Source organism: Garra rufa, chromosome 19 (assembly GCF_049309525.1).
Source record: "Garra rufa chromosome 19, GarRuf1.0, whole genome shotgun sequence".
NCBI classification, from domain to species: Eukaryota; Metazoa; Chordata; class Actinopteri; order Cypriniformes; family Cyprinidae; genus Garra; species Garra rufa.
Genome location: NC_133379.1, coordinates 16,073,216 through 16,217,394, shown reverse-complemented (window position 1 = coordinate 16,217,394; position 144,179 = coordinate 16,073,216). Strand labels below are relative to the sequence as shown.

General features: G+C 38.0%; 3 protein-coding genes across 9 annotated transcripts; all 3 read right to left on the bottom strand.

Annotated features, from left to right (window-relative positions):
• Positions 1-1,303: 1,303 nt before the first annotated feature.
• On the bottom strand, positions 1,304-11,664 carry kiaa1191 (KIAA1191 ortholog). Of its 5 annotated transcripts, none has more exons than XM_073824255.1 (9): positions 11,491-11,664; positions 10,837-10,958; positions 9,028-9,139; positions 8,120-8,313; positions 5,328-5,439; positions 5,092-5,216; positions 4,912-5,015; positions 4,624-4,805; positions 1,304-2,221 (listed from the first exon to the last, which is right to left on the bottom strand). In XM_073824255.1, exons 3-9 carry the CDS (start codon positions 9,050-9,052, stop codon positions 2,010-2,012), a joined length of 954 nt encoding a protein of 317 aa, XP_073680356.1. In that variant the 5' UTR covers positions 9,053-9,139; positions 10,837-10,958; positions 11,491-11,664; the 3' UTR covers positions 1,304-2,009. The 5 variants fall into 5 exon arrangements, with proteins under 5 accessions (XP_073680356.1, XP_073680358.1, XP_073680360.1 ...); XM_073824257.1 differs by having other exon boundaries at positions 9,028-9,072; XM_073824259.1 differs by having other exon boundaries at positions 4,645-4,805; positions 11,491-11,662.
• A 4,804-nt stretch (positions 11,665-16,468) lies between these two features.
• Positions 16,469-22,828, bottom strand: LOC141292711 (uncharacterized). 3 transcript variants are annotated; one of them, XM_073824749.1, is made up of 3 exons: positions 22,671-22,828; positions 21,626-21,752; positions 16,469-18,551 (listed from the first exon to the last, which is right to left on the bottom strand). In XM_073824749.1, exon 3 carries the CDS (start codon positions 18,547-18,549, stop codon positions 17,743-17,745), a length of 807 nt encoding a protein of 268 aa, XP_073680850.1. In that variant the 5' UTR covers positions 18,550-18,551; positions 21,626-21,752; positions 22,671-22,828; the 3' UTR covers positions 16,469-17,742. The 3 variants fall into 3 exon arrangements, with proteins under 3 accessions (XP_073680850.1, XP_073680852.1, XP_073680851.1); XM_073824751.1 differs by having other exon boundaries at positions 21,626-21,749; positions 22,671-22,826; XM_073824750.1 differs by having other exon boundaries at positions 21,626-21,901; positions 22,671-22,800.
• A 10,969-nt stretch (positions 22,829-33,797) lies between these two features.
• Positions 33,798-127,554, bottom strand: adamts2a (ADAM metallopeptidase with thrombospondin type 1 motif, 2a). The gene is made up of 22 exons (XM_073824144.1): positions 127,379-127,554; positions 125,381-125,796; positions 98,580-98,748; positions 71,760-71,962; positions 59,790-59,873; positions 58,928-59,084; positions 58,591-58,696; positions 57,217-57,360; positions 56,970-57,102; positions 56,701-56,814; positions 56,460-56,605; positions 56,198-56,373; positions 53,504-53,637; positions 50,537-50,660; positions 50,319-50,399; positions 49,828-49,991; positions 45,834-45,993; positions 45,292-45,424; positions 44,961-45,168; positions 42,611-42,740; positions 42,456-42,530; positions 33,798-39,322 (listed from the first exon to the last, which is right to left on the bottom strand). The coding sequence occupies exons 1-22, from the start codon at positions 127,461-127,463 to the stop codon at positions 38,493-38,495; spliced, it is 3,972 nt and encodes a 1,323-aa protein (XP_073680245.1). The 5' UTR covers positions 127,464-127,554; the 3' UTR covers positions 33,798-38,492.
• Between the last annotated feature and the right edge of the window lie 16,625 nt (positions 127,555-144,179).

Sequence of the window (144,179 nt, the reverse complement as noted above, 5' to 3'; positions counted from 1 at the left end):
ATTAAGGGTAACGGAGACATGTTTCTATGAAACTTAAATGCAGCAGAATTTTTTTCTGAACTCTTCCCCAGATGAGTGTATTGATGCAATCCTGTTTTTTTTTTTAACCTCAGAGCTTGGTTTTTGCTCTATGTATTTTCAGCTGTTAGATTTTTTCTTAAGATGTGTGTCCTTTCCAAATCATAACCATTCAATTGAATTTGCCGCAGCTTAACTTCACTCGAAGGGCTGTAACATCTACAAGCAACATGAGTGCTCCTGAGCTAAATTTCTCGGATAATAAAGTTTGAGTACTTATATATACTTATAATATATACTTATGCAATGGAATCATTTAAGTTTTTTATTTTTAATAAATTTGCAAAAATGTTAAAAACCTGTTTTTTGCTTAGCCATTATGGTGTATGGGGTAAAGATTGATGTGGTAAAAAAATAATAAGGCAGAAAAAAATGAAAGGGTATGAATACTTTGGCAAGGCACTGTACATACATGCATACCATTTTTCAGTCAAGAACGTCCTAAAAGGAGGTTTTGAGAGATTTTATCAGGTTTAGCTTACTTCTGGGTACAACGTTATCCAAAAAATATGGTTAAGTAGGTGCACACAAACACACATTTACTAGCTATCTAAATGGGGACATTACATAGACTTCTATTGTTTTTAAATACAGATAGTTACACATTTCCAACCTAAACCTACCCCTAACCCTACTCCTCACAGAAAACGTTCTGCATTTTTACAATTTAAAAAAACCCCATCTATTTACTTTATTTTTATAACAGTTTTACAAATGAAGATGTCCCCAAAGGGAGGTTTTGGAAATTTTGTCCCAAATTTGTCCCCAAAATATGGTACACACACAATACATTGACTGCCTAAGTTTGTTGTCAGTTTTGTTTTAGAAGTCTCTTATGCTCATCAAGGTTGCATTAAAACAGTATTACTGTGAAATATCACAATTTAAAACATTTATCTGAAATTGCTGATTTGGTTGTCAATTGTTAAGTTATTACTGGTGTTCAATTATTTATACGGTTCTGTACGTTGAATTCAGTTGAATGTAGATTATATAAATTTGATTTAATATTAAAATAAGTGTATACACACAATTTTCAACAAAATTAAACAAAATATATTTTTTTTGTTAAGATATAAAAGATTACAAAATAAAAATGATTACTGTACACAGTTAATTATTTTTAACGGCTTGCATGTACCCGTATAAGATTAGTTAAACTCTCTACATCATTACGTTACCATAAACAGTGAGTTTCAGGAAAGAAATTCTAGAGCAAAAAATGTCTATTTATGTCTATTTATTCATTCATGTATTAACAGATCCAACAAGATCAAAGTAAATACATTCAACCTTTCAAGAAATTAAACTCGTAACAAAAATATAAGAAATCCTCTGTCCAGAGCGGTTACATTAAACAAAATTTCAGCCAAAGTTTTTTTTAGCCTTCAGTCAATTTAGTGCGTCTTCGCCATTTGTCACACCATCCTCGACACAACCGTATCACAATGATGCTTGAAACGTCATAATACACAACAGCAAAGACTTTAAGAATTAAGTTATCACTGAACCTATTGTGTATTGATGATGTTACACAGGAAATCACAACATCATATCTCAATATGACAATTGCTCTAGCCAGTTTTCCTATGTGATGGAATGAAAAACACTGCTTTTGTTCAGTCAAGCCATGAATAATTACACCACAGTAAGTCCAAAAACATCAAGGCACGCACACTCTCACACATACTAACTTAACCACTTTAAAGGAAAAATTAAAAGGCAAAGCAAAGACAAAAGACAACAGCACTCACACAACATCTTCGGAGGACGAACATTTATGTAGACAATAGCAAAATGATGTCTATGACAGGGAAAAGCAATTACTACTGCAGTGACCCTACAGCAAGACAGCACAAGGGAATAGGAGAGAGGGTAAACCAGCTATGGGTTCACTATGTGTACAGTTGAGGTGAATATAGGGAGTTCTCTTAGAATCCAGAGGGTGTAAGGACGTTCATGTCCCGGTGTTTGAGTTTGTGAGGTTTGGTCATCTGTCTCTTTCCTTCCATGGTGGGGATCTCCATCTTGGGGGGAGCTTTGAAGTTGGTGGGGTCCTCGACCAAGCGGGTGGCCTGAGCTTTCATCACTTCCATAGGGGTGGGTTTCTGAGCTCCCTTATAGGACTGCAGGGCAAAGCCCCCTGTAAACATACAGGAATGACGTTGGGCATGTTGACACTGATGAGAGGGGAAGGGCCAATGAACTTCTAACATCTGGAGCAATGCATGTGTAAGAAGCTCTCTGCAGAGGTTTAAACCATTCTATACAACGATTAGTTCTGGTCCTCCAATGTGATTAGTCGAGCGGTGTTAACATGTAGGACAGAGTTGGTCTTTGCAGGGGTAAGTACATACAGATGAAAGGCCTTGGATAAACACTAGAAGCTAGCTGGTCAAAATTATGTGAAATTGGTTTAAAAGAGTTTTTTTTACTCATTTAATCTGAAAAACAGTCATATTTAGAATTAGTATTATAAAATATAAGCAGTTGCCTTGCTTAATATTTTTGTGAAAGGTTTTTTCAGAACTCTTTGATGAATAGAAAGTTTTAAAAAAAGCATTTAAAGCATTGCATAATAAATTATAAAAAATTAAAAGCATGAACAAAGTCCCCCAATCTTTAATAAATCATTAATAGTATCAATATAATTCTTCTTCCAAGTATATATAGCTCATAAAACCTATTGCCTATTTTCAGATGCCAAACAATGCCTGGTAAACTAATACATTACTGATTTAAGATTATATTTGCCCATCATATATTTGAATTTCCCGTATATGGCTTTTTAAAATCTTAAAGTCTTTGAGGAAAGTAAAAGCATCTAAATGAAACCCCCAAATTTGCTGTTAATATGTTTCTTGTGTTGTAAGAATAATAACAGGATTTATATGGTCAATGTGAGAATAAACTAAGCAAACCATGCTGATTATTTTTTTTAATGACTGAATGTAGGGCTGGGCGATATGGACAAAAAATGATCACAATAAAATTGGTCATATTAGATGATACTGATAATTTTTACAGATTTTTGCTTCTAAGTGAAAGCTGTAGAAACCAGACCATTAACTGTTGCTTTAAACTACTCTTTATGGTCAGAGCATAATAACCACTTCATGTTTTGTTTTTTTTAATTCTTTAAATTTCTACTATACAAAATATCTTAATACAAAAATTTATTTTGTAGTTTCTGCATGTTCTAATGAGTAATCATGAAACAGGTTTGTGCTGCCTGACTTTGACACTTACACTACCAGTCAAAAGTTTTTGAACAGTAAGATTTTTTTTAATGTTTTTTTTTTTTTAAGTCTCTTCTGCTCACCAAGTCTGTGTTTTGATCCAAAGTACAGCAACAACGGTACATTTTGAAATATTTCAAAATATTTTTCTGCTTTCTATTTGTATATATTTTAAATTATAATTTATTCCTGTGATCACAGATTTTTAGCATCATTATTTTAGTATTCAGTGTCACATGATCCTTTAGAAATCATTCTGATATGCTGATTTGCTAAAATAGTGGAGTACATTTATTTCAGGACTCAGGATGAATTTTTCAGGATGAAAACTGCAAAATAAAATAAAAATGTTGTGACTGGTAGTGTAAAAGCAAATTTGCAGTACAGGCTGCATATCAATAACATTACATTTTTGTGTTTTTGTTTTAGAAATGCACATTTGACAATAGTTTGAGCTACAGATATAAACTTATGTTCATTATTAAAAACAGTAACATCTGCAAAAAATGTAACAACCTTATTTCATATGGTGAAATTTAATTATTCTGACCGTTAAGTTTTATTAAAACTAACCATTGGTCTTCCATAGAAGCATACATTTAGATCATGATAACCACAGCCAAAACTACACATCTAGTACCTTGTATGAAAAACAGTAGTCTTAATGCATTTAGTATAAATGCACAAACGCTATAGCTTAAATCACAAAAAAACTGTAACCACATTCTATTACCTCTTTAATAACATAATAAAGTTCTGTATAAATATCCTACATTTCTGCCAGAATGTGCAGTTAGTGTTACTACAGTAAATCCATGGTAAATGATGGTGATTTGTAAATTGAAAAGCCTTCTGACTGTATCACTGCACACAGTGTTTCTCACATTTGTCAGCACCATTTAATCTGCCTTTAAACTATAGTTTAAATCACATTTGTGTTCTTCACTGAACTCAAGGGCTTCACACTGGATCTCACAGCTCTGTGGTGCTCGCGTGACTCTAGTAAGAGTTTGAACATTGAGTCAAGGTGATAAAAGGTTAGTGTGGCACGGCTCACATGAGTGGTGGCAGTTTCGTTCCACATAACATTACATCACACATTTATCAAACTCGTTGTCGTTTTATAGAGGGAAATTTTATTGCAATAGCTATTGATATCGTTTTTTCGCCTATCTTAAATTGAATGTTACACTGATTCTTGAAAAGGTTTATTTTACCACACCTTTGAGTCATCATGTTCATTTTCAAATTTAAAGAGAATATGCAGAAAGGATTGTCTACATCTAAAGCACACTGTTTGGTTTACCTGTTATGTCTGAATCTGTACCTGGGTCAGTTGTGGACTTGCTGACTTGAGGTCGTGGCCCAAAAGCTCCCCAGCGCTCTACAGGTCCATCACCTGAGGCCAGATCTATACTGGAGCTGGAACTGGTGCTCATCTCAGAGCCTGTGAGAGAAGCAGTGGAGCCCTGACTGGTGAACCATCCCCTGCCAAACACACACAAAGTACCATGTCATTTTTCAGCCCACAAAATGATTAATACAAAAAAAAAAAAAAAAGGATCGGATGTGAGGCTGTTGACTCATTTAGCACCTGCGTTTCTGCTTGGGTGAGGACTGAGGGGTCCCAGAAGGCGTCGACTGACCAGATGATGGCTGTTTCTCTTCTTTGACATCTACGCTTTGCATTTGAAGCTTCTACAACATTCAAAACACATAAGTTATGGTTGAAAAATGTTTCCCATGCTTGTTGAACTGAGGATTCTCTGCTTACATGCATTGACTCTGCCAGACGATGGTAGCGGGTCTCCTCTGCATTCAGGCCTTTATGTGGAGTGTAGCCTGTATCAGTCAGTCCTGCCTGCTTCTCAAACTTGTGCATGCTCTCCTGGGTCTGCTCTGTAATGTGACATAACAGTTCCCAGCAAAAGTTTTTACACTAGTTAACACTGTGAAATGTGATGCATGAAGCATCACGTCAAGCATCAAGTGTCATCGTAACATTCTTACTGATGATGAGGGAGCTCATGACAGATGAGGCTTTGGCTTTCACAACAGCGACTGGAGGTTTAGTGGATTCAAAGGTAGCACTTTGTTTTACCCCACCTTCTGACTCATCCTCCTAAACAAATACAAGACAGACCAGAAGAATTCTTAGAATTAGCTTACAACAGCAGTTCTTAAACTGTGGTATGGAGTGCCCCCAAGTGGTAAAAATGTTTAAAAATTATATTGTTTAGAAATAAATAAACCTATGGTACCATTTCTGAAATAAGAGACATCAATTTGACAAAACATGGGAACTATTCATAAGGTATTTAGAGGGGGGAGACAAAAAAGACTCAGAGGGAGGAGATGTTGACTCAATCTGAGTGAGACGTAATGTCAATTCCCTACTGAATGTACCAGTTTTCCCAATGGGGTGTGTATCAAGCAGACGGAAGGGGTGGGTGGGGTGGAGATTTTTTTTTTTGTTCTCTATGTTGAAAACAGACACACCTTGATATGTATATTAAGGTGGTATATGCTTGTATAGTAAGACCAAGAACACTGCATTTATATGTTCATATGTACCGGTGTATACTTAATAACCGCAGATGAAGATAATCTTTTGTTTAACCTTTTATGTATAAAGAAAATATGGAGGATCTTTTGAATTTTGGCAAAAAAATAAATAAGCAAATAAATAAACCTGAAATTATTTGTGTGATCATTTATAAAGTTAATAGTAAGAAATGTTTATACATTTTATTAAATGCTAATCAAAAGGTTGAAGTTTTTTACAGTTGGATTAAAGTGAAAAAAAAAACATGACATGAAATATATGCTATATTAATTTTGTGTTAATTTTTCCACTGTTTTTTTTTTGTCTTTTAATGAAATATACACTCTCAGTCAAAATATTTTAAAAGTAAAATTAATGTTTTTAAAGAAGTCTCCTCTGCTCACCAAGCCTGCATTTGATCCAAAAGAGAAAAAATTTACTATTTAAAAGAACTGCTTTCTATTTGAGTATATTTAAAAATGTGATATATTCCTGTGATTAAAGCTAAATTTTCAGCATCATTACTCCAGAAACCATTCTAATATGCTTATTTGCACTTCAAGATATATTGTTTATTAAATTGGTATAATTATATATACCAATTTTATTATTATTTTTATTATTATTATTATTATTATTATTTATTATTATTATTATTATTATCATCATGAAAGATCAGCATTTATATGAAATAAAAAGCATTTGTAACATTACATACTATACCACTCAAAAGCTTGGAGTCAGTGTGTGTGTGTGTGTGTGTGTGTGTGCGTGTATATATATATTTATTTTTTAAGAAATTATAGAAATTAATACTTTTATTTAACACAGATACTTTAAATTGATCAAAGGTGATGTTAAAGACATTTATAGTTACAAAAGATTTCTATTTTAGATAAATACTGTTCTTCTAAACTTTCTATTCATCAAAGAAAACTAAAAAAAAAAAAAAAAATCTACCAAGCTGTTTAACAGAAGTCTTTTTGGAGCAGCGAATCAGAATATGAGAATGATTTCTGAAGGACCATGTGACTGGAGAAATGATACTAAAAATTCAGCTTGAAATTACAGGAATAAATTACATTTTAAAATATATTTAAATTAGTGGTGGGCCGTTATCGGCGTTAACGTGCTGCGTTAACGTGAGACTCTTATCGGGCGATAAAAAAAATATCGCCGTTAATCTATTTTCAAAGTTGGGTTGGGAGCTGGGTCTAAACTACGCAAGATATGATGACTTTCACCTTGATATTTTAGCGCGGATGACGTATACCTAGTCGAATTGCACTGTAGGGGGCGAGAACGAGTCTTCAACTTCTGTGAAATTACCACATCAAATGAGACGTGCAAACATGGATGCAGTTATGAAGCCGCTTCAGGGCAGGTGCGTTGCTAGACCCTTTTTACTGGGGCACGTGAGTTATGATTAACTTTGATAATCCCGAAATAGAGACATTAAACTATATGCAACAACTGAATTGACGCTTCTAAAAGCAACGCAGTTTAATCGAAGACTATACACGCAGATAGGCTATCCATGCCCGTGCGCGTCTGTGTATTTAACGGCTACGCGCACGTCGTGCAGCCTTTTGCGCAGAAGTACTTGGTTACACAAGTTTGTATAGGTAATTATGTTGTAAATGCAATTGTCAAGCAGTTTGTGATGCATTTTGGAAACAGGAGATGAGCGCCTGTTCTAATGCGCCACCTGGCCCGTTCTCGAAGACTTACTTTTAGTCATTATTTGGGTAGCACACATATTCTGAATGCCTTCAGCAGAATTCAAATTAGCCATTTTAATCTAGATTAATCTATATTAATTCCAAGATTTAATCTAGATTAAAACAATTAATCTATGCCCACCCCTAATTTAAATAAAAAGCAGTTATTTTAAATAATTTTACATTTTTCAAAAATTGTATTCAAATAAATACAGGCTTGGTGAGCTAGAGACTTCGTTAAAAAAAACACTAAAAATCTTACTGTTCAAAAACTTTTGACTGGTAGTGTAGGTCTAGTGCTAAATTAAAAAAATATATATTTATATGAATTAAAACAAACACTGAAGAAACACTGACCTACAACATCAAAACAGTGACTGTTTATTGAACTGTACCTGATTGTTTCTTATTCAAGGACAGTCAAATTAAAATGGAGATTGAGAACAGGCACTGCCCAACCAAACTGGTTTATTGTGACCTTCAGTTTGTATGTTTCTGCAGGCAAACTGGTCACTGAATAAGCAATGCACACGCACCTCAGCAAGTCGTGCAAACTTCCTCTCAGGTATAACAGGTCGCCTCCACAGGTTGTTAATATTAATGTCGGTTGGAGGTGGAGACATAGGGCGCTCAAGATTATCGTCATAGCTGAGAGCTCGACGGGTCATTCCAACAGGGATGGACATCCCCCCGAGGAGTCCCTCTGAACCGCCTGGACCTGCTTCCAGGGCTGAGGTAAAAGAGCAAAACACTGTGTCAACAACATCTGAACAAACAGCTACTCAAACAGCCACAATTAAATACAATTAAAAGGAGAAACTGTTGTCATATACTGATGTAATATACAGTCAAACCAAAATTCAAACAGCTTTAACAGTTTATTTGTTATAATTTAGAAAATGGTAATAAAATATGACAAGAAGTCAGAATTAATTACAATCAACCAAACATTTAGATAACTGTTAGTATGACAATATTTACACAACTCTCAATACTTTGTTGACCAATTACCAAGCAATGCTTAATTTTGTTCAGTCTGTGGTGTAAAAAGGTAAAGAAAATAAAAGGTAAAGAAAAAAAAAACATTTAAGCAAAACATGGTCAGGTCAAAGTGTCTGAATAATTTTTGGTCCCAAATTTTTATAATTTGTACTGGTAATCCACTGCATGAAGAATTTTTGGGTATAATACGTCACAGTTTACTTTATTTTGCCATCCTCACTTACATAAATGAACTATAGTGTCCTGCACCCACTAGTAAAAAAAAAATATTAAAAACTATATCAGGTGTCTAAATAATTTTTGGTTTGACTGTATTTCATATAAACTTCATATCTCTTAAAGATATTAAAAATCAAGGTTTAAGTATGCTAAAAACACTTCACAAGCCTTTTAAAAAAAGGCGCACTGCAACATATAAAATAAACAGGCCTCTCTCCTTTACCTGGAAGGTCTCCAGGTCTGGACATGGCTACTAAATGAAGAGTTTCTGTTGCAAAAGAGAAAAAAAGAGAAGACGGTCTGGACAAACCCAATCAGATGGGACTGGATCAAATCTACAGAAAGGAACAAGTAATATATTAACCAGGCAATATTTGAGTTTAAGGCCAAAGAACCATCCAACAGCCTCAGATTAATCATTAAAGAGACTGAGTTGTTCAATCCTCTGGCTCGCTGTCCAAATGACCATCTACATTATTGAGAAAAGGACCACACAACATCAATACCAATGACAGAGTGGCTGAAGTTCAAAGATCCCTGTTATTTTTGTACAAACATATTCGCACATAAGGCTGGGAGATAAATCGATACCAATATTTATTAAAACAACACACAATATTACTAATGAACTTAATAATATTCAATATCTAGCCTACACCTAAACAGTCAGAGTCTTAAAACCTAGTCTAACCAGTTAGTCAATGGGTAACCAGTCTTACTTTTTATATTCAACTGGAACTAATCTGTTTTTATGTGACTACATTTTAAAAAATGTGTCCAATCCAGAAAAGAAAATAGATGACTGACTTTTAAGACTAGTCTAAACCTTTTATGCAACCGGCCCCAGGTGTATGATGCTGCAATGCCTGCATAATCTTCATGCTCTGTGTTCCTCTGGGTCAATGAGAGCCGCAGTTACATCTATTCTGATTTGCTATCATTATCATTATTATCAATTACCATTACCATTCAAAAGCTTGGAGTCAGTATAATTGGGGGTGGGGGGTATTTGTGTATATTTTTATTTAGCAAGGATGATAAAGATTATGATAAAGACATTTATAACATTACAGAATATTTAGATTTTAGATAAATGCTGTTCTTCTGAACTTTATATTCATCAAAGAAACCTAAAGAATTCAACTGAGCTGTTTTCAATATAATAATAATAATTTTGAGCAGCAAATCTGAATATTAGAATGATTTCTGAAGGATCATGTGACTGTTGCTAAAATGGTGCTAAAAATTCAGCTTTGAAATCACAGGAATAAATAAAATTTTAAAATATATTCAAATACAAAACAGTTTGTAGATGGTAAAAATATTTCAAAATTGTACTGTTTTGCTGTACTTTGGATTAAGTAAATGCAGGCTTGGTGAACAGAAAAGACTTCTTAAAACATTAAAAATCATACTATATAAAAACTTTTGGCTGATATTGTATATTGTCAAAGTTTTAAGAATTATTATCTTTAGAGACCAATTTTGATAATAAAGCTGTCACAAAACAGAATCCAGAAAACATCCTAAATGAAAAATATGGGTCTTAATTAATTATAAACAAAGTTACGTTTGCATTCATTATTGAGGTATATCAATATCATTCAACCCTATTCACACCAATTCTGAAACATTCCCATAAAGTGCCCACTATTTATATTACATTTAGTAATTTAGAAACTTACAAATGAGAACAAGCAATCATGCATCTGTATGTTCACTTTTAGCTATGTCTAAAAAGCTTATGTCTAATATAATAAGGCTATTTAGGACCCCATTTAGATCTTTAGTGACAAATATGATTGCTTTTGCATAAATCTCTTTTGCAAACATATTATGTAGATCACATGGAGGCACTTTAAAATAACCATGTAAGTATATCTAAGACCATGCACTCTTTATGCAATAATTTTAGTGCTACATAAATGGAAATGTCATAGCTAGGAGAGATCTGTTCAGATCTTAATAACATATCTATTTGTATCTACACAAGTGTGCTTTAATAAATCAAATAAATGTGACCATTGCTTACCAGTGAAGGGCAACCAAAGCACCAATGCTAAAGCACAGGTTGATCTTGCTGACAAGCTGAGGTTTGCTCACTCAGCATTGTGGTACACCAGGACGAGCACAGCCAGTAAAAGACAAAAAGAGCTGGAGAAGAACAAAAAGAGCTATTAAAACATAAACAAGTTCTGACTGACTGCAATACAACAGTTGACTGAAAAGACACCTCATATCATACAGACTACAAATAATGCATCTGAATCGTCAACAAGACTTACAATTAGAATGTTTCTTTGAATTTAAAATGATAACGCAAGAGTGAGCAGTAATGTCGTGAGAATCAGTGCATGCTTGGGAATAGGATTACACCAGCTGTCCTGGTGATGTTATGTAATGCTGCTCACTTTCCCAGTACTGATCAGCACGTCAACAGCTAACGGACTAGCTTTAAACACAACAGCTCGTTTTTGTTATCAAACATTATTTCACTTATCTTTAAAGTAGAATAGGAACAAAGAGCCTTTTACTGAATACCACCATGTATTTTAACAAACGTGAAAATAATTATTTAATTATATGTAAATGAGCGGACTAGCTGTTCAATCCAGTTTTGGCGACCTGAAACCGGTTTGAGGGATCCGCACGCGAGCTGAAGAGCGCGCGAATCAATTGTTTTTACCTGCTGAAGTGCTCCCGCGCCTCCTCTACAGCAGTTAACGGTCCAGCAGAGGTACTGAGGGCACTTGTAACCGAATGGCTAAATTACACATCACAGATGTTTGAGAAGTGTTGGCCTTTGTATCTGCCATAACTTCCCCTTCCTTTGGGTCTATGACAATAGCCAACACAGCTGGGCTGCGGTCCCCGCGCAATCTCGCGATACTTCGTTTTGTTATGATGATATGATCTCAAGCTGCTGCAGTACCTCAACTAGGCACACGGGGAAGTAATAGACCTATAAAGACATAACAGTTATGTGAGATAGTTCACTCAAACATTATTATTAGTTATCATTTACTCACCTTTTATGTTGTAGTAAACGGTTGTAAAATCCCTCCAACACTATAAGCCTCTTGAAGACAACTGTTAGTCCTCAAAAAATATGTGTTTTATTCATCTGCATATCAATACCTCTCATTTCACAGAAAGGCTTTCAATTTTGCAATGTTTCTGGTATTGCTATATATGCTTCTTCTCTTTCCGTGTAAACTCTCCTCAACTCCCTGTTTTTCTGTGGCAGGACTGGGATTGCCACCTACATTTTTTTGTTATATTATATATATGTTTATTTATTTATTTATTTTTATTACACAAACACCACCAATTTTTGGTAATGGCACCAAACTGCATACAACCATTGTGTGATGATCAGTTTATTAAAAATGTAGTTTAAATCTGTTTTGTCATTATAAAGTGTTTTAATCAAGAAAACATCCCAAGGATCATACAGTTTTATTTCTGTCACTTTATTGCATATATCTTTTGAATATTAAATGTGACCCTGGACCACAAAACCAGTCATAAGGTTAAATTTTACAAAACTGAGATGTATACATCATATGAAACCTCAATAAATAAGCTTTCTATTGATATATGGTTTGTTAGGATAGGGCAATATTTGGCCGAGATACGTCTATTTGAAAATCTGGAATCTGAGGATGCAAAAAAATGAAAATACTGAGAAAATCACCTTTAAAGTTGTCCAAATTAAATTCTTAACAATGCATATTACTAATCAAAAATTACATTTTGATATATTTACAGTAGGAATTTTACAAAAAATCTTCATGGAACATAATCTTTACTTAATTTCCTAATGATTTTTGGCATAAAAGAAAAATCAATAATTTTGACCCATACAATGTATTTTTGGCTATTGCTACAAATATGCCCCAGCGACTTAAGACTGGTTTTGTGGTCCAGGGTCACAAATACTCTTTAAACTAGGGGACTGCTTTATGTTTTTTTTTTTTTTTTTTTTTAAATACCATAAGTATTTAATTTTATAGTTTTAAGGAAATACTGCTGAGGTTAAAAATGGAGATAGACCTTGCAGAATCTGCAAAATGTTCACTATTTTACTAAAACAAGAGGGATCATACAAAATGCATTTTATTTTTATTTAGTACTGACCTGAATAAGACATTTCACATAAAAGACATTTACATATAGTCCACAACAGAAAATAATAACTGAATTTATAAAAATGACTGTATTCAAAAGTTTACATACACTTGATCCTAATCCTGTTTCGAACCCTGAATGATCCACAGAAGTGTTTTTTTTTTTTTTTTTATTACAGAAGGTTCAAACACACACTGATGCTTCAGAAGGAAAAACAATGCATTAAGAGCCAGGGGTGTAAACCTTTGGACAAAATGAAGATTTGTACTTTTTTTTTTTTTTACTTTGCCTAAATATTATATTTTTTCATTTAGTAACTACTGCTTTTTAGAAGATACAGAAGATACTTAGATGTTTCCCAGAAGACAAAATAAGTTACATTTACCCTGATCTTCAAATTAAAAAATTAATGCATTGTCTTTCCTTCTGAAGCATCAGTGCATATAAGTCCCTCAGTTGTCCTCGGTGTAAAAAGATGGATCTCAAAATTATACAGTCTTTGTTGGAAAGGGTTCAAATACACAAAAATGCTGAAAAAAAACAATGAGTTTATGGGACCTGAAGGAAGACCGGGCAGTTTAACTGTTCAGGACAAACAAGGAACTCATGAACAATTATCATTAAAAGAAATAAAAACAGCTGTGGGTCATCCAGGTGTATGTAAACATTCAAGTGTATGTAAACTTTTGAACAGGGTTATTTTTTTTAAATTCAACTATTATTTTCTCTTGTGGACCGTATGCAAATGTCTAAATGTAGAATATCTTATTCAGGTCAGTACTAAATGAAAAAATTACATGGATTTTGTATGATCTCATTTTGGTAAAATAATTTACATTTTGCAGATTCTGTAAGGTGTATGTAAACTTTTGACCTCACCTGTATATGCTCTTATTTATTTCGTATATGCGTTATGGGTGGGGAGGGGTGGAGTGGTATGAACCATTCAAGCTCTTTTGTTAAGAGAGAATAACCACCCCATCTCTCTTGTGTTAATCAGCTGTCCCACCCTCCACAAAACACCAACACACTACACAGCACCCTCGTTTCGGGTACTACAAGGGCCCTCATGCACCCACACATCACTGCCCAAGCAGTGGGGATCTAGTACTTACTGCCGGTTCCCTGGTTCCTTGTAAGGTTCCCTTATGTGTGTAGTCAGGTGCCAAATTTAAAGGGCCATTTAAGCAGGCCTTTGGAATTTAAAAAACATGTTTTCTGATTAAGTTTAATATTTAACCACCCAGAACACTCTAGCAACTCCATATAAACAACCTAGCAACACCCAGAGCACACTACCCTTTTGAAAAAAACAGCATATGCTGGTTCGATGTGTTTTGTAGCATGGCAGCTGGTTTGAGCTGCTTTAAGCTGGTCCTTAGTTGGTCATGAGCTGGTCCTGAGCAGGAGCAGGTTCAACCAGCTCGAGCCAGCTGCCATGCTTCAAACATACCTAACCAGCATATGCTGTTTTTTTCAACAGGGTAGATGCAGCCTTAGCCCAGCACTGCACTTATTGTCTTCTGTTATCCGGTTTGTATTTCCACCAGGCTTGTGCACAATTCAGAATTTCAGAATTGGCCGCCATTCAATTCATGAGTTGGAATTTGAATTGAATTGGCTCCGCCCCACAGGAAGTTGAATTTGAATTGGAGTTGGAATGACAGGAAGTGGAATTAAATTCATGGCAGTTCAAAGACATTCCACACAGTCATACAACAGAAAGAATGTGTTGAATCTCACATACAATTACATTAATTTTGTAATTTAATAGCGTAATTTCATTACACAACTAGTCACTCCTCAACCCTGCATACATTTTGTTCCAACATATAGATAATGATCAAATTCTTGAAATAAATTACTCCCTCAAGGTTTGATTAGTTTTGTTCAAAATGTTATTTTCATTTTTCAAAGTAATCAAATAACACAATGTAATCTGTACAAGTAGTTCAAACTAATATCATTTATAGAATATGCAATGAAGTCAAATCTGACATATATTGTAAAGCTTCATTGTTAAACACTTCACTTATGTATATGAATTTATTTGAATTTGTATTGAATTGCAATTCTGCTTCCTTTAATTCAAATTCGAATTGTAATTCTAGATCCTGTTTTTTACATCAATTCAAATTCAAGAATTGAATTGGAATTTAGGAGTTATTCTCAATTCAATTCTGAATTGTACACAAGCCTGATTTCCACAGCATAAAGTAAAGGTTATATGAACCTATGAATGAACAGTTTGTTTTAAAATGTTCCCGGTCTACTGACATCTGTTATAACATCCGTTTCGAACATTACAATGCTCTTAACTTTCATTAAGTCTACAATAAGTAAATTCACTTCACCAGCTATTACTTTTCAACAGTGATAGTATAGAGTTAAAAAACGGAAATCTAAATATGCATTATGTCTATGGAACCTCCCATAGTATACCAACAGCCATCTAGTAACCACCCAGAGCATGCCAGGAATCTATCCATCATCTGTTTGTCTCTCTATCTGTTTATATGATAGACTCCATAATCTTAACACCTTCAAACTTCTAGCTTTTCAGGGCAATTCCAAAGGCATTTTCAAGCCAACATCAAAATTAAATTGTGAGCATTGCATTTTTAGAATGCCGTTTCAGTGCCAAACACTGCAAAAGGCATGAGCGCCACGTTCAAACACATCTGTCTAGCATGTTTACATACAAAAAAAAAAAAAAAAAAACTAAAATCTGAAAAGCATCAGAGTGGAAAGCAAAAATGCATTCTGTGTGAATGGCCGTAGGCCGTTCTGGTCAGCAGGTAAATAAAAAGTATCTCAACAGTTTTGCTGCTTGGCAGCATGATTCAGCAACTTGGAATGCCCCGAATGGAGGGTGTATGTGTTTGGTGGGAGGTGTGACACTGCTGATTAAAACAAGGGGGATGGGATGGTTGTTCCCTCTAATCAAATGAGCTTGAATGGTTTATAAAACCCCACCCCAGCCCCCATTTGCATCTGTAGTTTTTAATCACAGATAAATTCATACACATACTAACAACATATAGTGCATTTTTTAACAGTTAAACAGTTCATAATTTACAAAGCACATTAATTATTCCAAATATATTCTATGATTTAATAAATTAACAGTAATAAATTGAACAGAAACTATATATGATCTGTGCTGTTGACTTTATTTAAAGAACATTTAAACAATATTGAATGTTGAACATATATATATATATTATTTCAAATAAATCATACAATAAAATCATGCCTAAACTGAAGATTCTTACCACTGTAAAGAATTTTCATGTGAAACTGCACCTGTAGAGAGCATGATGCTAAACCATAATGTTTATTAGCTTTTTCAGTTGATCAATAAAATTGATTTAAATAGATATAAATAATAGATTCTAAAAGTCATCAGGTTAACAGGCTTTGCCTGATCAACATTAGAGTTAATGGAATAGGCTACTAATTGTCTCAGAAGACTCATTGTAATTTTTAAACAACTTGATGGAATGGGGAATAAAACACACAGAACCCATACATAAAACACAGATATTTTATTAATTTAAAAAAGTGAAAAAAAAGTACAAGGTTGCGGAAAATTTACAAACAACAGATTTTCTTTTCTCATATAGTGTAATATACATTTTCTCTCAGATCATTACATCCATAATAATAATTTAAAGAAATTTCTTATACATTAATACAAAATAATTTACAAATTCACATGCAACCGTACTAATTAATCTTTTAACAGTAAGTCGATCTCAAAATACTGAAACACCAAATCAAAGCAGAGAAAACAGGATTTTCTGGGTATGTACAAACAGTCATGATAACAGTGCAGTTCTACATTGGCCTTTTGCCATAGTTCTGAATATCAAAATGATGTAGGTCAGATTTTTCATTGTGTGGTTTGTCGTTGAACAAAGGTGATTCCTAACCAGGACATTTAATCATTTATCCTCCAACTGGACTATCCAGTTCACTCTAAAGCTGATATTTGTGCTTGCAAGCTGTTACACTGTGTTCCATTTTTTAAAAACTGCAAAACAAGGGCCTGAAAACAATCATGATAGCTGTTTTCAATATGACTCACTTGGTCTTTGTTTTCAGAAGGTGGCAGTGAATTATTATAGCTTGCTTTCTAAGCCATTCTGTTTGCAAAATACCAATCAATTAAAGTGAACGAAGAAGCACTTGCTTAAATAGAAATAGCAGTTAGATATAATATCTGTGGTGGAAATGCATCCTAATTCTAGTCAGATTGTTTGCTGGACCTGTTTCCCTAAAAATCTTGGAAATCCCATCAATAGTTTCATAATATTTCAAGGAAGCATGGCATATTCATTCTGCGTACCAGCAGCTGCCTAATATGCAAATTTGCTAAAAACCTGGGTCTTCCCAGCCAAATATAGTTGTGGACACAGTGAGATTCTTATCTGTTAATATTATGCATTGCCGTACCCTTTATCCTTTAAACTACATTGAGTTTCATATATTAGAAATGCAATTTTGATGATACTTTTTTTATCTTTTAAATCTCACCAAACAATGTTAAAGGCATCCAACAATCAATGCATTTATTGATCACGACTGGACATTACTGGACTGACTCAGTCATCATTGACATTCATTGTAACTCTACACTATGGTGTGGTATCGACACGGCACCATCTATAGGGTTACAAGTTTAAAAATACATCAAAAATGTATATGCATATAAACCTGAAGTGCAAAGTTACAATTCCACAATAATCCACGTTACTCTACGTGATATTCAACCTCACCAGAAAGAGATTTTTGCAGGCGTAGATTACTTCTCGGCAATTGCGGGCAGCATGCATGCGCGAATGCGGGCTTCCTTCCATGCGCTGCGGCACTCTGAGATCCAGTGGGACACTATGGTCTGTTTGTCCATGCAACGACTACTCTTTCCCCTCCAACCAGCAGGAGCGCTGTCGAGCTTGTTGGGAATGCCACTGCGCGCAGCCAAGCTGCCATCATCCAGCTTCTTCCTGCTGACCGGTGACCTCTGCAGGACCGTCGCCACAGGGACAGTCTCAGGCAGGCAAAGCTCTGGGCAGCTGCTTTTCCGCTGGGGGTCAGGTGTTGAGGAACAGCAAGGGAAGGTGTCGCTGCGTGGCCGACGTGGGGGAATGCTGCCCCTTCTGGTGGAGAGTGCTTGCGCACCTCTGTGGCTGTAGAGGTACTCCAGCGGATCTGCGGATCCTGGGATATCACCCCTACATCCGTTGTCCTCCTCTGGGGCAGCCTGGGCCTGCAACGGTTCTGATGGAGGAGATCTGGCGGTCTCTTTATTGGCTTGTTCAACTGTCTGGTCGCTTCTTGTGGAGGTGTGGGGCTGCGGAGGCTGTAGATGGCGGAGGCGTTGTAGTCGTAGGCAGGGCTTTGGGGAATCCAAAGGACCAATGGAGAGGATGTCACAGTCAGGCTCATGCAGAGGGAAGGTGGGCCGGGCCAGATGGCAGATGGAGAGGAAGTAGTCCTGTGTGGTCGTGTGCTGGCTGTTGGTCTGGTTCAGGTCCTGCACCAGCTCCTCATAGCCCTCCCTGATGGTGGGAAGGCCGCGTTTAGCCAGGAGTCTGGACCTGGGACGCATGACTGTAAAAGGGGACAATAGTATGTCATTATATAGATGAATTCAAAATATCCAAGATTTCTTGATAACATAAGAAACACATTTTTAAAGTATTTATTAATCCCTTTAACATTAGTTAAATAAATGTTCATTGTTCATATTAACACGTCCATGAAATAACATTAACAGATAAAACTTTTGATTTAATAGTGTATTAGTAAATGTTGAAATAAATATGAACTAAGATTAATAAATGCTTTAGAAGTATTGTTAGCAAATGAAACCTTACTGCAAAGTGTTATCTATTCCTTTAACATCTCCAATCTGATCTCATGACAATTTGTACATATTTTTACGAGATGGATAATTCGTACAAATTCCTACGATTTTTGCCAATCGTACAACTTTTACGACTTCCACTAATTTGTATGAATTTGTATGAATGACCTCTAAACCTACCCGTCAATGGTCTAGACAAATCGTATAAAATCGCACAAGTAAGGTTGTGCGAATTCGTACAAATTAGCCATCTCTTAAAATGCATACAAATTAGTTGTGAGATAATGTTGATATCTCAGTTGTTTTAACATAAGCTATGTTGTTTAAATGGAGAGTGAGGAGCTTTGGTTCAAAAGTGGTGTCACTTTAACAAATCATACAAGTGAGGTTGTGCAAATTTGTACAAATTAGCCACCTCGTAAAATACGTACAAATTAGTCTTGAGATAGCGTTTATTTCCCAGTTGTTTCAACATAAACAGTGTAGATTAAATTGAAAGTGAAATGGAGATTTGGCTTTAAAAAGTGGTGTCACTTTAACAAATCTCACAAAATCATACAAGTGAGGTTGTACGAATTTGTACGAATTAGCCACCTTGCAAAATAAGTGAAAAAATTTGTTGTGAGATAGTGTTGATATCTCAGTCGTTTCAACATAAGCAATGTAGATTAAATTTAGAGTAAAATAGAGATTTGGCATAAAAGTGGGGTCACATTAATGAAATTTCCCAGGCAAAAAATGTCAAATGTCAGTATTGTAAGATGTTTGAAACTCACACAGAAGGCACTTTCAAATCAAGCAGCTTTCTGTAAATCAACATGACCAACTTAAACCCACCGAGAAATCTGCCCTCAGATTGTGTGGATTCCTATTGAAATGACTGGATTTTGCCCCTGAAATTTCACTGAATGTTATACGTCACCAACTATGGAAGCCTGTTTCCGCCACTGAATAAACAAATTAAAAAGGTAATTGCGACTTTTTATCTCACAATTCTGACTTTTTTTTACATCTTGCAATTCTGACTTTTTTTTTCTCAGAATTGAGTCATATAAACTCACAATTATGAGTTTATATCACGCAATTGTGATTTTATTTCTCAGAATTGTGAGATATAGTCGCAATTGTGAGTTTGTATCATGCATTTCTGAGAAAAAGTCAGAATTGTGAGATAAAAAGTCATACTAATTTTTTTTTTTATTCAGTGGTGGAAACAGGCTTCCATAACCAACACCTCATGTTAGTCTCTTGATTATCAGACTTTTCTCACTGGAAACAGAACATTTTTGTCCTTTTCAACCCTCAAAATCCATCAGTTAATTTGTTAAAAACATTATAGTTTGTTACAAAATACTGCTGACAAAAAAAAAAAAAAAAAAAAAAAAAAAAATTAATTTATTAAAATATATTTAAAAAAAAATACAATATTTTAATACTATTTTAATAAATATTCTACACTATTTTTAATTACTATAATTTACTATAAATTATATTTTTTATTTGATATGCTTATAACTGGAATCACTCATGACATGTTATCTCAAATATTCCACCAAATTCATCTAAGATCAAATGTTCCTGTGTATTATATTAAAAATGATTATTATTGATCCTCTTACTGCTTCTATTTCTCTTTAGGCAATTTACGTTGACTCATGGAACATAACTGAAATTCCATTATGTCCATTATCTAGGAAAGCACAACCTCTAAACAATACAATTTTCTCAAGGGAACCATAACAGCATTTATTTGCAATTCGCAACAAGTATACCGAACCATTCAGTAACACTTTACTAGTTAGCACTAGTTAATGGAATAACTAAGAATGAGTACTACATTTGTAACACCAAACATTAAACATTAGTTTAGTACTATAAATTCTTATGTTCATAACTTGTGTCTATTTAATATGATAAAAAATACAAATTTTAATTTTAAATATGTATTAGTAAATGTTAAAATGAACATTAGGCTATATATAATGAATAAATGCTTTTGAAATATTGTTTATTGTTAATTAATGTAGCTAATATGAACAAAAATACCTTATTATAAAGTGTCAGATTCATCAGCATGCGTATACTTTCACTCACAGACCTCTAATGCATCTTTTGTTGCCTTTGACATTATTGACCCACATTATTGCTTCATTCATAATTAAACAGCATCATTTTTGAAGTTGCTATTACCTGCCTGATCATTCCTTATTGATGCTCTGTACAGTAAATGCCAAAAATCAATGTATATAATGGGAGGGATTGGTTACAGGAATACGTGCAAGCCTAGTCTCCATGGCAACGCCTCTTCCCATCACATCCCAGGCTGTGCTCAGATTTCATAGCAATTGGAAAGCACATACACAGACACACACACATAAACACACACACACACACACACACCAAGGAACAGCTCCTCCCCACACCCCCACCGCCCCATGCCCAAATCATCTGAACACCCCTCTTTATTGTGGCAGACCAATGTAAACAACCCAGCACAGATTCCCACCCTTCCCTAAAATTCAACTAATTCTCCCTGCCTAAACCTGTTTGGATTTTCCCAGCCCTCAAATACTCATACACTAATCTACAAAAGGAAAAAACAGTATACGTCAAGATCAAAGCACCTATAATGACAGACATCTGGCACGGATGAGCAATTTCGGACAACTGATGAAATTCAATGAATCACAGCCTAAAATAGATTGCAAATCTGTTCTGAATATGAAATTGCAATTGTGTTATATATGAAGACCCTGAAATATGATGTAATCATCGTTCTGGTTTTCTATTGAGGCCAGCGGTGTGTGTTGTGTCCCACCTGAGCGGGGTCTCTCCGGCTGCCTGGCTTTGCTGTGGATCTCTTCTTCCTCCACTCCTCTTGTCTCGTCTCCTCTTCCCTGTTGTTGCCTCCGCTCCTTGCCTCAGCTCAGAGCCTCCAACTGCTGCTACACACACAAAAAAATAATGATTTTCTCCCCCGTCTCCCTCCCTCTTTCTCTCTTGCCTGTTTGCTTGCTCGCCCTCTCCCGTGCGCCTCACTCTCTCTCCTCCCTTGGTCAGTGCTAAAAATAGCACTTCATTCCCGTCCCTGTGGCTGTAAAGAATCATTTGCAAAATGGATTTTACTGATGTGGTGGGGAGAAAGAAAGAAAAGCGGGGAAGAAGTTGGAATGACAGTGCAAGGATAAAGAGTTGGACAAGAGAAAAACACCCTCCATATCTGTTAGCATTTTCTGTGATGGATAGATAGTGAACAAGTGTGATTGATCAGCTCCAGAGTTAAAAAAGAACATGATGGATATTCATAAAATACATTCGTTAGCATTCTGCGGGAAACACAGTTCCTGATACCAAATGCTGATAGCAGTTTTATCATTTTTAAATTATTTTTTCAGTATCCTGCATTGCTCTCTCATGTTTCTGTTTTTCATTTTTAATGAGGAACTGAGCAAGTCAATTTATCACTAATTCAGTAACATAACTATTTTTTGACCTTGGCTTACTGAATGATGTTCTTATGAGTGAAGAGAGTTGTTTGTGCAGCTATATATAGCTCCATCTGCAGGTATATTGAGCCCTCAGTGACCTTTTATCATGTTCACGTTGCTGTCATAAAGGGCAGTAAACTTGTGAGCGTCAATATAACAAACGACAACACCGTACAGGGTCGATTCTCCACGTATGGTGCCTCAGATGTTTACAAGTACATATAGACTGTATGTGTGTGAATGAAAACTCTGTTGTATACTATTTTTTCAAGCTGAACCGAACCGTATTTTCCTAGTAAATATATCTGGTTGTGAACCTACTAGATACACAGATTGAAATGTAGAAACGCAGATTTGTTGTGTAAAGTCCTTTACCTGTTCTTGTAGATTGTTGTTCTATATATTCCACGGTTGTTGGGTGAATTGTTGCTGTTTTCGGATTATGCCTTCAAAGTACACTTCAAAAGAGGCAGACTGTCCTTTAAGCCACAGACATCATGTTCACTCTTAAAAATGTTTGTCTGACAAGGAAGGGTGTGAGAAAAAGAGAGAGGGAGTGAAAGGGAGGGACGTGACAAGAGGGAGGAGGTTGTTTTGAAGGTGGAGCAGTTGGAAATCAGCACATTTACAGACCAGCCCTGTTAAAATCAATATAATCCCAGTCCATTTATCTGACTTCTGGTCAGAGGTCATAGGAGAAGCTTTTCAGTCTGCTTGAACAAATTCCCTGCACTTATGGTAGTGTTATTTTAGTATCTTTGTGATTTTGAATATGATTATTTATTTATTATTATTTATTATTAATTTATTTTAAATGTAAAGTTTTATTTATTTATTTATTTTTTAGTTTGGTTTTGTAATTTTTATATAGTTTATTTTTACGTTTTTTTTTATATAAAAACCCTGACTCAAGGATGAACTGTGCCAGGTTCCCCAAAAATGTACATTATTCAGGACTAGACTATAGATGACTATAGATCACTATAGTCACATGCAATGTCCTGTTAAAGAGACAAAGCTTAGAACGTTCAACAGCAAGGATTAACAGAGCTAAACCAAGAACAATTAAGGCATTGTCAGAATTTATTGAGAAACTTCCTTATATAATAACTCAATTGACTAAATACTGCGAAAGATAAATAGTTTGTAATCCAGGTGTGTATAAATGTGGTATGTCACCCCATTGTTTTTTTTTAAGGTAAACCCTTGGCAAAACACTTTTTGGCAATCACAGATGTCAGACGTTTCTTGTAGTTGGCCACCAGGTTTGCACTAAGTCATTAAGGTTTCAAAGCTGACGTTTGGCAACTCGAACCTTCAGCTACCTCCACAGATTTTCTATGGGACTAAGGTCTGGAGACTGGCTAGGCCACTCCAGGACCTTAACGTGCTTCTTCTTGAGCCACTACTTTGTTGCCTTGGGTGTGTGTTTTGAGATCATTATCATGTTGGAATACCCATTTTTAATGCCCTGACTAAGGGAAGGAGGTTCTCACCCAAGATTTGATGGTACATGGCCCCGTCCATCATCCCTTTGATGCTGTCCAGTTTTCCTGTCCCCTTTAGCAGAAAAACACCCCCAAAGCATAATGTTTCCACTTCCATGTATGATGGTGGGGCTGTTGTTCTTGGGGTCATAGGCAGCATTCCTCCTCCTCCTCCAAACTGGGCGAGTTGAGTTGATGCCAAAGAGCTTGTCTTATCTGACCACAACACTTTCACCCAGTTCTCCTCTGAATCATTCAGATGTTCATTGGCAAACTGTGAATGTGCCTTCTTGAGCAGGAGGACCTTGCAGGTGCTGCAGGATTTTTTGCGCATAAACACACCAACTGTTGTCATCTTCTCACCAAGCTGCTTGCCGATGGTCTTGTAGCCTATTCAAGCCTTGTGTAGGTCTATAGTCTTGTCCCTGACATCCTTATGGTAGTGTTATTTTAGTATCTTTGTGATTTTTAATATTATTATTTTTATTTTAAATGTAAATTTGTATTTATTTATTTATTTATTTTTGTTTGTTTGTTTTTGTCATTTTTATATAGTTTTTATTTATTTTTAGTTTTAAGTTTTTTTTTTTTTTGATAACTATAATAACCCTGACTCAAGGATGGACTGGGCCAGGTGCACCAAAAATGTACATTATTCAGGACTATAGGAATATAGATCACTATAGACACGTGCAATGTCCTCTAAAAGAGACAAAGCTTAGAACGTTCAAAAGCAAGGATTAACAGATCTAAACCAAGAACAATTAAGGCATTGTCAGAATTTATTGAGAAACTTCCTTATATAATAACTTAACTGACTAAATACTGTGAAAGATAAATAGTTTGTAATCCAGGGGTGTATAGATGTGGTATGTCACCCTATTGTTTTTTTAAGGCAAACCCTGGCTTGTATATAGTTATCAAAGGCATAGGCGGAGTGTGTGTAAGGCCACAGGGACTCAGGGGAAAAACTGGACAAAAATGCCCCTGCACAAACAAATTAAAATCGATTACGTCTGTTGCTAACAAAGTGCAAATTAGAAAGTGTCGACTCTGGCATTAAAGAAGATTGTCATTTCTGGAACAAAAATTTACAGATAATTTACTCACCCCCTTGTCATCCAAGATGTCTTTCTTTCTTCAGTCGTAAAGAAATTATGTTGCTTAAGACAAACATTTCAGGAATTTTCTCTGTTTAGTAGACTTCTATGGTGCCTGTGAGTTTGAACTTCCATGCAGTTTAAATGCAGCTTCAAAGGGCTCTAAATGATCCCAGCTGAGGAAGAAGGGTCTTATCTAGCAAAACGATTGGTTATTTTCTAAAAAAAAAACAAAAAAAAAACAATTTATATACTTTTTAACCTCAAATGCTCATCTCGACTAGCTCTGCGATGTGTAGCGTACTCTGTGGACTCGGCTTCAGAAAACTCCCATCTAATTTTTTCCTCCAACTTTAAATTCGCCCTACTAATTTGAGGAGAAAATTAGATGAAAAATGTATATTCTCTAATTTTTTTACTTACCCTTATACCATCCTAGATGTACAGTGGGGAAAATAATTATTTGTTTTCCCGCTGATCTTGTACATTTGCCCACTGACAAAGAAATGATCAGTCTATAATTTTAATGTTTTGAGGTTTATTTTAACAGTGAAAGACAGAATAACAACAAAATATCCAGAAAAACGCATTTCATGACTTAGTACTTGGTAGCAAAACCCTTTTTGGCAATCACAGAGGTCACATGTTTCTTGTATTTGGCCACCAGGTTTGCACACATCTCAGGAGGGATTTTGTCCCACTCCTCTTTGCAGATCATCAATAAGTCATTAAGGTTTAAAAGCTGACGTTTGGCAACTCAAACCTTCAGTTCCCTCCACAGATTTTCTATGAGATTAAGGTCTGGAGACTGCTTCTTCTTGAGCCACTCCTTTGTTGCCTTTGCCGTGTGTTTCAAGGTCATTATCATGCTGGAATACCCATCCACAACCGATTTTTAATGCCCTGGCTTAGGGAAGGAGGTTCTCATCCAAGATTTGACAGTACATGGCCCCGTCCATCATCCCTTGATGCAGTGCAGTTGTCCTGTCTTTTTAGCAGAAAAACACCCCCAAAGCACAATGTTTCTACCTCCATGCATGATGGTGGGGATGTAGTTCTTGGGGTCATATGCAGCATTCCTCCTCGTCATGGCGAGTTGAGGCCAAAGAGTTGACCACAACACTTTCACCCTGTTCTCCTTGAATCATTCAGATGTTCATTGGCAAACTTACATGTGCTTTCTTGAGAACATCTTGGGTGCTGCAGGATTTTAGGCCTTCAAGGCGTAGTGTGTTACCAAATGTTTTCTTGGTGACTATGTTCCCAGCTGCCTTGAGATCATTGACAAGATCCTCCTGAGTAGTTCTGGGCTGTTTCCACACTGTTTTCATGATCATTGAAACTCCACAAGGTGAGATCTTGAATGGAGCCCCAGACCGAGGGAGATTGACACTTTCTTTTATTTTTTTTATTTACTGTTGTCATCTTCTCACCAAGCTACTTGCCGATGGTCTTGTAGCCCATTCAAGCCTTGTGTAGATCTACAATCTTGTCCCTGACATCCTTGGACAGCTCTTTGGTCTTGGCCATGGTGGAGAGTTTGGAATCTGATTGATTGTTTGCTTCTGTGGACAGGTGTATTTTATACAGGTAACAAACTGAGATTACGAGCACTCCCTTTAAGAGGGTGCTCCTAATCTCAGTTTGTTACCTGTATAAAAGACACCTGGGAGCCAGAAATCTTGCTGATTGATAGGGGATCAAATATTTATTTCACTCATTAAAATTCTAATCAATTTATAACTTTTTTAAAAATGTGTTTTTCTGGACTTTTTGTTGTTATTCTGTCTCTTACTGTTAAAATAAACCTACCATTAAAATACAGACTGATCTTTTCTTTGTCAGTGGGCAAACATACAAAATCAGCAGGGGATCAAATAATTATTTTCCCCACGGTATATGACTCTCTTTCTACAGATGAACACAAAGATTTTTAGAAAAATTATCCAGTCCATATGCAAGTGCACAAGACCCCCAAAGTTGTTTCAAAAACCACACAAAGTGAACATGATAGTAATCTATATATCCCCAGTTGAGCAATCCAAATGAAAACAATAGGTCTACGAAAAATAATAATATTTAAAACTGTTTAAACTAAAGCCATCACTTGAGGCCAACTGTTATATGTGGGCTCATGAGAAGCAATCATATTTTCTAAAAATATTTTTGTTCATCTGAACAAAAAAGTCATATACATCGGTGGCGGTGTGAAAGTGAGTAAACAAAGAGACTACCAAGGTCTGGCTTTACTTAGTCTTAGCCTCAGACGCCACGCCCACGGAACGTTGGCTAAAGGAGTTTCGAATTCGTCATCTGATTAGTTGAATTTGATCGGATTTCCAGGAGACGCGATCATGTTTATTTTCGGTCTGCCGGGAAACAAAGCGCAGACTGATTTACTCAGTGTTTTGCTAAGAGGTGCTTATGTAGAAGCTATTGTTGTTATATACTTTTGCAACGTTCGTGAACAAATTACTGACTTACTGCTTGTTCTCCATCTTCTTCTTTAACTTTTAATGCTGGTTATTTCAAAGACTGACCTGTTGCAGTCTGTTGTTGTGGGGACATTTCCACGCCCCCGAAAAATATGACGCTGAACGTAACAAACTATGATTGGCTGTTTGGCATGTCGGTCAAACGGCCTTATGGACGGGCCTTGGCCAATGAAAGCTGCCATGGATTCCAGACCTTTAGCCGTCAGTCTGAAGGTCTGGCTACGCGAGACTAGGCTTTACTAAACAGGGCAAACTAGCGTTAGAACGCAATTCCATGAAAGCGCCAAAGGGAGGGGAAAATTCCGTGTGATTTATTGACAATGCGCACATTACAGAATATAGACGCAGCCAGATAATTTCCAAAATGACCAGTGCAATCTACCAAAAGCAGTGCAAATTACAGCCTGCTTTTAGACATGCTTTTTTGGGTGTTAAATAATAGTGCAAATACCAGTAATTTGATGAGTGTAAATGTTAGTAAATCGCGTTGTGTGATTCATTTTAAATACTCACCTTCCATAAATTTTCCTTTTGAAAGGAAAACTCCTGCAAATGCATATTCAGTAAGGTCCGACGCAAAAACACTGTCCATGCCTTTTCAGCGCTAATTCTTCACTGTGGGTCTTTAGTAGGTCCTGACCATTTTAATACCAAAAGACGGTTAATGCAAACCGCACCTTCATGCCTGTCCCCATTTGTTTATGTGTGTATATCCAAAGGCTGTTTCGGAGGATAAGGAAGATCAGAGAAGGAGATTTAGAAAAAGATAATGAGAATAATAGTCCGAAAGAAAAGGGTACAGAGTCTTCCTGCTAAGTAGGTCGACCTGAGTCAAATGAAAGAAGGACAAAATGAGAGACAAGAGGGAATACATAAGAAATATGGAGCTTTATAATAAAGACTGTAATAGCACAGGCAGTGAATGCTGAAAGACAGAAAACCATGGCAACACTTGTGCGAATCATGCTAGGAATGAACCATGTTGGCCTCAATGAACCGCAGTCACACCGAGCTGATATATTCTCATGCTCATTTAGCCATCTTGTGCTGACAGCCACTCTCAGCAATGAAGAGATTCACAAGTTCCTTTCATTTCCAGCACTGAACTGAATCACAGATGATGATTGCTCCCATCTGCTCCAAGAGGCCAAGATCAGATTTAAAGCTAATCTATAGCATTTTCACTTCAATATGCAGAGACAACAATAAATATAGTATTATTTGTAGGTTGTACAATGTTGTACAATATAGCACTATTAAAACATTACAACGTGTTTGAACAGCTAGATGCAGCAACATTGGGCAAACAAGTAAGGTGAGTTTAGGGGCGCGACTAACTGTTTATTCGACTAATAGCAGTGCTGGGAAGTAACTAGTTACATTACAAAATAAATGTAACTGTAATCATGTAATGTAATGAACTGTAATGAAAACAGTAACTATTACAAAGGGGTTATATCTGAATTCTTCTTGTATTAATATTAACTATTTTTTGTTATGATTTTAAATCTTTATTTAACCCCAGGACGATCTCAAAGTAATAGGAGGTCTGATTTTGTTGTGGCTGTACTTTGAAATTTAATTATTATAATTTTAATTAAAGAGATTAAGGATTTTAAAAGTTAGTTTGATTGCTTCTATTGTCCATTTTAAGTAGCTTTGGAAAAAAAGCATCTGCTAAATGTCTGAATGTAAATAAAGAAATGTAGTTACCTTACTTTAATAATTAAAAAAGTTACACCACTTATTACTCTTTAAATAAGGTAATCTGTAACCTATTACATATCCAAAGTAACCTTCCCAAAACTGACTAATAGTAAACATGGGGAGCAGGAAACCTGTTTGAAAACAGCTATTTAGTTTGGTGTTTCTAGTGGCTCATATATTGTAAAGCTCCTCTTTGCTGTTATGTTTGCTTTGTGAGTCAGTTGGTGAACAGATTTACATTGTTTACCAAACAAATTATATAACCGTTCTTTCCTAAAAGAAAGATGATAAATCTGATGTTAATGATCTGTTTACCCATCATAACATATCATATCAAACACAAGCCCTTACTTAATGGAATAGAGAGTCACCAGTATTTATTTTAATAATCACAATCTATTATTAGCAATCTCTCAAAACAAACTTCGCAATAACCCATGTGTGATTCATAATATTGGTTATAGTACACTTAGCTTATCAATAGTGTTTAAAGTATTGTTTTCAAAGTATAAGCCTGAATTTGATATTTTATTTAAAGAAAGAAAACAACAACAACAACAAAAACGTTAGTGTCTGTACAGTATTGTTTGTACATTATTGCATGTTTTAAAATCCGGTGTTGTGGCATTGTTTAACGTATAACTCTATATAATATCAAATATATAAAATAATCCTATGTATCTAGCGATCTGAAAGTAGTTCTCCAGATGTAATAAAGAAATAATATATTAATCCTATAAATGTATTATAAGTACCAAGCTTTCACTAATAAGCAGGTTTATTTTTTTGTCTACTTGCCAGAGCGTTTATAACACAGTCTGAATAAGCGCCTGAGTGCTTAGATGTCTTAATAAACACAACACAGCAAGACAATAAATGTACCTGATCTGGAGATTCTGGTTTATGAGTAACTGCACGTCTTCTTTAGCACGTGTAACCTGTTTATCACGTGCAGAAAAGCGACCCACTGCAACTCTTTGAGAAGATGACCTTTATCATTCAACCTCAGCATTGACAGCGTGTTTGTTGCTAAAGTTTTTTTTTTTATGCTCTCAGACGACACGATACCTTCATCGTCCTTCTGTTCGTGGCTGCTGCATCATCTCCCTGTCACTTTAATAAATGAAGCGTGCGGCATGTGATCCTGCATCAAAGGCTTTGATGGAGCTACATATGGCAAGCCAAAAATAGCTTAGCCTCGTTTGATATTTTGCTAGTTATTTTTGAAAAAGATTTTTTTTTTAACTGTTGAATGAATATTAAGCTGTGTCGCGAATATCTACTTAGCTGACTGACTATCCCGAGCATTTTGCAGCTTTGGTGTTTGTTGACCAGTTTTGATACATTGTATTCCTCCCTTTTTTATATACAGGTGTCACTTTCACACTGGTTATCTTAACAACAACTGCCAGTGTTTACCTTCTCTGTAATTTTTCTCATGGAATATCTAACATCTACACATATGTTTTAATCTGTAGAATCTATTATATTAAGTAAATTAATCGCAAGTTCAGAATAAATATTCTTGAGAAATCTATGTACTCACCTTATTTTTCCGGTAAGAGTGGGTGCGGCCATTTGTAAATTGTATGCCTCTTGCTTCCGGTCTCATGTGCGTCAAGCTATTTTTAACTGCTGTACAAAACAGTTCGTTTTACTGCTTGATATTGCAAATTTGTGTCTTACTTTATTATTTGAATGTGTCATCTTAATTATAAACACATTTGTAGTGCAAACAGTTTTACCGTTTACTGAACTTTGTTATTCTTCTCCTTATTTCTAATGAACCAGAAGTCTCGCTTTTTTTAGACTTACTTCCTTGTTGATGAATAAGGTGGATAGTCAGAACATTTTAGATCTTTCAATACTAGCCTACTACTTTCTTACTAGCCTAATACTACTAATGACGGATAACTAATGAATCTTTTTTCTTCTTCTTTTGTCTTTTTTCTCACTAATTGGTATATTTACTAGAATTTACTAGTTCAATTACAGACTCTTTTATTTTCATTTTAGAATATTGTTCTTCTAACACTACATAGTGACATACACTCTTAAAAATAAAGGTGCTTCACGATGCCATAGAAGAACATTTTTTTTGTCTAAATGGTTCCATTAAGAACTTTTAACATCTGAAAAACCTTTCTGTTTCACAAAAGGTTCTTTGTGCGAAAGAAGGTTCTTCAGATTATAAAAAGGTAAGAAAGAAATGGTTCTTTAAAGAACCTTCGACTGAATGGTTCTTTGTGGAACCAAAAATGATTCTTCTATGGCATCGCTTGAAGAACCCTTCAAAGCACCTTTATTTTTAAGAGTGTACTGTGATTCCACCTTGAACAACATTTCACAAGGGGTTTTAGGTTTAGGTTTTAAATTATAATTAAATGTTAATGTGAACTTATATTCAAGGGATGTGAAAACTCACTTAGAAAATGCAACTAAATAAACCTCAGATTTTATTTTATCAGTCTGACACTAAAGAACAAGACCTGCAGTTTCATATGCCAGTGGACATTCGTTACCATTAAAGGAATAGTTTGCCTTGGAATGAAAATTTCCTGAAATTTTACTTGCCTTCAGGCCATCCAAGATGTAGTAGATGAGTTTGTTTCTTCATCGGAACAGATTTCAGATCTTAAAAGAGTCTTAAGTGATTTGGTCACGGCATTTCGAAGCTAACATGATACACAAACAGTAAAATTACGCAACTGCATGTTACTTCACATAAACACAGAAAGCAATCTTGCCCTAAAAAGAACACCATTAGTTTGTCAGTTGCATTCAGGGATCGTTTTAAGTAACTCTTACACAATGTGGTTATATAAAACGCCACCATGCAGAAGTGTGCGTTGGTTGAGATAGAAAAAGGAGGCCTCAAAGGTTTCAAAGGATTTTTTTTTTTGCAACTAAATTATTCAGGAATTTTTAAGGCAAAGTCGACTTTAACAGAGCAGGACACGCAATGGAGTGACCATTAAAGTTTCAGTGCTGCTCTCCGTGGCAAGAAATACATGCATGAAATATTGATTTGAAGACATTAATAGATTTGTTTGTTGTAAATGTTCTGTACAAACTGTATGGGAGTTGGAAGCACGTCAGAACATTCCTGTTGAAGTTCTATATGCAGATAAGGAGGATCCATAGAAAATGAGTTAAAATAATTTAAAACATAAATAGTGTGCTCTATAATCATTTCTGGTCATATTTAGAACTGTTTACAAGCCATACAGTTTTACTCAACAGGAAACTACTGTGATTTATTCTCAGGATTTGTTCTAGAACTATTAAAAGGCCATTTTGATAGCTAACATGATACGTTGATATTTGGTTATAAATATATTTACAGTTACCTTACTTATGTTTACATATTGGTGACTCCATAAACATGAATGAATACAATACATTTTATCATCCTATGATTCATTGATTGGTGTAAACACCATAAATTGATGGTGGTTTAACGTGTTCAACGTGTTTTTGATCTAAACAGAAAGTTACTAGTACAGCCACATGATCAGTGCTTGTCTGTTTTTTTTTTTTTTTTTTGTGGGAAAATAGTGTGAAATAGTCAAGAATATCTGTCAAATGCATTTAGAATAGGTAATTTGAAGGGAAAATAAGTTATTTGTAAAATTGCTGTTAACATTAAAACAGTCAAAAAGGTATAATGTAAACATCAAGCCAAAGATTTTTGTATACCATGTCTGACAGAAACAACTATTTCTATATTTATTTAGATATTACCATATGAAAATACAGGAAATATATTTTTATACTTCCAGTTTAGTGTTTGCTATGAGACCACGGTTATTATCTATATGCAGATAAGGTTTATTTTTGTCCTGTTTGTATTTTCCACATAGATAAGACAACCATCTGATACAAAGGCCACGAGGAAATTGATATATAAACATGTGCCACGGGGCAGCTCTGGTAAAGGACATTTTTAAGATGCCCCCTATGTTTTTGTGCACAATTACAAGGTCACTTTATTACAAACAGTACTAATCTGTGAATTACAATGTTGGCTAGAAGATGTTTATAAAATGAGACAACATTGTAATGTTTAACTATAGCCCTATTATTTTTAACCACTATTATTGTGATATTCATAGTGTATCTACAAATTGTACATAAACAGCATGTTTTTTAATGTAGGCCTTTTGTAATAAATCTAAAATCTATTATAGCCAGCAGCACTGAAACTTTAATAGTCATTTTGACTTTGCAGAACAAAATAGTCAAGCTATTTTTGTCAGGCCTTCGTCATTTCATTTGTCTAATGACCCAAGGTTGCTTTAATGGGAAAACAGCAACTTTGAGACCTTGACCATCCAACAGTTGGAAAACATTAGTTAAAAACAATGTAGTAAAAGAAAATGACACTAAACTGCCATCTGCTGTCTGGAAATCTACCACACAGTGACTCAATATAAAAAATAATTTAAAAAGCTGTTCTGCATTTACAAATAAAATTATATGTATGTGACCAGCTTAATGGCAGTTTAAGCATATTGATTCGAGACAAATCTTTCCAGAAAGGTGAAACTGAGATAAATAATAAAGTTAAGATTATTTATGTCAGGCCAGAAAAAAAAAATGATAAAGAGAGAAGCACTGCCATCTTGTGGCCATCAGTTGATTTGTATTTATAATTACTTTTCCAATCCTTATTTCTCCTTTTTTTACACGCAGCTGGAATAAGACCAAAACTGTTAGTTCATTTGCAGCTTTATTAAGTGAAGAATGTGATAAATCAAGAATGTAGACGTCTACTTGCACCCCTTGAATCAAGAATGTAGACGGTGATAAATAAAGAATGCAGACGTCCACTGCATTTTTAAAATACACTGATTTCTCAATACAGTGCTCGGACATTGTGGAGGAGATATCATAGTATTGGCTCTTGGATATGTGTAGGATTGTCACTCATGCCGCATGCACAAAAAGTGGTCTGATAAACACAAAACGGCTTTGGGAAAAAGCACACAGGTACTTCAATAAATACAAAAAATAAATTCTAGTTCGTATTTACAACATTTACGAAGGGATTCAGATCTGTGCATTTATTAAGAGAGAAGCCAGAGATAAGTTTTTGCAAGAAATAGTCATGTGGTTACAGAATTCATGTTTTGTTCCAAAATGTCACGAGATGACCAGCAATCCCACAGCGGCCATTCTAATCCATAGCGTCCATCTGTTTTTTTTTTTTTTTCTCATGTAAACATTGTGACATTGTGATATTTGCCTGCTGCAATACGTCTTGCTGTTTATTCAGCATATTGCTCAAGTTAGTTTACAAGTAGTTTACATTCTATTATGGTGCATCTTGTTAATTTGCATTTGTTCATTTAGCAGAATATAAATATTTCTGAACACATTACGACCCCTAAGGAGTATGATTTTTCAACATAAGGTTTGTAGTATCCAGATTTGAGGTGCATTTGTGACCCTGGACCACAAAACCAGTCATAAGGGTCAGTTTTTAAATTAAGATTGATCACGTCTTCTGAAAGCTGAATAAATACGCTTTCCATTAATGTATGGTTTGTTAGGATAGGACAATATTTAAAAATCGGAAATCTGAGGGTGCAAAAAATCTAAATATTGAGAAAATCACCTTCAAAGTTGTCCAAATTAAGTTCTCAGCAATGCCTATTACTAATCAAAAATTACGTTTTGATATATTTACGGTAGGAAATTTACAGAAGATCTTTACTTAATATCCTAATGATTTTTGGTATTAAAGAAAAATCGATATTTTGACCCATACAATGTATTTTTTTGGCTATTGCTACAAATATACCCGTGCTACTTAAGACTGGTTTTGTGGTGCAGGGTCACATTTAAGGTGCAGTCAAATACTGTTATTCTGCTAATTTTCACAGGTAAAATCCAGTCATTTCAGGAGGAATCCTTTGTAGTGGCAAAAGATTTCCTAATGCAGATTTTGCAAGCTAAAAACATGGATTCACTACACTGATAAACAGAAAGCTGCTTGTCTGAAAGTGACTTCCGTGTGAAGCGTGCTTTATACACTTAAATTTCACTGAAATGAACTGTTGTCCTGTTCATTTTCATGGGCAAAATCAGTTTTTTTGAACAGAAATCCACACAGTTTGGAATTTCTTGTGAGGGCAAAGGATTTCCAAATATAGATTTTGCATCAGGGTTAAGTTGGTCACACAAATTGACAACAGACAATGGACCTTTTTTGCTTGCAAAATTAGCTGAAACTTCACAAATGTGACAGCATCTTCACACAGGCTTCACGGGCTTGGGTATTTAGCTCTATATATACTGTAGCAAAATGGAGATTTAAAGCAAGTTGACTTAAAAAGTGGAGAAGTTGAACCAGATATTGAAAAACCATTAGCAGGTCCAGTTTAAGTTGGTCAAAATGGTGTTCATCTGGTTTAGCTGGTCACCAGCTGACCAAAACTCATCTAAAACCAACAAACCAGACCATCTATGATCAGGAAACCAGCGTAGCCTAAGTGGATTTAATTTTTTTAGCATGATAAAAAAAAACGTTGAAGGTGAGACAATGACTACGTTTACATGGACATCAGTAATCTAATTAATGACCTTATTCTGAATAAGACAATAATATGATTAAGGTGTTTACATGAGTTGCTTTTAGAATATTCCTTTCATGTTCCCGTTTTACATCATGTTACGTGTAAATTACATGTTATAGTACATAGATCGATTAATGACATCATTACGTCCACATGCAACGCTATCAGTTCATCTTTGTTACAGACTTTTAAATGTTTCGGTTTTAATTTTACAAAAGCTTGAAGTGGCTCTGCAACACATTTTTGAGAATGTGAGTTAAAATTTGCCGTGGTCACATTTGTGCGAGTGCATGCTGTTCTGCTCCAAAGCGTCTGCTCTACAGTGAGCGTTTCAGAGCCAGTCAGTTTTAAAGGTTGTATCAGCGATTTCTAGCCCTAAACATAAAGTGTCAAATTCAGCTGACCTTTCATCACGATCCGCTCGCTGCCTGCCCCATAAATTGTCTGTGAAAAAACCGCGTCTCTCTGGTCAGCCTAGGGTCCGAGATATGCCAAAAAAACAATCGGCACTACCAACCTTTCCACACATAAACAAACAGTGTTCCAACCAATCAGCGTCAGGGGTTTGGTGTTGTGGACTTTCGCTCCGCCTCCCTTACATCCCAGCACCAGTAGGAAAGTCCACAACACCAAACCCCTGACGCTGATTGGTTGGAACACTGTTTGTTTATGTGTGGAAAGGTTGGTAGTGCCGATTGTTTTTTTGGCATATCTCGGACCCTAGGCTGACCAGAGAGACGCGGTTTTTTCACAGACAATTTATGGGGCAGGCAGCGAGCGGATCGTGAAGAAAGGTCAGCTGAAATTTACACTTTATGTTTTAGGCTAGAAATCGCTGATACAACCTTTAAGGAAAAAATAAAAAAAATAAAAATCACGCAAGCACGGTCACCGAAAGCCAGTTTAGTTTTAATTTTTGGTTGTTTTCATTTCGAAAACCCTGTTATCTTTGCCGTTTACCTCACATTACGCTTTAGAGGCTTTCTTTTATTTGTATTAATAAATTTGCTTGCTCAGTGTTTGCGCGCCCTGTAATAATTTTTTTAGTCGGTATATAACACAGCATGTGATGGAGTCCATGCCTCGTCTTATTCGTTTTTGTTAATAAATGCTATATAAGCTAGTTTTGTTTTATTCTTGTTGTGCTGTTTAATTAAAAATAACAAATCCATCTTTTACGAATTTGTTTTAATCTTAAAATTGGAGTAGCCTATAGGCCTATATGTAAGCAAAACCAAGATCATGAATTCGAAAGTAAAAGTGAAAAGCATCCCAAGACATTCCAACAGCGGGAATCCCGTTCACAAAATTAAAATAATACTAATGAAAAAGAATGGGTTGAATGTTAACTACGTTACCATAAACTATAAATTATGATAACAGACAAAATATTTATCAGCAATGAGCATTGATTAATCCCATGTTGTAGCAAAAAATGAATAAATAAAAAAGAAACCAAAGCATATGCACGTGCGACCAACTGAGAGAGTTATGCCGCGTTCCAGGCAACCCGTTACCCGTGTTTTTCCAAACTTCTACCCGTGAAAGTGCACTGGAAAGGCAGTCAAACCCGTGAATTCCCACCCGTCAACTCGTACTAGATCGAAGTTCCGAGTTCTGCCGTAACATAGCCCCGAGAAACAACAATATCAGTCTCTAGGGTTGCGGTGTTTATGCAAGTGGCACACGGTGGGAAAATTTTAGGGCAATATAACGTTGCAATCAAATTATAATATAAAAATAATAAATGCGCTTAAGCCATTTAGTTGTGGTTTGAAGTGGTGATTTACAAGCTCAAAAACCTGCCTGGAACGCAGCATTAATGTGTATCCTGTCGCAAAATGTGGCAAAACGTCCTACACAAGGGGAATAGTGTGATTAAGGTGTGTACATGTCTTCCATAATGCGACTAAAATAGGAATACTCCACCTGTCTTAATTCGATTTGTGTTTACTCCGATTATGACTTTAGTCGGATTCAATTAATCAAACATAGCCTATCAGTTTACATGGTTGCTTCTTAATCAGAGTATTGTCTTAATCGCATTAAAATCGGAATATTGTTGTCCATGTAAACGTAGGCTACTCAGTGACTAACATGACTTTTCCCTCACAGGTTAGAGAAAAGTTTGTAAAAAAAAAAAAAAGATTTACGGATCTCTTTATTTAATAAGCTTTCATTCGAGTGCATTTAAAAAGCAAAACATCTGAAGAATCTTGCTTTAAGTCAGGTTCAAACTGTACAATTTTGCCACCTGAGACAAAATATGAGATTTTTTCATTGATATGTATTCACTATCAGATGATTTATTCCCTTCACAAAGATTCCCAGCCTTCTTCGAAGTTCTGGTGGTGACCTCTCATATTTGCTGTCAACACCACCACTGGGATTCAAATCGTGGATATAAATGTGTATCGTACAGTCTAACTGTTAACACTGCATGGTGTGCCATGACTTTTACCCAAGATCTCACTGGGATTGTGTACAACTTGGAAAAATCGTACAGTAAGAGCCTGGCTAAAGCTTAAACTGCCAGATTTTCACAACAGACAGCATCTTACGCCCTTGTATTGACACCATGCGTTTTTATAGTAGCCAAATGTGGTAAACCCTTGGGACAATGTCATCTTCCAAAAAACAAAAAACAAAAAAAGCACTTAGGGTTGTTTTTCTTTCCGCTCAGATGCCTTGAACAGATACTACATGAAAGATTGAGATCTGAGGTTATTTCCTGTAAAAATATTGCAAATGCCAAGAAAGAGCGTAGAGGCCGTAAAACCACTTAAAAATATACTCACAAAATACCACAGGGCTCAAGAAAAGGAAATCAGTCTCCTGGTTTTCGTTTCAGTCTTTGAAGCAGGAAGTCTTGTTGTCTTTTCTCCGCAAGAAGCTCTTGAATTCTTTTATTATGTGTTTTCTCACGAAACGGCACTCGCTTTCTGGGGACAAAGTGGTTGAGTGCGACCTCGTTCGAATTGACAATCCTGTAGGACACGTCGATGGAGTTATTCTCCTTCCTGTCTTCTGACCGATGGAGACTGATGATGGCAGGAGGGCTTGTTGTTGCAGTAACCTTAGGCTGTAGCGTTGTCAGAAACGTCATCTCCATGTCTTTATTTTCAGGTGTGCTTGTATATTGTGGAGTGGTTGGCCAAGGCTCTGCAGATGATGAGATGAACTCAGATGAGGTGAACTCTGATGATTCGCTCCAGGTTTCATCCTCGTAAAAGGGGGAGCTGGTTTCCTCTTCGTAGTCAAGTGTGCTGGGATTCTTAGTGTGCACAGGGACAGAACCAGTGGTGAAAGGGACTGTGGTTCCTGGTTTTAGGGTTAGTGGGTTCACAGTGGTTGTGTAGATCCAAGATGTAGGCTCAGTGCTGATGTTTCTCCGTCTGCTGCCTGATGGTGTGATTGTTGTCCTAGGCTTCTGTGAGGTCCTGTACAGCTGTGTCATGCGAACAAGAGCTGTTGCAGTGGGAGTTATATGAGGGACAGAAGTGGTATACGTCCAGGGTCTAGTCAGGTTGAATTCTGAGGTGTAGTTGCCCTCTTTGCAGGACTTGCAGCACATCTGCCTGTAGCCGGGGTTGGAGCAGTACTTACTGAGAACCTCCATCCGACAGAACATAGACTTGTCTCCTTTACAGCGGAACCCTGAAAAATAAACCAACAGGATGCTCAGTGTTAGTGATGTCAGAACAATAATGGAAATAACACAAATGAAATAAGAAAAAAATAAAAGATAATTTATAAAAAATAAAAATGAAAAAAGCAAGATGGCAGATAGTTAGGGAGTTTGATACGATAATAAGAGATTCAAATAAATGAGAATATATATGAAATATGAAAATGAAAGAAGCATGCAGCAGCATGACCCTGACAAACAGTGATGTCAATTTGATAAAGTGAAATCAATAATATGATATAATATAATATACAGTTGAGGTCAAAAGTTTACATCCCCCTTTCAGAATCTGCAGTTAATTATTTGACTAAAATAAGAGGAATTTTTTTTACACCATTTGAACCCTTTCCAACAATAACTGTATGATTTTGAGATCCATCTTTTCAGACAACGCTCACAGATGCACCAGACGGAAAAAAACATGCATTAAGAGCTGGGGGGTTAAAACTTTTGAAAAGAATGGTGTGTACATTTTTCTTATTTTGCCTAAATATCATATTTTTTCATTTAGTACTTTCCTTCAGAGGCTACAGAAGTTACATGTTTCCCAGAAGACAAAATAAGATACATTTACCCTGATCTTTAAATTCAAAAAGTTTTCACCCCCCAGGTTTTAATGCATGTTTTTTCCTTCTGGAGCATCAGTAAGCATTTCAACCTTCTGTAATAGTTGAGTAGAGTCCCTCAGTTGTCCTCAGCGTCAAAAGATAGATCTCAAAATCATATTCAGGACAAACAAAGGGACTCATGAACAACTATCACTATAAAAAAAAAAAAAAAAAAAAAAAAAAAAAAAACACAGCTATGGATAATTCAAGCAGATCAAAGGGGTGTAAACTTTTGAACAGGGTTAATTTTATAAATTCAACTATTATTTTCTCTTGTAGACAAATGTAAACATATTTTATGTGAAATATCTTATTCAGGTCAGTACTAAATAAACAATAACATGCCTTTTGTATGATCCCTCTTATTTTAGTAAAATAATTATCATTTTGCAGATTCTGGAAGGGGAATGTAAACTTTTGACCTCAACTGTAATATAAGAAAACAATAATAAAATATAAAAAATGAAGCAGAACACCAGGAAATGAAAATAAAGTTCACATGAGCAAAACTGTGACAAAATTATAGAGCACAAATTTAGAGGATTTAAGTATTCAATATATTACTTGACCCTTTATTCCCATAAACACAGCCGACAAGAAACCACATTAGTTACATAGAGACTTCCTGTCAAATATAGAGCATGTACAAGACAACACACAACTTTTCTGAGTACAATGTAAACTGCTTTGAAATGTCACACCATTTACAGTTTAGTAAACACTTTGGTAAAACACCTCAACACCATCAAATCCATTGAAAAACAGACAATTTTGGAGGAATATAGTTATAAAAAAAATGGAAATGGCACATCCTGGATTACATTTAAACAATCACATAATGTAACCGCACATAATGAAATGAAATGCTACGTTTTGGAATGAAAGAGCCATGACAAATAATTCCTACAGGGGCCAGCATTCAGCAGAGATCTGACTACAGACCAAACACTGCCTTCAACACTCAATCTGATATCAGTTTAAACCTGTTTTAATTACTATTAAATCTAGATGCAAGGTGCTTTAAATATATGTTATTCCAGAACGGACTGGAAGAACAGTCTAAACAAATGCTACCGTTAGTGCTTTTCATTGTAAAGCTCATATCGAAGTCTTGTGTGTGAAAAAAAAAGGACTTTCAGCCTGGACCCTGTCACATTTATTTCAGTTACTCAGACGAACAGACATTCCTATTAAAAAAAAACAACAGGACCTCACACACACACACACACACACACACACATAGTCAGACACTTTATAATTCTTTAAAATATCATTATAATCTTAAATACTCTTTTAAAGATGATATATACTGTATACGTATCTCAAATCATTTCTTTCCAGGCAAGGAAACATGGCCTGTAAGGTCAAAATACATAGATAAATACTATATATTACTTTTGTTACTGGTGTAAGAGATAACAGTCATTGAATATGTTATTAACGTTACTAAGTATGCTCAACGTCATTTAATATATACATGTAATTGCTGTATAGTTTTAAAAAAGGCCTTTAGACATTGTCTGCATCGCTATAGCCTCATCTTTCACAGACTTACAATCATACAGCAGTGAGAAACCATGATATAACCAAAGATCTGAGGAGCAGCAACCGTCTACACTTGCTTAGCTGTAAACATCCATATTTGTTTTTGTTCTTTTCTTTAGCTGCCTCTTTTCGAAATTTGGTGGGCATGCAAACGTAAACTTGCGACCCTTCAACCTAAAATAAGGCAAAAATGTTTGATGTGAGTGGAAACAAACACGCAGAAGCATGAGGTATTTTTGATCCTTCAAAAGGACGTCAAACATCGACACGCAACCGATTGCAAAAAATAAAAATGTGAGTGTTAAAGCGTGCACCAATTCTAGTCCATTTAATGTCATCATATAGAAAAAAAGTAGCTTTTCGTGACTCCTTCTATATACTCAGTTCTTAAACCATTTTTCAAGAAAATATATACAAAAATAAATGACATTTAACAATCAAAATAAATTAACATTATGGCCCACATTGTCATTTTAGTGATATATTCTTTATACTCATCTTATATATGTATTTAATTGACAAACTGACTGAAATGCTCCAGTTACCGACCGTACCGGACCAACTCCCTCAGACAGAGGAGTCTGTTTCATTGAGTTTGTTGAATGATTCACCCTGGAAGTCGTTACAACAGTCATATCCATGTTACCTGACGTAGCACAACCATCACGGCTTCTTCCACATAGGCACCTACCGCCCTCTTTCGATGCATTCTTAGGCCGTGTTTAGCCCTCAGCCCTGTAGAAGACTAAGTACAGAGCGGACAAGGGCAGAGGAAAAAAATAGCCCGCAGAATTCCCTCGGATGAAGGAAAAGTTAAGACTCTGAAAGGGACAGAGAAGCGGTCAGGACAGAGTGTAACAGAGCCATAGCGTAAGAGAAAGAGGCAGGGTCCAGGAAAGAGCGGCCATGCAGCACACAGCAGGCTGATGATTGGAGATCGGCCGTTTACTTGAGGAGATCTTGGGCGCTGGGAACTCGGGGTCTGCTCTGGAGAGCCACTGGATGAGGAAGTTCCCTCTGTCATCTGGGAGTTAAGAGAGAATTTTAGAAATGTGTCTTCTAAGTGAATTCTAAAGAGCCATATGGGCTGTAGTGGACACTTACTTGGACATGGAGCAAGCAGACATGATTTGATGCTCTCAGGCTTGGTGTCCATACAGATGCCAATTGCATTATCAGGGGTGCTGCACATGACCTGGCGCTCCTGAGTTCCATTTCCACAGGTCACAGAGCACTGCACACACACATGCAAAACATATAAACAGATACAGTAGCAGAATATGACACAAGATAACATTGATTAACCTATGCTGCTGGTCAAAAGTTTGGACTAATAAAGGTTTTTAATGACATTAAAAACGGGGCAGCCACGGCCTAATGGTTAGAGAGTCGGACCTGTAACCCAAAGGTTCGAGTCCCAGGTCCGGCAGGGATTGTAGGTGGAGATTGTGAATGTACAGCACTCTCTCCACCCTCAATACCACGACTGAGGTGAGTCCCTTGAGCAAGGCACCGTTCCCCCAACTGCTCCCCGGGCTGCCCACTGCTCCGGGTGTGTGTTCACTGTGTGTGTGTGTGTTCACTACTGTGTGTGTGCGCACTTGGATGGGTTAAATGCAGAGCACAAATTCCTAGTATGGGTCACCATACTTGGCCTCACTTCACCTCCTTTCCTTCCTTCCTTTCCTTAAATTAAAAAAGAAGTTTGTGCTCCCTAAATCTGCACTTATTTGATTAAAAATACAGTAAAATAGTAATATTTGGAATTAGTTTTATGATTTAAAATAATTTCTATTTTAATATATGATTTTAAAATGTAATTATTTTCTGTGATTGAATTTTCAATAGCCAATACTCTATTCTTCAGTGTCACATAATCTTTCAGAAATAATTTGAATATACTGATTTAGTGTTAAATTTATACCAAAAATTCACCTTTGCTATCACAAAAATAAATTGCATTTTAAAATATATTAAAATACAAAACAGTTATTTTACATTGCAATAATATTTTACAATATAACTGTATCACTGTATTTTTGATTAAATAAATGCAGCTTTGTTGACCATAAAAACATTACGAAAACATTAAACATTAAGAAAAACATTACAATTCTTAATTATTCCAAACGTTTGACTGAATGTAAAAAAAAAATCATGTCAAGTCATGATATGAATTATGTGAATAACAAAGTTTTGAGAATAAGGTTGTTACATTAAAGTAATATTTTAATATAATATTTTGGAATATTTTTTTTTGGTGAACTATTACCATATAATAATGATAGCTTTTTCTTTTAGGGATGCACAGTTAATCTATAATTTTGTCTGAAATAAACGATGAATAAAGCAGTAAACACTAAAATCAATCACCGAATTTAAGTGTATTATTTTAATATTACGTTATAATGCACAGATTTTCTTTTTGTGATTTAAAGGGGTCATCCGATGCCCATTTACCACAAGTTCATATGATTCTTTAGGGCCTTAATGAAAAGTCTCTAATATACTTTGGTTAAAAATTATCAATAGTAGTGTAAAAAACACCCTTTTACCTTGTCAAAATCAGCTCTGCATAATATCAGCTCATTTTATCGCATGGGCCCTTTAAATGCAAATGAGCTCTGCTCGCCCCGCCCCTCTCCGCTGAGGGATTAGTTTAGCTAATAATGTTTGTGCAAAGATGCATAAAAAACCCTTATACTCGCTTCTGCTGTGGGTGAACCTGCATCATGAATGATTCACACGAACATAGATGCATATGTAGATCGGGATTGGCGCTCTCCTTTTAAAAATGAAAGTAACGTTAAGCGTCTCAGATGTCGGGAGTAAATGACTACTGCTATGTTCATTATTACATCCAACAACAGAACACCTCAATCGCTCAATTAGAGTCTTCCTCTGCACCTGAGTCGACACAATGGCAATCGTATTCGGACTGTTTTAGCACGATGAGGGCGGGTCTAAGGTAAGGCGCTCATGTCAATCAACTGTGTTTCGTCACAACAACAAGAAGCTGAGAATGACCTGATTTTAAAAAGGGGATATTACTTTTAAAGATTAAAAAAAAATACCACTGGGTGGATTTTTATCATTGTAGGGTGGTTGTGTACACAAACTGCCAACACACATTAATGTTCAAACAACATGTAAAAGTTAGTTTTGCATCCGATGACCCCTTTAAGATAAACCGTGTTATTTAATAGGAACAATTAATTGTTTTAAAAGTGTTTTTAAAGATTAACTTTGAGTGTTAAATGACAGTAAAGGAAAATATTGTCTTCCTCAAAAACCTTTCTTTCTGGCTTAAGAAAGAAAGGCATGAACATCTTGAATGACATAGGGTTGAGTAAATTATCTGTAAATTTTTATTCTGGAAGTGAACTAATCTGTTAATATCTGATATTGACAGACATTTTTTCAAACTCAAACTTTAAATCTCACTTAGACACACCTGAGACCAAGGTCCAGTTCTCCACTGTGCAGGGCATAGGTGACGATTACAGGTTCGTCGGCCTTCGGGCCGGTCGTCATTGCAATACTTAGCGTTGATGGCTTTGTATGAACCGTCCAGTTCAGGTCTCACACAGCGCACAGGTCGAGTCTGAGAACCGGTCTTGCCACATGATTTACTGCACTCGTCCCATTCTCCTGTCACCCAGCTGAAATACACAACACATTTAAAAATGTCCTTACACCATCATCCATTACTCATTTAGACATCAATAGTACAACTGCATTATATTGGTTTGAAAACTGCCACATGGTGAACCTCATTTGCTTACATTGGTTCTGAGCACTCCTTCTGGTTGCAGGCTCGACTGATGGCACGAGGTTTGGGTATGTTAGCGCAGAGTGTGCGGTGTACCATTTTGCCATCCGACTTCCTCCGGCATCCAAAGCGTGTGTACTGTTTCCCTACAAGCCAGACAAACAGACAAAACGCCACAATACAAGCTGTTGTCTCCTACCACTGATCCAAGTTTCACTCAAAGCTCATGTCTGTGAGGTCTGTGCGCCATTCAGAGTTGAATTAAGAATTAAATTCTTTCAGCAACTTTCCTCAACAGAATACAGAATGCAGAAGTTCAATTTAAGGAATAAAGAACTTAACCAATGAACAAAACAATACTTTTACTTTATGAATTACACATAAACATTGTATTTTTTACATAAGATACTTTCAAAAATAGTCTTTTAGTATTTAATTGTCATTCCTAATTCTAATTCAACATAATATTTTGACATAGTCCATTCAATTTAAAATACTACCTCTATTGAAAGTGAATTAAAGAATAGTAGCTAGTTCTTATTTATTGCTGTGTACCTCCGCCACATGGCTTGGAGCAGTGCGACCACTTCCTGAGAGCCCACTCGAAGTAAACTGTGTCGTCCTGAGGCAGGGTGTTCTCCATTGATGAGAGCGGATCTTCTGGCAGGATGTATTTGTATGAAAGCGTGACTTTAGAAATGCTCTGAGACTGAACCTGGAGAAGATGTTTGATATTAGTAAAGCATTTTATTTTTAAAAAATACATTCTATTGATTAGTTTTATTGGTTTCATATGAAATTGACCTTAATTGTTAATAGTTTACCCAAAGATGGAAATTAATTCATCATTGACTCACTCTGGTGTTAAAATCCTTGCACACTGAGTCTGAAATTCTACAACCTAAAATTCTGTCAGTCACATTTACACTCTACCTCCGGAAAGTTTGCCCGTAATTAAAAATAAATCGGATTGTATCTGTTGTGTTCAATTTTCTGCATTTTTCACATTTGAAAAAAACCCATTCAATAATATTGAACTCAGTGTGCAAGGACCTTTATTCTAAAGCTGTATTCCTTTCTTTCTTTCTTTCTTTCTTTGGAAAGAATAATTTTTAAAAAGTGCTTGTGCTTCTTCATATAATGGCAATGGATAGTGACCAGCTTCAAGCTTAAAAAAAAAGGCCACAAAATATCACTGAGGGGTGTACAATAGTTTTTGGTTAAAAAAAACAAACAAAACAAAATTAAATGTTTTATTTAATAGAAAATCCTGACCTTGGCTGTTAGTCTGTATAAGACTGTGTTTTCATAAGTGCTGCAGTTTACTCTGACTCACCCAGGACAAGCACACTTTGTGAGAAATCTAGATGAATAAAAATGCAACACAAACTACTTGATGTACTTTCTTCTCTGAGCTGAATATATCTGTTGTGTTCATCTGTCAACTGTCATTTTACGTGTCGCACGGGACCATTCTGTGATAGTTTTGCACCTTTTTTGAAGCTTCATGCTGGTCACTATTCACAGATATTGCATGGACAGTTGGTACAATACCAGGTTGAGTAAATACCAACTGAATTTTCAATTCTGGGTGAACTATCTCTACTAGACACATTGCCCTTAAAGAGTTTGTTTATCCAAAAATGAAAATTCTGTCATCAATTACCCACCCTCATCTGTGTTAGTGAGCACTTCTCCTTTGCAGAGATAATCCATCCACTCTAAAATGTGCAGTTTTACTGTATTGGGGGGGGGGGGGGGGTCATAGAGTTGATCAGGTTGTTGATTGTGGCCTGTGAAATGTTGGTCCACTCCTCTTCAATGGCTGTGCGAAGTTGCTGGATATTGGCAGGAACTGGAACACGCTGTCGTATACGCCGATCCAGAGCATCCCAAACATGCTTAATGGGTGACATGTCCGGTGAGTATTCTGGCCATGCAAGAACAGGGATGTTTTCAGTTTCCAGGAATTGTGTACAGATCCTTGCAACATGGGGCCATGCATTATCATGCTGCAACATGAGGTGATGGTCGGGGATGAATGGCACAACAATGGGCCTCAGGATCTTGTCACTGTATCTCTGTGCATTCAAAATGCCATCAATAAAATGCACCTGTGTTCATTGTCCATAACATACGCCTGCCCATATCATAACCCCACAACCACCATGGGCCACTTGATCCAGAACATTGACATCAGCAAACCGCTCACCCACATGACGCCATACATGCTGTCTGCCATCTGCCCTGTACAGTGCAAAACCAGGATTCATCCATGAATAGAACACCTCTCCAAAGTGCCAGATGCTTTTGAATGTGAGCATTTGCCCACTCAAGTCGGTTACGACGATGAATGAACTGCAGTCAGGTCGACACCCCGATGAGGACAACAAGCATGCAGATGAGCTTCCGTAAGACGGTTTCTGACAGTTTGTGCAGAAATTCTTTGGTTATGCAAACTGATTGTTGCAGCAGCTGTCTGGGTGGCTGGTCTCAGACGATCTTGGAGGTGAAGATGCTGGATGTGGAGGTCCTGGGCTGGTGTGGTTACACGGTGTACTGCCAAATTCTCTGAAAGGCCTTTGGAGACGGCTTATGGTAGAGAAATGAACATTCAATTCAAGGGCAACAGCTCTGGTGGACATTCCTGCAGTCAGCATGCCAATTGCATGCTCTCTCAAAACTTGCGACATCTGTGGCATTGTGCTGTGTGATAAAACTGCACATTTTGTGCCTTTTATTGTGGCCAGCCTAAGGCACACCTGTGCAATAATTATGCTGTCTAATCAGCATCTTGATATTCCACACCTGTGAGGTGGATAGATTATCTTGGCAAAGGAGAAGTGCTCACTAACACAGATATAGACAGATTTGTGAACAATATTTGAGAGAAATAGGCCTTTTGTGTACATACAAAAAGTCTTAGATCTTTGAGTTCAGCTCATGAAAAATGGGGGCAAAAAAAAAAAAGTTCCCCAGTATAAAAAGTGTTTATAATTTTGGTCAGTGTAGATATTTTTCATGAAATCTGAGAGCTTTCTGACACTGCATAAACAGCAAAGTAACTACCACATTCAAGGCCCATAGAAGGAAATAAGGACTTTGATAAAATAGTCCATGAGACATTAGTGGTTTAACTGTAATTTTATTTAATTATAAGTTTGTGTGCATTTCTCTATTTGTAAACAAGGGTGACATGGAAGAGGTCAGAAAGCTCTCGGATTTCATAAAAATGATCTTAATTTGTGTTCCGAAGATGAACAAAGGTCTTACGAGTTTGGAACAACATGAGGGTGAGTATTAGTGAAAGAATTTTTATTTTTGGGTGAACTATTATTTTAATAACCTTGAAAGCTAGGCTTAGGGGTGAGCGGGGCACAACCTAACGCAGGGTTAATTGTAACACACGTGGTTCAAATATTTCCAAACATGCTAGCATAACCATATTTACGGTATTTACTAGTTGCCATGGCAACACTATGCAGAGAAAAAAGATCACCAAAATTCAAAAGCATTTTGAAGATATCACTGAATATTTATTTTACCATAGTAAAAGTACATTTCTGTCTGAAGTAAACTTTTCATTTCAGTTTTTAGTATTCATTTAAAGTCAGACAAAACTGCTATTATTTTAATCTCCAATTTGTTATTTATCAGTTTAGATAGTTTGTTAATGCTTGACAAACCAGCAGAAGACACTAACCTGTTTTAAACTCCAGTGGTGCAGATGGGGAACGTTGTAACACTGTGTGACAATATGCCCCGCTGTTATTAAACTATGCTATTCTATGACATTAGCGGTGCAATTTACACTATTTACTTCTAAGGATTTTGATAAGAAACCACAAGAAACAGGTGAATAAAGGCTGACAATCAGTGTTTAATGTTCAGATGTTATTATTTCAAGAAATGTAAAGCATTTTGGCTCGTTTATGTGTGTAGTGTTCTATGAGAGCTGTGTGTGGAGGGACGGGAGTGTTTTTCTGAATGTCTAAATGTGTTTCATTTATTTGTCCACATTGTTTTGAACTACTGTACAGCTGTGTGTTGCGATCAGGGCCGCTCAAAGCATTGTTGCGATATGTTCATTGTCAAACTCCAAAATTAGACCATTTTTATTTAAAAAAAAAACGTCATTACTTCATTTGAAAAAGTTAACACATGTATTTTCCTGACAAAATATTTTAGTTTGTTGTGTATATTTTTTTCATTCGATCAGATAACATTTTAAGCTGTCATATGGCCGTGTTACAACGTGCCCCTCAGATGTTACAATGTACCCCACCTACGGGGCATGTTGTCACATTTCACTTCCTTTCTTTTGAGGTAAATAACGAAAAACGTATACACTGTAAATATGAAACAAAGCGATATATTTGTACTAGACAAGTGTGAAAATAATGTGGAAAAAAATTGTACTCTGAACCCCAAGTGGATTTACATAAACCGCGAAATTCAAAAAGTGTTAGGTTGTGCCCCGCTCTCCCCTAGTTATGGATTTACAGTTGTCTACTTTGGTAATTTTGGCTTGTACAATGCCCATTCTCACCATAATGAGAACTCCATATTTGAGTGGTCCGGTGGTCTGGACCGTCTCCATGTCGTCATTGTTAGTGTACTCCCATGCCACACCCTTCTCGATTACTGTACGTGACTCAGGAAAATCACCGTCGTCGTTCAGGAAGATATGATCCGTGGCCTGGTTCTTCACCGCTAGCAGATGACAATTTAACATTAGGACAATCTTAACTCCATGCAATTCCATTCATGCACCCACTGAGACAAAAACAAAGATCAATCTTCATCAAGCTGATTTTATATGCATTTCTTGTACCTATAAATCACAGTTTTGGAAGGCATTACTCCAAAGTAGCTAAGGAGCTTCACGGCCACTGAGCTGGAGCTCCTAATGTTCTCACTGCCAGGAGGAGTCTAAACCTCTCCATCAATAATAAACAGTGGGAGGCCAGACACTTGAATTATGAGGGCCAGTGTCGGGGTAATTAATCACACGGGCATTTGCTGAGAAGGAGCTTCTACCTAGAATATGCGGAGTTCCTTTGAATTCACGGATCTGTACGTGGCGTGCTCCTCTCGGAATCTCCAGGATCTTCAGAAAACCTAAGAATACAAGTCACAAAAATAACAATGAGATTTGAGAATTGAAGAATTTTCTGAATGTGGTTAATTTTAGAATAAATCTGGGTGGTTGATAATACTGAATGAACTGCACAGGTCATGTATGTAGACTTTTTCACCTAGTTTCCTCGTGCTCCGGGTGAAATTTCCTTTGACAATCTTGCAAGTAGAGTTGTCTCCTCCACACACGCCACACTTGTCGTCCTCTAGCTCCGAGGCTATAACATTGTCACAGCCCACTTTCTGTGCAGAGAGCAGGGTTTAAGAGAACCAATAATATATAGACAGATAGATATAGGTACATCTTAGGTGCCAACCATAGAGAAGCTGAGCAGATTTACAGAAATGTTATTTTATTTATATTTTCAAGGTGCACTCAGTAAATTATAGGTTTTGCATATTAAGAAATGATTTAAAAAAATGTTTAAATTCACATGTGAGTGACGTTGTAATCACATTGCCAGCTGAATACTACTTAGTTTATATCAGTAATAATCATGGGAGTCTAATAACAGGGTTTCTGCAGATATGAACAAGTGAAATTTAAGACTTTTTAAGACCTTTTTAATACCACCTTATATGAAATTTAAGACCGAACCTGTAATGGAAATAGATATTATATTACATGCATACATGTAATATTTAATGTGTTTAATGTAAAAAGTAAACACAATTTCATGGCTGTCATAAATTACATTTATTACTACGATATACAGTGAACTTTTCATATCAGCAGATACTATTCCACACAAAATATCCCCATAAAAGTACCACTAGAAATATCTGATGTAAAAAAAATTCTGAAGCAATATTTTCATCAGTGCTCTATTAGCTTTTACATCTTAAATCTGCATATTTCATTTACCTTTATAAAGGCCTTTTTTTTTACTTTTGAAATGTATGCATTACCTTTGAAATTTATTTTATGAATTTATCAATAAATTCTAAATGGCTGTTAGCAGTGAGATTACATAATTTACACTGCAAAATTAAAAGTGAGATTAATGTTTTAAATACATTTATTGATTTATAAATATATAAATATTTAAATAAATATTTATAATATTTATAAATATAGAAATGTTGGGTGTGGAGGCATACTTTTAAACACACTAAACTACCAGCAGGTGGCGGTAAGTCACTTCATGAGCGAGTTATTTCAACTGATTCAAGCAAAACGCTGAATCATAGCAAAACGTTGCTAGGAGAATGCTTCTGCTAATGTTGCATATTGTCTAATATGTAAGTAACTACTTGACTAACTACTTTTTTATTGAGCTAAAATTAATGTAACATTTGTAATTGTGAGAATTTTCAGCAAAAAGCTCACTTGGTATATTACTGAACTATATCATGTTATAAATAAACTATACATTTTAAATTTTTACCTCAGTGTGTTTCTTTAGAGTGCTGTTACATTCATTTGTTTTAAAGTATATCACAAATAGACCAGAAATACACTATCCATTATCAATTTCTGTTTACGTTGAATGTATTAAAATAGGAATCTTTCTTGCCTTTCGATGCTTCGCTAGTTGTTTTTGTCACTTCAGTTTTAATCAGGCGGTTTGTTCGGTCGGGCAAGTAAAAAAAAAAAAAAAAACATTTTAAAAGTATCTCGAATGCTGGCGGTCAGCTAGCTCGACCTATATTTATTATTATTATTGAGAACATTATATACAGAAAAAGGTCGTAACTTCCACAGAGGGAGAAAAAAAATCTAGTTGTTAGCAACTGGCCTTAGCCAAGCCCTATATTCAGTTTTTTTCAAGCTAAGTATCGCTAAACTTGCACTTCCCCAAAGCTAAAAAGTTAAATCCATTTTACTTCTGCGGTACTTCTCGCGCCAATAACAGAAAGCTGATTGGCTATTGCATGCTGGTCTCAGTTGTAGTTTAAATACAGCAAATTATATTTGGAATTGTGAAATAAAGAACTACAACACCACGGAAACAACAAAAAGAGAATTTAAATGAGCATTAGACGTAGCGTTACATGGACATCGGAAAAATAAGACCTGTGTAAAATTATTGAAGACCTAGAACAGCGAATTTAAGACTTTTTAAGGCCTAAAATTTTGATTTTTAAATTTTAGACTTTTTAAGACTTTTTAAGACCCCGCGGAAACCCTGAATAAGCTATTTTAAAAAAATGAGACAAAATTATTTTTTTTAGTTTTTCCAATAAAATATCTCAAAATAAAATGTACAATGTAAAAAAACTCTGTACAAATTGAAAATATTTATGAAAATATTTTGAATTATAAAAATATTTACAAAATTACAAAAAAAGCAAAAGATAGTTAACACTTGTCTTTAGAGCAAATATATTTTCCTTAGTCCATTGCCAATTTGGCAAAAATATATATTATTAATGGATGTTAAAAACTATATATTAAACACAGATATTCTCTGACATGCAGTATGTTTGCATTTTTCCTGGTAGACAAGACACGAATTCTGACTATATTTCTGCAGTGAAAACAACCAATTGAATCTGTAATTGCAAGCTTTTGCTTTTAAGTGTAATCTTGAGTGCTAAGACAACAGTGCTATTGACCAGCAATTTTGCATGAAATATTACGCATGAATAGTGAATTTACTCTAAACTTAATCTTAATTCTAACCAGTACTTCTATTTGCCAATAAAATCAATAAACACTCTTGAGCACACAACTGCATGGAAACAATCACAGATCCCTCTCAGATCTTACACAGATCTTAGTGAGTGCCAATGCTGGTGCACACTCAAACACAGCTTTTTCCAGACATTCATATCCCTCTCAGATTATAAAGCAATACATCTTGGAATGCACTTTTTAATTCCAGTAGCAAAACATTGGGATCTAATCAAGTACTTCATCAATCTGCCTCACTCAAGGGGCTTCACATTCATGTATTCCACCAATAACAGAACTAGCTAAACACAAACCAGTCCTGTTCTAGCGAATGAACAATTTACCTGGCAGTGAGAAGTGAAAAGGCCTCAGAAGACTTATTAGGCCTGATATTATTCATTCTATGGCATTTTGGAGGATGAACTTCAGTGATGGATGGTTTGTGTGGGTGTGTTTGAATAACCTTTACCTCACACTCTCCACGCACACACACGCTGTAAGGGTCTTTGTAGGAACAACGTGTGCCATCATGGACCATTCTCTTCATGGACACCACGTCGCCGGTTTCTTTTGACTGGCAGTATAATTGACATCTGTCATCAGCTGTCCAAAAAACAGACACAGACAAATTCACACAATTTATAATTGCATCTATTTGCACATAAGGTGTGGTTTTAGCACATATACGTTTTTGCATGTTTACACAGACACTGAAATTATTAATGTATTGTCAGCATGTAAACTATAAGCATTTTAGGTACAGTTGAGGTCAAAAGTTTACATACACCTTGCAGAATATACAAAATGTTAATTAAATGTTTGTCCTGAACAGTTAAACTGCCTGCTGTTTTTCTGAAAAATCCTTCAGGTCCCACAAATGCTTTGATTTTTCAGCATTTTTGTGTATTTGAACCCTTTCCAACAATGACTGCATAATTTGGGGGACTGAGGACAACTGAGGGACTCAATTGCAACTATTACAGAAGGTTCAAACACTCACTGATGCAAAACGATGCATTAAGAGCCAGGGGTGTAAACTTTTGGACAAAATAAAGATGTGTACATTTTTCTTATTTTGCCTAAATATCACATATTTTGTCATTTAGTACTGCCCTTCAGAAGCTACAGAAGATAATTACATTTTTCCAAGAAGACAAAATAAGTTAAATTTACCCTGATATTCAAATTCAAAAAGTTTTCACCCCTAGCTCTAAATGCATTGTGTTTGCTTCTGATGCATCAGCAAGCATTTGAACTTTCTGTAACAGTTGCATATGAGTCCCTCAGTTGTCCTCAATGTGAAAAGATGGACCTCAAAATCATACAGTCATTGTTGAAAAGGGTTCAAATACACACACACACACACACACACACAAAAAAAAAATAAAAAAAAATAAAAAAAAAATAAATAAACGCTGAAAAACCACAGAATTTGTGGGACCTGAAGGATTTTTCGAAAAATCCAAACACACAAAAATATACAAGAATGAATGCTTGTAAATAGTAAGGAGATCAGGCTAACATATAAAAAAAATGTATGTGCACAAACACACTGTACATACAAATAACTATAAAAACGAATGTATTAAAAATAAAAAAAAAATAGAAAATTCAGATTTCTTACTAAAAATTTAGACTAGATTTATTAAGAATGCTGATATTAGATTTGCAGTGTAAAGATGATTATTTTACAGTCGTATGTCTTAAAAGAACATGTCTGCTACATAAATAATCATAAATCATAAAGATTTGAATGATTTACATTGAAATAACATTGTTCATACTGTATGTTCACTAAAAATAAGACTGTTTACTCCTCTCAGCAGTAAAGGGGGAAGCTGGAGTGGTTATTAGCTGGCTACCTACATTCCCTCTACTGTAGCAGTAATTCGGCTCCAGCGGATAACTGGAGATGCCATTGCTGCTTAATCACATTTCCATAAGCCTTTCTTCCAACCGCTGCTGTCCACCTCTTGGCTGATACCCTTCTCAATGACTGGGCCAAACCTTTGGGGAATGTTTCCAAGCAGCTAAGTTGTTACTTAACTCTCCAGTTAAGTAGAACCCAATTATTCTTTTTAAAGTCTTAATGTTGAAGTTAACAAATAAAGACATAAAACATTATACCATAATCCTGAAGGAGAGATACAGACACTTTTTTTTCCAGACAGTTTTGGTTTCATCCTTTCCATGGATTTAAGTTCCATCTTTTTAAGTTCCATCTTTGTTGTCAATTAGGTTTTGACGTCTCGACATAAAACTATGAAAACTTTTTTTCTGCCACAGGATAAAAAAAAATAAAAAGGGTAACTCTTTTCGGAATTCTGAGTTTATATCTCACAATTTTGAACTTTTATTCCGATAGAATTGCCAGTTTTCATTTCACAATTCAGAGAAAAAAGGTCAAAATGGTCAAAAAGACAGTTCTAAAAAGAAGAATCAGGATTATGAGATAAAAATTACCTTTTTTTCTGTCATGACAATTCTCAAAGAGTTTAGCATGGTAATATACCAACCTGATTTCATGACAAAAACATACCTATGGAAACTTTTTCGCAAGACACGAAATACATACCCCCATGTGCGTTTTGTGACATATTCGGTGTGAAATGTCTACTGAGTAGCGTGAGTGTTTCGCTATTTTCCCCGGAACAGATGAATGTACATGTGGTATGTTTTATGTGACATTGGTTTTTGATTAACTAAGATTTAAAATACAGTAGAAGTATTGTTCATTGTTAATATTAACTAATGTAATTAACAACTGTTAAATGAAACCTTATTGTAAGTATTACCAATCTCTTAAAATGCAGAAGCGTGAAGCTACTAAAATGCAAAATAAAGGAAAGAAAGAAAAATGTGAATCTTTATGACACATAAAATACAAATAAACATGGGGTGAGGAAAATATTTCTTAGCTCTTATGCTTTGAAAACATTTACAGAAAAACTAGCCTTGTGAGTAATATTTAAAAAGCACATTCCGTTGAAAGAAAGATGAACACGACCCAAAGACACATGGCAGACATCAGGAAGAATTAAACTCAAGAGTATAATGCAATGTGACTGTGCCAATGTCTTTTTCACCGGCATAAAATGAGATGAACAAAAATGGAAAATGATGTGGAAATGAATAATACTAAATTAATCAGGTCATCTCTTACGTTCAGAGTGCTCATAGGGCAGCCAATGGTGTTTGGTGCCTTCATGCTCAAAGTGGGGGTTCCACATCTTGCACTGCTCCTCTCTAAAGTCAGCCAGGGACTTTGCACACTCCTCCACGTTACAAAGCTGGAACTCATAGTTGTTTCCATAACAAGTGCGCCCCCCGTTGGCCGGACTACAACATAGAACAGATTTGTTCAAGTCAACAAAGGAGAAATGTGAATTAGAATAGTTTTCACCGACCGATTTGAAGACACTTACATTGGGTTGTTACACTCTCGAGTACGGAACCGTACTCCACCACCACAGGTACGAGAACAGGAACCAAACCTGGTCCATTGACCCCAGTGACCATCTTGCCTGAGAATGTCTGGCGTCAGCTTGATACAGTGACCCTTAAAACAGTGCTAGAGAAATAAAAAGAGAGAGGGAGATAAGAAAGTAAAAACAGTATCTGCTAATTTGGTTCTGGGTAAATGCTCAGGTTCTGATAAGGTCTAACCTTTCCTGTTGCACACTTGGTCCCGTCGATAGGAGGGCCCTTCTTGGTCTTGCAGAAGAAAGGGTTCTCGGGGTGGCTGCACCACAGCTGCTTGCAAGGATCGTAGGTGCTGTACTAAAAGAAATAGTCATGCTCGTATTCATACACACAGACCATGTGACCAGCCCAGATTACAGTACATGCCTTATGGTGGACTCAGCATACTGCATTGCCAGATTTACTAACTATAAACCTAAGTTTATGTGGTTGATTGTGTCTCTTTCACTCACCGCAGTGCACATCATGTAGCCCATGCCGAAATCAAAGCGGCACTGGTCGTTCATAGAGTAATGCAGACCTGGCAGCTGTGGCAGAGTTGGCCACTCATGATCAAAGGGGTCGTCACGTAGACAGTCATACGTACTGCATGAGTAATAGTACTATTTTAGATTTTGAAAATCAAGAATGGAACGGAAAGAAGAACAGAATATATTCATATACTACAAAGCAGAAAGCTACTAAAACCAAGTTACTCACTTAAGGTATCTCCTAAGCTCCTGTTGACTGCATCGGGACCAGTGAAAGCGGTGGAAGGCTGCTTGAACCAGAGGAGCCATTATACTCCCTATGGGAACCTCATCCCCACACTCATTTGCCTGGCCATCATGCTCCATCCCCAGCCTGAATATAATAAAAAACATGCACACATTTACTCATTCAATCTGTACAATCTTCTTCTATATTAAATTACTGAATCTGGGAGTGGGTGAGAGAATGTACATATGTAATATATATGTAATACATATGTAATATGTACAATTTAAATATTTAATATTTAGAAATATAAATGATGCCAGTTTCTAGTTGTATTGATTGTTTTGTGGCAGAGAAATAGTTCTCTAATAAAAAAAAACAAACAAAAAAAAAAAAAAAAAAAAACAATGATAATCAAAGATATTACCATCCTACGGAAAGCTCGCAATTCTGACTTTCTTTTCTCAGAACTGCATTATATAAAGTCCCAATTCTTACTTTTTTCTGCAAATTGCAAAGTCAGAATTGTGGAATATAAACTTGACTGTGAGAAATAAAGTTTCTAAATAAAAAGGATTGCAATAAATCAACTGACAGCCAATTGAGAGTTTAACTTTTTTTCCACAGTTCTGACTTTTTTTGCTTATGCAAGTTTATATCTCACAATTCTGACTTCTCGTCTAATAATTGTGAGACATAAATTCACAATTAGGAATTATTTAATTAATTTAAAAAAATTGGAAATTGGACTCAGAATTGCGAACTTATATCTTGCAGTCCTGAAATTATTACACACATTTGCAACTTTATCTTGCAATTCTGACTTTACAACTCAAAATTTATATCTCAAAATTCTGAATACAAAAAAGCCAGAACCGCGAGATGCTAACTTTTTAAATTAATTAATTAAATAAATGGCCTTCAATACCATCCACCCAATAGCTTTAATACAGTTAACTTTTTATTAGTGGCTTGAACTATAAATACTTAGTGGCTTGATTTGGGTTGAACTTATGGTAACACTTTATTTTATGTTCTCTTAACTAGTTGCTTATTAGCATGCATATTACTAGAATATTAGCACATATTAATGGCTTATTCTACATGACCTTATTCTACATCCCTAATCCTACCCAATTCCTAAACGTAAAAACTACCTTACTAACTATTAATAAGCAGCAAGTTAGGAATTTATTGAGGAAAAAAGTCGTAGTTAATAGTGAGTAAGTGTTCCCTATTCTAAAGTGTAACCAAACTGATGATTATGATTAAATTATGATTAACTTAGGACTTGACCCCATCATATTTCAGTAGCTTTTCCAACACTGGAGATGTGCTGGGATATTATGGTTGAAGTTTTGATCAAGTTTTTCTCACACATGTCCTGTCTCATGGGCCACAACAAAAGCAGACGAGAAGCCATCCTCATGGTTCAGAGTGCAACTTCTCACAGGGTGACACATTCCTGTCACAGGAGCATAACCTGCAAAGAGAAGGAAGATAAATATTGTCAATGGTCTGTTGCTCATGCTGTATCAAATTGGAATTTTGTTGCTGAAAAAAATGTGGTAAGATTACAATTCACTCTCCCAGTTCCATGAATTTGAATTGATCTGCATATTTGAGATTTTCGATGAACTGTACATGCATCATTTTATGTTGATACATACATGCATCATGTTCATGTAAGTTAATGGAATTTCAAAAGTATTACCTTGCATGCCAGTGGGCCCAAACTCTTGTCTGGTGAGGAAAATGGCATGATCGTGATATTCTGCATCATTCTTGTCCTCTTTTTGCTGCAAGAAGGCCCAGCGGCAGACATTCTCCAAACTCTGAGAAGCGTTTCCCAGCTCAATCAAACCCATGGACTGACAATACCAACACAAATCATAGGTTAATACCGGACACTGTTAAATGAAACAAATTAGTTTAAGAAATTTGAAACCATCTTTGAATCCAAGACAGACAAAGAAATGATCAAAACCTTTCATTTTACTTATACAGAGTATTTGAATGCTTAAGTCAAATCTATTAAGTTAAAATACATTTTTACATTTATAACCAGTTTTTGAAGTATAGTATCATTTTGCCCATGTGTTTTTAAGACAAAACTTTTGTAACTTTCTACAGTTTGATTTTAGAATTCTACTTGAGGTTTCAGAGTTTAAACCTTTTTATTTTAGTTATTTATTTTTTAATCAGTAGTTAAATGAAAAGTGGTCCAAAGAACAAAGAAACTTAAACCTGGTACCAATTTGTACCTGCAGTAATTAAACTCTCTAAATTTCTATTTATTTATTTTTTTTTAAACCGTAGTAAATCCAAAAAACACAACTTTAAACTGCCTTGGCTAAAGTGGAGACACTTTTCCTTGGATTGCGATAACAAAACATACTTTCATCTCTGTTGGATTGTGATAACAAAAAATACTTCAATCTCAATAGGACAGCTACTGGAGTCGAGTAAACTAGATATTTTTCATAGTTAAAATATTTTCATACTTTCAAGTGCTGTTGATACAACTTCAATCATCCAACAAAGTTTCAGAAGTAAACTGACTGATGCCGTCTTACCTTGGAGGAGCAAAGCATCATAATTCTAACCAGGACAACATTAATATGGGCACCCAGGGAGCTGTCCTGATAAATCTCATTCACCTGTGGAACAATTCATAAGAAAAACAAAGGATAAACAAGCAGAAAGGTAACACAAACATAGCCTTAATACAGAGAGCCTGGACGTGACGAATGGATCTGTAATTCGTCTGGGCAATAACACGACAACGAAAAAGTGTGAGGTCAGGAAAAGCAGAGTTTACTGCCTGTAAGCTGAAAAACACACAGCACTTACCTTTACAGCCACCTTGAAAAGGATTTAAAGGTCAACTCTGAACCCTGAAGTTAAAATTTACTACTGCCTAAAGATGTGTTCAGGTATATATTTGTGGAAGGGTTATGTCTATTATATATTCAGATTAAAAAATTAATAATTAAATAAACAAATATTTGTATAGGTAAATATTTGCAGGTAGTTCACCTGCAAATTCACAAGAAAATCTAAACAGGTGGAGCTGGGGAAGGCAGAGGCCTTCTTCTTAATTTATCTATGAATAAATAAATAAGTAACATGCATATCTGCATTCCTTCATAAACGGACACACATATTTTATATCACTATTGAAAGCAAACTGTACAGTTCAATTCCAGCATTACTTGGTCCTAAAGAAGAGAAATTATTTTACTATGCTTACACCTGACTTCTCTCTACTCATTTACACAATACCCTGGGGCAACCTGGGAAGAAATATGTAATGAGATGTTGAGGCTTCGGTTGAATGACCAGGGTGTTGAGAAAGAAAAGAAGCATTATACCATACACACACATACACACAAAAAGACAGTGACAGATGGATGACAGCTCGACTAGAGGCTGTTTAAAAATCTGAGTCTGATTATGGAGAGCAGACGCTTAGCAAATAAGAGAAATTCTAGCTATAGTTTCCACTAAAACACTCAAACCCTCCCTAGAATGCATAAAGATACAATTAGATGCATATTTCTCATAATACCACTTGTTTTGTCAATAAAACTGAACTTTAGATAAGTGTGTAGGTGTGTTTGCATTTAATGTCAGATTTACCTCAGGAATACTAATTATAAATCCAATCATTAGTATATGTATTCATAAATACAGTGCCTTGTGAAAGTAGGAAAATAGTTAAATTTTTTGCCACAGATTACAAGCAATGTGAATGCTCCTGAGCTAGATTTCAACTGTCCCTGATGAAGGGCATGAATACTTATGAAATGGAATCATTTAAGTTAAAAAAAAAAAGTGCAAAGACGTTAAAAACCTTTTTGCTTTGCCAATATGGTGCATGGAGTGTATATTGATGTGGGAAAAAAGTAATTTAAAACAGTTAAACATAAGACAGCAACATAACAAAATGTGAAAAAAATGAAGGGGTATGAATACTTTTTTTTCGACAATATGAAAAAAAATCTGTTTTTAAAATCCTTTTGATATTTCATTCAATGCCTAAATAAGAAAACCCTGTTGTTAAAGTAACAGTTCATTATTTTTGCTGCTAAGCACGAAATTGGTTGAAATATTAGTCTCTGAGAAACATTGCCAGGTAACTCTGTTCCCACCTGAAACAATGTTTTTACTCAGGCACTCAGTAATGACAGCTCTGTAACCTGGCACATAAATTACTATTATCGACACATACTATCTCGTTTTTATTCTCTTCTCTCTCCCACACACACCATACTAATCACCTTAGCAGCGAGTCTCTCATTAGCACTGGCTGTCTCTGGCCCTCTCCAGGACCCTGTCAGTATTTTATTAGTCTAGATCTCTGCTTGTAGCTGGCAGGTAGCTAATTGACGTGTAAGAGGCCAAAGTGCCAGAAAATCATTAGGACTAAATTAATAATGCAGCAAGGTCTTCCATCGGAGCTTGTCTTGTGCTTAGCAACGGAACTGCCGTGCAAACAAAAATGAACTGTGAGGGAATTACGGGTAAGTTGCAAGAGCTTTGAAAATTACTATCGACTCACTTGTATACACAAGTTCAAGAATTACAATTGTTCTAGCTACACAAATTCAATTAATGTGTTGTTGTGTTTCAAAATGTCAGACCGCAGTTCATAATGCAGCGCAAATATGAAAATTTTGAGCATTGCCACCAGGGGCACTGAAACGGATACTAGAGTAAATATTTTTCTTGTTCATGCTAATTTAATAAAGTTTGTGTGTTTATAGTTAGCTACCTACATAAAACTCATCTAGTTTAACGTCACAGGCAGACGGAAGTAATTCTGAGGTTTGTTACCACCACAGCAATGCGTTAAAAGTAAGTGTTAAGCATTTACAAATGGACTACAGATCATCGGCCAAGTATTTGGGTCTGTTTTTTGTAAAATTTCTGACAAAAATGAATCAAAGTGAAAAAAAAGGGGAAATGCTGAAAATGTTTAGTTGTTGTTTAGTGCAGGTTCGACAGCAAGTTCATTGCGAGTCTGGTCTTGTCGAGGATCTCAAGTACATGAATCTTTTAGGTAGGAAACCTTGTCAGGGATGTGGATGTAATTTCTTGACTCAAAGCAGTTGTCAGGGAGACGGATGGAGGTTTGGATTAACGTCCAAACATCAAGCCCTAGCGTATACAGTAATGCCAATTTCTCCGTTTGAGTTTAAAGTCATTCATGTAAATGTCTTTCTGATAAAATCATGATTTTAAATAACCATTAGCGCTGTCTGAAGGAGATATTTTAGATAAACTTTGTTTACATAAGGTGTAGAACCAAGTTCCTGAATCATGTAGCTGACGCACAATTTAGCAAATGCATTTGGCAAACTTCCTACTGTAAATACAAAGTAACTTAGAGTAGACGGACACTTTCTCAACGTTCTTAAAAATAAAGGTTACAAAAGGTGGTTTCACAGCTCCTCAGTACTTGAGCGAGCTTCTATCGCATTATAGTCCCTCACGTCCGCTGCGTTCTGAAAATTCTGGCAATTTGATAATACCTAGAATATCAAAATCAACTGCCGGTGGCAGATCATTTTCTTATCTAGCGCCTAAACTCTGGAACAATCTACCTAACACTGTTCGGGAGGCAGACACACTCTGTCAGTTTAAATCTAGATTAAAGACACATCTCTTTAACCTGGCTTACACAAAAACATTAACACATTCCTATAATTCAAATCCGTTAGAGGATTGTTAGGCTGCATTAATTAGGTCAGCCAGAACCGAAAACACCTCCCATAACATCTGATGCACTCGTTGCATCGTAAAAAGAATGGCATCTATGCTAATATTAGTCTGTTTCATTCTTATTCCGAGGTCAGCCTAGCCACCAGACCCAGCCTGTATCCAGATCAGATGTTCACTGCAGTCCCCCGGATCCAGTCCGCACCCAGCTTAGATCATGGATCACCACCTGGAGATGACTTCAATAGCCATGGATGTCAACCAGATGAGCTCCAGAGACAGATCATCACTAAAGACCTAGGCAAACCTAGACGGCCATCGGCGCTACACCACAGGAACCTGATGAGTTCTCTACAATCAGACATTGGTACAAACTGCTGGTTTCGTCTGGCCAGAGGAGAACTGGTCCCCCGACTGAGCCTGGTTTCTCCCAAGGTTTTTTTCTCCATTTCTGTCACCTGTGGAGTTTTGGTTCCTTGCCGCTGTCGCCTCTGGCTTGCTTAGTTGGGGACACTTTCCAGCGATATCGTATACTATTTGAACTGAACTGACAATGATATCACTGAATTCATTGATGAACTGCCTTTAACTGAAAATTGATTATTTACAATAATGTGTTACTTACACACTATTGTGCTGTTTAAATACTGTGCAGTTGCTTTGACACAATCTGTATTGTTAAAAGCGCTTTATAAATAAAGGTGACTTGACTTGACTTGACAGCTATTTAATATAAGAACCATTTTGTGTTCCCCAAAATGTTGAAACATTCCCAAAAGAACCATTTCCCCCCATACACTCTTAAAAACAAGGATTCTTAATTGACATTGATGATTCCATGAAGACCCTTTAAAATCCATTAAATCTTTCCACTGCACAAAAGGTTATTTAAAATAGAAACGCAAATGGTGGGTTCAGCTTGTTGGGTCATTTTATTTGGTTACTTTTAATATTTTATCCAGGTGCTGGGCAGTTTTTCTGTAACTAAGCAAGGTACAACTGGGTAATTTTTAATGCTGAGTAATTTTTTTGTACCTAACCACTGGGCTGAGCCTGTCTGTAATGGAACAACCCAAGCTGCTGAGAGTTCCCTATCAGTCTGTTCCTTCGACGTCTCGTCGAGACCGACGAATTGGGATATCGCCTGGATAGACCAATCTACTTCATGTGTATACAAACGAGCCAATGAATATTGGCATGCATGATTGCAGCCAGCTGCGGCTGATCACAGCGTGAGCATATAATGTGCAGCAGGTGCGTGCATCATCAAGCTTTCGCTTCGGAGCTGGACCATTTCTACAGTGGGACGAGTCAGAAGCACATCTACCTCCTTTCTCTTTTGTGTTGGCGGCACGGCGCTTCAGCGGCGTGGTCTTCCGTGTCGAGTGGAAGCACACAGCTGGTTTTCACCACCCACCTTCTGTGTTGCTGCGGCCATCTCCCCTGTGCGCCTCAGCACTAAAAGAGCAAATTCCTATAAGAGCAATTTCCTAAAAGAGCGAATTTCTAAAGGAGCTCCACGGGTTGAGCGTCTTTTTAAAGACGAGGCAACATGCCTTTCTCCCCGTGCGTTTCTGGATGCGGCCGTTTCCTGGCGCCGGGTGATGGCCACGCACACTGCCTCACGTGTCTGGGCCTTCAACACGCTGAGGCAGCGTTCGTGGATGAGTCATGTCCCCATTGTGGGAGGATGACCATCGCGGAGTTGCGGACCAGACTCCGCTTCCTGCAAAGGGGCGGGGTTCCAGTCCCTCTGCCTAGATTGAACGTTCCTCCAGGCAAACGCCGGGGGGGCGTTACCTCTGGAAGCAGGGGGCTGCCCGGTCTGATGGTGACGGTGAGGAATTCCCCGCCCATTCCATCGGCGGGGGTTTCTCCTTCCACCGACGCTCCGTCGCCACCGGAGCTTTCAGGGGAGCGGGTTGGACCTCCTTTAGGGGTACCACCCGTTACCTTTGGGGCTCCCCCCGACGAACAGATGTCGGTCGCAGCATCGGGGGGAGAGCCAGACCTCTCTGGGGAGGATGACGGCACAGTGGTGCCCGATACCAACCCGGAGATGATGGCTATGCTTGCCCGGGCCGCCGAGAGGGTAGGGCTTGAATGGAATCCTCCATCACGTCCCGATCCCTCCCGGTTGGATGACTGGTATCTCGGGGTGGCCCGTGCTGGTTCTCAGCGCCCCACCCCGGTGCCCTTCTTCCCGGAGGTGCATGAAGAACTCACGGCAGTCTTGCGTGCAGAGATGCTTGCTGGCGAAGGAAGCGATACAGCCGGTCCCTCCAGCCGACATGAGGACGGGCTTTTACAGCCCGTACTTCATAGTACCCAAGAAAAGCGTCGGGCTTCGGCCGATCTTGGATCTGCGCGTCTTGAACCGAGCCCTTCACAGGCTACCGTTCAAAATGCTCACTCAGAAACACATTTTCAGATGTGTCCATCCCCAAGATTGGTTTGCAGCGATCGACCTGAAGGACGCGTACTTTCATGTCTCAATCCTTCCGCGCCACAGACCCTTTCTGCGGTTCGCGTTCGAAGGCAGGGCATATCAGTACACGGTCCTGCCCTTCGGGCTGTCCCTCTCCCCCCCGTGTCTTCACGAAGGTCACGGAGGCGGCCCTTGTTCCCCTCAGAGAACAGGGCATTCGCATTCTCAACTACCTCGACGACTGGCTCATTCTAGCACAGTCTCGGGATCAGCTATGCGAGCACAGGGACCTGGTGCTCACACACCTCAGCCAGTTGGGTCTTCGGGTCAACTGGGAAAAGAGCAAACTCTCTCCAACACAGAGAATCTCTTTTCTCGGTATGGAACTGGACTCGGTCAGCCAGACAGCACGCCTCACGCAGGAACGTGCTCAGTCAGTGTTGAACTGCCTGGATACATTCAAGAGCAGGACGGCGGTCCCACTGAAACAATTTCAGAGGCTCCTGGGGCATATGGCAGCAGCAGCAGCGGTTACACCGCTGGGGCTGCTCCATATGAGACCGCTTCAACACTGGCTTCATGGCCGAGTCCCGAGGAGAGCATGGCTTCGCGGCTCTCACCGGGTTCAAATAACACCGGCTTGCCGCCAGACTTTCATCCCGTGGTCAGACCTCTCATTTCTACGGGCAGGAGTACCCATGGAACAGGTCTCCAGGCATGCTGTGGTACACACAGATGCCTCCACCACCGGGTGGGGAGCCACGTACGACGGACAGGCAGTTTCAGGGGTTTGGACGGGCCCCCAGCTGACTTGGCACATCAACTGCCTCGAGTTGCTTGCAGTACGTCCCGCCCTGCTCCGCCTCAAGGGGCACCTACGTGGCAAACACGTGCTGGTCCGTACGGACAATATTGCGACCGTTGCGTACATCAACCGACAAGGCGGTCTACGCTCCCGTCGCATGTCGCAACTCGCCCGTCATCTCCTCTTGTGGAGTCAGAAGCATCTGAGGTCGCTTCGTGCCATTCACGGAGAGTGGAGACTCCACCCCCAGTCGGTTCAGCTGATTTGGAGACGCTTCGGTGAGGCTCAAGTAGATCTGTTCGCCTCCCCGGAGACAGCCCACTGCCAGCTCTTTTTCTCCCTGACCGAGGGCACACTCGGCACGGACGCACTGGCATGCAGCTGGCCGCGGGGCCTCCGCAAGTATGCGTTTCCCCCAGTGAGCCTTCTCGCACAGGTACTGTGCAAGATCAGGGAGGACGAGGAGCAGGTCCTTCTGTTAGCTCCCTATTGGCCCACTCGGACCTGGTTCCCCGAGCTCATGCTCCTCGCGACAGCCCCTCCCTGGCAAATTCCTCTGAGGAAGGATCTTCTGACTCAGAGACGGGGCACCCTATGGCACCTGCGTCCAGACCTCTGGAAATTACATGTCTGGTCCCTGGACGGGACACGGAGGTTCTAAGTGACCTACCCCCAGGGGTAGTTGACACTATCACTTCGGCGCGAGCGCAGTCTACTAGACATGCCTACGCCCTAAAATGGAACCTGTTCGTTGATTGGTGTTCCTCCCGTGGAGAGGACCCCCGAAGATGCCCGATCAGAGCCGTGCTTTCCTTTTTGCAGCAAGGGTTGGAGCGTAGGCTGTCCCCCTCAACCCTGAAAGTCTATGTGGCTGCTATATCTGCTAACCACGACCTCATAGAAGGAAGGTCGGTAGGGAAGCACGACCTGATCACCAGGTTTCTTAGGGGCGCCAGGAGGTTGAATCCCACTAGGCCCCCTTCCGTGCCCTCTTGGGACCTGTCGCTAGTGCTCACAGCACTGCAGCAGGCTCCCTTTGAGCCTTTGCAGTCAGTAGAGCTGAAGTTTCTCTCAATTAAAACTCTGCTCCTGCTTGCATTGGCTTCCATCAAGAGGGTAGGAGACCTGCACGCATTTTCGGTCGACGATTCGTGCCTAGAGTTTGGCCCGGCGGATTCCCAGGTAACACTGAGGCCCCGGCCTGGTTATGTGCCCAAGGTTCCCACGACTCCCTTCAGGGACCAAGTGGTGAGCCTGCAAGCGCTGCCCTCGGAGGAGGCAGACCCAGCCCTGGCTTTGCTTTGTCCCGTCCGAGCACTAAGATGCTACGTTGACCGGACACAAAGCTTCAGGACCTCAGACCAGCTCTTTGTGTGTCATGGAGGCAGGCAGAAGGGGAATGCCGTCTCCAAGCAGAGGATGGCCCACTGGATAGTGGATGCCATTACCCTGGCCTATCAGGTTCAGGGTGTGCCCTGCCCCCTCAGGCTGAGAGCACACTCGACTAGGAGTGTTGCATCCTCCTGGGCATTGGCTCGTGGCGCCTCGCTAAATGACATTTGTAGAGCGGCGGGCTGGGCGACCCCTAACACGTTCACGAGGTTCTATAGCCTTCGTGTAGACACAGTCTCCTCCTGTGTTCTCACCAACAAACGGGTAGGCACAGAGAGGCCTCGGGTCGGCTTGCTATACTGCTCCAGAGTAACCTGAGAGTAGCTCTGTCGAGCTCCTCCGCCGAGCTTGACAGCCAACGTAGCGGAACGTCAGGCGTCAGGCCCTCACTCGATGAATCCTTCAGAACCGGTAGAGGGCTAGGCTCTACGTAGGGACTTAGTTGCATCTCTTACAAGTTCCACATTGCGCCCTAGAGGCTGTGTGTTTCCCCGGTAGTACTTCTACCAGTATATGAGGGTTCAATCACTTCCAATCTTCCATATAAACCTGAATTGAGTTATATGGGTGTTGCTACGAACCTCCTATGGGAAGGACGTGAGCTCCGCATATCCCCAGTGCTCCAGCTTCACTGAAGTAGGTGGTGCTTGTTATACAGTGACTGGCTCATCTTGATGCGAGCCCCTGGCCAAAGCCAGTAACGGGACCCAGGGGGGGCCCGCTCAGGACACTGGAAGGGGCAGCAGCAATGGCGCTTTGTTAGGGATCCCAATTCGTCGGTCTCGACGAGACGTCGAAGGAACCGAATGATAGGGAACGTCTCGGTTACATATTGTAACCCTCGTTCCCTGAAGGAGGGAACGGAGACGTCTCGTCCTGTCGCCGCGGCTCCTGTACCACCGCTGTACGGCCGGGCCTGTCCCAGCTCCTCAGCGAAACCTTGATGATGCATGCACCTGCTGCGCATTATATGCTCACGCTGTGATCAGCCGCAGCTGGCTGCAATCATGCATGCCAATATTCATTGGCTCGTTTGTATACACACAAAGTAGATTGGTCTATCCAGCCGATATCCCAATTCGTCCGCCTCGACGAGACGTCTCCGTTCCCTCCTTCAGGGAACGAGGGTTACAATACGTAACCGAGACGTTACAGTCAGTGTGCAGGCTTTTGCATTCTCTACAGGAGAGAGTGGTTTTTAGTGCATCGATTTGGTGCAATTCTTCAGTAAAATTAAGGTTTGTACACATTTTATTTTAATTAATAAAGTTTTTACTGTTCTGTAAATTATGAATGCAATGCGAGATGTCAGTAAGCTGCGTCAGCACTGGTCGTTTAGCATGATGGAAATGCCTTTTGCCTTAAATAACATAAACTGATTTTGTTTTAATACTTAATTTAATTTAATTTGATGTAAAATATGTTCTCTAATCCAAGTACTGTTTGTTTATAGGCACGTTATGGAGTTAGTCACGACATCTTTCAACTAAGAGGGAAACGCGATGCAGTGGTCTGAGGTTTGTAGTTCCCGCGGCAAACAGAAGATCATCACAGTTCAGATTTTGTCAACATAACGGTATGAGAATTAGCACTATTTCGGTGAAAGCAGCTAAATAAACTAAGTAAAATGCTACTTTTTCAAACGTTAAATTTTTATTTCTAAAATGCATGTTAAACGAGTTTACATGTATGTAATATTGAAAACTATGCTGTATTCACTCGATTAAATTCAATTTGTCTTATATTTTTGCCAGTGCTTAATAATAAATGTTCATCTTTTTTTTATTGCTGTTGCCTCTATAATTATATGTGTGATTTTTTATTTTCAGCCAATTTTTGGCCAGCAGTATAATCATTTTTAAACAATATTGACTTCAGTAAACAACCCAGCATGTTGGGTAAAAACATTTATCCCAACCAGCTGGGTCAAAATAACCCAGCATGTGTTCTGCCCAGTATTTACCCAACGCTTGGTTGCCAAATGACCCAAGCAGGGTTGTTTTTAACCCAGCATTTTTAGAGTGTGGTGGCATTCGCACTGGCAGCAGGAACTCCAAGGCATTTACAAATGTCAGTAACCGGTGAATGGAGGACACTGTGATCGGAGCTGTTTTAGTTGTGTGTAAACACAGTTTACACTATGGAAAGAGCATAAAAATCTTACTAAATCTCCTGTGACAACATGCAGTGTTACATATCATCGAGGCTGAGAAAGAACACAACACTGCAGACAACAGGTAGCTAAAAATTATCGCAGTTTTCAATGCTCGTGGAATAAATATTTTTACATGGCTTTAAAAATGCTGGTTAGCAGGTGTTTCGTATGTGTTTGGAGAATCCTATAGAACTGTTTTAGACCCTACTCTGAAGTAGGGACTAATTTAGTTCCCCCAAAGAAGTTCCATAGAAAGACCATTTTTGGTTCCCTTAAGAACCTTTCAGTGAACAGTTCCTAAAAGAACCATTTTGAAGAAGGTTTAAAAAATCTAAAGAACCTTTTTCAACTATAAAGAACCTTTTCTGCATTTGAACTGTTTCATGGATGTTCAAGGTTCTTTATAGAACCACTGATGCCAATAAAGAACCTTTATTTTTTAAAAGTGTAGAACTAAATACATTCCTAGTTCTTGCGTTGCAAACACACCAAAAAGCTGGAACTTCTGAAAATAGTTCTAGGAACTATAAAAGGTTCCTCAGGTGCAAAAGCCCTTACAGCAGGAATGGGCAAACTCGGTCCTGGAGGGCCAGTGTCTCTACAGAGATTAGCTCCAAGCAGAGATTGATCAAACACACCTGTCTGTACCCTGCTCTATAGGAACTAGGCACCAGGGTGGTTCCAGACCACCTTGTATAGTTCAATTAAGAACCTTTAAGTACCATGGAGCTATTGGATTGCACAAAAGGTTCTGACTAAAGGTTATTTAGGCTAATAAAATGTTTTTCACACTACACTTTACAAAAATAAAAGTGCAAAAATGTAGCTATGATACAGAAGAACCATTCTGTGTTCCGTATGGGGAATCCTAGGGGCTTTCACTTTGGTAGGAACCTTTTTATAGTTCCTAGATCTAATGGCAGAAGTTCCTGTTCTTTGGCATGTTTGCAACGCAGGAACTGGGAGTGAAATTAGTTCTAGGAATGTCTTTTTGGGGAACTAAATTTACTCCTACTTCAGAGTAGGGTCTAACCCAGCACAACGAGAAACTATATTTTTAAGAGTATGGAGCAAACAGATGATTTGTGCATTGCATATAATAGGGGCTTTTGCACCATGTAGTTCTAGGAACTCAGCTCCAGGAAATAGCCAGCAGGGTTGAAAGAGCAAGAAAATCTGACTAAATCTCCTATGACAACTTGCAGTGTTACAGTTGCAATAAAAGTGCAAAAAGAGAGTTTTTGCAGCAATTCAACAGAAGAACCATTCTGGGTTCCCTGGGGGAATCCTAGGGCCTTTCGCACCGCAGGAACCTTTTCATAGTTCCGAGAACTAATGGCAGAAGTCCCCGTTCTTTGGCATTATTGCACCGCAGGAACTGGGAGCGAATTCAGTTCTAGGAACGTCTTTAAGGGGATCTAAATTTGCTCTGACTTCAGAGTAGGGTCTAACCCAGCACAATGGGAAACTCTATTTTTTAAGAGTATGGAGCAAACAGATGATTTGTGCATTGCATATGATAATAGGGTCTTTCGCACCATGTAGTTCTAAGAACTTAGTACCAAAAAATAGCCAGAAGAGTTGAGAGAGCATAAAAATCTGACTTATGACAACTTGCAGTCTTCGAGGCTGAAAAAGAACACAATGCTGCAGACAACAGGTAGCTAAATGGCGTAATAGCTGTTTTCAGTGTTTGTAGAGTAAATATTTTATTTAAAAAAATTAAAAGTGCAGAGTAAATGGTGTTTTGTATGAGTTTTGCCAGCAAAAACACACATCACTTGTACCTTCTATAGAAATAAACTCTATTCTGAAGTAAGAGCTAGTTAGTTCCCCCAAACAGTATTTCTAGAACTAAATACGGTTCTAGTTCCTGCGGTGCGAATACGCCAAAAAGTGTATATTTCTGCCAATAGTTCTAGAAACTATGAAAAGGTTCCTCCGGGGCGAAAGCCCCTAATAAGTCATGAAGGTCATCTCAGTACTGTAACTATTAGCTACCTCAAACTTAAATTCTTTCTAATGGTGTTTGGGAAACTTACAATGTTCATGAGGGTCAGGAGGTACTTCTGGATGTGTTCTCTGCCGTGAAACATCACCACGGAGCAGTCCACTCCCAAGAGAACCTCGATGTTAAAGATCTCATCTTCATACGTCTCCCTGCGTGTTCGTGTGTTGCTCTTTATTTTCTTCTTTACATGGTGGGGTAAATACTCCAATCCAGCCTGTAGACCCCAAAGAGAACCTGCAAAAATACACAAAAATGATTAATTCAAAAAGGTCAAATTATGAGGAATCAAATTTTCCTTGATCTTTTGAGTACTATGAAAATGTACTGTAAAGTTCAGAACCAGAAGCTGATCACAGAGGGAAAAAAAGTCATGAAGAAGGCCAATTTAAATGAGCCATGGAAACAAAACTAGCCATTGTATATTGTTAATACTGTAGATTAAGATAATCTTTTTCAGCCCATTTCTTAATAGAAAATAGCTGTGCAATGATAAACAAAAACAGTGGCAGTATGTTTCTCATTTCATTCAGCAGATTCTCTTTCTCTTGTCACTTAATACACGGCACAAACACTCTCGCAACTCCAAAAGCTTTCATGTTCAGACTGGGTGCCACTGAGGCATGTCTCTCAGGCTCTGCCTGTGCCAAAACTGCTCGAGCGAGGGACAGCGTGGGGTAACAGAGAACTAAAACGAATGACAGGCAGGAAAATATTACTGTATCAATTCAATGATATCTTGCCTTTGATTCCCTTTATTAAAAAGCACAATTATCATATTTATTTACCATGGGATTTACATGGTACTTGGTATTGTGTCCAAAACATTCCCTGCTATGTGTTTGCTCACTTCAGTCTGTGTGATTTGAGAGAAACTTGATGTTTCTTCCCAAGGTAATAAACCTTATGATTACAAATTTTTATATGCCATTTGATGTTCTGATTTAATTTCTTAATTTATTCAGAAGTAATGAGATAATCCTGAAGGGCGATTCACCAATCGGAGAAGTCGCTGTTACTATGGAAACCAGAATCCCAGCAAAAGAACTCACAAGTGACCACCCACTCCTATCAAGCTTTGTGAATGACAACTGATTTTCCTTATACTCTCACACAACCTGCATATACTTGAATAGCTATATTATACTATATGGATTCACTTAAAGTTTTATTCAAGAACTTTTAATGCCTAAAGAGAAAAGCAGCCTTGATACCTAACCATTATACTACCAGCCCCACTTCTACAGCGATAATTTTGTGTTGTGTCAACCTATTAAAATATACAACCTTTTGTGTAAAAACTAATTAAATAGATAGACAATATTTATTTATTTTTCCGGGATCTGCGATTCAGGATTTCCAGATCAATGCCCACAGAATTGTTAATGTGCAATCTAATTAGACTGTTTGTGTAAATTGTAGTTTAAAAACTGCTCTTCTTCAGTTCCTTTCAGATTTTATTTTCCAAGTATAGCACTTGTAGGGTAATATATGTAAATACAGTCTATAAACATGGTTCAGAATGGAGGGATCTTGACAAATGTTCCTTGTTTTGAAAAGAGGCAAAGCAGTGTACGTCTTCTCATAAAGTTCTTGGATATGTTGAATAATAAAACAGAGTTTGATAAACTTCTAGCTAATTTCTAAACGAGTACACACGCCCTAATATACAAACCAAATGAGAAAAGTCAAACAAACGCACCATAAAAATCAGTAATGTTTACTGCCAAGGCAACAACAACAAATCTGCAGAACAAATAAATGTAAGAAATCCTAGACACATTCTATAAAGACTAACATTTATACAATCATCTTGCAATGTTTTATTAGCTTGACAAATTTGACAAATTTATATAAAAATGGGTCATGGGCTTTGTTTGTGCGATAGACATCTGTTTTACTCTTTCCATTCATCACACTGTGTATTTAGAACACTAGAAATAAACTGGTGGAAAACCAAAGCTGGTCCATATCACTCACACTGGAGTTGTCTGCTTGAAGTCAAATTAGACTTTGGAAAACAGGAACTAGCATGTTAGGGTGACCTGTGAATGTGCGTCCATTGCTGGAATGACACTAAGGATAGAGGCAATTACCAGGACAACAACACAAAAGGCCAGAGTCGTGGAAAAGGTTAAGTATTGGCTTAGAATGAAAATTATTTTTTAAAGGAGAATCAGCACTGACCATGAGGAGTACCTACTGCGGCTACAAACAATTGTTACTAAAATACTTAAATACATTTTCAAGTATTGTAATAGTAGTTCAGCTATTAAAGCTACTTTTTTAAATAATATGCCTATTGAAACATACTCAAATTTTTGATTTACATATTCCAGATCATGGATTCTCCCAACACTTTAAAAAAAACGTGTATATGTTCGCATATTCTGCCAAAACTTCAAATATATGTTATTTCATGCTACACTATATTTCCAAAAGTATTGGGACACCCCCTTCTAATGAACATGTTTGACTAATTTAGTAATTTCCATGAGTACAAATCTTAATGTTTAAGCATATTATGGTATTCTAGGGGATTCGTCACGTAAATCAAGGGGTCTGGGTCCAAATGCAGGGAGGGAAAGAATAAATATAATAAACACAAAAAACAGAACAAAAGGCCAACACGGCACAAACTGAAATACTCAAAAACCAAAATCAAGAACTCAAAAGCCAGGGATTATCAAAGACATCAAACAAACAGGACACGAGACAATGCAGACATGAAGCAGGAGTGAGAAATGAGAGTTCTTATACAAAAGTCCAAATGGTGAACAGCTGTGAGTGAATCAGTGTTAACGACAAGGACAGGTGAATGCTATCAGAAGTGCAGTGTGAATAGCGACCTCAGGAGGCTGAGGGAAACCCCACAGCCCCGATCATGACACTGGTCTGCAGAAAGCAAAGTCCTATTTTCAACTGACTTCAAATCCAGACCATGAGCCAAAAACTCATCACCAAACACCAATAACTTGTATATACACTATATGGACAAAAGTATTGGGACAAACCTTCTTTAGAACAGAAAAAGACACTTCCAAAACTGTGGCAACAAAGATGGAAACAATTCATGTATTTATAAATTGTATTTCCATGTGTCAAAAATGACTGTACCCATAGTTACAAGTTATTAGTGTTTGATGAGTCTTTGGCTCAAAGACTGCATTTAAAGTCACTCCAGAGGTGTTTAGCTGGGATTAGGACTAGTCAAGTTTTTCCACATTGACTGAATCAATAATTTTCTTTTTGAACCTTGCCTTATACACAGAGGCATTTTCATGTAAGAATACAAAAGGGTCCTCTCAAAGCTGTTGCTATCAAATTAGAAGAACACAATCCCGTAGAATATCATTATATGCTTAAACATTAGGATTTGTACCTATGAAAATTTCTACAGTAGCCAAACATGTTCATTAGAACGGGGTGTCCCAATACTTTTGGCAATATAGTGTATATTTATTCACTTAAAGTTTTTATTATACCTTTGTTTAGTTGTTTATTTCTAGTAAATAAGGTTGGTAAAACCATAAATGAAGTAGCACTTCTACACTATATTCTCACTGTTACAGTCAAGTGAGTTTCACAATGTCAGCTGACACCCAACTGAATTCCACAGTCATCATATTTCAAGGGTAACAGCCTTGTGCCACTGTGTTTTTTTTTTTTTTTTTTTGCTATTGACTATACATAGAAAGCTACAAACAAGCATCTTGTGTTCTGGTTGCCATTCTGAGAGATCACGTCCGCTCCTAGTTATCCCCTGACCTAAAGTCATAGCCGTTTAAACTGTAGCTGGGGTTTCCAATGCCGTTCTGCAAGGAACGATGCTGATGTACAGAATATTGATGAAGGCCCGGGTAGTCAGTTACTGTTGCCAATTATCATAATTCTTCGAATCAATGAGTGCTGGGCTTGTCAGTTCTGACATATCAGGCTCACAAGGGTTATTTGTATTCAGGGAACCCGAGCATCACGAAAAACTGCAAGGATAAAATGAAAACCAAATCTTTTAGAAGCTTTCAAGTAGAACCCTTGCTTTGAAAATCAAATCAAAGTCATTCGGATCTCTTAACAACTGGAGAAATCCTCTTTAAATATGGCAGTGGAAGCTTGACTTGACTCTTTTGAATTTATTTTATTTATTTATTTATTTATTTATTTATTTTTTGTATAAATATTCTTTAGTGATACTGTTTCGTTTTTTACATTTCTGACGGTAAAGTTAATTTTGAATCAAGTCAGACATGATTTTTGCAAAACACAAAACTAATTTCCATGCAAAACAAATATGCAACTTGGCTTTTAAATCAATGCTGGCAGATGTGACTGGAAAAATTAAGACGTGCTAAGTCAAAGTAAATGAAACTAAGATACAAAACTTGAAATTTAAAACAAACAGTTTTTTCCAAACAGAAGTTCCTTAAACTCCAAGCTGCACTGATTTCAATAAAGACAAGCACGATGTCATGTTGATGTTAAACCTGAAACATGTTTTACGTGGATAAAATAAAGACATGGTTATAAATGATGCACTAATTTCAGTTGGCTATGAACGCAACATCTTGTTCCTCTACAACTTCACTGATTGAAAAACTATGTTGTATACAGGATGAATGAAGGTCCAATATGCTTAGACAAGCAAGTCTAAGGAGTATCCTCAATGAAGGTGTGACTCAGCACAGAGGAATATGCCCACACACACACACACACACACACACACACACACACACACACACACACACACACACACACACACTGGTTTACATGTTTTATGGGGACATTCCATAGGCGTAATGGTTTTCATACTGTACAAACCGTATTTTCTATCGCCCTAACCCTACCCTATACCTAAACCTAGCCCTCACAGGAGATTGTGCAAACTTTTACTTCATCAAAAAAACTCATTGTGCATGATTTATAAGCCTGTTTCCTCATGGGGACCTGAGAAATGTCCCCACAAGGTCAAAATTTACTGGTATTCCTATCCTTGTGGGGACATTTGGTCCCCACAACGTGATGAATACCAGGTACACACACACACACACACACACACACACACACACACACACACACACATGTTGGGTTTACATGTTTTATGGGGACATTCCACAGGCGTAATGGTTTTTATACTGTACAAACCGTACTTTTTATCACCCTACACCTAAACCTAGCCCTCACAGGAGATTGTGCACACTTTTACTTCATCAAAAAAACTAATTGTGCATGATTTATAAGCCTGTTTCCTCATGGGGACCTGAGAAATGTCCCCACAAGGTCAAAATCTACTGGTATTACTATCCTTGTGGGGACATTTGGTCCCCACAACGTGATGAATACCAGGTACACACACACACACACACACACACACACACACACACACACACACACACACACACACACACACACACACACACACACACACACACACACACTTATACACAGAAACATTGATGCACGATTTGCAATGACCATTAGTTCTGCCACTAGTCAGAGTGGCCATATAACTGTTTTTGCAGTTGCTGCTACTACAACTAAACAAATAATAATAAAAAAATAATAATAATAATAATTGAAAATTACTTTTTTGAAATAAAATTGTGAAAAAGTTCCCACAGGTTTCTTCAGGAGATCAGGTTGTCTTAGATGTATAGTTTCTGAAAAGAAAGCAAAACATACACTCTTAAAAATGCTGGGTTATTTTTTTATATATTTTTGGGTCATATGCTAAGTGAGTTAGTGGCTGGGTCAATCTCACTGGCAGCTAAAACTGGGTTATTTCAACCAAGCTGTTGAGTTTCTGTCAGAAAGCATTTTCATCCTCTTCAGGAGAGAGCACTTCTCAGCTGCGCTTCCAACTTGTGTACTTCTTCATAGTCAGCTGCAAATATGGTTTGACCCCAAAAAATTCTAACAAAAGGTTTCTCAGTGGTTTACAGTAGTACCAGATGTACTTAAAAACATACTAAAAGTTTACCAAAGTTTGACTCTAAGAAAGGCCCCATTTTCAAAATGGCGGCCGTCAGGTCCTTAAAATGACCATTACTCCTTTGTATTCCTCCTAGACCAGGAATACTGGTGCCTGATACATGTTTTGGCCATGTAATATTTTTATTAGCATATTTGCATGATAGATACAGGTAAATTATAAAATTAAAATATAAATATCTAAATTAAAATGTCGTGGAAAAGTTAATTTATTTCAGTAATTCAACTCAAATTGTGAACCTTGTGTATTAAAGGGGTCATCGGATGCCCATTTTCCACAAGTTCATATGATTCCTTAGGGTCTTAATGAAAAGTCTGTAATATACTTTGGTTAAAAATTCTCAATAGTAGTGTAAAAAAACACCCTTTTACCTTGTCAAAATATCAGCTCATTTTATCGCATGGGCCCTTTATATGCAAATGAGCTCTGCTCGCCCCGCCCCTCTCTGCAAAGGGACTAGTATCTGTAATGTTTAGTTTAGCCATGTTTAGCTGCATTTAGCCGTGTTTATCGGCGAAACTTGCCAACGAGCACATTATTAAGATTCACACGAACAGAGACGCATATGTAGATCGGGATCGTCGCTTTCCTTTTAAAAACGAAAGTAACGTTGTCCTCTACCTCTTAAGCAGCTCAGATGTTGGGAGCAAATGACTACTGCTATGTTCATTATCACATCCAACAACAGAACACCTCAATCAGTCAATTAGAGTCTTCCTCTGCACCTGATTCACACAATGGCGATCGGAGTCAGACTGTTTCAGCTCGGTGAGGGCGGATCTAAGGTAAGACGCTCATGTCGCTAGTATCGTGGGAGTGGCCTCTGTTGGTGTTCCGTCACAATGACAAGAAGCTGAGAATGACCCAATTTTAAAAAGGGGATATTACTTTTAAAGATAAAAAAAATACCACTGGGTGGATTTTTATCATTGTAGGGTGGTTGTGTACACAAACTGCCAACACACATTAATGTTCAAACAACATGTAAAAGTTAGTTTTGCGTCCGATGACCCCTTTAAATAAATTCATTGGACACAGACTGAAGTAGTTTAAGTCTTTGTTTCTTTTAATTGTTATGATTTGGCTCACATTTAACAAAAACCCACCAATTCACTATCTCAACAAATTAGAATATGTTGACTTGCAAATCAGCTAATCAACTCAAAACACCTGCAAAGGTTTCCTGAGTCTTCAAAATGGTCTCTTAGTTTGGTTCACTAAGCTACACAATCATGAGAAAGACTGCTGATCTGACAGTTGTCCAGAAGACAATCATTGACACCCTTCACAAGGAGGGTAAGCCACAAATATTCATTGCCAAAGAAGCTGGCTGTTCACAGAGTGCTGTATCCAAGCATGTTAACAGAAAGTTAAGTGGAAGGAAAAAGTGTGGAAGAAAAAGATGCACAACCAACCGAGAGAACCGCAGCCTTGAGAGGCTTGTGAAGCAAAATCGATTCAAGAATGGGGTGAATTTCACAAGGAATAGACTGGACTTGCGTCAAGGCATCAAGAGCAACCATGCACAGACATGTCAGGAATTTGGCTACAGTTGACATATTCCTCTTGAACCACAGACAACGTCAGAGTCGTCTTACCTTGGCCAAGGAGAAGAAGAAATGAACTGTTGCCCAGTGGTTCAAAGTCCTCTTTTCAGATGAGAGCAAGGTCCTGGAGTCCGGAGGAAGGGTGGAGAAGCTCATAGCCCAAGTTGCTTGAAGTCCAGTGTTAAGTTTCCACAGTCTGTGATGATTTGGGGTGCAATGTCATCTGCTGGTGTTGGTCCACTGTGTTTTTTTGAAAACCAAGTTACTGCACCAGTTTACCAAGAAATTTTAGAGAAATTTTCATGCTTTCTTCTGCTGACCAGCTTTTTAAAGATGCTGATTTCATTTTCCAACAGGATTTGGCACCTGCCCACACTGCCAAAAGCACCAAAAGTTAGTTAAATGACCATGGTGTTGGTGTGCTTGACTGGCCAGCAAACTCACCAGACCTGAACCCCATAGAGAATCTATGGGGTATTGTCAAGAGGAAAACGAGAAACAAGAGACCAAAAAATGCAGATGAGCTGAAGGCCAATGTCAAAGAAACCTGGGCTTCCATACCACCTCAGCAGTGCCACAGACTGATCACCTCCATGCCACGCTGAATTGAGGCAGTAATTAAAGCAAAAGAAGTATTGAGTACATATACAGTAAATGGATATACTTTCCAGAAGGCCAACAATTCACTAAAAAGTTTTTTTTTATTGGTCTTATGAAGTATTCTAATTTGTTGAGATAGTGAATTGGTGGGTTTTGTTAAATGTGAGGCAAATCATCACAATTAAAAGAACCAAAGACTTAAACTACTTTAGTCTGTGTGCAGTGAATTTATTTAATACACAAGTTTCACAATTTAAGTTGAATTACTGAAATGAATGAACTTTTCCACAACATTCTAATTTATTGAGATGCACCTGAAAGTGATTACAAGTACAATTATATATTAAAGCAACTTGAAATAAGTGACCATTTAGAGGGTTCACACACAGGCCTCTGTTCGAGTTTTTTTATGATCAAAGTTATACAGCTCCAATTTAAGGAACTTTTGGGTGCAGTAACTTTTACATTGAATGTAAAGTCTGTGTTTTAGAAGAAAAAAAAGCTGTATGTGTCCAAAAACATGTATTGAGTAGGATTTACATGACATAGGCTAAATCGTTTAAAACTCTGGTTCACCCCAAACAAAGATAAAACCTTACAGTAATCTCACAATATCATGTATTCCATAAGTATGTAATCATGTCTGTGCAATTTAGACGAGTCCAATGGATTCATAGACCCAGAAAACATTGGGTTAGACACCAAGATTACTTGGCTAGGTCAAATAATGAAGGAGTTAGGATATTTTTCTGCCCATCTTGGACGCCATCTTGAAAATGACACCTTTCTAGTGGTCAAAACTTTGGTAAACTTTTAGTATGTTATTAAGGACACCTAATACTACAAAAAACAGCTGAGAAACCTTTTGTTAGAATTTTTTTGGGGTTAGGTGTTTTTTTTTTTTCATATATGCAGCCGCCTATCAGTGAAATATAGGTTTGTATACATTTAATTTCTTATATAAAGTCTTTACTGTACTGTAAATTATATTATTTTATGCAACACAACATACAAGGACAAGATGTCAGTCAGCTGCGCCAGCAGTGGTCATTTTGCATGATGGAAAGGCCTTTGGATGACTACTCTGCTGAAAAAAACCCCACTTTATATCACCGTTAATGCTTGTTTCATTTTGTTTGTTATGGCAAGTGCTGGATTAGTGCTGGTCTAGCTGTTGGACTACCATGGTCTTGGGTAAAACTAGTTGGCCATTCACACTTGTTGGCTGACACTAGCATCCGAAACTTGCAAAGACAGTCAGCTCAAAATGAGTAGTTGCCTAAGCACACAAAAACTGTGAATCTAAAGTCTCTCCAATGAAGATGTCAGCCAACAAACTTTTTGACCTCCTTTTCACAAACATCTCTCAGGAGATCTTAATCACATCTTTACCTCGGCCATCAATCTTAAAAAAAAGAGCAGAGTGAACCCTGTAATCTGATGGTTAATGTCTTATTCACCTAGGAATCATCAGTTAACACAGCTCTGTTGAGTTAGCTCATCTTGCAGAGCCAGAATTCCGAGACACGGAAAGATCAGTCTTCATTAGCTCTCCAGACGAAATGCCGCAGGCCTTTTCCTAAGACACTGTCTTTACTTGCACCACTGCAAAGGTGGCCCGGCCCAAATGGAGGTCTTTGCAGCACAGGAGGAAGCTGAACGCTCCTCCTTAATGTATGACCAGGCCAACAGCTCTTAGTCAATGGAACAACCAGAATGTTGTTGTTTCAGAGATGGGAAAAACGTTAAATGAAAAACACATGCTGTCACACATTTTCTACAGCCATGAACACACACATATAGCCACATGCACAAACCTATACAATCTCCAATGGCTAGCTGGAGGCATTATGGCATATTTGATATGCTACAGTGTGATATGTGTGGGCTGAAATGTCAGGGTGACTGAGGTGAAGAGAAACTGACAAAAGTGCAGAAACGACACTCTTCTCAAATGCAGTGACAAACCAGGAAAGAAAATCAGGCTCAGATTTACCCACTTTCATATGCAAGGTCATGTCCAATAATATTTGTTATGAAACCCACTGCTGAAAAAAACTACAAAGAAGGAGAAGGAGTTTTTCCAGCATGTCTGATTATGCTTTCCACATATTTTGCACATTTTCAGAATAATGGTAGATGGAAAATATATTAATAAAACAATTACGCTATTTTATACAACAGTTTTTTCTGGTCCTCAAATCTGATTGGCTGATAAAAGTATGATATTGGAGTGATACCAAACAGCCATTTCACAGTTTTTAATCTTATCACTCTGCTTGCTGTACTTCTTACAGCGGGTGTCATGGCGGACACCCAAATCCAGTATCATTTTATAAATATTACTGTTTTTGAGTCACGGACTGTAGTTTTAAGAGGTTTTCAGGTGAGAATGTACATGTATAGTTTAAATGTGCAGTTTGTTAATAAAGATAACGTCTATTTAAAAATAGGTTTGCATAAACCTTGTACTGAATTGCCTAGCAAATTTAATGATGGCTACTGTTGTTGTTGTTTTATTAAATATTATTATTTAATAAATAATATTTTATATAAATAATAGTATTTAATAATAGTATTTAGTATTGAGAAATAGTGCGTGTTCGTAATGGTGATTGTAGCTACATTGTTCCGCCATTAAATGGCAACAAGAGACTGTTTTATGAGTAAGCAGTAAATACTTTTAAGTTAATGCTAACTGAAGTTATTTGTAGTTTTAACAACAGCTTGATGCAGAGAATAAATGCAATGAGCAGCAAAATCACCCTTAACAGATGAAAGGATATTAATGTCACGACAAAGATAGCGCTTTTCTCAGCGGATATTCAATCTAATGTTTATAGTGAATATGAGACTGATCTGAAGAATGAATGCTGTATCAGATAAAGCATCTGGCTAGGGAAAGGCGCTATATAAATAAAACGTTTTATTATTATTATTATTACAGGTAATTAAACTCACCCAGTCCATCTCTCTCTCATAATACTCTACTATACATAATACAGTGAGCTTTTACTACAGTAATTAAATAAGCTTTCAATGAAGCAACGCAACATTCCTTCATTACTAGTTCTAAAGTGACATTCTGGAATTAGTAATGGAGGCTTGGGCTCAGCTGTTAAACTGTCAACTTTAGATTTGAATCCTATGAGTTTGATTTTGCTTATTTAACATACATAAAACATATGGTAGACAGTTTTGTTTTTATTCCGTAAGAAGAAATGCATATAAACTATGATGTTATTTACAGAATAAATGTGACCCTGGACCACAAAATCAGTCATAAGGGTCAATGTTTTGAAATGGAGATGTATGCATCGTCTCAAAACTGTCCAAATGAAGTTCTTAGCAATGCATATTACTAATCAAAAATTAAGTTTTGATATATTTACAGTAGGGAATTTACAAAATATCAATACTTAATTTAGTAATGATTTTTGGCATCAAAAATAAAAATATATATATAATTTTGACCCATATAATGAAGTTTTGGCCATTGCTACAAATATGCTCATGCTACTTGAGACTGGTTTTGGTCACAAATATTAGAATAATGTGATTGTGATGTATATTTTTTTATTTAGTCAAATTATTAAATAATTTTAATATCGACTTGGAGAAAATTAAATAAAGAAAAAAAAAAATCAGCATATTGGTATAAGCCAAAAATCATATAATAGTTGTATCCCTACTTAAATTTGCAGCTTGGATTTAAACATGCTTAATAAGTAGCACATCCTCAGCCATCCTCAAATGGCAAAGGTCCAAGGAGAGGAGAGAAACTTTGGCTTCACCTGTATTATTCTGATAGGTCAGTGAACAAAATGCCAAAAGCCATGTTTGAAGAGAAAGCACAAAGTGTTGATGATTCAGTATTGTGAAGGCTAGCCCTCTTTCTCAGGTTACAGTAACAGGAAGTCCTTTTATGATTGTGTAAGTGAACAGAATGAGAGCTTTCTAGAAAGAGTGCTGCAACAGCGTCCGAAGTCATGTAAATGCTTGACATGTGTGTTGAGAAACATTAAGAAGTGTTCTATGTAGCATGTTAGGATGTTCACAACTGTCCTGATTTATTATTATAGAGTCAACACAGACCTGGAAAGTCAAAGACTAAGTCAAGGTGCAAATACACTTTTGCCAATACACGTGCATGGTAATTCACAAAACAGCTCTCTAATGTAGTTATCTAAACCAAATAAACTAAAAAGAAATGATTTAAGCAGTGTAGAGGAATTTGTTTCCAGCATGTCTGATTATGAAACCTAATTTTGCAGGACCTTTTCTGAGGAAAAAAACTCTCACCCGTTTCTCCTCCCACCACTTTTGCAGTAATCCTCAATGTTGGACACTTCACGTCTGCCAAGTAGAACTTAAACTCTCATCAAGCTTTGCCACGTAGACACTGGCTGTCTGAGTCCAGCATGTCTCTGCTGGAATTCACTGAGAGCTGCAGCTTCTCATACGCACACACGCACTCCAGCTGATGTCGCCAAAGACCTGCTCGCTCGAAAACATAGAGATTCACTTACAGATATATTGTTCTGTTATTTTTAGTACTGGCTTGGGCATACCTGCACTTCCACAATGCAATTCAACATCAAGCCTACTGCCACATGTGTAACCTTTCCACTCAAGTAAAAGCTGAATATTGCTTTCTTATAAACGGACACACCGCACAATATGACTATGACTGATTTATGGCTTTAATTTTAAGTCTAAGAAATAGGAAAAAATACCAATTGCTGTGTTGAAACAATTGCCTGACGACGTAGGAGAAAATGATTCAGTGTTTATACTGACCTTACACGTTTCACTTTTAAATTTTGGTTTAGAATCATAATTCTAACCACAATTAAAAAGAAACCAAACGTAGGCTACTCTAAATTTAATTGGTTTTGTCGTTCCAGACAGTGTGTTTAAAGACAAAAAGGACAAATCCTGTTTTCTCTTGGTCACACATTAGGAAAAAAAAAAAAAAAAAAAAAAAAATTTACAATCGGGCTTATGATTCATTCATTGTGACACAGGTCTTCATTATTGCAAGCAAAGTTCAAAGGTTTAGAGTCAAGTTTAGAGACATTCATTTATAATGATACAAAAGATTTTAAGTTAAAATAAATGCTATTCTTTTGAACATTCCATTCATGTAAATGTAATAATAATAATAATAATAATAATAATAATAATAAATAAATAAATACAATGTTTTCTATGGAAGCCAGTTTCTGCCACTGATAAAAGTAAGAATTGCGAGACATGAAGTCTCAGTTCTTAGTTTTTTCCTCAAAATTGCATTATATAAACGTACAATTGCGAGAAATAAAGTCAGAATTGTGAGATATAAACACAATTCCAAGTTTTAAAGTCAGAATTGCATGATATAAACTTACAACTGCGAGTTATAAAGTCAGAATTGCGAGATCATTTTTTTTCTCACCAATGCAAGCATATCTCAAAATTCAGACTTTTTTTATCTCGCAATTATTTTTTCTCAGAATTGTGAGATATAATATTGCAATTGTGAATTATAAAGTCAGATTTTAAAGGAGAAAAAAAGACTGATATATTCTCAGAATTGCAATTCCGTGTTATAAAGTCGAGAATTGTGAGAAAATTTTATTGCGACTTTATTTCTTAGAATTGCAAATTTATGTCTTGCAATTCTGACCTTATAACTTGCAATTGCGAGTTTATAACACAAATCTTAAAAAAAGGTGAGAATTGTCTCATCTTGCTCCGCCGCCAAGTTCCCATCCCGCCGCCGGAGACGCCGCCTCCGCCTGTACGTCGCCGAGGGCGCCCCCCTGCGGCCGCAACATCCAAAAAAAGCAGCTCTGCCCACCGCGGAGGCCCACGATGCCAGGTTGGCGGGAAGGGCCCGCAAGCGCAGAGCCAGCCGCAGGAGAGCGGCGCCGCCCACGCCACAGGGACCGGCCCGAAACAATCGCAAGAAAACTGCGCCAGAGGTGATTGAGACTGCTCTTTAGGGGATGCCGACATCTACGCTCCCCGCTCCCGGTGGAGGGCCGGGGGCCACTGTGTACTTCAATGCTGCCGTCGGCCCATCGGTCGACGGTACCCACATTTTCACAAAAAGAGCAAAAATTCTCACCCCTGGCCTTCGGCCTCGAGTTTCCTTCCTGAGCAGCACTTACACTCCTCGGAACCAGACTCGCGGCCGGGCTTCGCCAGGGCTGGAACAGGGAGGAGGTAAGCACTACTTAGTGCAGCTAGACACATCTCCAGGACGTTCATCCTTCTGGGTTTTTGTCTCCCTCCCTGTCTTCCCCTAGGCTGCCCCACCACGGTCACGTCGGTCAACGTTCCCTTGATACCACCACGCTGGTTGATACGGATGGTACGGCCCGGCACCAGGCGTCCGCCCAGACTCAGAGGTACCCCTTACATTCTTATTTGGGCAGCCGTGCCTCTGTTCTGCCTGCGGAGGTCGCGTTCCTACTGGCGAAGGACGCGATCCAGCCTTTCCCTCCAGCCGGGACGAGGTCAGGATCTCACAGTCCCGACTTCACGTGTCCAGTTAGAGTGGTGGGTTAATATCCGCCCTGGATGGAGCTCTGTTCCGGTCCCTTCTCAGGCTGTCGGCACACACGCTCACGACGAAGTACATACAAGTATGTTTCCGTCTCCAGGGCTGGGTTGCAGCCATCTGCCTGAAGGGCACCCGTTGTCGCGCCTCGATCTCTCCCGACGCACACCCCTTCCGAACGGCCTGCTCCGGGGATCGAGCGCTTCAGCGCGAGGTGCTTCCATTTGGCCAGTCCCCCTCCTCCCTGCCTTCTTTAGGCCACGGGAGCTCCCCTGTCCCCTTCGGCAGACAGGGATTTGCGTCTTCAACCGGCTCTTCGACTGGTGCTTTCAGCCCACTCGCGGGTTCTGTTGTGCGAATACAGGGACCGGTGCTTCGCACCCTGCCATCTGGTCCTTCAGGCCAACCGAGGGAAAATTCTTTTCCTCGGCCTGGAGCCTGACTCGGTCCGCAGACGGTGCCCTATTACCAAGCGCGCGCAGTCAGTGCTGTATTCCTTGAGTTAATCAGGTAACAACTCAGCGGTCCCTCTCAAAATTCAGAGGCTCCTGGGGCACATGACAGCTCTAGCCGCTTGCCGCTAAGCTTGTTCCATGTGAGACCGCTCAGCACGATCGAGTGCTATGATGGGCATGGCACCTCGGCTTACTCCTGACTGGCGTTTTCCCGCAGTATTGCCGACAAGTCAGCCCGTGGCTTACCACGGGTTGGGTTGCCATGTATGACAGATGCTTACAGCTCATCCCCATCTGCTCCCATGGAGTTTAACGTGGCAGATTTTGCCGCTTGCCATTCACTTGAAGCAGGGAAACTCAACCGTGCAGCCGGTCGGCTCCCATGGCAGTCCACCCACCTGCAGAATGGCGACTCCACCCCGTGACGCAGCTAGTTGGAGTTATATCGGCCAGGCCCAGCACATCTGCTCGCCCTTCCGATTCCTCCCATTGCCAGCTGCTTCTTTTCAGAGTAACACTGGCACACAGCTGACCTCCGGGGCCCAAGTACGCCCTTCCCCAGCGAGTCCAGGGAGGACGAGGAGTAAGTCTTGTTGGTAGCGCTGCAGGAGTGGCCCACCCGGACTTAGGTCTTAGTAACCGTTCCCTCGCGGCAGTCCCTCCCTGCAGGGCACGGATTGACACCGTAGACCTCTCCGGCCTTTTTCACAGGCCGTGATAGGAACTATCACTCAGTACCGAGCCCCCTTGACCAGGCAGGCTACGCACTGAGATGAGGTCTATTTGCTGGCTTTCCTCTCGCTGAGAGGACCCACAGAGATACACGATTGCAGAAGTGCTTCCTTTCCTGCAGGGGAGTTGAAGCGCAGGCTGTCCCCTCGACTCTCCGAAGATATGCCACTGCTTTCGCTGCATATCACATGCAGTAGATGGAGCAAAGTAGGTAAGCATTCACTGGTCGTGAGGTTCCCCAGAGGTGCTTAGACTGCACCTCATACCTCTCGGATCTCCCCGTCGCCTTTCAGGGCCGTGGGTCGCTCCTTTGGAGCCACGGGCCTCAGTCGAGCTAGAATTCCTGTCATTAAGCAACGCTCCTGACTGCCCTGGCTCCCATTAAGAGGGTAGGAGACCTACAAGCTTTCTTTGCCAGCAAAGCGTGTCGAGAAATTCGGGCCCGGCGACTCTCACGTTATCACTGAGACCCCGGCCCGGTTATGTGCCCAAGGTTCCCACCACGCCTTTCCGCTATCAGGTGGTGAACCTGCAAGCTCTGCCCTGGAGGAGGCAGACCCAGCCTTGCGATGTTGTGTCCGCAAATGAGTGAAAATAGAACAAGCACTCTGGACTTCAGGCGCACCTAGCAGCTTTCTGCTTCGGGGTTCAGCAGAAAGGGAATGCTCTCCCCAAACTGAGGTTGGCTAAATGGGTGGTAGATGCCTTCTCCCTGTTATACTCAGGGACAGCCATGATCCTTGGTTCATGGCAGCTCAGTAGCAGATGTAAAAACCGAGAGCTGCGGGCTGGGCGACACCCTACCTTCGCTTGGTTCTACAACCTTGCGTAGAGGCCGTTCTCCCGTGTCCTAACACAAGGACTCACAGGTGAGCGGGAAGACCGGCTGGTGTCGGCTTGCTGCGCCATTCCCACGTGGATCCGTGCGCTATTTCCCAGAATGTTCCCTCTGGCGAACCCTCCTGCCCCGCAGTCAGGGCTAGGTGCGGAGTAGCCCTGCACTGTGATCCTGCCTGGGTCTCCTTCGCCCCGCAGGTTGTGGCTTAGTTTTTTATTTATTCCAGCGGAGGAGACCGCTGTTTCCCTCGTGTATCCCTAAAAACCTTATGGATATATTGAATTATTTTCATTTCCACATGTAAAAAATTTCATGCGCTTCGCCCTCCCCAACCCATGCTTTAGTACAACTGGCATCCCTGGAAAGGCCCCCCTTACTGGGCCTCAGGGCGTTGGGAAGGTTACGTTACACTTCGCCTGCCGGCACGTATACTTGTCAGTACGTGAAGTTGTCCGTAACGCGGTGCCAGGGCCGTGGCCTGTTCCATAGGGTTTGTTCCCATGTAACGTCGTAGTGAAACGACTGAAGGGGAACGTCTAGGTTACGAAGGTAACCCTCGTTCCCTGAAGGAGGTAACGGAGACGTTACATTCCCCTGCCACGTCCCTGGCGTCGCGCTGACGCCGGCTTGACCGGCTCTTCAGCGAAAACCTGTTTGAGTGATGCGCGCCGCCATCTTATATACCCGTATGTACGGGGGAGTGGCCGGTGCGCACGTCCACTCGCCAATTTTCAATTGGCCTTTTTTAATAAGGCTCAGAGATAATCGGTCTATCAGGCGAGATCCCATGTAACGTCTCCGTTCCCTCCTTCAGGGAACGAGGGTTACCTTCGTAACCTAGACGTTCCCTGAGGGAACGAGACGCCGCGTCAGGAACGCTATGGGGAACGCCATTGGCGGGCAGCATTCTGAGTCATTGTCTAACAACCAATAGAACGACGGGAGTGACGTCACAGGCGCGGTAACGTCAGCGACCAGGAAGTATAAAGCACGTGCGTTTGAAGCCGGCGGCAGCTCTTTTAGGAATGAAGCGAGCGCCGCAGGGTGAGGGAATTATGGTCCGAGACGCGGCGTCTCGTTCCCTCAGGGAACTAGGGTTACATACGTAACCTGAGACGTTCCCTTCCGGGAACTCGAGCCACGTCAGGAACGCTATGGGGAACGAGTCTGTCAACGCCCCCATAATTTCCAAGCCCTGCCCAGTGTCTGCTAGGACCAGGGTGGAAGAAAGTTGTGTCTGGTGGTTCTTGCCAGAGCACAGGAAGAGACTCGTCCTGGGGTATAGCCAGGTCACGAGTAGGATGAGCCTTTGTCTAGTATTCCACGGACAAGAGGGCAATGTGATCCTCGGCCCTCGGGCACACGAGGAAGGTAGTAGACCTCTGTCTAGTCGCCAGCCAGAGCCAGAGGTACTCCTCGGCCCTCAGGCACACGAGGAGTCTTAGTCCTTTGTCTGGGGAAGGCCAGAACAAGAGGGACCGAAATAACCATTGTCTAGTATCCCACGGACAAGATGGTGTATATGGTCCTCGGCCATTGGGCATGCGAGGACAAGGTACTCGACCTCAAGAGTGCTCCTCAGCCTTCAGGCCCGTGAGGAGAAGTGATGGTCCTTTGTCTGGGGTATCGCCAGAACAAGAGGGACTGAAAGACTCTGCCTGGTTACCTTGCCAGGACGCGAGAAGTATGAGCCTTTGTCTAGTATTCACGGACAAGAGGGCGGTATGATCCTCGGCCCTTGGGCACACGATGAAGAATGATACACCTCTGCTTGGTAGCCAGCCAATGCAGGAGGTACTCCTCGGCCCTCGGGCGCACGAGGAGTCTTAGTCCTTTGTCTGGGAGGAGCCAGAACAAGAGGGACTGAAATGACTCGGCCTGGTGACCTTGCCAGGACACGAGAGGTATGAGCCTTTGTCTAGTGTTCCACGGACAAGAGGGCAATATAAACCTCGGCCCTTAGGCACACGAGGAAAGTAGTAGGCCTCTGCTTGGTCGCCAGCCACAGTGAGAGGTACTCCTCGGCCCTAGGGCACATGAGGAGTCTTAGTCCTTTGTCTGGGGAAAAAAAAAAGAACAAGAGGGACTGAAGTGACTCGGCCTGGTACCTTTGCCAGGACGCAAGAGGTATGAGCCTTTGTCTAGTATTCCACGGACAAAAGAGGCAGTGTGATCCTCGGCCCTCAGGCACACAAGGATGCAGTTCTCTACCGCTGCTTGCCATGAGGCCAGTTGCAGGGGGAGAAATACTCCTCGGCCCTTAGGCACGCGAGGAGGGACATGGCGAAAAGGACTTCTCTTCTTTGTCTAAAAAGAATGCGCCTTGAGAAGTCTCCTCCTGGCTAGGGAGGGGGCTGAATCTCTTCGGGCTTAGCTTCCTTGCTAAGGCGAGAGAACGAAGGAGCCAGGAGTGGCTCTGAGGTCGAGTTCATAAAATCTGACGAATGTCAGAGGCGAGGACCAACCCGCAGCATTGCAGAGGTCCTGAATAGGGACACCTGCCGTCAGAGCTTTAGAGGCTGACAAGCCTCGAGTAGAGTGAGCCTTGACTCCCAACGGGGATGGGAGACCAGAGGACTCGTAGGCTGTAGAAATGGCATCTATGATCCATCTACTGATTGTAGGCTTTGAAGCCGGGCACCCCCTTTTTGGAGGGCCAAAACAGACAAAAAGTTGCTCTGATCTACGCCACATGGCAGCTCTGTGGACGTATGCATCTAGTGCTCTAACTGGACACATGCAGTTATACTTCCTATGGTCGGACTTGTCTTTATAGTAAGCATACGATCTGAGATCCCCTCTATGGGCTCAAATGGAGGCTTGCATAGAGCTTCTAGCACCACGGCCAGGTCCCATGTAGGAACCCTTGGTTTCATTCGAGGCCTCAACCTGAGTGCACCGGGGAGGAAACGAATGAGGAAACCAATTTATGTGCCAGGAGAGATGGTGACCTCCCACAGGCCTTGGGCTGAGCGGCCACTTATGACCGCCCCCCAGCCGGTGAGGGATGCATCTGTTGCTAGCGAGACGCGGCGACAAGGAGCCCCTAATACCGGACCCTGAGAGAGGAACCAGGGTTTCTTCCACATGGTCAAGGCATGTAGGCAGCGCCGCATGACCTTGATCTTGCGGAATGGGTTTCCCCTCGGGGAGAACCCCCTGGTTTTGAGCCACCACTGCAGTGGTCTCATGTGCAGCAGATCAAAAGGTATCACGTTGGATGCAGCTGCCATAAGACCTAACAGTACTTGGAACTGTTTGGCAGTGAGTGACAGGCCTAGCTTGACCGCATTTACTGCAGTAAGGATCGACTCGATCCGAGCAGGTGACATTCGTGCCTGCATCGTGGTCGAATCCCAAATTACACCTAGATAAGTGGTTCTCTGTAGTGGAGAAAGTACACTTTTCTTGGCGTTGAGTTTCAACCCCAGTTCTTTCATGTGAGCGAGAACAACACCTCGATGTTGGACCGCTAACTGCTCCGAGCTGGCCAGGATCAGCCAGTCGTCTATGTAGTTGAGTATGCGGATGCCCTGGAGTCGCAGCGGAGCCAGAGCAGCATCCACACTAGGGCTGGAGGATTTTATCGATTCTGCGATATAAATCGATATTTTTTTTCCAAAGATACGTACATACGTCCCATTCTAATCCCCCGTGTTGTTTACCCCTGTTCGCGTTGCAGGAAGAGCGATTTGGTCAGCCAGCCGCTAGTGTTGCTGTAGAGCAAGTTACCCGTACTAACTTTACACAGACGCAGATGTCTACCTCTTCCTGTTTACCAAGTCAGAGCGAGGATATTCAGAGAATGGCGGCGAATATAAATCCAGCACCCGCCTGCTTAAAGGGAACCCTTTATATATAATTTGATGTTTATTGGCTTACCCCCAGGACATCCAAGATGTAGGTGACTTTGTTTTCTCAGCAGAACACAAACGAAGATTTTTAACAAAAACCGGTGAAGTCAAATAATGGCAGTCAATGGTTACCAAATCTTTAGAGGAAAGAGAAACACACACAGACAAATCCAAATTACACCCTGCGGCTCGTGACGATACACTGATGTCCTAAGACACGAAACGATCGGTTTTTGTGAGAAACTGAACAGTATTTGTATCATTTTTTACCTTTGACACACAGCCACGTCCATCTGTCCTGAGCAGGAGGTTAGCTTTTGGATCGTCACATGTGAACGCGCTCTGAAGTAGAATACGCAAACACCGGAAGCGATCTGTCGCGTGTATACAACACTCGTTGTTTACACAGTGCACACAGACTGTGGGTATAGCCGCTATTCAAAATGGTAATTACTTGCGCTTATCCTGATTGTTCAAACCAATTTAAAGCTAAAAGATTACATCTGCTTGCGCAAACTCATGCGGGACTTTTAACCGATTTCCCCTTACTGCGTTTGCGTGTACTACGTCAGAGCGCGTTCACATGTGACGAGCCGCATTCAAAGCTCGTGCTCAGGACAGATGGACGTGGCTGTGTATTAAAGGTAAAAAATGATATAAATACTGTTCAGTTTCTCACAAAAACCGATCGTTTCGTGTCTTAGGACATCAATGTATCGTCACGAGCCGCAGGGTGTAATTTGGATTTGTCTGTGCATGTTTTTGCTTACTTTTAAAGGTTTGGTGCCCATCCACCAGTATTATTTGACTGGCAGACTGCACTGGTTTTTGTTAAAAATCTTCGTTTGTGTTCTGCTGAGGAAACGAAGTCACCTACATCTTGGATGCCCTGGGGGTAAGCATATAAACATCAAATTTTCATTTTTGGGTGAACTATCCCTTTAATTGCAAATTGCAATGTTGCATTTTATTTACTTTTCAAAGGCTTGTAAGCTACAGTTTGCACTGTTTCAATAAATGGAACTAATTTTCTCAACACATCTTTGATTAATTTTGTCCAGCATTTATTTTGCAAGCTGTCTGATGTTTTTTGAGTTTATTTCAATTAATTCAATCCAAGTAAATGAAACACTTACAAGATGTCACCAAAATCACTCTGTCTCTTTTAAATCTATCAGAAAATGATGTAAGTGTATCAAATTATATAGAATAGTATCGAATTATATCGAATCGTATCGAATCGTATCGTTGGCAAAATATCGTGATATATATCGTATCGTGAGCTGAATATCGTGTATCGTATCGTATCGTATCGTGAGATTAGTGTATCGCTACAGCCCTAATCCACACACTTTGTAAAAGTTCGGGGTGAGAGAGCTAGGCCGAAAGGAAGCACCCTGTATTGGTAAGCTTTGCCCCTGAAAGCGAACCTGAGAAACTTCCTGTGTTGAGGAAGGATGGAGACAGAAAGTATGCGTCTTTTAGATCTATCGTGACAAACCAGTCCTCGGACCTGATTTGTGACACGACATGTTTGATAGTTAACATTCTGAACTTCAGTTTCCTGACTGAGCGGTTCAATTGCCTGAGATCCAAAATGGGCCGAAGCCCTCCATCCTTCTTGGGAACAATGAAGTACCGCCTGTAGAACCCGGACTCTCTGTCTTGTGGAGGGACCACCTCGATGGCCTCCTTCCTCAGAAGAGTTTCTACTTCCTGTTCCATTACCAGACCCTGCTCGGGGTTCACCAGAGTCGGGAATACCCCGCTGAAAGGTGGCGGCTTGGCGCCAAACTGAATGCAGTAACCTTTCTCTACAGTGCGCAGGACCAACATAGAAACATTTGGCAGTAGTTTCCACGCTGCCAGAAATTCTACTAAGGGAACCAGCCTCTCGAGACTGGTTTCTGGATTTATTTGAGGAACTAATTCGGTGACCTGTAACAGCGTACTGGCAGGATGCTCCTGAACTAGTTTCTCTGAAGACCCCCGTGGGGGTTACGAACTCTCCTTGTGTAGATCGGGGAAGAAGGGAAGGCTCCGTTTAGGGAGTGCTGACTTTGTCCGCAGGAAGCGTTCATCTAGTCTGCTTCGCTGTGGCTCATGGTGTTGTTCTGCGGGCCAAGAGATGTTGAGCTTGGCGACCGCACTAGTCAGCACCTCCATGAGCTCCTCATAGTGAGGCGAACGGGGGGGCGGTTGGGGTTCTCCAAGGCTCTCCACATCAACCTCCTTGGAGGAAGACAAAAGAAGCCCTGGGACCTCCTCCCGGGGGGAAGAAACCGCAGTGCGGGCTTCCACATCCAGGAGGAGATCGCTCGAACCGCTGAGTGAGGGAGGAGATAGGGGATCACCTGTCTCCATACCCTCGAGCAGATCGAGCTGCGTGAGGGCTGGTGAGGGCTTTCCGGGAACGGAGCACCCGCAGCGGAAGACGCTCACACTGCGGGCAGTCTGTGCGTGCTCCGCTCCCAAGCAAACCACACATAGACTGTGTGTATCCCCACCAACAATGAAGCGTTGGCAGGGAGGGACACACTGTCTATGTGGGCGCTGAACCGCCATAGAAACTTTCTTTCCCCTGGTTGTCATATTGCTCAAATAAAAGGTGTGCAAACTGGCACGAAAAAACAGCAATACGATGAGACAGACAGACACAGAGCGCTCTCGCTAAATGACAAAAGCTGCCGCCGGCTTCAAACGCACGTGCTTTATACTTCCTGGTCGCTGACGTCACCGCGCCTGTGACGTCACTCCCGTCGTTTTATTGGTTGTTAGACAATGACTCAGAATGCTGCCCCCCAATGGCGTTCCCCATAGCGTTCCTGACGCGGCTCGAGTTCCCGGAAGGGAACTTTATATCTCTGTTATATCTATTTTTTTTTATTTCTCAGAATTGTGACTTTATGTCTCAGAATTGCACATTTATCTCTTGCAATTCTGATTTTATAACTCGCAATTCTGAGAGGAAAAAAGTCAGAATTGTGGGTTTGTATCAGAATTCTGAAAACTGAGAAGAGGTCAACTTGCAATTAAGAGTTAAAAAGGCACAATTAACTTTTTTATTTTTTATTCAGTGACGGAAATGGACTTCCATAGTTTTCAACATTGATATTAATAGGGATTTTTAGTAATAGCTGCTGAAAATTCTGCTCTGTCCTGAAAAGAATAATTTTGCAAAAAAAATGCAGCTTTGGTAAAAAAAATCAGCCAATAATGAGGAAAAGTATTGCAAAAGCAACGTAATGTGTTAGTTAAAAAAAAACAAAAAAAAAAAACAGTATCATTAGGAGCACTTTTGTTTCAGTCGATAATGATAACCAATCAAATTCCATCCGACTTTAAAATATTCACTGCGAGAATATAACTGCATCGCAGATTTAAATACAACACTATCATCTTCTGTTTTAAACACTAATATAGTATTAGTTTTCATTCTTGGTATGAAGAGACCTTTACTTTTTATGACGCATAAAGGAAGATTATAAGATCACTTACAAGTAAAGTAAAAGTAAATAGCTTTTACTTTTAAAAGTAGCATTGGCCAACACTGGTATCGATTACAGTGCTAATCCTAAAGTCCTTTAAAGGGATCAGCAACATTTTTTGTATTTCTGTCAAATAGGGTTTGACAGTACCGCAGTTAAGCAATTCATGCAGCCCTCTAAAACAACCAGGCTGAGATGAAAAATGAAAACGCGAAGGGACTGTGACGCATGTCGAGCCTCTTCTTATCCCCCGGCTGAACTCGACCGCTCAAACTCAAAGTGACATGTCTTTTAGAGAAGTTTATGACTTTATCCAGTCACTCTGCTGCTCCTCTCCTCACACGTCTCACACAAGATGCTGAGAGAGACAGAGCTGGGGGTGGAGGGGGGGGGGTGGTCGAAGAGCCTGGACAATGACTCAGCCCTGGGAACTTTCCTCACTTTATCCACATATCCTGCTTCTGGTCCATTGAGTAAGGAATAGTTCAAGCAAAAACGAAAAATTCTGTCTGTATTCACTCACCCGAGTTTTTGAATTAACTATTTCTTTAACACTACAAGACATGGCTTTTAGCTTTGATAGACACAAGCTCTGGTTTTAAATCTAGTTCAAATGGACTGGATACAGCCTAAGCAGTATTCGCAAAGACTGCATACTTTTGCTAAGAGGTTACATTGAACGTGCTTTAAACTTTTCACACATCATTTTAACACTCATGCCAAATACTTCTTAGCTCATATCTTAGCCCATCCATCTCTTCCCAAAGAAAAATACCAGCACATGTTGTGTTTTGAATGCTGGTGTCCCTCCGGGTCAGTGGGAGAGGGCCAGAATGACATTTTTTCCTTACCTTTTTCCTTTTTTATGTACACACAGTTTTATTTCTTCCATACTTAAGCAGTTGGTTTTCTGAGACATTTAGTTGCAATTAGTTGTAAGTACTGTCATTTTTTGTCAGCTGTATGAAATACATTTAGTTTTTATTTTATTTTATTTTATTTTATTTTAATTTTAAATTTTTGGTCACAGTGGCAATAATAATTTGCTAATTATTTGAATCTTAGTACCATTAGGAATGGGTTAAACATTAAAAACAAATCAGTAATATTTTGCCATGCATTTTATTATTATTATTATTGCATTAACAAATAAATTAATATAAAAATCTGATTCAAATTATGAGTACATAGTTAGAATTATACAGAAAACTCCATAATAATAATAATAATAATAATAATAATTGTTATTATTATTTATTTTCTTCTTAATATTATTTCTGTCATTTATGGAGTATAATTACATTACGTTTTACTCATAATTTGAATACGATTGTTATATTTATTCATTTGTTTGTAGAATAATAACAGTAATAATGATAATAGTAATAACAACAATATTATTAATACTACTACTACTACTACTAATAATAATAATAAATATTATTATTATAACTATTTACAGAGTTTTCTCTATAATTCTAACTTTAAATCAGATTTTTATAATAATTTATTTGTTAATATACTACTATTACTAATAATAATTTTATTTTATTATTCTTTTTACTATTTCTATAATTTGTGGAGAATAATTTTTACAACAACAACAACAACAACAACAATAATAATAATTATAATAATAATTAATTTTATTATTATTATTTATGAAGTTTTTTCTATATAATTCTAACTGTACTCATAATTGGAATCATATTGTTATATTTATTAATTTGTTTATAATAATAATTATTTTTATTATTATTATTATTATTATTATTACAACAACAACAACAACAACAACAACAATAATAATAATAATAATTATTATTATTATTATTATTATTATTATTATTATTATTATTATTATCATTTTTAAGTTTTCTGTATAATTCAAACTGTGTATTCAATTTTAATCAGATTGTTATAGATTTTTTTATTTGTTTATATAATAATAATAATAATAATATAATTATTATTATAATTTATAAAGTTTTCTGTATAATTCTAACTGTTTACTCAATTTTAATCAGATTGTTATATGTTTTTCATTTGTTTATATAATAACAAGAATAATAATAATAATTATTATTATTATTATTATTATTAATGGAGTTTTCTGTATAATTCTAACTATGTATTCATAATTTCAATCAGATTTTTATATTTATTAATTTGTTAATATAATAATAATAATTATTATTATTAGAATTTCTGGAGTTTTCTGTATAATTTACCTGTACACTCATATATGTGACCCTGGACCACAAAACCAGTCATAAGGTTAAATTTTACAAAACTGAGATTTATACATAATAGAATAAATAAGCTCAATAAATAAGCTTTCTATTGATATATGGTTTGTTAATATAGGACAATATTTGGCCGAGATACATCTATTTGAAAATCTGCAATCTGAGGGTGCAAAAAAATCAAAATACTGAGAAAATCACCTTTAAAGTTGTCCAAATTAGGTTCTTAACAATGCATTTTACAAATCAAAAATTACATTTTGATATATTTACAGTAGGAATTTTACAAAAAATCTTCATGGAACATGATCTTTACTTAATTTCCTAATGATTTTTGGCATAAAAGAAAAATCCAAAATTTTGACCCATGCAATGTATTTTTGGCTACTGCTACAAATATAAATTTGTAGAAATTTATAGAATAGAAATAGAATAGAAATTTATGTTGATTCGTTGGCAAGAAACTAAACCTCAGCATCCCTCCCTAGTCATCAGCATGCATGTGCAAGACTCGCTTCAGCGCTTCATGACGAGCTGCTGTCAAAAAGGTGATCTGACCTCTGGGGTGAAAGTCAGCAGGCTGATTGATGGCCGGCTTCTTGATGTCAGAGGAGCGGTAGACGATGTGATGCCGCCCGGGTCCTCCTTCCTCCTCTCCTGTCATGTTGCCTCCTCTCTCCAGTGGCTCGATAAAAAACTCCTCTTGACCTGCACGGATCATCCCCGCCTGACAGGTTTGAAAGAGAGAAAGAGAAGTAGAGATTAGGTTGTTCAAAGGCAGGTACAGCACAAAGCTTGCACATCAAGTCCATTAAGCGAATCAGCTATAAGGGCTATTTCTGTAAGCCTGCTATATCATGTTTTCATCAGCTTTGGAAGAAACCCTCGGGCAACCTGATCTCTGAATCGATCCATCCTCTTTCTAACTCGTGTGTTCGGGCCCGACCATCTCTAAAACTCTGTGACATTGCCTGTCATAAGTAAAAACAAACTCTTGCTAATGTTTCTGAACAGTTTTAGGGAGCAAACACGAGATTGTCTTGTTTATACAATTTAAAGACGATGGTGAGAATAGTCTACGAGGGCAAAGAGGGAAATCCAAACCATCAGAGTAGATCAATACGAATCTCTCTGCCGAATCTCTAGTTGAGATTCGTTGGCTTTGAGTGACGGTCCATGTCCACTGCCAGGGGTGCTGTGAACATAACGAGAGCGAGAGAGAGAGATGCTACAAGGCTTTAAACACACAGGGCTAATCAATCGTAGGACACATCGCAGTCCCTACGACTTAATTATTGGCTTTTCCCTGCCAGAACGCAGGGTCTTTTCCCTTTGCTTCCATAGCAAATTAGAAAGCCCGAATGAGAGCGCAAATCGATGGCAAGGTTAGACCTCTTCTCTGATGTGGTGGAATATCAAATGTGAACTTCAAACAGGGCCGTTAAAGTCACGCCGGAGCCCCCTCAGTCATCACAAAAATTGAAGCCCGGCAGAGCGCAGGCCGCTGAGCTAGTCGTTTAGCTTGGTCTCCCAGGAAATATTACACAGCGAACGGTCCCACCACCTCCCTCACTCCCTCCTGCTTCCCCCGAGGGTTCATTACGAAGGAAATGCCCGCACGCAGCATAAATCGACACCACTGCATGAAGGGCTACCATCGCACGTGGTCAACACAGACTGAAAGTGCTGATGTAAAAACAAAACAGACTCGCGTATACTTTTGTCCTCTTCCAAAATCCACTCCATATTCTGTGTCATCTCTATTGCAATCGAAATTGACAGTGTCACCAGATTTCAAATATTTTTTCTTTTCTTAATAACCTAAATGGGTCTACCCATTTACATCTTACATCTTACATCTGGGGAAAAAGTGAGTGATTAATAGGATAATGCACCTCTGCATGATGTAACAGGCTTCTCGTGTTATATACTCTGCAAAGCAAGTATTTTTGCCAGTAAAAAAATCTTTACAACAATATCAATTTACTTCAGAAGCAAAATTGCACTGGATATTAAGACTTAAAGGAGAAGTTCACTTCCACTAAAATTAAAATTTACAGATAATTTACTCACCCCCTTGGCATCCAAGATGTTCATGTCTTTCTTTCTTCAGTCATAAATAAATTATGTTTTCTGAGGAAAACATTTCAGGATTTCTCTCCATATAGTGGTCTTCTATGGTGCCTGTGAGTTTGAACTTCCAAAATGCAGTTTAAACCCAGCTTCAAAAGGCTTTAAACAATCCCAGCCGAGGAAGAAGGGTCTTATCTAGCAAAACAATCGTTATTTTCCTTTCATAATGTACAATTTATATACTTTTTAACCTCAAAGGCTTGTCTTGTCTAGCTCTGCGCATACCTTGTTCTTGTTCAAAGAGTTAGCGTATGTCGAAAAACTCCCATCTCATTTTCTTCTTCAACTTCACATTCAGATTTTGAAGTTGGAGGAGAAAATGAGATGGGAGTTTTTTAACCTATAATAACCGATTGTTTCACTAGATAAAACCCTTCTTCCTCGACTGGGATCGTTAAGATCCCTTTGAAGCTGAATTAAAAATGCATTTTGGAAGTTCAAACTCACGGGCACCATAGAAGTCCACTATATGGAGAGGAATCCTGAAATGTTTTATTTAAAAAACATAATTATTTTTACAACTGAAGAAAGAAAGACATCAACATCTTGGATGACAAGGGCGTAATTGCCCAATTTTTGTTCAGGAAGTAAACTTCAAGTTTAAGAGCAAGGATAGAAATAAAAAACATTTAGAAATACACATACACGCACACACATACATGCTAGGTTTCTATGAATTGTGGGGACTTTCCATATACTTCTACTGTTTATTGTTTTACTGACCAAACAATATTTTCTATCCCCTAACCAAGCCCTAACCCTAAACCTACCTCTTACAGAAAACCTGTTTGCATTGCTACACTTTCAGATAAACATATTTTAGTATTTTTAAGTTTCGTTTTCCCTCACAATGTAAAACATTTCAGGTTACTTTGAGACATTCCCTAAGCCTTCCCCTCACACAAAATCTTCTGCATTTTCAGATTTTCAGAAAAAAAAAAAAATCTGTATGATTTATAAGCTTGTTTCCTCATGGGACCAAAAATGTCTCCAAAAGGTCAAAATTGACTGGTATTACTATCCTTGTGGCAGACATTTTGGCCCCAAAATGAAGGAAATACCAGGTATACACACACAAACCCATTACTGTTCAAATGTTTGGGGTCAGTAGTTTTTTTTATGCTTTTAAAACAAGAAAAACTGGAATATTGTTAAATAAAATTCTTATTTAAAATAATTATTTTAATTTTAATATGTGACCCTGGACCACAAAACCAGTCTTAAGTAGCACAGGTAAATTTGTAGCAATAGCCAAAAATACATTGTATGGGTAAAAATGATAGATTTTTCTTTAATGTCAAAAATCATTAGGATATTAAGTAAAGGTCATGTTCCATGAAGATAGTTTGTAAATTTCCTATCGCTAATATATCAAAACTTAATTTTTGTTTAATAATATGCATTGCTAAGAACTTAATTTGGGCGACTTTAAAGGTGATTTTCGCACCCTCAGATCCCAGATTTTCAAATAGTTGTATATTGGCCAAATATTGTCCTATCCTAACAAACCATACATCAATGGAAAGCTTATTTATTTAGCTTTCGGATCAAGAAATTTACCATTATGACTGGTTTTGTGGTCCCGGATCACATATTTTAAAGTTCTATTTACAATTTGTTCCTTAAAAGGTAATTTCTACATATCTCAGAACTTCAAGCTGCGGGAAAAAGTTTATATTGTTAATCAAATAGTTTCAGTAAAGTATACTGGAATGTTATATGACTGTCTGGGACGTTTGTCCACTCACTTGAAATAGTTTAATAGTTTGTAATTTCTGTGTTAAAATTAATGTATCTAGACTGAAACAGTGCCTTGCAAAGAAAAAAGAAAGAAAATGAAAAATATTTTTGAAAAAAAATGATGGATTGAACTTTATTTATTTTCATGTTAATAAACTAGTATTGACAAGATAATTATTAAACTAATTTTTAATAATCTGCTGCTGTGCTGAACGATAAGCTGTTACTGTGGTGTAATTTATGCTAATATAACAACTATAGTCATTCAAGTCCTTCCTGTTGAAGTCTGTAAAAGTGAGACCTGAGCACCTTTGAAACTACAGAATACAGTAACTCTGATTCCTCTTTAGAGACTGGGCACAAAACTGTGCGACTGTTTCCAGTGACATTTTACCGAAAAACACATTTTCATGATTTATGCAAGAAACTTGGGCTGAGTGACTACTTGGAAAAACTAGTCAACTAGGGTTTTACTGGACAATCGAACACGTCTGCATTTCAACCGAATAATTCTTTCCATTTGGAGTCCTTTGGGACATTTCCAAATCCCGTAATCTGAAATGGAACCCATCATCAAAATCAAAGCCCCTTTTTCCTCATGGAAAAACTATGGCTAGTGTCTATCTTTTGGCCCTCTTCAGCAAACACAGTTAGGCTTTAATAGACTCGCATGAGCAATCTATATTTAAGTGTTCTGTTTTGTTACACTTGAAGCACAGAAACACAGCACAAAACCTCCAGCAGAACAAGCCGAGCCAGCTGCACCACCCAACTTCTTCCAAGACCTCCATATCAGTGAGATTGTGGTTGGGCAGACTTCAGCTGATCTGAAGTGTCACTATCTGCCAAAATATCCAAGGGAGAGTTCATGAGCAGATTCAGATGCATTATCTGTGTTTGCTTGCACTTGAATGTGTGGAAACCGGCCAAGCCTCCCTGTCTAATAAGAAATCCACAACCCTCTGTGGTCACTCTATATGTGTGTGATTTCTCATAAAGCTGATATTTGTTTGATTCTGACCACTACAAAACAATGAGCACTGTATCTATTCAATTGCCACTACTGCTTCAAGTTTTCTTGGCTCCAGGTGGCCAGTTTGGTTCTAGCATAACTTTTCTTGTTGTCAAATTTAACAGGAATTGATAGCCAAGATGCAAGGTATTTTTTCAATGTCTCGCCGCCTAGCAAATTACTGTCTCCACTTCAAAGAATGAGAAATATTTTTCATTTACACCCAATCCACACCTCTGAGAAAATACAATCAGTGTCAATTTAGAAGTTCCCATTTGAACTGAAGCATCACAGTGTGAAAAAAAAAAAAAACACTGCTTCAACATCATGAGATTTAAGCCAAAAGCTTTACTCTGTTCTTAGCAAGCTGCCTTGCTCCTTACAACTTTTGTAAAAAAAAAAAAAAAGAATACTTTAGCATACTTTTATTATTTTCTATTTATTATGGAAATCCTGGACACATAATTAACCCTTCAAAGGGGGTTTGATTGACAGGTGACCTTCGTCTGGCAAACAAATCAGACAGGAGATTAACATCAGTGGACTAGAGTTTGAAAAATGGTGTGTATTGATGTCTTTCCACATCTGAAACAACATACCTTCTCATGTTCATTCGTGTTTATTTGTTCTATAACTAGTTAAGAGGAAGAGATGATCGGTTCACGTGCCGCTTTAACTTAGTTAAGATCAGTTAAACACTAAATGTAAATAGCAATAGATGCTGTTTACACTAGATTTTCTTAGCCATATGCTGTTTACACTAAGTGCAAATAGCGATGGATGCTATTTACACTAAGTGCAATTAGCTAAGGATTCTATTTACACGAAGTGAAAATAGCAGTATTTTTAGCAATATGTTATTAACACTAAGTGCACATAGCTATTGATTCTATTTACAATAAATAGCAGGATTTTCTGCTATTCATATTACTTATTACAAATACTGGCAATTATCTGCACCTCAGTATGGAAGCACATTATAAAACAGTATGCAATAATATTGTGTTGAGTGTATATTATAATTTTTATTCAAATTATTACCCCAACCCTACCCGATACTTCACCCAATTTCAAGTTTACATCTCGAAATTCTGACTTTTTTTCTCAGAACTGTGAGATATAAACACACAATTGCAGTTATAAACTCGGAATTGCTAGATATATTTTTTTTTCTAGATAGACTTTTATTTTTCCTTGCAATTGCAAGTTAGTATCTTGCAATTCTGACTTTTTTTTAAACTCGCAATTTATAAACACGTAATTGCAAGTTATAAGGTCCAGTTCTGAGGAGAAAAAAGACTGATATGTTCACAGAATTGCGAGTTTATATCTCGGAATTCTGCCTTTATCACTTGCAATCATGACTTCTCAGAATTTCTGCAATTGTGACTTTCTCAGAATTGCGAGTAGTCAAAAGTTTACATACTTTTGACATACCTTGCAGAATGTTATTTTTTATTTAGTACTGACCTGAATAAGATATTTCACATAAAAGTTCACATATAGCCCACAAGAGAAAATAATAGTTTATAAAAATTACCCTGTTCAAAAGTTCACATACACTTGATTCTTAATACTGTGTTTTTACCTGAATGGTCCACAGTTTTATTTTTTTAAGTGATAGTTGTTCATGAGTCCCTTGTTTGTCCTATTTTGTGTATTTGAACCCTTTCCAACAATGACTGTATGATTTTGAGATCCATCTTTTTTAAACTGAGGACAACTAAGAGACTCATATGCAGCTATAACAGAAAGTTCAAACACTTAGTGATTCTTCAGAAGGAAACAATGCATTAAGAGCCGGGGGGTGAAAATTTATTTCACGTGATTCTGATTTTATTCCTCAGAATTGTTCTGACTTTATAACTCGCAATTGTGAGTTTATATCGCACAATTCGCAATTGCGTGATATAAACTCACAATTCTGAGAAAAAAATCAGAATTGTGAGTTTGTATCATGTAATTCTGAGAAAAAAAGATCTGATTTTTTTTTTTTTTTTTTTTTTTTTCACACACTGCACCTGCATGAAAACAGAAACAAAAAGATGGCAACACGGCGTGTAGTATTAATAAAGTGATGAAGGCTATATAGTTCTGGGTTCGGGGGTTCCACATGTTTATTTCACACGTATAGTGTGAGCAGTCAAGTCGTAGCTCGACGATTGGACCATAATGGAGGTAAGTAAACCTTTTTCCCCTGATCTCAAAAGATACACTACAGACTGTGGTCTTTAGTGTACTAGTTAGAGCAAACAGAGTTCGAGTGAGGTGAGGACTGGAATTACAACAGCATCTTAAAGAGTTAAAATGAAATGAATACCCATAAATGAAAATTAGTCTATGATTTACTCAGCCTCAAGGCATTCTAGGTGTATATGACTGTCTTCTTTCAATCAAATCCAATCGGAGTTATATAAAAAATTGTCCTGGCACTTCTAAGATTTATAATGGCAGTGGGTAGGTGTTTCTGTTCAACAGTCCAAAGGAAGTCCAATAAAGTGCATCCATCCATAATAAAGAATGCTCCACATGACTCTGCGGGGTGAATAAAGGCCTCCTGTAGCAAATCAATGTGTTTTGTAAGAAAAATAAAAAACATAAATAAAACATAATCACTTTTCTTTAGCTTGCACCAACTGTCATACATGCAAGTTCCGGGCAAATTACGTAGGGCGTATGCACTGCGCATGCGCTGCTGATCGTGCAAAAGGAAAATGATTTAGCAAAGGAAAACCAGTCTCCTCTTGGCTTATATTTAATTTTTTCTTTACAAAATCCTCCCTTTGTACTTCTAATTCGTGACCGTTGTTTTGTTTTGCTCTTTCCTCTGTGCTTCCGTGTTTGACACCTCTCAGTGGTGCATGCGCAATGTTTGCGTCCTATGTCATCCACCCAGAACGCTAGAGAAAAGTGATTACTTCCGTTTTAAATACAGACATTTTTCTTACAAAAATGCATTGATTCGCTACAGGAGGCCTTTATTCACCCCCATAGCCGCGTGGAGCACTTTTTATTATGGATGGATGCACTTTATTGGACTTATTTTGGACTGCTGAACAGTCACTGATAAAAATAAATTATCTTAAGAGGAGAAAAATTTAATTGCCTACCTCTTGGAACAGTCTAACCAATGTTCTAATTAACAGATATTAAGTTGAGACAAAGTGTTTGTGTGTAAGACAGAGAACACACACACAGGGAAAGACAAAGAGAGAGAGGAAGACGAAGGATTACAGTCAGAGCTGAGCCCAAGAGACAGGGAGGAAGTGCAGCGCAGTGCTTCTCTAGCATGAGGCCCATGAGAGGCCAGACTCTGACATAATACAGGAGGCTATTAGGAAGCTGTTTATATAGTGTAAAAAAGAGTTACACCGGATGAAAGAAAAGTGTGTGGGTGGTTGGGTGTGATGACACTAATGACGACGGACAGATTGCTACACTTAACTTACTGTACTGTCCTGTCCAATCCGTCACTGGGATATTGTCAGAGTGTGGACTATGACAAATGATCAAGATGTTAATGGAGCAGCTCATTATAAGAAATAGCCATCATTTACTATCCCTGATAGCTGAACTACTTCTTTAAAAAAGCTGCCTCAGCAAAAATTTGCCACTTTAGCTCCAGCAGTTAAGGTGCTTTTAAATAAAATCGGAAATATCACATTTACTAGTTGAATGCACATGAAAGACTATGTGTGGGAAACACAAGTTGGGAATGTGTCAATGAGAAAAAAACAAGGGACCCAATAGATGAAGCATCTAGTTGGTAAATTTGTTATTTGTTAATTCATTGAATCATTATTCTTTTTTTGATTCACAATAAAACTAGCTAAAGTTGCATTTTCAAAATACAACAGGATTGTGCAATTATGACAAAAAAAGCAAAGACACTCCTGATGCACATTCCTAAGTATTGACTTGAACACAATATTAACCCCTGCTGTTAGATGTTGTAACTGCAATACACAGACAATAAGATTGTTTTTTTCCCCCAACTATTAGCTATTCAAATGAGACCAAGTATTCTGAAAATGCATGCAAAATATTTTTCAAGTAAAATACAAATTACAAAACACTTGCGTTTGTCTTTGTCTGATAGCAGCATCCAAGTACCTCTAGCCGAGCAAATGCTATTGAGATGAATAGAAATGTTAACCGATATTGCTTTCCAGGTATAATAGAACTCTTTGAAAGAGTAGCATATGATGAACTAGGCTGTCAGTCATGAAATATAGAACATATAAGACCAGCTGCATACGCTTTTGGTCTTCTGGATCTCAGATGAGAGCAGTTTTCCATAGTTCTGTTAGATGACTGTTATTCAGTACTAGCCTTGGGAGAAAGAAGAGCAGCTAAGGTTTAGGTTTCAATCAAGATCGGATTTGGACGGTTTCCAAACACGGCTTGGTTATAAGAAAATGGGATATTAACCTTGTTTTTAAACAAGATTTGCTTTACTAAGAACTGTAAGGAGATCTGCTGTACAAAGCAGTGACTCATGTTTTCATTCACACAGAACATTTGCTGTGTTTTCATTCATTTCGTTTTAAGCAAAGCCAAGGGACATATGAGGTCTTTGAGTGTGTTTATGCAACACTACACTTATTGAAGACTCAAGATCAGTCAGACTTATGATGATGGGCTTCCTAATGTCTGTTTTTGTTGGGACAACAGAGCTGATTGCGATTGCCTGTGATCTATCTTAAATCTGTCTTCTCTATCTATATTCAATGTCAGTCTTTTGAAGTTTTAATATCTTAAAGGGGCCACATTCAGATAATTAACATTGTCAGGCCATTGGTGCTCCAACTCTCCAGATTTTATCATTGTGATATTGATTTTTCATGGATATTGGTATAAGTAGTTATGTTGATAATTGGAAACAGTAGTGTTTGATTGTCCCTATCATTCACTTAAAGGTTGTATCAGCGATTTCTAGCCTAAAACATAAAGTGTCAATTTCAGCTGACCTTTCTTCACGATCCGCTCGCTGCCTGCCCCATAAATTGTCTGTGAAAAAACGCGTCTCTCTGGTCAGCCTAGGGTCCGAGATATGCCAAAAAAACAATCGGCACTACCAACCTTTCCACACATAAACAAACAGTGTTCCAACCAATCAGCGTCAGGGGTTTGGTGTTGTGGACTTTCCTACTGGTGCTGGGATGTGAGGGAGGCGGAGCGAAAGTCCACAACACCAAACCCCTGACGCTGATTGGTTGGAACACTGTTTGTTTATCTGTGGAAAGGTTGGTAGTGCCGATTGTTTTTTTTTGGCATATCTCGGACCCTAGGCTGACCAGAGAGACGTGTTTTTTTCACAGACAATTTATGGGGCAGGCAGCGAGCGGATCGTGATGAAAGGTCAGCTGAATTTGACGCTTTATGTTTCAGGCTAGAAATCGCTGATACAACCTTTAAAGTTTTCTCCCAGTATTCTTCTTTGCTGTAGTCTTGCCATGCTTTGTGTGGGTGGATGCAGTCATTGTCGTAAAGATTTTCTTAAAACACTAAACAATTGGGCTGTTAAGGTTACATGATTTGCCCTTTCTGGAAGTCATTCATTTCACAGGCCACTTGTAATTATGGGTGTAACGGTACATGTATTCATCCAAAACCGCCATACAGTCAGGCAACAAATACGACAGGGTTGCCAGGTTTTCACAACAAAACCCACCCAATTGCTACTACAAACTAGCCCCATACTAGCCCAATCGCATTTTGAGGAGGGTTGTGATCGGGGGTAAAATACACATTGTTTTTGGAGGGGTTCCCCTGGTAAAGTTCGCATTCTAGGGGCTAAATACCATGTTTTTATGGTCGTTTCAACCTGCGGACATGAAAAACAACTGGCGGCAACAGTTTTAAGTAGCCCAATTCTGTGGGAAAACCACAGACTTGGCAACACTGGAATGCAGTCAGTCATAGGAGATCAATCCAGAAGGGGGCATGCACGGTAATACACCGCTAACCGCCACAACAGGAAAGAGCAGAAGAAAAGACTTATGCACCAACCCAAAACAAGAACGGCAAGTACAGATGGCAGGCAAGAGCTTGAAGAACCGAATGCTTGTTTTAAATCAGCAGCTTGTTTTAATGCACTGTTTTTCGTTCTGAAGCATTAGTGAGCATTTGAACCTTTTGTAATAGTTGCATATGAGTCCGTCAGTCCTTGAGTCATCCTTTGTGTAAAAACATGGATCTTTTCAATCATCAATAATTTTTGGAAAGGGTTCAAATACACAAAAATGCTGAAAAATCAAAGAATCTGTGGGACCTGAAGGACTTTTCTGAAGAACAGCAGACAATTTAACTGTTCATGACAAACAAGGGACTCATGAACAACTATCACTACACAAAATCACTAAATCAAAAAACTGTAAAACTGTAAAAACTGAAAAAGCTGTGAATCATTCAGGCAACAACACAGTATTAAGAATCAAGTGTATGTAAACTTTTGAACAGGATCACTTTTATAAATTCAACTATTATTTTCTCTTGTGGACTATATGTAAACGTCTTTTCTGTGAAATATCTTATTCAGTTCAGTATTAAATAAAAAATAACATGCAATTTGTATGATTCCTCTTATTTTGGTAAAATAATTAACATTTTACTGATTCTGCAAGGTGTATATACAATTTCGACTTCAACAGTATATGAATGTCTCTCTGAGAGGAACAGACCATCTTCAGAAATGTTTGGATGGCATTTTCTTTTCTTTTACAGCTGTTTGGTTTACAGTAGTAACTGTGGAAACTCGACCGCTGCTGATTCATAAGCGCCACCTGCTGTCAGAGAATACATTTGCATTTTCATTCAGCCTGTGTGCTGTTTCTGTTTTGTGCAAGTGTCTTATGTAGGATAAATTTACAAATCTGAAGTCAGATCATTGTGTTTTTGCATTAAATCCTAAAATTACAAAATCTAATTCCAATAACAGCTGCTCTTGCTGCATGTATGCATGCAGGTTTAGAATGACAGAATTTTTATTTTGAACTATTCCTTTATTCAAAGTTAAATAAATGCTGTCACCTTGCATCTGTTGTGAATGTGAATTTTAGTCTGTGTTACTCATGTGGCAAATTGCGCCAGTCCAATGATTTAGGTCAGATTACTTAAGGATTATTGAATTGTGATTTAAAGCAGAAACCTGAGCGTGCTTGATCAGACACACAGTGAAGTGGAATAGCAATACCACAGAGAGAGACACAGCCTTACATGTTCCTTCTGATCATTTATCTCCTGAGCCGGGCAAAGACAACCACGTTTCCCCAGCCAAACCTACTGCTTTTCCACAGCCTGTCCAATGGCTGGCCTGTATTTCATACAGACGTCTCTTGTCCTCTCTAAACAACTGACGGAGAATATGAACAGCACTCAGAGAAGAGGAAGAGCTCTGGACGACTTCACAGATTTTTGGTTTTGGAGCTATTAAAGAATGACAGATGATGAAAAAAAGAGCCAGAATTCCCCAATTATGGCAAACAGTTTAGCAGGAATGTTGATGAGATGAAGCAGTGACGGTGGATGCTAAGTACTGGAAAGTATTTACACACATGTGTACACACACGCTGTATATGAATCAAGCCAGACCTCACACACGCGCACACATTTTTTCCTATCAGAAGTCTGGACAAACCAAAGTGGCTGAGTCTCAAAAATCAGTACTTTCAAGTCCACCATTGCTTCCTAAGAGCATCAGGACATCAAGCCAAATAGCTAATAACCTATTTAAAAATTAAAATCTTCTTTCTTTCACACAGAGCTGTAATTTTCAGAATTTTTCAGTGTCAGCTCTCACTGGAAACCTTTTCTATCAATGGGCCCATGGTTAAACTGACGCCATGATCTCATGTTACAGGCTCTTCGCCACATCATCAGCTGCCAAGAATTCATTGTCTTTTCCCTTTCTCTTTCTTAAACCCAAGGAAAATCTGATACTTACACCTCACACTTGCATTTACACAGTTAAAACAAGGTTAAGCCATCACATTTCCTTCAATCAGATCCATCAAATCAAAAGCCTAGCAAAAACCCAAATTAAATACGACTAAAGTTGATGCTATATTTCAGGTTATTAAGAAGGAAATTGGGCTTCACTGCTTTTGCTGGCTTCTCACTGGCTTTGTAGTATAACTAACTTTGGTGTGTTTTTTGGCTTTAAGTTCAAAAACACTCCTGACTGGAAATACAAAAGTTTTTTAAGTTTTCTTTTTCTGTTCATAACGCAAAAAAAACTAAAACGGGGCAACGCATCATCACATTTGCACACTTTCTTACACATATGATATACTGCGGCTAAAGAGCGCAAAACTATAAACACATACTGTACCTTGTAGTTTCAAGACTTTGGTGATGCTTCAGCAGACTTTTTCCTCATGGAACTTATTTATATGTTCCTGAATATATATTATATTGTGTTTAAATGTATTTTATTTATTATATACAGGTGCATCTCAATAAATTAGAATGTTGTGGAAAATAGTGTTGTCACGATACTGGAATTTCTAACTTCGATACGATACCTTGAAAAATATCGATATTCGATACCATTTTCGATACCACAGAGAAAAAAACTGCCACAATATTAAAGGGGTAAATTTCTTTTTTAATTTAAAGATAAATGAAACAAGATAACATGACAATGAGGAACGTGCATATGTACACTGCTACAGCCCTGTTCAGCTTCTTAGCTTCATTTGAGTTTGTTTCATACTTTATTTGCTGTTCAAATACAAATACAGCTGGTAGTGTAGGTTGTGAGTGTTTTGTTTTTGTTGTTTAACAAACTTTTTTTTCTTTTTAGACCACACTTTTAAAATGAACTGAACTATAACTAATCTTAGAACTTAAGTTAATGGTAAAAGATATTTGTTAACATTAGTTAACATGAATAAACAATGAAAAATACTTCCAAAACATTTATTAATCTTAGTTAAAAGTTAAATTAAACTAACATTTACTGTACTGTACTAATACATTAATTAATTAAAATAGTTTTTTACCGTTATCAAAAATTTAAATATACTGTAACAAATGCATTGCTCATCGTTCATAAATGCTGGTTAATACATTAACATTATTTGACGAACAGATTTTAATGGCAGATAATCACAGATCCATGCAAACATGCATGCATCACACGCGAAAACAATGCTCAGTTGCTCACTGGATCGAAATTAAGACAAATTGCATTATTTAACTAATATTTGTTTTTTAAATAAAGTTAAATAAGCATAAGTTAATTTACATTTGACCACAGTTGATGTATTTACTTGTCTAAGATTCCTTAATCAGATTATATTAACGAATTACTGTGAAAAAACGAGACAACACTCATATCAGCTAGGCAGTCTTATTTAATGAATCAGTAATGTTAAAATGAGAACAGTTACCAACCTCTCGAAATTCTTTATATAGATCCCGGTGTCTGTCTTTCAGGTGCTTTGCGAAATTAGTAGTGTTAGCGTCTTTTGTTAGCACTGCTTTGTAGCAACTCTTTACGTTTACATATTGGCTTGCTTGTGTACTTCGGCTTTCCGTGTTCATTTGCTTTATATCCAAAATATTTCCAGATAGCACTGCTGCTGTGTTATTTATCAGCCAAAGCCGGTGTCGCCGCACTCGCCTTTCTATTCGCTTTACATATGCTATTTAATCAGAGCGAATGAGACGAGACAGGCACTGCGGTCACGTGTGGTGTTTGTCAGCGCGCCTTTGGAGAGAAGTGAAAGTGACAGCTCGGCTAGTATCGATACTTTGGGAAATTAGTATTGGTACCGTTCAGATATTTCAGTATCGATATTTATCGAAATATCGATATTTTTGACAACACTAGTGGAAAAGGTCATTTATTTCAGTAATTCAACTCAAATTGTGAAACTTGTGTATTAAATAAATTCAGTGCACACAGACTGAAGTAGTTTAAGTCTTTGGTTCTTTTAATTGTGAAGATTTTGGCTCACATTTAACAAAAACCCAACAAATTAGAATATGGTCACCTGCCAATCAGCTAATCAACTCAAAACACATGCAAAGGTTTCCTAAGCCTTCAAAATGGTCTCTCAGTTTGGTTCACTAGGCTACACATGGGGAAGACTGCTGATTTGACAGTTGTCCAGAAGAAAATCATTGACACCCTTCACAAAGAGGATAAGCCACAAACATTCATTGCCAAAAAAGAAGCTGGCTGTTCACAGAGTGCTGTATTCAAGCATGTTAACAGAAAGTTGAGTGGCAGGAAAAAGTGTGGAAGAAAAAGATGCACAACCAACCGAGAGAACCGCAGCCTTAAAAGGGCTGTCAAGTAAAATTGATTCAAGAATTTGGGTGAACTTCACAAGGAATGGACTGAGGCTGGGGTCAAGGCATCAAGAGCCACCACACACAGACGTGTCAAGGTTATTGGCTACAGTTGTCGTATTCCTCTTGTTAAGCCACTCCTGAATCACAGACAACGTCAGAGGCGTCTTACCTGGGCTAAGGAGAAGAAGAAATGACTGTTGCCCAGTGGTCCAAAGTCCTCTTTTCAGATGAGAGCAAGTTTTGTATTTCATTTGGAAACCAAGATCCTAAAGTCTGGAGGAAGGGTGGAGATAGCCCAAGTTGCTTGAAGTCCAGTGTTAAGTTTCCACAGTCTGTGATGATTTGGGGTGCAATGTCATCTGCTGGTGTTGGTCCACTGTGTTTTTTGAAAACCAAAGTCAATGCACCCGTTTACCAATAAATTGTAGAGCACTTTATGCTTCTTTCTGCTGACCAGCTTTTTAAAGATGCTGATTTCATTTTCCAGCAGGATTTGGCACCTACCCACACTGCCAAAAGCACCAAAAGTTGGTAAATGACCATGGTGTTAATGTGCTTGACTGGCCAGCAGACTCACCAGACCTGAACCCTATAGATAATCTATGGGGTATTGTCAAGAGGAAAATGACAAACAAGAGACCAAAAAATGCAGATGAGCTGAAGGCCACTGTCAAAAATACCTGGGCTTCCATACCACCTTGGCAGTGCCACAGACTGATCACCTTCATGCCACGCCGAATTGAGGCAGTAATTAAAGCAAAAGGAGCCCCTACCAAGTATTGAGTACATATACAGTAAATGAACATACTTTCCAGAAGGCCAACAATTCACTAAAATGTTTTTTTTTATTGGTTTTATAAAGTATTCTGGTGGGTTTTTGTTAAATGTGAGCCAAATCATCACAACTAAAAGAACCAAATACTTAAACTACTTCAGTCTGTGTGTATTAATACTGTGTGGATGCATTAAAAATTGATCAAAAGTGAGAGTAAAGACAATTTCCGATGTTGCACAAGACTTCTATTCCAAATAAATGCTGTTCTGAAAAAAAGATAATTATTAGAAATATACCACAACATTACTGTTTTGCTGTTTACTGTATATTTTGATCAAATAATTGCAGCCTTTGTGAATACAAGACTACTTTCAAAAATATTAAATAAATTAAAAACCTTACAAACCCCAAACCTTTAAACAGTAGTGTGTTCTCAGAAAAAGTATCATCTCAAACTATTTTGCACCTCAAGTAAAATTAACTTTAAAACAAAGCAAAAATACTGATTAAGAAAATGATTTTTGCAGTGCTGTGCTAAGCCAGTTAATCGACTGGAAACTCTGACAAGAAATATCACTTTAAAATAGCACTGTAGCACACATTCAGCACAACTGGGCCAGAGGGAGAGCAAGAAACAGAGCAATAAGGGAAACACCTCTTTGTCTCCATGAACCAACAAACCCAGATTTTGATGTCATCCAATAATTTGAGGAATTCAGATATGAGCTTCTCACAGTGAGTTCAAGTAAGTACAGCCTTAGGGAGGAACTCCTTATCGGACTTACAATTCCCTTCCCAGTCCTCCCTGAACACATGTGTGTCAGTCCAGTCTCTGTTATTCCCTCCACAGGAAGGAGAGGCGTGTGTTTAAGGTATCAGGAGACTTCTCTGAAGCAGGCCAGACCACTCTCCAGCTCTCTCTTTCACAGCTGCCACATCACAAGACTCTTAAGTCGAGGTTCAGAATGAAAGCGCAGAGGCCATTCCAGAAATGTGAGCTGTCATCCATCTGGAAGACAAAGCTCTAGAGTGATTTCATTTGTACCTCTAAACCGCTCTGTTACTTTAGCACACTGAGCTTTGCGCTCTGGAATTTGCAAACTGTTTATTTCTTTCTTTCTCCGCCACTTTATGTTTTGGAGAGCGTTGCTGGTGGAATGTTAATGACATCATCAAAGCACTCCGAAAGATTCCCAGGCGACAGGTGCCAGGAGATTTCTGGAGCAACCCCACCTGACTAGTGCTCCCCTTTCATCCTCCGCCACGGTACGATGACACACACACGTGCACACACAAACGGCGCAAAGTGCCACCAAGGTCTGCTGCTTAAGTCTGACAGATGGTCCCCTCAAAAAACAGCGCCCAGTTTCTCATTTGAAGCATTTTTCAATTCATTTGAGACAGCTCAGAGGTCACTTGAGACTCTTGGCTCTAAGCTTGTGCACCACTCTCATGACGCTGCCTAAACCCACACTGAACAAACCTGACATCAAAAGAGAGTGTTCAGAAGATTAAAGGCTATCGGTTGGATCCTGAATCAGAGTAATGTACACTCAGTTTCATCAAAGGTGGAGAGAAAGGATTGTTTCGGCACAGAGGATGACTACTAGAGTCGCGTTAAAGAAATGCACATAAGTAATGCAAAATACAATGAGTAGGGATGCACAAAACAGTGTTAATAAAACTTTGCGTAATAGAACTAGTTCATGAAGCACTGTGAATAATAATGCAAAATGTTTTGATCCTGGGTTGGGGACCTAGTAACATTGCCTAGATAAGTCCCGGAATGAGCGTTGTGTGAAAAAAATTGTACTGATGATGCACATTAGTGTGCAACTTTTTTTACTGGGTGTTTTGAAAGCAGATTCACAACGTTCACAACAAAAAATATGTGCAAACTGGAATGAAGCAGCGATCAGGTAGCTCCTCACTATCCACGCTGAAGCTGAAATCGTTCACCAGTTTAGTACGCAACACATTACACATCACATCCAAATGTCAAATGTCTTTATGGAATCTTTACGGATTGTGTGTGAATGCATGCACAGATTCTGGAAAATCACTGGCAGTATGAATGAACCAAAATCAAACGATTTCAGGACAAATCACGGGACACATTATTTGTGTATTTTCTGGAATCGCTGTGTGAAAGAGGCTTGAAGTTAAAGTTGAGTTAAGTACAACACAATGGCCAAAGAATGTAAACTTGCACAGTATGGCTGTTGTAGTGGTAGCTTTAACAGAAAAAAAAATACTAAAAGAGTTTCCTGTATAAAACTCTCAAACAAAAATTTGAGACTCTCAAACACCAGTAAAGCACTCTTTACAAGTAAAGCACCATTCACACATCAGTTTCAAAATACCGGTAAATTCTGTGACATTGCTAACCAGAAATGACATCTAAACAGATGCGCTTCCCAGCGTTGTGTTTGTAAATATGGAGGGGTAAACGCAGTCAATGTTTTTGTTGATGTTTTCATTTTTGTGTCAAAAGTATACATTGCTTTTGGCCCAGAGACATAATATTAGACAACTTCTGTAAACAGCGCAAAGTAAATGCATCATCTACGTCAGATTGTTATGATTGGCCCAGAGTAGACATCTACCACAAAGATTTTTAACTCAACCCGCTGCAGTCTGTCAGTCATATAACGGCAGTCAAGGGTTACCATTGTTTACCTCTGATCCGACGGAATGTTCAGCTTAATGGAGTGCGTTCACAACAGCGGTGCACGATGTGTCAAAGTGCTCTGGCAATGTAGTTGGTAAAAAGTCAGCACTCCCAGATGAGTTTGCACAAGGAAATGTAATCTTTTAATTTTTAATTGGTTGCCAGAATCAGGATAAGCACAAGTAATTATCATTTTAAGAGGCCAATATGCACTATGTAAACATTGAGTGATGTATACCCACGACAGATCGCTTCCGCGTGCTGTTGTGAATCCGCTCAGGAGTGTAGAATGTTGCGATGGATCAGAGGTAAATAATGATATAAATACTGTTCAGTTTTTTTGCACAGACCGATTGTTTTGTGTCTCAAGACCTCAATGTATCGTCTCAAACCACAGGGTTTAATTTGGTTTTGTCTGTGTTTGTTTTTTTTTACTCTTAAAGATTTGGTAACCATTGACTGCCATTATATGACTGACAGACTGCAACGGTTTGAGTTAAAAATATTTGTTTGTGCTCTACTGAAGAAACAAAGTCACCTACATCTTAGAAGCCCTAAACATCAAAAAGCAGATAAACATCAAATTTTCATTTTTGGGTGAACTATCCCTTTAAGTAGTTCAAGTAGCTTGATATATTAACATTATATAGCTTTAGAAAATTAGGTTATAAACTATAAAATTTACAGATACAAATATGTCATTCTGTAATACTGGATACACTATCACTGATTTTTTTTTTTACAGTATATATCTGGCAACCACAGCTGTCAGTTTTTTACCTTAAATGTAACGGGATTTTACAATGCAGGATAAAGTAAGAACACTAATTAATACCTCGTGGCTAAAAACATTAAAACTAAAAACTACATATATAATAAAAAAATCTAGATTGCCTAGTTGACCTCAGTCGGTTGTCTGATGACTAGTTGACCACTGTGACCTATTTTTAACAAATAGTAATGCAAACATCCATGCATGTGTGGGTGACTTGAGTCAAGAAGCCAAATAAGCAGCAATCTGACTAATGAGAAAATAGAGGGTTGTTTACATAAAATGGGATTTTTTTCTATTCAGTTTTCCAGATGTTTCTGTACTCCCTGATGAGCTGAACTAATAATGTCATGATTACAAAAGAATAAAACAAGCCATCTCATATCTCAGCAGTGGAATAAATTTGTAAAACAACACTTCATGTGTAATTTCAGAGGCAATTGCATTACCGAATAGAAATGCGAAAATTATTATCATTACGAACAGGTTTCCCAGAACACTCCCTGTACACCATTGGTCAACTAGACAGATATTCCCGCCCCCTAACGCACACCATTTGTTGAGTTGATGTTGCTATGTCAGCCTGGGCAGATCAAACAAACAAGACTCAAACAAACAAAACAATGTCTTGAAAAGCAACACATGGTTACACTGTTTACACTTTTCTTAGGGGAAATCAGCCCTCCAATGGCTTACTTAAGCACATTCATCCAGGATAGAGAAAGAATTTAAAATTTCATGCTTTACCTTTAAAGACACAACTTACTTATCCACAAGCCCAAATAATCCCTATGTATATTGCGCTAAGCCTCAATGAGTAGGAGGATTCCTGCTACAAACTAGCTGCAGCAACAGCTTGTGCCCCTGCTGGAGAACTAAGGCACAAGCTCATGGTAAACCTCCCACTCACTTCACACTTAGCAGGGGTTCAGACCTCACAGCGCGCAACTGCCCTACTGAGCTCCACGACAGGCTATGCACCAATGAGCTCTGAGCTTCATCCTCTGCTGTGTAGAAAGAACATGAACGTGTCAGTGAGGATACTGTGAGGTTTATATGTTGCTGTTCATGTTCTTCTGTATTTGCAAACAGGAACTGGGCTTAAACTGATATTTTAGCCAAAAATGAAGTCCACATAACCAAAACTTAGAAGGTCCAAAAAGGTAATAAAGGTGTTGTTAAAGTAATTCATTTGAATCAAGCTGTTTAATCCAAGTCTTCTGAAGAGATATGATGGTTTTATATGATGAACAGATTTAATTTAGTTCTTTACTCACACACATACAAGGACCACATATCATATAGTAAACATGGAAGCTTGTGTGTGCATCAAACGCTACGACAAACTTCACTGGTTCTTGTGCATCATGCACTCACATTTGAGCTTCAGTGTTTCCAAATGTGTTGTGTTCTACATAAATGTGTCATTTGTTTAGATGTAAATAAAAGATTAAATTAAATATGTTTATTATTTAAAGTAATCATATCTTTTCATAAGACTTAATGGAGCAGTTCACTTCTAGAACAAAAATTTACAGATAATTTACTCACCCCCTTGTCATCCAAGATGTTCATGTCTTTCTTTCTTCAGTTTCTTCAGAAATTGTTTTTGAGACAAACATTTCAGGAATACTCTCCATATAGTAGACTTCTATGGTGCCCCCGAGTTTGAACTTCCAAAATGCAGTTTAAATGCAGCGTCAAAGGGCTCTAAACAATTAATATACTTTTTTAACTTCAAATGCTCGTCTTGTCTAGCTCTGCGTGTACTCTGTGTATTCCTGTTCAAGACAGAGTATGTCAAAAAACTCCCATCTCATTTTCTCATTCAACTTCAAAATCGTCCTACAACACTGTAGAATTACCGACCAAGTGTTTACAAAGTGAACGTGCAAACACGATCAAAAGCCTTTTACAAAAAAAGGTAAAACAGTGATGTGGGGCGATTTTGAAGTTGGAGGAGAAAATAAGATGGGAGTTTTTTTGACATAACTGTCTTGAACTAGAATACACAAAGAGTTTAAAAGTTAAAAAGTGTATAAATTGTCTTTTTTGTTAAGAAAATAATGTATCGTTTCAATAAATAAGACCCTTCTTCTTTGGCTTGTATCGTTTAGAGCCCTTTGAAGCTGCATTTAAACTGTTCAAACTCACGGGTACCATAGAAGTCCACTATATGGAGAGGAATCCTGAAATGTTTTCCTCAAACAACATTATTTCTTTACGACTGAAGAAAGAAAGACATGAACATCTTGGATGGAAGTGAACTTCTCATTTAATAATGCCTCTATGACCTTTTTGGATCTTCTAAAATTTGGTTTCCTGGACTTTTGTGGAAGTTTCTTTAATATCTTGTTTTGATTTTTTTTTTCAATTTCTTGCTCTTAAAATTATTTATCCTCCTTTAATTTCAGAGATTCAGATATAAATCAGAGATTTATAGGCTGACTTACCAGAACTGTGTAAACACTGTAATATTTTTTTTTGGTACTTCAGAAATTTTGCTGTTTTTATTTGAGCGAACAACATTCGATGGATGTGAGTTAGGGGTGGGACTACTTTTATTTGGGAAGCCTGTTAACTGGAAGTTGCAACTGACTTTACTTTTAGTATTGCAATGTACTGTATATATTGGAGTGTAAACCAAATGTTAAATATAGGGCAGGGTCTGATTTTAGCTTACCTCCTAACCATCTCTACCTCACAGCAGACTGACAGTTGGAAGGGAGTGGATAAGGATGTTCTGCCCAAGCAATCAAACTCATGTCACTAGAGAAGCAAAATTTTAGATTTTGACTAAATACAATTATTTTATTTATTTATTTATTTATTTATTTGTGGATTAACTTTGTTCACCGTAAGGCTTTGATTTCATGCAGACTTTAAGGCCTGCTCACACCAAGATAAAAAAAAATTATAAAGACAACCATAATGATAACTATATTATCATCCACACCAATAGATGTTAACGTTGCAAGATTTGTAGTTACACTGTCAGCTGCATTAAATGCTCAAAGTCGGGTGGATTCTGTTTGGCTGTCATGGTTTCTTATTGTTTGTCTGCATGAAAAAAAAAAGTGTTCTGAAAGTGCATGCAGTAATGTTCCCTTTGCGCCATTATTTTGTAGCTGTGATGAGGACTTCTCTCATATAATAAAAACGATTATTAAAAAATCTTGGTTATAGTTCCTTGTGTGAATGTCCCTTAGAAAATTGCTATTCCGTACGGTGCCATAGTGGTTACACACGTCAACGTTCAGCTATTCGGATACCCTGGTTTTAATTGTAACACATGAAAAACAAAGCCAAATGGTCATTATGTTTATGGACCATCTGGCTGACAAGGGGTTGAGACACAAACTATGTCCGAATTCTGAAAAAAGAGCATAAAGCCACATCTAAATCAGATGTTTTTTACATCCTACTGGAAGACATTTTTGAAGGCAGCAGAGATAATAGTCTGCAATATCCAACAAAGCACTCATTCTTTACAGTCATAACTGAGAAAAAATGGTTAATATAGAGCGCAAACAAAAATGGTTTAAATGAGTCACTGACGCCAATGCCAATAACAAATTTTGGTACCAATTACAGACCATTACAAAAGGTTTGTGAGATTATGCAATTGTGCAAATAAAAACACAATTACAACAATTGTACAACAATTACCTCCCTACAGCTGTTCAAAATATTTAGTTTAGTTTCAAAAAGAATGCTTATAAAGAGCCTAAAGGAATGGTCTTATAACGCCAACTGCATGTAGTTTTGAATCTGCACCCCCAGCAGACAGAGGTTAAGAGTTTTGCTCAAGGGCAAAAGGGGTGTGGCCACAGGAAGTGAAAGAAATTCTTAGTTCAACTCTAAACAAACACATCCTGATGGTCTTGCTTAGAAAATTGTGGGCAGGTGTTAGGCCTAAACTTAGCAAGAATGTAGATTTCCAGGATCAGGATGGAGCCCTCCTGACAATATAGGTGGAATTTAGGGGTGACGGGGCCAATAGCTTTTTAAATAATAATGCCAAAATGACATGCACATGGTCAAATTATTTCTCGGTCATGAGGACAAAAATATATATTTTTCAGTAAAAAATCAGGCAAAACTTTTCAATGGCTGGTAAGAAGTATTCCAAATTTAAATGTCAACATTTCCATTAAAACAAACCCCACTGCCAAATCTTTGTCCTGAGGACAAAAGTACGGTCATCCTTTGCTCCTGACTTAGGTCTACCACATTTATAAGTAAAAGCAGAATTTGGACATATACAATACAAATATCCATATCTGTTAGTTAAGAAAGGTCAGTGTATCTTAATCTCCATAAAATCTATTCTAGCCCTTGGAATTACATAATTCTGTACTCTTATTATGTAAGAATTAGCCATGTGTGTTTGTGCGTGTCCATGTGGGAGGTTCAGACATTAAATATGAATGGAATTGAATATGCAGTCTGCATCAAAACCAGTTAGATTCTGAGATTTGAATGTGTCACTGAGTGTAATATTTTAACAATTTTGCATTGGCTGTTCAATCTGACGACTAGAATTTGCTAATAAAGAATACCGCCTACTGATGGTTTAGTTGCACTTATTTGCATAAACATTTGATAAAGGAATTATGCAAATAACATCCAACTTATTGTTGAACGAACTTTGCAGAACTTGTGGCGGATACAGCAGACTACCGCAATCTGACATAGTTTACTGGAACTTCACAACTGTGATTCAGACACCTGAATTGACTCTTTTATATGATGAAAATGTGCTTGATTGTACCATTTGACTATTTATATAGTGGTTCTCCTTTTTTTAAACTGTTGTTTGATGAATTGCTGCTGCCATGATCAATGGAAAATGGACATAATGACATCTCTTTTTAATAAAATTCTGTTTACTGGCTACTTTCCTCTGGCAATAACAGCGGTGTTAACTGAACATGGCAATTATTGCTTAACTTTGTAAAGAGAAAGTTTTTATGCTGAAATAACATGCAAAATTGGCAAAACTTTAGTGAAACCGCCCCTGAGTATGCAGGAAAAAAATTGTCTAAGAATAAAACAATTACCGGAAAAAAGCGGATCTGCTGAATTAGACTGCATTTAGCTTAAGGGAAGGGAAGTTCGCCCAAATGCAACATTAAATTCCTTTTATTCTTTTATGAGGATCTAAAAAGGTGACTGTTTCCCTTCAGATTCCGTCTCCGGAGTGACAACCCCGTGGGTTAAATGGAATAATCCAGAAATCCACTCTACATCGACTAAAAGCCATACCCTGCTCTCCTGTGGTGCTGTACGTGTCTGTGAGTTCACTGCGGGGCTACTGTTACCCCGCCTCTCAGCCTGCAGTGACGGAGGCGCAGGGGCTTGTACTTGTGAGGTCACTCCAGAGTGTTTTCCGATGCTGCCCAGACATGCTTTAAACTCCACGTGTTCCAGGCGCAGAAATGTAACACCCTCCGCGTGAGGAACGACACAAAGTTACAAGTACAGACAGTGGAGGGCTAGTGTATCCATCACTGAGGCTGAGGCCTAAAAGAGACCAAAATAAGCTGCTCCCTCTATTCTGAAAGCCAGGATCTGTTCAATCTATCATCATTTTGTTAATTTCAGGATTTTCTGTGCCCAGTGAACATAAAAGCCTTAAAGGGATATTCCACCCAAATATGAGGGAGCATAAACATTGCCTGAAATGTGAATACACTTGGCAACTTTTTGAGCAATGTTGCCGAGTGATGTTGCTTGAGTGCTTTCCCACTGAGAATGGGCAATACAGTTCTGTCTGGATACTTTACATCAGTTGTCGGCCTTGTGTCTCACCTGGTTTCCCACTAATGGCAACACTGCTCAAAAAGTTGGCTTGTTTTCCATCGCCTTTAAGTCCATGTCTTTGGGTACACTCTAAACACTTTAAAAGGTTCTTCACAGCGATGCCATAGAAGAACCATTTTTGGTTCCACAAAGAACCATTCAGTCAAAGGTTCTTCAAAGAACCATCTCTTTCTAACCTTTTTATAATCTGAAGAACTTTCGCAACAAAGAACCCTTTGTGAAACAGAAAGGTTGTTCAGATGTTAAAGGTTCTTTATGGAACCATTTAGACAAAAGCAGACTTTGAGCATATTTCAAAATCATAAAATGTCAACTGGATCACCATAATGACCAGTTCCACACGATATGAAGTGAAGCCATTAAGAACAGTCAATTTATGTTCTTAGATGAGAGACAGTTGGTAACATAGCCATGTTTAAGAACCCAAGCTGAACTGCGCTTGAATAAAGAATCGCTTTTTTCAGCTCATCTCTACCACATTCAAACCATCATAGGGCAGGGGAATTCTTTCAATTTCATCCAAGATATAAACACATGAATAATATCTATGTCGATCTCGAATTCATGGACAACTGCTAAGGCCGAATAGCTTTTTCAAGGGCGATTTGTGAGGAGAAATGTTTGACGGAGAAGAATGGTAGCAAATACTTTACGTTGTCCCTCTGTGATGTTATTTGATTTATAAACACAATGTACAGCACACGCCTGCAGTGTTTTTTGGGATGTCAATAAGTTGTGACTGGCAGGCTTCTTTCAATAGCCTTAACCATGCCAGTCAGCACTCAAGCACGCACAGAAACCCGGCAGGAAGGACCTCTGGCGGACATCCAATATAAAAGCAGTTCTTACATTCAATAGCAAGTTGCTAAATAGCCTTTTCAACACAGCGGTTAAGACAGCAATCAACTGATCTGAATCATTCCAACCTTGAAGCTTTCACTTAAAAGACATTGCTCTGTTTGTACATGAGTAATTGCCATTAAAGTCCGTGATGAAGAAAAGGATTTTTTTTATTTAAAAAACATTCCTTAGGAATGTACTCTTCGTATTCAAACTGGTTTCTGTCATTTTCAACAAAATTTTAGATATAATGACTAAAAGTGCAATGTCATGCAACCATCAAATAAAAAAGTCCACATTTTTCTTGAATACATGCTAGTATAATCATAATTATTATTTTCAGAGAAGCTTTTAAATTTTTTTTCAAGGTAAAAACTATTTTGTTTTCCTGCAAAAATCATGAATTACTTATTTGTAATAACAACTTTATAATTCATTTAACTTATTTATGTTTATAAAAACCATGCATTAAGAATCAGGGGCTGAAAACTTTTGGAATTTGAAGATTAGGGTCAATTTTATTTATTTTGTCTTCCAGGAAACATGTAACTATCTTCTGTAATCTCTGAGGAGCAGTACTAAATGAAAAAAAAATATGAGATTTAGGCAAAATAAGAAAAATCGACACATCTCAATTCTGTTCAAAAGTTTTCACTCCCCAGCTCTAAATACATGGGTTTTCTTTCAGAAGCATCAGTGAACATTTGAACTTTCTGTAATAGTTGCATATGAGTCCCTCAGTTTTCCTCAGTGTGAAAAGATGGATCTCAAAATCATACGTTCATTGTTGGAAAGTGTTCAAATACACAAAAATGCTGGAAAACCAAAGAATTTGTGGGACCTGAAGAATTTTTCTGAAGAACAGCAGGCAGTTTAACTGTTCAGGACAAACAAGGGACTCATAAACAACTAACACTAAACAAAAAAAAATATAGCTGTGGAGCATTCAACTAAAAAAACGGTATTAGAAATCAAGGGGATGTAAACTTTTAAACAGGGTAATTTTTATAATTTCAAACATTATTTTCTCTTGTGGACTATATGTAAACATCTTTTATGTGAAATATCTTATTCAGGTCAGTACATGCGTTTTGATTATGATCCCTCTTATTTTGGACATTTTAAAGATTCTGAAAGGGGGGTGTAAACTTTTGACTTCAACGGTATATATATTTAAAATGTATGTAAAAGTGTGAATTGCATTTTTAATGTTTTAAAACCCCTAACCCACATTCCAGTTGATAAACATTATGCAGTAATGCTTTATATATGATAGATAACTTACCAGGCCATCACAATTGCTGATAGCCACCGATGCATCCTGCACATTGGTAACATAACCCACATATAAACAGTCACTGGGCAGCAAGGGCTCAGAGTGCGTTTGGTTATCGTCCTCAAGCCACTCCACTTTGGCTCCAGGGGCCACGAGCCTGGAATTTAGCTTGAGGCGAAGGTGAAACTCCTGTCCGAAAACAGTGACATTATAAAAGAGTGTCTCCTTGTGCCTCAGGTGGTCCTGCTCTGAGTTCGTCTCCTCATTGGTCTCTCCATGCTGGTTGGCCTGCCTCCTCCTGCGCCGGTGGGACCCCTGCCCACTCAACCGGCTGGCAGAGACGGCGTGGGAGAGGAAGCGTCCGTCTGCATCCACGCTCACCGGCCTCACTAGCCCGTACTCCCTCAGGACATGCTGCAGGGAATCTGCCAGGGGCACACACACAGTTACACACACATTCGAATGTGCACGCACACGCACGCAAACACAAAGTCAATAGCTTTCACAGTGCACACCAGAAGCTTCCAGCAACAGTCAAAACTCCATCAAATCTCCAATCAGCTGCAAGACTTACATTATGCAGGCAGTGCAGCTGTCCAAACACAGACAATATTTGAAATGACATCTTTAAAAAGTTACAGATGTAACTGTAATAAGAGTTTTCTTATTAAAAGTAAGAAAGAACTATGGAAACTATGGAAAGTGCATTGGATTAAAGGGGGTAAGTTGTGTCATCTTTTGCTTAAATTGTCCTCTAGGGAAGGAGAAATGAGACACATTATGTAAACCTAAGTTATCTAACTTCATTTCAGGATATCTTCTATTGCCTTTATCAGAGGGACAGAGAAAAAGTGGTTTTACAAAGCAAAACAAAACAAAACAAACAAACAAACAAACAAACAAAAAAACATTATACAAGCCCTATGTCACATCAAAAGGCAAGTTAGGTGAATGCCTGATCAATTTAGATTTTAGTTAAAACATTCGAAGTTTTTATTTAACAATTTATCCTACATTATTCTAACACATCCATTAATCAGCCATTAATTAAAATTAAATCTGAAATAAAGTACTAGTTAAAATGGTTAAAGTTTACAAAAATATCCTCTATTGAACTGAACAAACTCTGACCATTGCGATTACAAAAAAATATGAAATGATGACTTTTATTACTATTCGGTGATACAACTTACCCCAAAGCATCTGACACACCCCACAGAAAAAAAAATTAAATTGGCAATTTTCCAAAATGTATAGAATTTCCAGATATGCATACATTTTCCTTGAGTGTACACCTGCCATATAGAACATTCATATCTATATGGTCACAGGACAAGAGCTGCCCAATTTTTATGGATTAAGGGGGCGACACATCTTACCCTGTTCTCCCAAATAATGTGCCATGCATTCCTATCATACTGATGAGAGAAGCAGCAACACATTTGGCTGCTCTGTTTATGCATCCTATGCATAAGTGTCCTTCACTTCATCAGGAAAGAGCCGCTTACAGCAAAGTCAACACTGTAATATGATTTGTCTTTTCTAATTTGACAGTAAAATAATGTGCATGGCTCTTCTGTATAATTTACTCTCCAGTGTACTCATCTTGACAGTAATGTCGGCATTTTGCGACAGTTATCAAGCAGGAGACACTAGATCCATCAGCTGTTTTACATTATTGACAGGTCGCATGGATTTTTGCGCTTCCTTTGAGTTTCACAATCAAATGTAATCAAATGAATATACTATATGAGGACGTTCTTTTTACTGTAACAAAAGTTAGAGATGTTCCAGTTTAGATGCTATGAAAACTTCCAGACACTCAAATTCAATGAAAACGTCGCTGACAGTACAATTCTTTTACTCTTAAAACTCATTCATCTCTATAAAAGTACAAGTTGCTGAAACATGGAAACTGAGTTGCTGCTTCATAACGCTGGACATCTGAACGGATCCGTATCTCCTGCATAAAGTAACCGTGCTGACAATAAAAACATCTCCACGTACCTATACTGTTGGCGATGTAAAGAGTATCCGCGTGCTGAAAGTGAAGAAAAATAATGAAGAATGCACATCCAGGAGTAACATCCATGGCAGGTCCGCGGAGAGGGGAGAGCGCACGGGCGAAAGGCGGACTTTGAGATCTCAGATAAGCGATCCAGCAGCGAACGCTGCCCCCTCCTTCCCCCCTCCCCTTCCAGACTGACTGCAAAGTGCACTGGGGAAGATAGGCTCTCATTCTCACCCTCCCTGTCCAACCCCTTCTCCTCCTTCATAGTCCACAAGCGTGAATGCAGATCCTCTCGTGACAACAGAAGACCACCAGCGTGATCGTTCTTCTCAGCAACATAAACAGGGAACAACAGTCTTATGGTTCTTGTGATGCACTGCTATAAATGGTATAGCCTACTCACTCTTTAGAGTCAGAATAAAGTTTATTTGTCTAAAAAGTTTAATAAGTTCAATAGATACACCCAATAACCGTGTAGTAGACAGTATAGCGATACGAGGTGAAGAATATGGGGGTACAGTATATCAATAAATTTATGCAATATAAAAAAATGTTTTAAAATTAAAATAGTGTATTATTTGAGTATTGTATTAAACTTTTTCCTCCCTGAGGTTTCACACACAAAGAAATGAATCACTGTATACTCACACTAGAAGGCAATCAAATCAGTCTTCTAGATTAAAAAAAAAATCTACATGGAGCGGGTCGCCCCCTCACGGGCACCGCCATGTTTACATCACATGACCAAATTGACTTAAAATAATAATTATTATTATTTATAATTATTATTATTACGTTTGCTTACAAATTATATTAATAATAGTGTTTTTGTGTACATAATATATGTATGTGTACTGTGTATATTTATTATGTATATATAAATACACACACTTGCATGCATATTTAAGAAAAATGTTATGTTTATATATTAAATATGTTTATATATAATATAAATTATGAATGTAAATATATAAATGTAAATATTTTCAAAGTATGTACTGTATGTGTGTGTCTTTATATATACACAAAAAATATACAGTACACAATACACACACATATGCTCACAAAAACGTTTATTTTGGATGTGATTAATCACGGATGTAGTCACTAAGCAAGCAACTAATTAAATATTTGATTCATATTTATATTGTTTGCCAAAAAAAGTGATAATAACAACTTGGTACATGGTCATAAATTAAGAAACTGATGGTGTACTTACGGCATCTACTGGCGAAACTAACCAGCCAAACTCTGACCCATTGATTTGTTTAGCATTTCAGAAGGTAAATAAATAATTAAGGCGTTCATTTCCTATTAAGAAATTTTAGAATGAGAAAGTAAGTACTAGCAATTCACACTTGTCATGGAAACAGTAACATTACATTCATGGAGAAACTAAATGCTCTTTTGTGGCTGAGCTTTTAGATGGCATCTTGTAGAAATAATTCCTAATTTTCCCCCTCTATTTCTTCTAACTGAAAATGAGTGCATCTGTCATGGTATTTTTAATATCATACATAATATTCTTCTACAGGACCACACAGCCGTTGGAGAAGACGCATCCTGCTCTGTTATGAAGTTAGTGGATTATTGAAATAAATCACCTGGTGAGATTGGATGCTGGGTTCTTGGAAAAAGAATATCTAATGCATCTCTGTGGCGCAGGAGGAAATGGATCATGTGCCATCTATCTGTCAGCAACTTTACTTCTCCAACCACCTCTGTGGGGTAAAGGCTTTAAAAGAACAATGACAGGCCTTCAGCGTATTTTAAAGAATGCTAACATGCAAGGACCCATAGAGCTTTACACAATGGATACAAACAACCAGTGGTAACCATTTAAAATGTGATTGTGTAAACAGCTTTTTCCAATCATTTTTCCACTGACTACAGAGATACCCTGAGTTACCAAAATATTTTGGAACACAAAAGCAGATGCCAAGCAGAATGTTCACGCTGCTCTACAACAAAAGTGGGCTGTCAAGATCCAAAACAGAAAAAAAAAAATAATGCAATAAATAAAATTACACTGTAAAAAATGTACTGTATAAATATGAAGGACTTATTACAGGACATTATCTGTATTTACTTTTTACATTTATTTATTTATTTTTTTTTTTACTTGTTTTTGTACTTTAGTGTGTTAGGGTTAGTGGAAAATCCATGAAATTACTGGATAATGTCCTGACAGAAAATTACCTGAACTTAAAGGGATACACCCAAAAATGAAATTCCATCATAATTCACTCACCCCGTATGAGTTTAAATTTCCTTTGCAATAGTGATGCGCGGGTCGGGGTTTTTTTCAACCCGCGGGTCCCGCAATTATGAAATTATTTGGCCCGCCCCAGCCCGCCCCGCAGTACTGTGTCTATTTTTACAACCCGCCCCGCCCCGCACCCGCGACAATTAAATAGACATACTATGCATTGTAATGCAAATGAAAACCGAAAGTGCTTTTCGCCCTTTAAACTGGCAACAATACTGTACGATTATGAATATGAACCATAAATCAAATCATATTAATAACAAGATAATCAGTGGTGTAACGTTAGTAGTGACGGAAGAAATGTGGGTATATATGCTTCATTTATGAATATCGGTTTGAACTTTCTATTTGAACGCATTCGTTTACTGGATCCTTGGACTGAAAGGTTTAAAGGTTCACTGGTTTAAGGAAGTTCTGATCATGAAAATCTGCTTCTTTTTATTTGTAAGATATTGTGTTCGTTATTATGTACTGTTTAAAATGACTAGGGTGCAGGACGCAGCGGGCGCAATACATTTCAAAGCAAGCCGGCGCCACAGTCCTGACTACATCATTGCTGTCTTTATTGTGTGTTTTTAGCGAATATTTACATTCATTCACATATGACTGGATGTGGTTGACTGTCATGATTTTGGCTAATGCAGGATAATGCGCATCAGAGGAGATTTAAATACGCATAGCACCAGGCCAGCAGAGCTGAATGTGAGTTCGCTTGATGCGCTTGTGGCTGGCAGCGGGAGCTGCTTGGCGCTTTCGTGACGTGACGTGTTGATAACCTTATTAAAGAACTTAATAAAATATGAAAATAGATATTCCCAAATATGTAATATAGGCTATAGGGGATTGCACGCAACATACATTGATTTTTTTAAATTTTATTTTGTTTTTAATGACCCGCCCCAACCCGCCCCGCAAATAAAGTGACAGTTTCTTTACCCGCCCCAACCCGACCCGCGGGTTACCCGCGGGGCCCGCGGGTTATGAGACGACCCGCGCATCACTACTTTGCAAACCACAAAAGAAGATCTTTTCAAGAATGTTGATAACAAGTTTTGGTAGCCATTGACTTCCAGTGTATGGACATTTTAAAGATTAACTGAATGAATTCTAAAAAAAAAATATGAATGAAGTCTACATTAAAGGAACACTCCACTTTTTTGGAAAAAAGCTAATTCTCCAACTCCCCCCAAGTTAACAAGTTGAGTTTTACAGTTTTGAAATCCATCCAGCCGTTCTCCTGTTCTGGCGATATCACTTTTAGCATAGCTTAGCATAGATCATTGAATCCTATTAGACCAATAGCATCGCGTTAAAAAATGACCAACGTGTTTCGGTATTTGTCCTATTTAAAACTTGACTCTTCTGTAGTTATATTGTGTACTGAGACCGGCGGAAAATGTAAAGATGCGATTTTCTAGGCCGATAAGATTAGGAACTACACTCCCATTCCGGTGTAATAGTCAAGGAAGTCGTAATATGGACGCAGCAAGTGGAGTAATATCACGCAGCGCCTGAAATTAGTTCCCAGCTAGGTAACTTGCAACAAAGAATGCTCCCTGTGCATGCAGTTGTTCACGTTGTGATGTGTGATATTACTGCGCCTGCTTCGGCCATGTTACGGCAGCAAACTTCCTTGACTATTACGCCGGAATGGGAGTGCAGTACCTAATCACATCTTTACATTTTCTGCCGGTCTTAGTACACAATATAACTGCAGAAGAGTCAAGTTTTAAATAGGACAAATACCAAAACTCGTTGGTAATTTTTGAACGTGATGCTATTGGTCTAATTGGATTCAATGATCTATGCTAAGCTATGCTAAAAGTGATATCGCCAGAACAGGAGAACGGCTGAATGGATTTCAAAACGGTAAAAATCAACTTATTAACTTGGGGGGAGTTGGAGAATTAGCCTATTTCCAAAAAAAGTGGTGTGTTCCTTTAAGTAATCCTGTATCAAAAAAATAAATAAATAAAATGCCATTCTTTATAAAATTATACATTATCATGAGATCAATAACAGACCAAATTGTGTATCAATGATACTCTCGAATTCAAAAGCCATCAACTGAAAATATAAATTCATACATACACTTTGCCCCATGCTTACATACTTTTGACTATGCAATTTATGCTATGTCACACACAATAATGAACTGTTATTTGCACTATATTCACAAGATAATTTTACTATTTACTTACTTGTTTATGAAAAGCATTTTGAATCAGATAAGACTGTAAAAAAACAGCACACTACGAAACTATAAGCTCAGTTAGCAAAAGTCAGCTGTGGTTAACTTTATGACATAATTGCAGAGACCTCAGATTGTGGGATTTTAAGTGCAGAGGAGGAGAAGACGGGGTTTCTGAAAGGGACGACACTAGGGCAGCTGGGACACCGTCCATTTCTCATGCTTCCCTGACTGAGGTAAAAGATTGAGGTTGTCACTGTGGTTAAGGCAGACGACAGTTTAATCGAACCTCTACATTCCAGCTCCATTGCTCAGCCAGATGGGTCATGCTATCATGCTTTATGCAAGGCAATCAACTTTCTGCCTATCTTGTAGCTGGCATCCAGAATGTAAACATTCTGCATGTAAAACTGTACGGTAAGCCTTTTTTATAGCAAAAAATGATTTTAAAGCTGCTAAAAGTGCTATTTATATTTATGGGGAAGGTCATACCCTGGGAATAGTTGAGAGTTTTGTTGTTTGAACTTGTATGATGGGGTCAGACAAGGAAAGGCTACTTGAGTTTTTAGTTCACTGAACTGAAAGAAGTTGCAAAAGAGTGAATGTGAAAGCAGATGGTCATGTATATTAATCCTTGTCTAAATAACACCCTTAGAGGCAATCTGCGAAAGGAATATTTTCTCAAAGCATTTTTTTTTTCAAATCGGAATACCTCTATGGATAACTAGCACAAATTAATATGTTTTGCCAACATTCTTCATTATATATAGGAATATAAATTTTCATTTAATGGAAGAGAGCAGCTTGAACATTCTTATAATATTCTTCTACATATACATATATATAAAGAAGAATCTTTATGCTGCTCTCTTCCATGAATGGAAATGGATGGGGCTCCTAAATTCAAACTTAAATTATATTTAATTTAATTTAATATATATATGTATATAATACATGCAACACAAAAGGCATTTTTTAAATAGAAAATTTCATTTGCAAACACAATATTGTCAGGCAACAATAGACTATTGCTATTCCTACCCATTTACTGCCCACTATGGACAAAAAGATGAGTCAGCAAACTTCATGTAATAGAGCCTGAAGGGAAAAACCAATAGATGCATACTGCAGCTAAACACAACCTTTAGATTCATAAACCAACAGATACATACTGCAGCTAAAGCCTAAACATGTCCAGCCATGAACCATCCAAAGTCCTTGAGATGTACTGGCTATTTAATTCGCATTACAGCCGACGATACTATCACACACCACATGTGCAACAACATGTCCTAATGCATGTATCACACTGTTTGAATTCCTCTCCTGTTCCGGTACACCCGGCCAAATCCACCATATGATTCACTCATGTGGATCCGGGAAGAGGACGACACTTCAGCAAGCTGACAGATATGCTGTCTTATTTAGCCTTTGGTTTTAATCGGAGACTGCACAGAGAGGGCCCACAGCTGGCAGTTGTAAGTCCTAGAGGGACTTGTTACTGGTTAGTGGCTGTAAAAGAGAGTTGGATCTATGTTGCCGTCACTGCTGGCTCTCAAACGAACCACGGCCGAGCCAGTGTGTCCCGCCAGAACGTGTGTTTCACATTTGTTCCTCCGCTCCCTCTCTCCCCTCTCCTCCTGAAACTCCTTCCGCACAAACTCATGTCACGTGACCTGCTGGGTTAAACGACTGCTGCTGAGCAGACACATGGATTACATGAACGTACACTTAAAGGCATACAAGCGCAGAGATGCGAGTACTGACAAGATACTTAGTTCGTAGTTCACCCCAAAATGAAACTCCTGTCAACATTTATTCACCCTCATGTCATTCTAAAGCCATTCTTTGTGGAAAACAAAAGGAAGTGTTGTGAAGAATGTTCATGCTGCTCTCTTCCATAGAATAAAATTGGGCAGGACTCTGAAATAAACCTTTTGAGGGCATACAGTCATGTAATACATCTGTCCTCATATCTTATGAAGAAAAAATCTTTAAAAGAAAAATGTAATATTTATTATATACATCCGAGAGCTTTCTGACTCTGCATAGACAGCAATGTAATTACCACGTTCAAAGCCCAGAAAAGTAGTAAGGACATTGATAAAATAAGTCCATGTGACAGTGGTTCAACTGTAAAAATTGTTGTATTTTTGATGTCACATAGACTATTTTATCAATTTCCTTACTACCTTTCTGGGCATTGAATGTGGTAATTACAATGCTGTCTATGCAGGTGTCACACCAGGCCAGCAGGGGGAGCCCTGTCCCTCACTGACTGTTGCTGCTCCCTCTGCTGCTTCGGTGGTTACTTCCTGTTTGTCACGAATTGAGCCTCCGTCGCCCTAGGATCACAAACTCTTGCACTACACTTCATGGACTTCAGCCCCCACAAGCCACTGCACCCATCACTGCTCACACCTGCAGCTCATTCACACACACCTGCAGCTCATCACATGGACTGCATAAAAGCATGCTCTGCACACACTCACACCGCAAAGTATTGCGTTTCTCCTGCGAACCTTACCAAGCGTGTTTCCCAGTTTCCTGGTCTCTGTGTTATTCCTGGTTTTGTTTTCTAGTTTCAGTCTTAGTTTTAGTTTAGCCTTGTGTTGTTGGTTTGTTTCATTTGTGTTCCTTTTACTCTGACTGCCCATTTGGTTTCTGACCCACGCCTGTTTTTTGGACTACTCTCTGGATTATCCTCGTTGTTATTGTTTGCTGGTGTTTGACCCTGTCTGTTTGACCACGTCTTCTAATAAAGCCTGCGTTTGGATCCACGCGTCAGTCTCCAGACCTCCTTCGTTACAGCAGGGTCACAAAGCTCTCAGATTTCATCAAAAATATCTTAATTTGTGTTCCAAAGATGAACAAAGGTCTTACAGGTTTGGAATGACATGAGGGTGAGTAATTGATGACAGAATTATCATTTTTGGGTAAACTTTCTTTTTAATACCATTTAAAAAACGGATGTCTGTCAAAATAACTCAAACAGTAAACAGCTTGAGTGATTTTTGATTTACTCTTAATATATATGTGACCCTGGACCACAAAACCAGTCATAAGGGTCACTTTTATGAAATTGAGATTTATACATCTGCTAAATAAAAAGCTTTCCATTGATGTATGGTTTGTTAGGGCAATGTTTGGCCGAGATACAATATTTGAAAATCCGAAGAAAAAAAAATTGAAAAATTAAAAAAAAAAAAAAATCACCTTGAAAGTTGTCCAATTGAACAAAGCAATGCATATTACTAATCAAAAATTAAAATTAGGTTTTGCTATATTTATGGTAAGAAATTTACAAAATATCTTCATGGAACATACATTTATTTTTGGCTATTGCTACAAATATACCTGTGCTACTTAAAGGAGTAGTTCACTTCCAGAACAAAGATTTACAGGTAATGTATTCACCCCCTTGTCATCCAAGATGTTCTTTAGTCGTAAAGAAATTTTTTTTTTTTTTTTTTTTAAGGAAAACATTTCAGGATTTCTCTCCATATAATGGACTTCTATAGTGCCCCCGAGTTTGAACTTCCAAAATGCAATTTAATTGCAGCTTCAAGGGGCTTTAAACAATCCCAGCCAAGAAAGAAGGGTCTTATCTAGCGAAACGATCGGTTATTTTATATAGTTCACTCATCACTCATCTTATCTAGCCCTGCATGTATTCTGTGTATTCAGGTTCAAGACAGTTAGGGTATGTCATAAAACTCCCATCTCATTTTCTTACATCGCTGTTCTCTCTTTTTTTGTAAAGGGCGTTTGACCTTCTTTGCATGTTCACTTTGTAAACACTGGGTCGGTACTGCAGCGACGTAGGACTATTTGGAGGAGAAAATCAGATGGGAGTTTTTCAACATACCCTAACTCTCATGAACCAGAATACACGTTTTATAAATTGTCCTTTTTTTTTTTTTTTTTTTAGAAAATAACCGGTTGTTTCGCTAGATAAGACACTTCTTCCTCAGCTGGGATTGTTTCGAGCCCTTTGAAGCAGCAATTAAACTGCATTTTGGGGGCACCATAGAAGTCCACTATTTGGAGAGAAATCCTAAAATGTTTTCCTTTAAAATACATAATTTCTTTATGACTGAAGAAAGAAAGATACAAACATCTTGGATTACAAGGGGGTGAGTACATTATCTGTACATTTTTGTTCTAGAAGTGAACTATTCCTTTAAGACTGGTTTTGTGTCCAGGGTCACATTATTGCTTGAAAATCATGTGTTGCCAAAATGTGAACACAAGCAGAAATAAAACAGGGAATGGTTTAATTAATAGTTTGATCTTTAAAAGAATAATTTGTGATATTTGCATAACAAAAAAGTAACTATTAAGTAACTATTCCTTTAAGGAAACAATAAATCTGTTGAGTCCAATGAATATATATGAACAACTGCAGAAAAGTAGGTCATACACCCCAGTAACATATTTTACACTTCAACACCATGGCAGTGTGGTTTACTGCCATGCCTTTCAGCTGAATCAAACCCCTGTTTTGGTGGATAGACATTTGCATATGAAGAAAAAGTTACATCACCATGCAATTTTCTTACAACTCTCAAGAGGGTTTTATACCTCAACATTTTCCATGGCAGACCTGTTTTGCTTTCACTTTGTTGATGAAGTCAAGATTTTATACAGTGGCTCAACCCACAAGAAGACTTTATAGGAAGGTTTTGGTTGGAGACCTTCACGAGTCAAGAGCAGCGCCTCTGAGCTGCTTGATTTACGAATGACATTTACAGAACCAGAAAGAAAACAGTAAGGGCTAGCGGTCTGGCACTGTTATAAAAGCTGTTGTCCATTTTCTAAAATAAACACACAATCTTGTAAACACATATAAGCCTGTTTTGACACAAATTTTGTTATTCTTAAATGCGCCCTCAGTATTTTTTGTTGTGTTGACAGTTGTCTCAGATGCATACTGACACCTAGTGGTGTGGATGCAGCATCACGCAAACACAAACTTGAGCAAAACGAAAAGCCACCAACTTTTAGTTGGACATGATTCATTTATTCTACGAGCAAAAGTGACCAATGAAAGGGATTAAACTTTAAAAAGGGAGATAAAAATGAACAGTATTCAACTGGTCATGTGATCTCAAAATGGCTGCCCACATGAGGGTCCCTCTCTTTATGTAAAATAAAAATAGTGTTTATTTTACTCATAACTGTTCATTTTCTAAAGTCTTTAACTTTTTAAAGGGGCCTTGACATGGATTTTTTTATTATTTTAATAGGTTTCTTGAGCTTTACTTAGAATGTTAATACTTTTTTTTTTTGCACAAAAAAATAAACAAAACAAATAAATTTGTGAAAAAGATTATTTTCAACCCTCATTTTGACTTTGTCTAAAAAGACATGTTTTAAGGAGAGTGCCCTTTAAGGCTTGTCAGTAATCGGCCACTGTTATGATTGGCTAACGTCTTTGCATAGGACACAGTATTAATACCCTGCGCCCTCACTATTGCATGTGAGTGTTTTGACTACATAATCAAAATAAAACTCATTTCCAGACAAAGCATTATGAAACAATTTACTTACAGTTTGTGATGCAACTGCAGTCAGATCTAATACAGTCCAGCAGTCTTCATCTTTTAACAAATGTTTCTTTGTGAACTCTCCATGACACTGCACATTGTTTACAAAACAACATCTAACCAGCTCTATGGTCTGATCAATCCTCTGACACGATCTGGGATGCCATTAAAAATACTATCTAGTTGTTCCTTACGCTGGGATCTTTCTGATATCTGTACAAAGATGTGAATGAAGTCGCTGTTTAAACCAAATGTGTCACAGCAAACATTCTTTCACTTCATTTGTCCTATTGACGACAGACTCAAGTGTGTGGCCTGTGTCAGAAAATGAACACGCATCTGTATCCAGTGTAGACAAGATACAGGCAGTACTTGTAATTTGTATTTGCTTTTACATGACGCAATATTCACATTCAAGGTCTTAAAGTGTCAGTCGTCGACTAAACGCCAATGGGCGAAGCCTATGATGAGCAGATGACTATTCATCGATGTCTTGCTCTGGAAGCAGTGTTTATGCAAAAGACTGCGCCCGGGTGATGTCACCTTGCACCTCAGATCCAAACGCGCCGTTTTCTGAGGGCTATTGCATAAGTGCTTATTTATTGATGATAAGGACATTTTAAGTTATGAAACTTGCAGGATGTATTAAGCACACAAAGACCCCTTCTATATCAAAATATCAAGGGAAATTTGGTTTTTCATGTCATGATCCCTTTAATGACACACACACACACACACACACACATGTTGGGTTTACATGTTTTATGGGGACATTCCATAGGCGTAATGGTTTTCATACTGTACAAACCGTACTTTCTATCGCCCTACACCTAAACCTAGCCCTTACAGGAGATTGTGCACACTTTTACTTCATCAAAAAAACTCATTGTGCATGATTTATAAGCCTGTTTCCTCATGGGGACCTGAGAAATGTCCCCACAAGGTCAAAATCTACTGGTATTCCTATCCTTGTGGGGACATTTGGTCCCCACAACGTGATGAATACCAGGTACACACACACACACACACACACATATATTACATGTTAACATGGAAACAAATGTGCCAATAAAATCTTAAGCCTGTTTTATCTGTGTTGTCAGTTTGTGAGATCACACGGCTGAGTTGACTATAAAGAATGGTGAGGGATTTTCAAGGAATGCATCTAACACATTAGTAGTACATTATTCTCTCAAGCAATGGAGACAAAGAGCCGACTGCACCTCGATAGTGATATCCCGAGTGGGTTCAGGTGAAGGTTATTCCTTTCTGCTGTTTAATGGAGGAAGATTGGGAGAGTTCCCTGCTGAAGCACACAATAAACCCACTGAGCAGCCATATGCCAGATCAGCAGTGCGCACTATGGTCCGGGAGGACCTCAAGGTCTTCTGGATCTTCTCCTGCACTGACTTAGCACCGAATGAAAAGTCACCAATACAGAACTGTGGGACTAAAGCGTGAGTGGGCTGTATGAGACATGCCTGTGACAGCAGCCAGTGGAATCTGCCTCGAAATTGGATCAGGAAGACTGTCACCGTGGTTACACACAGCGACACTGGCGCTCCTCATTAGAGAGTGTTTCATAGACAAGGTGTCTCCTGCAGGAAACACGTCCTCCTCTAAATCGACTGTTTCAATGTGCACTCACAGCACAGAGGAAACAAGAAAAGGATTCAGATTAGAAGACAACATATTTGATTTTGCACAATGATGATTGAAAATAAAAGGCACTTTTCATGAACACTTGTCATAAATCACTCAGAAATTGCTAGTAAATTTCACAAATAATTACTAAGAAACGGCAAGTAACACATGACATTAAAAGTGAAATTTGAATTAGAAAGACTAAAATAGCATTATCTTGCAAAACAAACTCTAATCTTACTTTGAAAAATCATTTTTAGAGTGTATAAATAGATGCCCAATTACTATAAGCACAAATCCACTGCTTTTGTTTTTTAACCCTTTAACTGTAAAACGTAAAAGTGAAAGTGCACTATCCAAACTTAAATTGTTATAATTCATGAATGCTTTGGAATACAGACAGGCAGTAAGTTTTATTACTGCAGAAGTGGAATCCTATCAAAATATTAAAGTACCAAAAAGTTATAGAAGTTTAAATTTACTGTAAAAATGCACAGTACAATTTTATATATATATATATATATATATATATATATATATATATATATATATATATATATATATATAAAATAAATATTTTACAAAATATTTTTTAATCCAAAACTGCCATAAAATAAAAGCCTGTTCTAAATTTCCTCAATGAAAATTGTGAAAACCCTGTTACTCAAGTTATTGTAATAAATAATAAATAACATTTTCTATAAAATTTCCTTTCATTATCATATAAACAGTTCATATAATATTTAGCTGGACGAACCGCTTTTTTAGGAGTTAGGTACCTCTCTCATTGACCATTTGCAAATTCGTTAAAGAGCAGCTCATATGAGTTTTCGAAAAATATTTTTTTTTGCAGTTTGTAAGGTAACTATCCTTCAGTGTAAACAGTCTGCAAAGTTCTTAATCAAAAAAGTGCATTATACATAAAGATATTAATTAGACATAATATTAGATATCCGCTAGTTAGTGTGTTTACATCACGTTGAGAAGACGCTGGGTTCTGCGCTGTGAAAGTTTTTTTGTTTTCATTGCCGAAAGTTGATGATGTGAAGAATTAGTGGTTAAAATTAAAATTTTCAATGATACCACAGCAATACAATTCAAACCTTTTGTGGTGTGCTAGTCATTTTACAGAGGACTGCTTCTCTAATCTTAGCTTTTATCTTCTTTGGCTTCTAATCTTCTTTATTTGGACTAACAAGTGTCTCCATACCACAACCTGTAAGTACGATTCATATATTATGTGTACATTTTCGAGTGAGTGCTCAAAATATCATTTTTTTTACTAATATGCAATATATACCTAGTGACATGGATTTTTTAAATTATTATTTTAATATGTTTCTTGAGGTTTACTTAGAATATTAATAACGTTTTTTGCACAAAAAAAAAAAATCAATAAATATGTGAAAAATGATTATTTTCAACCCTCATTCTGACCCTTTGTCTAAAAAGAAATGTTTTAAGGAACGTGCCCTTTAAGGCTTGTCAGTAATCGGCCACTGTTATGATTGGCTAACGTCATTGCATATGGAAACAGTATCAATACCCCAGCCCTATTGCATGTGAGTGTTTTGACTACATAATCAAAATAAAATTCATTTCCAGATAAAGCATTAGGAAACAATTTACTTACAGTTTGTGATGCAGCTGCAGTTAGATCTAGTACAGTCTAGCAGTCTTCATCTTTCAACAAATGTTTCTTTGTGAGCTCTCCATGACACTGCACCTCGTTTACAAAACAACATGCTCTATAGTATGTTCAATCCTCTGACACAATCCGGGATGCCATTAAAAATAAACTATCCATTTGTTCCTTACCCTGGGATCTTTCTGATATCTGTACAAAGACACGAATGAAGTCGCTGTTTAAACCAAATGCGTCAAAGCAAACATTCTTTCACTTAATTTGCCCTATTGGCGACAGACTTAAGTGCGTGGATACGCACATCTGTATCTAGTGTAGACAAGATGTGAAGAATTAGTGGTTAAAATTAAAATTTTCCATGATACCACAGCAATACAGTTTGAACCTTTTGTTGTGTGCTCGCCAAGAACTGCTTCTCTAATCTTGGCTTTTATCTTCTTTAACTTCTAATCTTCTTTATTTGGACTAACAAGCATCTCCGTACCACAACCTGTAAATACGAATGATATGTTATGTGTACATTTTCAAATGAGTGCTCAAAATATAAATGTTTGTACTAATATGTAATAAATACATAGTGCAGCTTTAGGTTTCCAGGTAAACAATGATATCACTGTCTTACTGAAATAGTACTGATAATTTGCTGTGAGCCCACTATTTCCTAAGAATGTGTCGATTAATGTAGACTGTTGTTGTTCTAATTACCTAGTTTAATAATAAAGAATGTAACTTAACACAGTTTGTAAACCAAAATATGTCTGTTTCATCAGTTAGTCACGGTAGCACTCGGCTAATGTATCCACCATTATTGTTTTGTTATGTTTTTACAGTTTAGCAACTTTAGCTGTGGGCACGATTCGCTTGCATAAGTGTTAAACAAAATGTTTTTATATCATTATTTTAAGAATGGATTTGAACACAATATTATTGTTTTATGTAAAGATGCGGGTTGCCAGGTTTTCACAACAAAACTCACCCAATTGCTACTCAAAACTAGCTCAATCACGTTCCAGTGTAAAATATGTGCTTTTTCCATGTGCATTCCAGGGGCTAAATATGACGTTATTGGGGTCACCCAATGGAAAAAAAAAAACTGTTGACTTGGCAATACAGATGGTAGTGCTCGCTAACTTGCTGAAGTACTCCTCTCTGTGCCAATCACAACAGGCTTGGCCAGCTGACCAATCAGAGCAGAGTAGGCTTATAGAAGGGAGGGGTTTACAGACATTACAGCCAAAGCTGTTGCAAAGAATCGTTTTGAAATCAATGACTCTATGTATAAATGTACATTCTGAGAAAATTACAATGTTTTCTGACCTTAGATGCATTTAAACCTGTTGTAGGGGAATCCAACACAATATTAGGACACTTTAAAAAAAAACATATGACCTGCTATTTAGGTAATTCACAATATAAGTTTTTAAGAGTTCTAATAAAGTTTCAGGCCCTATTTCGTACCCTATTCACTTAAACAGCCAAGGATTGCATCGCTCTGAAATGTGCCGAAAGCTATAGACTTGTAAACAGCCTTTCATTTTCTTTGTAACATCCCCACAATGTGAATATGAACTGAATAACAGACTGTGCACCAAACAAGATTGCGAAGTTTAATCCCTCTGTTTAACCAGAAGCAGCCTCTATTGCTGGCTCTCTCCACATTGTGCACCACATTTTCTGCTTTCAATTCCATGATCAAAGGCATTGAAACGTTGGACAGGAAAGAAATGGAATGGAATGAAGGGGAAATCTTCCAAAAAATGACTTAAAGAATTGAAATCGCCCGGTGTTTTAGGAACAGTTTGTTTTTGACTGCTCGTCTTGTCGGTAAATCTGGTGAGCATCTCCACAATGCTCAGCGCCACAACATAAATTACTGTCTCAGTTTTTGTCCAGTAAAAGAAATCTTCACTTATGCGTTAAATCACAGGACAGCTTGCTGACAGGCCCTTCAGTCGCACACGACGAATAAAGAAACTGATTCCTCATTTAAATAACGTATTTTGATATTCATTTCTGGTTCACAGCTTTCATCTACACACTACAGGTTCTTGGTTTCATCAAAGTGTCTTTCAAAGAGCCTATTCATAAATTGGACTTGACAACAGCATGTTCCCTGTAAACTCCTTGTAAACACTAAACTGAAAACAAAAACACTGACTCAAAATGTGTTTTCTTTCTTATTACCTTAATTATCTTAAAAAGAGAACTACTTTTTATGGTGTAATTGTGACCTGTTTCATTGCACCCTGATGGCGTGGACAATCTAGGGCCAAACTTTGCAAGCCTAATATATGGGCAGTAAAGCAAAACTCTCCACCTTTTATTTCTCCAGATTGTCAAAAACCATGCACACTTGCTTAAGGATGTGTGTCACAGACATCAAGCTTATATAAAGGCTCTGGACAAACATTTAGCTGAATTTAGAATACTGCAAACATGCTGTAACATGCAAATATAGTATAAACCCTGCTGTTCCTTTTTAAGAGAGTGTAATAAATTGAGGTTGTGCACTGATTTTTCCATATTAAACATTTTGAGCTCATGCAAGAAAAAAAAAGCTCGTTCACAACCAAAGCACGTTCCCTTATGAGCAGATTCTGGTAAACAATAAGAAATTCCCATCTGTTCAGTCATGTTTGCTGTGCCTTCTCACCTCGCTTTCCTCCCTGCACTTTTGCAAGCTGCCTGTTCTGTTAACTTCACTTCAGACTGCTGAGCTCAGCATTTCCCCATGGATTCAGCAGCGGCAGCTACCTGGAACTGCTGTCACCCTGCATCTCCTCATCCTACCTTTACCTGCACCTCCAGCTGAGCCTTGCTCCCCCGCTAACAAACATCAGTGTCCTTGATGTCCCGCCGACACTGTGGCAGAGACAAACGTCTCTCTCTGGCTCTAGATGCTGCAGTTTAGCTTCAGTCCTCTAAATCTCTCAACTCAGAGCGTGGCTTCATCAACAACTCAATTTGAGGGGGTTCACTTAAATAACTCTTTGACGTAGCGTTGGTCCTTGTGAGCCTCAGATGGATGATGGGGAGAATTTGAAGTGACAAAACTAAGGAAGCAACTCACGGGGTGACAAGTAATCAATCGGGTTTGTTAGGTAAAGACGGAAGGAGGTTCTCTGCGAAATTAACTTTTCTGCTTTTTGCAAAAAGGGAAAAAAAGCAGGTGAGATTGTGAGCGGAGCACAACTCAGGGAAGTGTAGAGGATGCATTTGGGAGCTGTCTGCAGACATTTACATCAAATCAACCTCACTGAGGTGACTGCAGTCGGGACCCATCTGTGAGTGTAAGTGTGTGTGTGGTAGCACTTATCTTGAAGCACAGATATTTGCACTATATCACTAAAAATAACAATCTAATCCACATCTGGGATGCGAGGTTGTGACTTTTACTGTGAGGAGTTAAACACCTGATGTAATCAAAATAAGAATTTGAGGATTTTAATCCATCTCTGTAAGCATTAAAGCTATAGTTTACACAAAATGAAAAATTGTT

Excerpts from the sequence above, each read along its gene's own strand:
- LOC141292711 (XM_073824749.1), bottom strand. The coding sequence starts at position 18,549 with ATGCGTCCCAGGTCCAGACTCCTGGCTAAACGCGGCCTTCCCACCATC.
- adamts2a (XM_073824144.1), bottom strand. The coding sequence starts at position 127,463 with ATGGATGTTACTCCTGGATGTGCATTCTTCATTATTTTTCTTCACTTT. Across the intron at positions 59,874-71,759 it reads TCCTGACCCTCATGAACATT|GTGAATGAGATTTATCAGGA; the intron begins GTAAGTTTCCCA and ends ATTGTTCCACAG. Across the intron at positions 57,361-58,590 it reads GCCCATGAGACAGGACATGT|GCTGGGGATGGAGCATGATG; the intron begins GTGAGAAAAACT and ends TATTATATTCAG.
- kiaa1191 (XM_073824255.1), bottom strand. The coding sequence starts at position 9,052 with ATGTCCAGACCTGGAGACCTTCCAG. Across the intron at positions 8,314-9,027 it reads CAGACCTGGAGACCTTCCAG|CCCTGGAAGCAGGTCCAGGC; the intron begins GTAAAGGAGAGA and ends CTTTTACCTCAG. Across the intron at positions 5,217-5,327 it reads CATGAGCTCCCTCATCATCA|AGCAGACCCAGGAGAGCATG; the intron begins GTAAGAATGTTA and ends GTCACATTACAG.